The sequence below is a fragment of the Aythya fuligula genome, chromosome 4 (assembly GCF_009819795.1).
Source record: "Aythya fuligula isolate bAytFul2 chromosome 4, bAytFul2.pri, whole genome shotgun sequence".
Classification (NCBI taxonomy): domain Eukaryota; kingdom Metazoa; phylum Chordata; class Aves; order Anseriformes; family Anatidae; genus Aythya; species Aythya fuligula.
Genome location: NC_045562.1, coordinates 23,813,840 through 23,958,018, shown reverse-complemented (window position 1 = coordinate 23,958,018; position 144,179 = coordinate 23,813,840). Strand labels below are relative to the sequence as shown.

General features: G+C 35.5%; 1 protein-coding gene across 1 annotated transcript; it reads right to left on the bottom strand.

Annotated features, from left to right (window-relative positions):
• Nucleotides 1-26,531: 26,531 nt before the first annotated feature.
• Nucleotides 26,532-138,123, bottom strand: GPM6A (glycoprotein M6A). The gene is made up of 7 exons (XM_032187288.1): nt 137,572-138,123; nt 67,381-67,573; nt 52,537-52,693; nt 42,039-42,192; nt 40,470-40,546; nt 39,181-39,246; nt 26,532-27,287 (listed from the first exon to the last, which is right to left on the bottom strand). Exons 1-7 carry the CDS (start codon nt 137,606-137,608, stop codon nt 27,135-27,137), a joined length of 837 nt encoding a protein of 278 aa, XP_032043179.1. The 5' UTR covers nt 137,609-138,123; the 3' UTR covers nt 26,532-27,134.
• Between the last annotated feature and the right edge of the window lie 6,056 nt (nt 138,124-144,179).

The window sequence follows — 144,179 nt, the reverse complement described above, 5'->3', positions numbered from 1 at the left end:
TTGCTACATTAACTGCTGCTGTAGTCCTGTGCAATTTTTCTGCCACTTTTGAAGCCAAATATACTACCACAAATTGTCCCAACTGAAAGTGTCCTTCTTTACTTGACTAGCTTTTACATAAATTATGAGACATAGAAGTTCAAAACATGTCTTCTGTAATATTGTTTTTCTATTTTTATCTCTGTTTCTTTTTGATCTCTGGGTGAAGAAAAGCTTTTTTTTTTTTTTATTTATTTAAAGAATTCAGATTCTAACTGGTACCATTATGTAAAAGAAGATCATAAGATTTTCACTTAACCTATATTTTATTCAGAGAGATGGAGGACTATCTATAGCTTAGATTATGGGACTAGAATATGAGCTCTTGAACTGACACAAATGTTTAGTATTTATATTTTGCAGAGGATAAATTTTCACATTAAATATACAGACACTCATACTGAATGTCATTAGGGATTAGCATAATATTTCTGTTAGTAATAGTAGCTTATTTAACTGAGCTACACAGTGTAGTCAAGTGCAAAGCAATGTGATGGTGAGAATGAGCTTAAAGCTCATTTTCAGAATAGGTTAAGGAGGGAGAACGACCACTTTCAGAGCAACAATTTTTACCTTAACTACTTTATTTTCAATAAAAAGTACCTGTTTGTAACTACTTGCCCTCCCTTCTATATTCCAGGCTTTTCTCCCTTTCTCTCTGATGCTCCTCACTGCAGATTCTTCACCAAATAATATGTAAGAAACTAAAATTCTGCACTAGAGTCGAGGAAAAATTAAAATGTTGTATTTTAGGGTACTTGATGGTGAAAAACAGCCATCTGTGTGTCAGATATACTTTTTTCAATGTTATGTAACTCTCAAACAACAAATACAGTATTTTATGTTATTACTATTGTTATTTGCTATTGCTACTGCAACTGAACAATTAGGGAAAAATATCCCTTTCTTAAACACTTCAGTATTAATTCTATATCCACGATTTCCATGGTTGTTAAGTATGTTTTGTTTTGTTTTTTTTTTTCAATCCAATCCCACTCCTTACATTTCCAATAAATGTATGAATGTTATATGAGCAGTGGAGATTAATTTTACACAGAGGATCAGAGAAGGAGACTGTCTTTGATGTTCAGAAAGATGTTGTGACTTTGGTAGAAAGCATAAAAATCAATGTATCTTTTGTGAGCAATGGAGTTTCATTTGGAAAGATGTTTCCACAAGGAAGATCTGGTGTTCCTTGCATATTTTCAAAAAAATGCTGCTAGCTCTATTTTTTTTTTGGTTTGAATCAGTCGTCATTCTTATTATAAAAGCATGTTTACCTGAGAAAGGCCAAGACTGATAAGTTGAATACAGGAGAGAGGAAAAGAAACAAATTAATCAAGGGAGCCAGGACACAAATTGATCTGTCTTTAACAGATAGCTCTAAGGTGGAAAATTCTTTTTGATCTCTGCCTCAATTTTACTCTAAATCATATAGAGAAAAACCTAGAGACTTCATACTGCTTTGTAACCCTATGTAAATACAGTTGAAGCGATGGAGAGTTGTTCCATGTGATAAAATACTGACAATAGTATTTCTCTATTTGGATATGCAATTATATATGCATATAACTATTACACTACAGATATATTTTTCAGATAAACTTACTAATTCATAGTTGGAGGAAAGGAAGCAAAATATGCACAAAAGGAAAGAAGATGAAATATTCCGGGTTGAAATTTGCTTCAGGTAAGTGCAACATGGAACAGGCTGCCCAGGGAAGTGGTGGAGTCACCATCCCTGGAAGTCTTCAAAAGACGCTTAGATGTAGAGCTTAGGGATATGGTTTAGTGGAGGGCTGTTAGCGTTAGGTTGGAGGTTGGACTCGATGACCTTGAGGTCTCTTCCAACCTAGGAAATTCTGTGATTCTGTGAATATGAATTATTTTAGTTAAATAATGATAGAGAAAACAAAAACAAAAAATTTAGATGTCAGTAGTACCCATGAAAAATTAATATTTAGTGACAAAACATAATGAATTGATACAGCACATAGACCCCACTATGCCATATAGATTTTGTGTCAAATTAAGTCAAATCAGAAGGAGGGTGAATATGAATAAATATTCTAGATTCCCAGTTCATGGATACGGATTTCAATTATTTTGCAAGTTCACTGCAGCATAATACATCCAAGCTGGTCTTCCTTGCCTGAGCAGCAATTTCTGATTACAGCAGACAGAATATCAGAATTTCCATTCTGTTGGGAACAGAACAGGAAGGACGGGAGAAATTGTTTGATTTTGTAGCAGAAAAAAGTTTGAAATTTCCTGATGAGCAGAAGATTCATTTGATGTAACTGAGCACCATTTGCTACATTTTCAACAAAACTGAGCTTGTCGGTAGCTGTCCCCCTGGTTCCTTCCATACTCAAGAATATCCTCATGTTGGTAGCTGAAAGTCATTATCAAGATGACTGCACCGATGGGCTGAGGTCAACTGCATGAAGTTTAACAAGGCCAAGTGCCGGGTCCTGCACCTGGGGTGCAATAACCCCAAGCAGAGCTACAGGCTGGGAGAGGAATGGTTGGAAAGCTGCCAGGCAGAGAAGGACCTGGGAGTGATGGTGGATAGTCGGCTGGATATGAGCCAGCAGTGTGCTCAGGTGGCCAAGAAGGCCAACGGCATCCTGGCTTGTATCAGGAACAGCGTGACCAGCAGGGCTAGGGAGGTGATCGTCCCCCTGTACTCAGCTCTGGTGAGGCCGCACCTCGAGTACTGTGTTCAGTTTTGGGCCCCTCGCTACAAGAAGGACATGGAGGTGCTTGAGCGGGTGCAGAGAAGGGCGACAAAGCTGGTGAGGGGCCTGGAGAACAAGTCCTACGAGGAGCGGCTGAGGGAGCTGGGCTTGTTCAGCCTGGAGAAGAGGAGGCTCAGGGGTGACCTTATCGCTCTTTATAGGTACCTCAAGGGAGGCTGTAGCGAGGTGGGGGTTGGCCTGTTCTCCCACGTGCCTGGTGACAGGACGAGGGGGAATGGGCTTAAGTTGAGCCAGGGGAGTTTTAGGTTAGATGTTAGGAAGAACTTCTTCACTGAAAGGGTTGTGAGGCACTGGAACAGGCTGCCCAGGGAAGTGGTGGAGTCACCATCCCTGGAAGTCTTCAAAAGACGCTTAGATGTAGAGCTTAGGGATATGGTTTAGTGGAGGGCTGTTAGCGTTAGGTTGGAGGTTGGACTCGATGACCTTGAGGTCTCTTCCAACCTAGAAAATTCTGTGATTCTGTGAAGATTCCCCAACAATTAACATTATTTAGACCCATGAATGGATGACCAGTCAGAATCATTTGCCATATTATTTCACACAGAAAAGTTTTGTTCTCTTTCTTCCAATGTTGATGATCACATGACCTCATGCACAGATTTTCACAACAAACAGGAAAAGTCCATCTCCTTTACTTGCACTACTTACTTTACCAGTAGTTCAGGTCCTCAGAAAGCCTTTTTCTCATAATTTCCTTTCCCTGTTCCATCCTATGAATTATTATTAAGCTTTATGACTATTGCCTTCACATTGAAAGATATTCTGAAGACACTATCATCTGCCTTATCATTCGTTGCATGTTTTTCTAGTGAAGAGCATTATGCTGAGGCAGTCTGTCATCACAGCAATTCTCTCAACACCACTGCTTTAAATATCTCAGCTGGCACAACAGGAGTGTCCACCACCATTGTGTATCTCATCATCTTAGCAACAGGAGTTCCTACCATGACAATAGACCCTTTGATGTTTGAACATTCTTCCCCATATAGTTTTCTCAGATATTTTTACTGAATAATCTTCTGTAAAATTACTACTGTCTGCTGAGGGCTCATTATTCTTCTATCTAATATATTATGAACATGCATAGATTTACAAATCCTTATCACCTAGTCCAAAACTTAGCAAAGATTTTTCTCTAAGACCTCGTCTGTGTTCCCACAAACATTCTGTTGATAAATTTAGATAAAATTTTAACAACAAAAAGTAAAGTAGATAAGAATCAATTTTTCCTCTGAAGCCTAAAAGATGTCTAAGAAAATTTAATAAAAATATTCAATTGATACTTTCTGTTTGACACAATAATAAATATATTTATGTATTTTGCATACTAGCTGTACATTTTTATTAAGTGCCCTATGGCTATAGCTTTGATCCACATTCTTTATATATATTTTGTTTGTTTGTTTGTTTGTTTCCAGATTACTGTAAGTTAAACAAAAAAGTGAGGTTTGGCACACATAAAAATAATTAGCTCTTGCAAAATGTTTGCCCCAAAAAAACACATTACACTGGAATCAGAGATATTCTTTATTTAATGCTAAAACCATTTGTCACTTTTTTGATAACTTTTTTTTTTTTTTTTTTTCAGGAAGAAACAATAACCATATCTTAATCCTAGGAAATCCAAGGAAATTGTGTTATTGTATGTAAGAAAAAACATTACTTGCATTTTTCCTTTCACAGTAACATTTATTTTTCACATAGACAAACTAATCCTGTTTGAAGTTCATAAAATGGCTAAGAGATGTTGAGCAAATGTACAATTATTTAATCAAAAAAAAAAGCCTTATTTTTCAAAATAAAGGCACCTCTGAATATTTCCCAATCATTGTATTGGGAGTCAGATTACAAAATGTGAACTGGCATTCAATATTGCCAATTGCAAGACTGAGCAATAGCTTCTATTCAGCCCATGTGACTCATGAATAAACATGGATTGACTTAGAAAAAACACCAGCTCCAGGGTGTTTAAACCTTATTAAATAAAAACCTTAATTAGATCAGAAACATCTGTGATACCAGAACAAAAAGGCACCTTTACACTGCATTCATTTTTTAATAGGAGTGATTGAATTTTTCATTGTTGAGTAAGACATTTTGAAATGTCATAATTTCTCATAGAGTCAAAATTCTTAGTAGAACAATATTGCAACTTCACCAGAGAAATCGCTGTTCTATGTATCTCAGTTCTAGGTGTTGATGTTGAGCACAGGTCACTGAGATCAGTGTGTTGCCAATATTTCTTCTTTAAGTATACATATTAAGTACAGCCCTTGTAAGTATATAAATCTCTTTTTTTCTTTCTTTCTCTCCAGCATTAATTACGTTTCACTTCTCAACAGAGAACTTCATATAATACTTTGGAGGACACTAACCTCCAGAAATGGCTAAGAATTATGAACCTCTGAAGAGTGAAGGTACCTTCCTGACTCAAGGAACAGTGTACCTTACTTTCTGCAAGGTGCAAGATTAAGTAAGCCATACTTGTTGCCATTTTAGTATGTAATTTGCCATTTAGTGTGAATCTTTGGCCAATACACCTAACATTCCAAAGGACTGTTTCTTGGAATTTTTCCAACTGACAAAATGGCTAATAGTTTAATTTAAATATTGCATCATCTAACTTATATTATAACCTATTCAAAATCTATCATGCCTAAGCTTCTCTGTAAGTCTTCTGGCTCATAATTATCTTGATCTTGAGAATTCAACTAAAAGCAGCCAGGTCTGAAAATTATAGCTTATTGTACCAGAAAATAATTTTGGTAATATCCATTAAATTTCTAATATTTATATATTGGAGAAAATAAAAATAAAAATCATGAACCAGTCACAAAAAAATATCTTTATTACATCCTCATATTCATGAGGGATATAAATTTCTGTTTTCAAGAACTGTGTACAATATTAAAAAAAATCTTATTTTTCTAAGATCAGGATTCCTTCTAGAAGGGATAATTAAGATTGAAGACCATATTGAAAAGATGATTTAACACTCCTAAGCATTTGTAGAATTTCATTAATTTTCTTATTGTTTTCTTTTAATTTTTTTTTTTATTATTTGTTGGTTTTCCTCATATTATCATTTGTTTCATCTCATCCAAAGCTGTTTTTACTCTATCCATGAATGCCTTAAAGAAGGCTAACAGTCTTGAAATGCTGATATACAGAACTTGAGTATTTAGATTTTCTGTATTCCAAAGTGGTTAGAAAAAAATAAATATATCAAAGTATTCCAAAGTATGTTTTTAAATACATGATAACATAAGTCTTTATATATATATACACATATATATATTATTTTAGATGAGTTTATGGAAGAGCAAACTAGCTTTGCTTTCTAACTTTCGTTAAGATATATGATTTTTACAGCCCTAACAGGGTTTATCTGAGCAGTACCACAATGACATCTTGTGGCTACTTTAAGCTAATATTGCAGTGTTTTATATGGTGAAAATTTCAACTGAATTTCCTAGAAATCTTCCTTGCATAAATAATAATAATAATAATAATATTAAAAAAAAAAAAAAGTAAAACTTGGCAAAGAGTCTGTACAAACCATCTGCCTATGACAGCAGGTCCTGGTCCATCTAATTCATGAGCAACCATTCCAGCTCTCCAATTTTTCTAACAGTGACTAATTAACTTTTAACTTTTTAAGACTAATTAACTTTTCACATAAACCACCTTCTGTGAAAGTGGCACTACACTGAGTGAGTGATGGCTGACTGAGATAGCTGATAGATGAGTTTAAACCTGCAACATTTTTAAAAGAATTGTAGATAAATGGAAACTGAACATGAGAGAGTGATTTACAAAGTTGGGACAAAAATAATGCCTTGCACAATCTTTGGAAAGTTCCTCCATTTTATTCTTTCTGTGTTTTGAGATATACGACTGCTATGCTCTTCAGCTGTTTGCACTTTTTAGTTTTCTGACAGTCCTCAGATATTTGATCAGGTATCCATTCTCATTCACTTTCCTTTCTGCATATATGAATTGCAATAAATATGTTGGTTTATGTTTTAACCTAGAGATATAGACTGAATGTTGACATTTGTATGACTATGTTTTCTGATGAGAAATTTATCTGACTCCTCATACATATTTCACTCCATTTCTATATCTTCAGTGGCTTCTAACTTTCAAGTGAACAATTTCAGTGACAGTTGCATTTTTTTCCACAAAAATTCACTTGCTAATAATTTGAGAAAAGCATAGTGGCCATGCAGTTAACTTAGTTTTCTCAATTTATTATTGCTAAAATATGGTAGCCCATAAGTCAAGAAATGAGAAGGCACACACAGATCTTTTTACAGCAGATTACAATTACAGTATTGCTTGTTCATTTATGTAAACTAACATCCAAAACAGAATGAGAGTAGAGCAATTTTGTCCAACTCTACACTGGGAGATGCCTTAGATATCCGCTGGCACCCTTCACCAAAACACCTGAAATTCTGCTACTGTATATGCCAGAAGGTGCCACTTTCTTGGCAGAGGTAGGAATCCAGTTGCCTCAGGCACTTTGAAATTCAGGAAATGAACAGTGTCACACCTCAGTTCCCTAAGGAAAATGAACCAATATGCATGCTTGGTACACTGACATACAGCAAGAAATTCATTTCAAATTGCCTGATTAGGCAGAAAAAGGCCACATTTGCAGAAGAGCCTAATGCAAATTTTGCAAACTAGACATGTGCAACCCACCTCTAGACATAAACAATCACAGGCAGGTCTTGACAGCAATTGTGCATATGTTTTGGGTTGCTGGACAATAGATTGTTACTGGCTGTAGACTGGCAGGTAACATCAATCAACTCATCAGAAGCTCATGTCTCTCCCAGACATGCTTCTCACAAGGTCTGGCTAAAAAACGCAGACAGTTCTGGACTTAGGTCCCCGCTCAGGACACCAGAACAGGACCAAGGGAGCCAGTACAGTGATGGTGACGTGATAAAAGTTACAAGAGAGATTTAGATGAAGGCGTGGTTTGGGATCCATTGCAGTCAAGAATAACAGGAATGAGGAGCCGGGAAAGAGCATGGAATTGGATTATTGTCACTGTTAGAGAGGGTGACTAGCATCATGTACACAAACTCCAAGACAAATTGCATTTCACTATATCTTATCAACCTTTTCCTCACTAAGAATTAAAAAAAAAAAAAAAAAAAAAAAAAAAGGAGAGAGAAAAAAAAAAAAAAAGATAAAACAATGGGATTATCCTAGCCACCAAGTCATTTCTACAGTGGAAAGCATTAAAGCATTCTTTCTGTGCTTCCTGTTGAATCTAGACAGAAGTGCAGCAGAAGTGCAGCCAGGAATATGAGAGTCACAGGCCTAAGCATGATGACCTTAGACACCTCTACAGCACTTACCTGAGAAGACAGAAAAATAGAGCCCATTTCTGCATTTCTAACGTTTGTTCACATTAGATTTTTTTTTTTTGTTTTGTTTTGTTTTTTGTTTTGTTTTGTTTTTTAATTTTAGTTAGATAGAATCATGTATAATCCTAAGATCATAAACAGAACACAGCTTGAACTCTGTTTCAACCCTTGACAAGATTTCTTACAAAACAGAAATTTCTGTTATTTTCAAAATCATTATATCCTCCCTAGGAGGCCTCCCTATATTCTAGAATTCAGGTCCTCTCTCCAGCCTTAAAACAGGCAAGTCCTTTTAAAGCAGTCTTGTATCTGTTCATTGTAATGGATGTCCTATCCAAGTCCTATTCAACTCATTTCAATATTTCATTGATGGGACAATCTAGGCTTCTGCAGAGGTTCAAAATATCACTGCCCCAGAACCACATCACCTATGGGAAACTGTTTATTTTCTATATGTTCCTTCTAATCTTTTGAGCGCAAACTATAAATGCCATACTAGGACAGAATGGCCCCTCTTCACTACCCAGGTGTTTGATATCATAATCTAAAGTGAACCTTTAAAAGAAAAATTGAATAACATTAAACTTTATTGCTTCTGTAAATTGTCCTGTAGTGCGCGAACTATCCCTTTATTACTTTCTTGCTTACAACTAAATTGCACTTCTCTGTTGTATCAAAGTTAATGAACCAATAGAGTTAATGGAAGTGCTACGAGCTAATAAAAGTCTTATTAAGTTATGTGTGCAATTAAATAGCTTTAATTAATGTGTTTGTCTTACTGTTAATAAAAGTACTCTGCCATCTACACTGAAGGGTAAGAATTGCTGAGATTGTATAATAACGTATCTTTTTAGTAATAGAAATTCTCCAATATAGACCATGTTTCAGAGGATCAAGAGCAATACTTTCAAAAGCGAGCATGTAAGCTAAAACAAGGCCTGAAAAATGCGTGTACTTTTTACTGGAGCCATGTTATTGATTCAGTCTTGAGTATGTAATTTATAAACAGCTTCAATAACACTAATGAGAAGGATATTTATTGGCCCCAAAACTTATGGAAGTATGCAATGGACACATGCAGTGTTACATGGAAAAGTATATAAAAACAAATGTAATATGTGTATCTATATGGCCTTAATTAAACGTGGTGCTGGTTTTGACTGGAATTTGAGTATCTTCTTAGCATCCAGATAAGAAGCATAAAACCAGTAGAAATGGCATGATAGAGACATGATAATACAGGCTCGTAATTAGATGAGGAAATAGATGTAGGAAATGAAATGTCCTTGATTTAGGATCCATAGCTCAGATCCAGGATGCTGGGTGTCTGGTTAAATGGTCACCAGTACACACACCAGTCAGTACACTTCTTACCTATTCTGATGTCCTACTGCAAAATAGTGGATGGCAACAGTCAGGCAGAGTTTAGCTGTCAAAACACTCTGACCTTCTGAGAAGTCAAAATTAGAGCCGACCCAGGAGCAAATAAATTTAGCCAATAGGTTTGTATTCTTCCCAAGGTAGTCCTCAACTTGGAGACTCTGAGTCTGAAGTCAAACTCACATCTTATTTAAATTACTTTATTTCATTAATCAAGGTTTGGAAACCTTAAGAATCCAGGTCTGCTTAAGAATCCAGGTTGCCTTTTCTCTGTTAATTTCTTGCTCCCTCCATTACTTGGCTAAGTTACCACCAAGTAGCAAGACAGGAAGAAATAAAAGACAGAGAACATCAAAACATTTTGTGTGTGTGTGTGTGTGTTTGTTTGTTTTTAGATTTTAGCTGAGGTAGCTGAGATCTTTTTAGCTAGGTAGCTGAGATCTGTGAACAGAAACACAGCAGGTTAGTAGCATCAAGAGCTGAAATAATGAACTCAGAACTGGTTTTAACAAATAGAAGAAGCCTCGAGTAAGCTGGCACAGGTGATGTGCTCATGAATTTCATGGAAGAACACAGGGAGTGACTACAATTACTTCCCTTAGCAAAAAAAGAGGACTAGTGTGTGGCCTTCGTTTTAGATAAATGTCTGTACCAGTTGAATGGATCAACTGGGTGTGTAAATGGCCTTCCCTGTGTTAAAAAAAAAAAAAATAGGTGTGAGTGTCTTCATGAGATAGGCAGGCTAGCAAGGGAGAAACATATAAGTGTCTCAGCCCAACAAAGTGAATAAGAACTGAGCAACCAACAAAATTAACTTAGAAGACTAGGGGCTTGACCTGTCTTCAACCTATGTATTCCTCCCAACTGATCAGGATGTCTAGTGTTGTGACAGTGAGCAGAGATTGGTAATAGAAAACAAGCTTTTATTGTGATACAATTTCTATATTGTGCTTGTACTGTGTTTTCAATACATTGCTGTATTCTGCTAATTCAAAATCCTTTGTGGAGTCAAACAACTTTGATTAAGTAAATTGAGTATTAAAGCATTAATCCCTCCATGTGTGGAAAATCTAACAGAATCACAGTAGAGGGTATTGGGCCCTGATATAACCTGGCATGGTTATGTAGAAATCATTGAAATTGGATGTACGTGTGCTTAGCTTGCAAGCAAGCAAATGTATGCAAGCCTCTTCTTTACTTGATTGAGGCATATTCAGTATTTCTTCCATGTCTAGATGGTGTGTAAATACAGCACATAGTTAAATTAACAAGATTTATTAGGGCTTGGGTTCTAATACCATGCATTTTCTACTTCCTGTATAATTACATCTATCTCTTGATCAAGCCAATGCTTATCTTACTCTTTAATAAACAAAAGCTTTTAAAGTCTCTTTCAAATATGTAAGTGGACCCGCTCTGAAATCTTTTGTGTCCCTTTTGAAATAAGATTACTACACAAATGTAATAACTAGGCACAACATTCTAGTAAGAGAATTCATTAAACCATGAATATGTAAAATCTTTTATTCCTATTATACTGAGTTCATAATTTCCTTAGTTCTGATTAACATGTTGTTGGTTTTTTTTTTGGTTTTGTTTGTTTGTTTGTTTTGCATTTAATTTTCTCTCATATTATTCTGCAACAGCCATTCTTATTTGGATTCAGCATTACAAGATGAATTTATAAGGCAACATGTTTTTCCATAATTAGAAAACTAGAAAGTTAGAATTTAAATCTAGGGTAATATAACATTAGACAAAGGAAGCATAAGATCAGTTTTAAGTCTAACAAAGTAGAAAGTATTGACCCATGCTTACTAACCCTTAGGATTAAGTTATTCAAGTTATTAAAAGAAGTCTGTCATATATTATACCTCACTTTGAAAAGATAGCGTTTTCATGACTATTTTATTTGAATCCCTGATTGAAATGAAATATCTATTCCATAAATTTTGCAGAGTACAAACTATAACCTGAATCCTGTAAAAAGCAAACCTTGATAAGAAACATCACTTCATCCCCACCTTGTGGAAATCTTCTGCATACACTATTTTTAGTATAAAAATGAATTTCTTGACATGATCTAAACCATGTCAATAATGTATCTGTAATATTTAGTATATTCAAATAAATCCTCTTAAATTTGTCCTATTATGGACTTTACAGATCCAAAAGTGAATTCTTAGTTAGATGAGCCTAAGCTCATCACCAAAATCACCAAACGAGGGGATAAGAGGTGAGGAGGGGAGATGACAGCAGATCAAAATTCATACCCACATTATTGAATGGAAAGCTAAATCTGAGACACAGCTACTAAGAGTTGAAATGTAGTGAATAGATATCATAGGATGTTGCAAAATACCACTATATTTCTGAGCATTAATCCTACCCATACTCAAAACAATTCAGTGAAGCACTGAGTATCTCATTTAAGCGGAAAGAGACATGGATAAATTATATTAAAAAAAATAAAAATAAAAAAATCAACAACAAAAAACTTACCTTGATCTGAAGATAAGAGAACAGCTGTGTAAAACTTGTTTAACTGACAGTTCCCCTGTAAAATCCTCATCTCCTGTTTCTCTTCTGGCACTGAAAATGCGCTTTTCCTCTGATATTGGAAATGAAGGCAGAAAAGGAGACCTAGAGAGATCCCTGCATCCCTAAAGGGATCACTGCATTCAGTTCTTTGCTATCATTAAAAATAAATAAATAAAATAAAATAAATAAAAGAAGCAACCAGATTTTCAATGTGTAAATTCAGCTTTCACCTCAATCAGAATGCAATCTTAAGTGCAAAACATATAAACTGGCTTCCTGCAGGATGTTTTAATTAATATTTTTGAATAAGGAAATTAAATTTTTATTTGATGTGTTTCAATGTGTCTCAAAGCTTGACAAATGGTGTTGGGTGCAGGCCTGATGACAAAAAGAACTTTAGAAGCTTAGGGCAGCAGTAGTCCTGCATTGCATCAGAATGCCAGTAATCAACCTTGTTTGGGTTTTTGGTTTCTGTACTAGAACTCTTATGGATGTTTGTTTGTTTGTTTTGTTTTTGTAATAGAACTTAATTAAACTATCCTTATCTCAACCTATGAGTTCTTTACTTCTTCCCCTCTTCATCTAGGGAGGGGGAGTGAGAGTGCAGTTGTGGTGTTTAGCTGCCTAGAACAGTAAAACCACCACAATTCTCATTCATGTGAGGCACAGCAAAATAATTTATCGAATTAACAAAACATTTCAGTTTCAGAAATAGAAGGTAATAAAAATACAAAAGGATGTGTTCACACAATACAGAAATCAATACACTTTTAGGGTTTTCTCTCTTTCTCAACATATTCATTTCATTTACACACACAGTAATATTTCTGCATTTTACTAAGTTCTGACAGCCACTTCCCTCCACTTATTTTAGTATCCTCCAGCTAATTTGAGTAAACCATTAAAGGATGGGCCAGAAAAACCTGTATGACACTAAGCAATCTTTCATAACTTTGTTTGCTATCATGTAGCATTCTCAGGCCAGCATATTTTTGTGTTTTGTGCTTATTGCTAAACAAATATAGGATTAAAAAAAAAAAAAAAAAAAAAAAAGCATAAAAAAAGCATTCCTGAGAGCTGGAAACTTGTGTAAAAGAAGATGCAGCAAACAGAAGGAAACTAGGAGATAAGACTAGATAACAAGAAAAGCTGTGGACACTTTACCACCTACATTAGTCAGAGAATCCCACCATTTGAATGAAATATTCCAGTCAGGGAACATACGATTCTTATCACCCCAAATAATTATAAAAACATGAAATAGAGAGTCAGATTAGGACAACTAGAATGATTAGATAACAAAACAAGCAGATATTAGAAGAAAAATATTTGTGCTGCCTTGTCTTTCACCTCTTATCACAGAAATTTCTCAAGTGAATTTAGAAGGTTTTGAAAATAGCCAAAAAATATATTAATAATAATAATAATAATAATAACAACAACAACAACAATAACTGGATAAGCTTTTTGAAAGCTGGACAAGCTGTGTGTTTCTTGGGAGATCAGATTGTCCTGCCTGGGCAGTGTTGTAAGCAAATTCATTTGCCATAAAGGATATATCTTGCTGGTAATGTGAAAATATAACACCTTCTGAACCTGAAAGCAGGCATTTGCACTATTTTTAATTTCCTTGGTTTTGTTGGGCTAATCTTTTCCATTATGACCACTATTTTTGTAAAGAAAAGTAATTAGCAAGTGGTACCAGCCTAATCAGACAGTCTGCATAGCCCTTAGTGTTCAGTGGTACATTAGTAGGTTTTGGAAATGTGAATACTCAGTCTCTATAAGACTTTTTCAATTTCTGAAGTCATGGGGTAAAAATGCAAACTACAGGAGACTGATTAAACAATAGTATCAAGTAAATTTGCATTCTTAAGGAAAGAACTTGCTTGTTTTATTTGCTCTAATTATAAACTGTATAAATTCTTAATACTCTACCCATCTTTTCTAGAACACAACAAAGAAATTCCACATATATGTGGTGGTTTTACTCAGGTAAAGGAGCCAACCTCCACCACAACTACTCTCTCACTCCCCCTCTCCTCAAAGAGGAAGAGGGAGAAAATACAACACAGAGAACTCAAGGTTTGAGATGTGAAAGGTTTAATTAAAGGGAAAGGGAATGGGGAGAAAAAGAAACAGTAAGTCCACATGGAAACACAGAGAGAAGGGAAAAAAATATTCTCTACTTCCCATCAACAAGCGATGTTTGGCCACGTCCTGGGAAGCAGGGCCTCAAAACGCATCGTGGTTGTTCAGGAGGAACAGCCCCCTCCCCCATGAGAGCCCCCCTTTTTATTGCTGAGTGTGACATCAGGTGTTATCCCTTTGGTTGGTTTAGGTCAGCTGCCCTGGCAATGTCCCCTCTCCATCACTTGCCCACCCCCAACCTGCTGGCTCTTGGGGGCTTGGAAGGAGTCCTGATGCTGTGCCAGCACTATGCAGCAATAGACACAACACTGGAGTGATATCAGTGCTGTTTCAGCTATGAGGGCAGAGCACAGCACTGTGTGGGCTGCTGCAGGGAAAAGGTGACTCCAGCTCAGACAGACCCAACACAATATAAAACCTTTTGCTGCTTGTTATAATTCTGGTCTTATAAATAAATTTGAAATTCTTATTTCATTCCATTCACCACTTCTATGTGATCCTCTTACATGGTGTCAATGACTGAGTCACTTTGCAGTGACTCACAGAGTCCTAGATCTTTCAGCTTTCTTTTAGCTTTGTATTTCTTTTAGATATTCCCAGACGTCGTACTGTCAAGAGATACTTATTATCTGTAAAAATGAACTCTTTATTTCTTACTTGTAAATTGTCCACAGCTTTTTTCTCTCAGGACTTGTATCTGGGATCTACAAACACTGCTAAATAGTTTCACATCTCATCTAAACTTCTTCTTCCATGTGTTGTACCCCCCCCCCCATCTCCCACTTATTCAGCTCTGCCCTCCAGTCTCCTATTAGAATGTGATTATCACCTCCTTGGCTATCCACTCCATCCCTTCTTCCTGGCATGACTTGTCCCTGCTCTGTGTTTATTCTCAAGGCTCCCTGCTACACTGCATCAATTTCTGATTCATTTTCATCCCTTTAAGGCCTTTAGTTTTTTTTACCCTGCCATCTTTCATTTTGTCTTGTCTTTCCATTGTTTTTTTTTTTTGTTTGTTTTGGTTTGTTTTGGTTTTTAAACACATCCTCTTTATCCTAGTAGCAATACCCATTTGCCATTTTCCCATTTTTCCCTCATTTAATTTGCACATCAATTCATCTACCCCAATTCATCAGAATTGTTTGCTTTCCACCAGCTCCTGTCTCTCTCTGGCATAGGCCTACACAAATCATCAAAACATCAACATCACGCATCACGTATGGAAGCACTGGTGGTTATGTGGCAGCTAAGGAGAGATACTGTCACCATCAGCATAAGTATTAACATGTGGAAAGTGCAATGAACCAGAGGGGAAAAAAAAAAAAAAGAAAAAAAAAAAAAAACTCAGATAAGTATATTTTAAAATTAAGTGCCGACAGTCCCTTTATCTGCATTTAAGCTCAGTTCCAGGTCTCTTTCCAGACTACAGAGACTGACAGAAGTAACATTGAGAGGAGAGCAGGAAGATGTTTCACACATTTTTTATGACATTAATGTCAGACTTTCACAGCTAACATGCTTTAAACTCTGCCAACATTTCCACTTTAACTAGAAATCCAACTGGAGATATTTTGCCATTTAAGTTTATGTAGTCCTTTATTCTGGTGCCTTATCCTGTACATAGAAGGCTGACTTTCTTTGCAGCCAGTTTTTAATTACCTTTAAGATAAAATGTTTGCCAAGAAGCCTATGTCTAACAAACTTCAGAAAGGAAATCCAGGGTTCAGGAACCCAGGCAGGATTCCTTCTCATCTCACATTCACTGATTTCTCTCCCTAGCTATCTTTTCTGCTTAAACTATACAGATCCAAATTCTGTACTGCAGTCCTGCTGCTCTGCTTCATGTGCTCCTATTCCAATAAATTCTTTTCTCTAATATAAGGTACCTAAACTTCAGCCTTTTTGCCTCTTTCTTTTTGCTTGTATGAATTGCCATGTGCTGCTCTCAGGAAAACTCCTCTTCCCTGTGCTCTGTGCATGAAAATTATGTTAAGGAGTTTATCTTTGGACTTGTGTTTATTTCATAGTGTAACTTTTCCTTTCAGTTCTGGCCTTTAGGCTTCATTATAAAACCTTAAAAATACAGCCCCATCACATTTGCTGGAAGAATGTATGCCTGAGTCTGGTGAAATAGGACTTCTGAGAGGGAAAACAGCTCCAGGCATATCACTAAGATATTACCTCTTATATTTAGGATTTGTGTGCAAAAGGAAGCAAACAGTATAGCAGACCTGGTTCTAACATGCAGGCAGATAATGGGATAATGTGCTGTACATCAAACTCCACCTAGATGGAGAGAGGAGATCTGTATCCCAAGTTTTCTTGGTTACCGTGTTCTAGTTAAACTAGCTCAAATACATAAGGTTGTGTGTTTCTTGGCTTAGGCTGGGCTTGCTATAAGAAAATACTTAACATTAATAAATAAATAAATAAATAAATAAATAAATAAATAAATAAATAAATGAAACCCCTTACTACTCCTTTGTCTCTGTAGTTTTTGATCAAGCATTTAGTCTCCAAATAACGCTCCTACCTCTGGAAAATTCTGAAGTATTAGAATGCTTATACACCTAAATTTAGGTGTTCGTATATAAGCAAAATTTTAAGATCTCATTTAGAGATTAGAAGCCAGTTAGATCTTAGGCTCAACTCAGCATCTAAACATATGTATATGAGATGATGCCTTAGAATATGCATAGGGCTGGCAGTTGTCTCAACAGATTTGGCACAAAACCTGCAGAAAGCTTATGCCTTTCTGCACTGGCAACTGGAGGCCAAGTGGGATATCCTAGAACTCCTCAATAAATACCTATGGTTAGGCAATTGAATTGAGTAATATCAATAGCTGATGGAACTTGCAGTGTTACAACTGGCAAATTCCTGGGCATTATCTTTCACTGTTCTGAACTGCTTAATAGACTCCACATGATAGATGGGAACTTAGGCACTAAATAGAGCACATCCAGACCCCCATGCATAAGGATGCATGTAGTTGTCATATTGTGGATCTGAATCCCACTCTTATCTCACTTAATAGCAATACATTTGAATAATTTCAAACAATATTTTTGTTCTAGCCTAGAAGTTTCTTCCTGGAAGTAACTATTCACTGTTAAACTGAACTAGGGAAAAGCTAAGAAAATTACATGTTTGGCAAGACATTCCGCTAAATTATTTATTTTATTTGCAAAGGTTTTTCTCCTCTTTCCAAAATGTTATTCTGATGATGATTTAATTTCTGAAAAGCTTCCCTTTACTTGAAAATAACATAGGTGAACTGAATTCATGTGTTTGTTGTTTTTGTTGTTGTTTTTTAGTATTTTTTCTTGATATTAAATTTAATTAAAATTTTCCATTTCAGTCACTAAGTATGCCTTTACAAAGGTACCAGACCATGAAGGGTTAAGGTTCTCATCTGCCCTAAAGAGCAACCCTTTATTAATAACCCTCAATTATTATTTTAGTAATTAATTTTGTTCATATTTGTAATAGTCATAACCACTAATGAAAATTTTATTACTTCATATCTGTACTTTAATCATCTGTTAAGGGGAAATGTTCTATCAAGAGCAGTGCTATATATGCAATGTATGTACACGCTGTTCCTCTGCCTGGGATCCTGTGAGAGCTGGAAGAGCCACAGATGGGTTTGCTTTTGTTGTCTTGACAAAGAGCCCAGACTAGAGGGCTGAGCCAGAGACAGCAGCAGCAAGGTTGGCTCTACAGCCTTTCCTGTGCTGAGAAGCCAGAGCCAAAACACTGGGGATCAAAAGATGTAAGAGTCAATTACCTAAATCTAGTAACTTAGTGTCATTGCGCATGTTTTAGCATAACTGATACCCTTCACAGTGCTAACAGGTGGAAGATATATCCTGTCTGAAACCATATCTAGAGTGGCAGCTGAAGACCAGAAGAGAGAGCCTAGGGCATCCAAAATGACCATAGGCATCATCTGGTCTAGTCCCCTTAATGTTTAAGGTTCTAGTTATAACTCAACTTGTTTTTGAACAACTCTTTGACTACCTAGCTGTCGAGGTAACATGTAATTAACTTCCATGTCTGTGAAGGTAACACCACTTACTGCAATTCTTATGAAGCAGAGTTTTCTCATGGGATGTCACAATCCCATCACTTGTGAACCAACCACACCCACTGCTTCAAGTGAGTCTAGATTTTTGATTGTTGTTTTAATAGAAAATAGGGTTAGATAAAATAGTGGATAGTGCCACACATTGATTTAAAGTAAATGTATGTTTATTCCAGAAAGTGATAAAATAATTTTTCAAAAGCTAGCATCCTTGCTTCCCATCAGCTAACATAAGTAATTATCATAAATACCGTTTTTTTATAAAATTTACCTGCAATATTTAGAAAAAAGAAAAAAAAAAAAAAAACACATATAAATTAATACTTTTTTTATTTTCAGATAATTTTCCTGCAACAATAACTATTAACAATTGTTATTTTTAAAGTAGGTGGGAAAAAAATTGCTAAAAAATAATAATTAAAAAAAGTAGAATAATAAGAAATGACAAGAAGTGAAGTTCACCACTGAAACTCTTTTATAATTCATTTCCTGAAAATTTACCAATTATGACTAAGACTTAAGGATAATTCTACCTATATACTTGTAGAAAGAAATACTGTTTTGACAGTTATTCCAAATTCCAAATATACAGAACTAGAAAAGGAATAGATTAGAATAATCTACTGAAAGTCATTATTCCAAGTCATACTCTGAAAGTGACTAAATCTTCAAGTAAACACAGCTTTCTGCTTTAGGTGTTTTCTTCCACCAGGTGTCAGTATTTTACAAATTTTATTGAGATTTAACAGTCTCCCATTTAGCCTCCTCATTATCATTAAGTTGCAAAATATTACCTTGCATGGATAATCTCCTTGTGCTGCTTTTTTTATGTAAATCATATGTAAATTTAGTATTGAATAAGCATGAAGATCAAAGACTTTACCTACAATAGTGTCTTTTATTGCTTTTACTGGAACACTCATCTGTCATAAGGACAAAAAAATAAATATATGAATTCCATAACATTTTTACTGCTTTTAAGGAATTAATTGATGGTTATTTAACTTACATCAAACAGAGTGATCATCAAGGGAGAAACTGCCTGAATTTCATAGGAAGGTTGTTTAAACAGCATACACAAGCCAGCTGCACCGAACACTGACATGTAGCTCAGAACAAACTGTCTAGAATTTCTGTACTGCCACTGTACTTTTACTTGATTGCATCCGCTTTTGTGTAAATTAAATCATTTAGGTGAAAGATTCACTTTGAACTTCGGACACCTGAAAATTGTAATGCTTTAAAAGGAAATGGTAAGCACATTTAGTTAGATTTCTCAGTACAAATTCCTTGAAAGAAATAGACCTGAGATTCTTGATTTTTCAAAAATTTCATGTAGAAAAAAAAAATCTATTTCAAAAATAATCAAAAATGGTTTTAAATGATGAGAAACTTCAGTATCAAACAAATGGAATCCCACTGAAAAAGTCTCCCTACAACCTAGAATAAATTAAATCAGGTCAGTATATGAAATCAGAACTGCAACTGTCAAAATGAAAAATATAAAATAAGGGAAGATACCTTCTTGCAGGAAAATGAGATTTCTGACATCATATTTTCAAGGCAATATAGTCTTTTATTCTGGTTGAACATGGTCTTTGCTTCATAATGAAGAAGAATAATCTTCAAAACATTTAAACATACAAAATGAATTGTAATATGAGGTTATGTATTTTTTGTGTATTTTTTTCTGAAAACAAATTTGTTTTCACTCAGAAGACTCTCTATAATTTATTTATTTATTCATTATTTTTTAGGAAAAATTATTTTAGGAAAAATAATTCATTATTTTTTTAAGAAAGAGCATGACTACAAAGAATGGATGACTGTGGAGTTAAACCTCCTGGGAAAATCTATACTGCTGAATTTAACAATAATTTTACTGCAACATTTTATTTGCACACAGTCTCAAGTTCTGGACCATAAACAATCAAACTGTCTGCATGTCTATTCATAAATACCTGTTTTACAGATCTGGCCCATATCCTAGTCCAGGAGCTGAGTAGAGTTGTTTATCAAGAACTAAACCCTGTAAAGAGATTAACACAGATAAAAACCTCTCCATGAAACACAAAGAAACCTTAGGTAAGAGGAGATGACTTTCACGAAGTTTGATGGCTCCTTCGATGCATATGGTTCTCTATTCTATTTTAATGAAAGGAAATAGAAATGGATGTATGAATCTGTGTATTTATTGTTAAAATGCAAAAATATCATCTCCTACACAATTTATCAAAACATTACAATGTGTGTAATTCCTGAACACTGTTATCCAGTTCTGTATTTTAAACGGGGAGATTTTCTTCTTTTTTTTTTTTTTTTGCCTTTTATATAAGTATTTTTCTGAGATAAAACAATGAATATCTACTACTATTCACTTAATTGTCACTTAATATATCACTATATTGTATCTTATATCTTGTGGTATAAACACACGTTGTTACTTTCAACTAGCGTATTTTTTTTCATGAAAAAAAGTTTTGTTGTTTTGATTATCAGTTGCTTTGTCCCAGTGTAACTCTCCACGCAGTTTTATGAAAATAATCTATTTTCAAATCAAACAAAATCATACCTAATAATGACCTAATAATGTTAGAAAGAAAAGCAACAATAAATCTTGAGTACTGTTTGAAAATTATTGCATAGCACAGATTTGTATAGTACCTAAGGTTTCTCTATTCCCCTCCTTCCTGACTTTCCCATGTTTTTACCTTAAGAATACTGAAGGACGATAGAAATTCCTTTAAGAGGCTCAGCTTTTTCTCCTTAGTTAACAGGTTCTCCATAGCATTCACAGGGTAACAACCTTACCATACTGAGCATATTCCCCAAATCTAAACAGTCAGGATAAGAACATTCAGGAAAAAAATATGATGAATAATTATGGCAGGGTCTTAACTGGGCACAGCTTCACATTTGCTCGGTCGGGTAACATCAGTCTTGATACCATTTTCAGGTACCTGGGGCAGACCTTACTTGCACAAATGAAGGTGACAGACAGGCACAGCAATGGTTTGCCTGAGGACAGTGATGGTTTGGTGAAGGAGCTACCAGGAAAAGGACTGGACATAAGTAAGCATGAAGTTCCAGCACCCAGGGTTACCCCCCAGAGACTGTGAGGGAAGGGGAAGAACAGCATTTAGCTGGTTAAATTAAGACAGAAAAAAAAAATTTTGCTCATGCACATACACATTAAATTCTGGGAGAAATCCTAAGTAGTGGCATGCTTAACATAACTGTCAGGTGGTTTGGAAGAGCTAAAGGGGAAAACAAAGAAAAAAGAAAAAAGAAAAAAAAAAAAAAAAAGCATGAAGGATGAAGGTCTAGAGGCCTGCTGTTAGCAGAAATCAAATCAAGCTGAATAGACCCACAGAGAGCCAAAGCTGCTATTATTTTTATAGATGATCATATCATTTGCACAAATATCTGATGATTATAATAGAGTAAATGCTATTTTTAATAAGAAAAAAAGTTCACTTTATCATTGAATTTTCTATGGCAATAGAAACGGCGGGTCTTCAGTGATGAAACTGGTTGCTGCTCACCACCCATAACACAAAGAGATCAAGAATGATAAAGATAAGACAAATTCAAACTAGGAACTACGAAAAGAGAACCACGCTACCCAAAAGACTGAGAAGTCCAAAACAAACATCATTGTAAAACAGAAATGAATACTCCTTCTGAGAGGGAGGAATGTGTCCATGCAGCTGCAGGAATAACAATCCTCAATGATGAATCCAGAAACTGAAGTCCAGAAATAACCTTCCTCTCATTTAAGAACTGTCTGATTTATTACCTGTTAACATTTAATTTTTTTTTAACATGTATGAGAACTTTCCTATGGATAATTAATATTAAAATACTTTTGACAAGAAACCATGTGAAAATGATGTTTAAATAAATTGGGAATTAATCAGACTGTTGATATCCACATGGTTGCTGACATCTTCAAGGGACTCCAATAGGTTTGTTAATAGACTTCAATTTATAAAAAAAAAAAAAAAAAAAAAAAAAAAAAAAAAAATGCTTTATTTTCTCAGGTACCTGATTTATTCAGGTACCCATTAATTTTACCCATTTTTTGCTGTAGTTTCTAGAAAAAAATGAAAAAAACAAACAAACAAACTGATAACTGACCACTGGTTAATTGCATACTAAAAACAAATCAAACAGACATGTTTTATCAGACAATGTATTGTGTATCTATGTAAATTATATGAATACGTAATCACTTAACTTTTAACTATTACACTGCGAAAATCCTAATATTTGTTTTTCAGCAAATGATATAAAAAACAGACTTCCCAGACTGCTGACCCTGAAATTCTGACTTTATTCATGTCTGTTCATAAAATGGACCCTTGCCACAGTGGGAGCAGGATTATGTCTGTGCAGTAGTAGCCCTCTTCTGCATCATGCACTGATCTGCTTTAAATGACACAAGCTCTACCTGCTTGTTTCATGTTGCTGCACATGCAACACATCTGCTATGCCATCACATTATTCATGCTGGGAAGGAAAACCAAGAGCACACCACAGGGGAAACCATGGCCACACCACCAGCTACTTGGTCCTACTGTGACAATTAAAACTACAACTTGCAGCTACAGGTTTCTCTCAGCCATCTGTTCTTTTAAGGATAAATATGCATTATATCTTTTATGGATAAATATGTACATTCAAATCTGTGGGATAAGGCTAGAGGTTTTTGTTTTTGTTTTTGTTTTTGTTTTGCTTGTGTTTTTTTGTTTGTTTGTTTCTTTTCTTTTTGCCTTTTTTTTTTTTTGAGGGGGTGGGGAGTCATTCATCATTTCTATTTTTGCTAACATGAAATTAGCAAATTTCAGTGTCTCTTGTTTTTAACTATATAGACAAACTACATGATACATTGCAAGGCTGGCTTAAAAATCACCATTCTCTCCATGCTTGTTATGGACATTCATCCCTGCATCTGCGGTGAATTTCATCATTGCCAAAATCATGATGATGTAGATTTCTGTGACTTTGCTGAAAACAGAAACACTGATATGATCCTGTTGATATATAAAATACCTTGGAAGGTATTCTTCCCTTCTGGGAAGGGAAGGGAAGGGAAGGGAAGGGAAGGGAAGGGAAGGGAAGGGAAGGGAAGGGAAGGGAAGGGAAGGGAAGGGAAGGGAAGGGAAGGGAAGGGAAGGGAAGGGAAGGGAAGGTGATAGGGATAGAGATAAACAGGTGGGAAGGTTTTGTAACTCAAGCAGTTTTTGCATCTATTTTTTAACATGCTATTAGCACTATTGATTATCCATCAATAGTGCTAATAATCAATAGTGCTAGTATGTTAATAATTGATTAGCGATGGTACTAATAACACTAATGGCAAACTATGATGAAAATAAGAAACTGAGGACCTAGGGTTGGGAAATTCTTAAACTGGAGCCTTCATTGAAGTGCATCCTTTTCTGCAGCAAATAAAATATAATAAATCAAATAAAATATTACTGTACCAAACATTTATCTACAATTGATTTCCTCATTTCTGAAAAGCACAATAGTCACAGTTTGACTAAGCACAGAAGTGTCTATAGAAATCAAGATCCACGAAACCTACCACAAGATAAGTTAGCCTTAGCTGCCAGGAAGCAGAAAAGAGTTTGGAATAAAACAAATATGTGTACACTTTGAAGTGAATCAGTTATGACTGATGTGCTGTGTTATGGGAAGCTCTGCTGCTTCCTTGGCCTGTGCTACTGATGAAAAATTGCTATTATGGAACACGCTCTCATCAAGAGCACAAAAAGAGCTAAATAACAGCTAGTTTAATGAGAAGTAAACACATTTGGGATTTATATCATAATTACTTTTCCTTGTTATCATGTTAATTGACACAGACAGAGACAACATTTTCTTAACCATTTAAATTACATTACATGCACGCAAGTAATGCAGAATTGTTATCAAGGTTATAAAGTATTAGCCACTGTAACTTCCAGGTACCAGTATCTTCAGTACTCTCCATGTTGATGCCAGACCAACTTCTTGTAAGCTGTTCCAAATGAGACCTCAGTAATGCCAATCTTGTGCACTTCTCATGACTGACAGGTTAAAATTACAACAAGTATGCCCGTGCAACCTTACTCTTCCTAGACTATGGTATTCTGCTCTTTTATATATACATATATTTACTCTCTTATTCTTAGTATATATAATTTCTGATCCTAAATGTTCTTTAAGACATTTGAAGAAATTTACACATTGGGAACGGTCAGGAATTTTAATGAAGTACCCATATTACCTATAACTGAATTTCACATCATGGGAAAGTTGCATATTTTACTTTTACTGTATGTGATTAGACAGAGGTACAGTCCAGAGAGAATTTAGAGTCAAGAAAGGTATGAAAATATCACTCTTGGTTTTGGATTTTCTTCCACTGAAATTATTATTTTTTTAATCATAAATTTGACAAAGATATGTTCTATAACACATGCAACATCTCCAGATTATTTTTTCTAATTTTATTTTTTGCTCTCATAATTTCTGCCAGAGGATCTATATCCTGCAACATCTGAAAGTGGACTGTACAAAAAATATATACAACTGAGAATACTGTTCCACTATAGCAAGGGCAACAGAAGGAACTGGCTTCTTCCACTTCTGCTTACAGTGATTCGGTAAGTATAGGCAAAGAAAAAAATTACACAACACGAACAATTAATAAGTACACAAAGTACACAAGTGTGTTTATTACATTTTTGCAAGCACTTTGTTCTACATTTCAAAAACGCCACCATCAAGCTGTTGGCACATTTATGTACAAAACAGATTAATTGTAATGCCTGCTACAAAGCATTCTTTGTGAAAATACAAACTCTAATACCAGAGAAGAGCCAAAAGCATTAACATCATTACATGAATTTAAAAGACATAGTTTTAAAAATCAGCACAAACGTTTTAAGACACAAAACTGAAACACTACAATATAGAATCCAAAAGAGAGGTTCCTAATATTTTTTGCAGAACTGTAATACTGGTACTGCACATTATCAGAAAACTGTTGACCCCAGTTGACAAAAAAAAAAAAAAAAAAAAAAAAAAAAAGAAAACAAAAGAAAAAATATATAATAAAAAAAAGAGAAAAAAAAATCAATCAACTAATACTACTTATTGCATTATCATGCCACAAATAACTATAGTATTACCCTCCACTTACTACAAGAATTGTTAAAAATTACTGATGATGCATGACTAGTAATAGTACAAAGAAGAGTTTTACTCAAGAAATTTTATTAGAAATGCACTTACACTGAGAGAGAATTCACAATGGTCCAATAAGTGCACAAAACTACCTAAGATTTTTAACACTGACAAAAATGTCTTGTCAGGCTACATCACTTTAAAAGACACTTTACAGCATTCTTGTAGCATTAGAAATAGGCCAAAAAATAAAAAAAAATAATAAAAAAAAAATCCACCAAATTTGGTCCAATAATACAGATTTTGTTTAAATAGGGGTTTTTGTTTCGTTTTTGATACAGGTAATTCTTTCAAATTAAGATGACCTATCTTTCTGATACCATTTTCCTATCAAAATAAATGTTCAAATATATTACTACACTTTCAAATAATAAGCTCTGTAGTGGTCTTTCACCTTACTTTAACATAATACAGGTAAACAAATATGTGTAGGAAAGCTAGAAGCCAAGCTATAACATTTATGGAAGTATTCTTTAATATATCTTGTACAGTTCAGACAGGTGCAATCCATTTAAATTTTTAAAGCAGGTAAAAAGACTTCTGACTCCTACGGTCACTGTATTTTTGATATATTACTTTCATAAATGTAGCTAAGCAGTAATTTCTCACATCATCACATGAACAGCTCCAATTTAGCATAACCATCATTGAATTAATTAAAGAGAGATCATTCTGTAAAAAACTATGGATAACTATATCACTTAATTAACAATTGTCTATATACCATAACTCTTTAACAGGTAACCGTGGTATTGAATTCCTTCAAAAGGCAAGTGGCCATGCATTGTTAGCACCACGGTCTGCATGCTCACAATACAAACAGGAATTATCACCCATGGAACTTGGAACAAGAGAATATTCTTTAAAAACATCAATAATAATACCATGTTAACAAAGATAAGAAGCACTTTTTTCTTTTTTTTTTTCTTTTTTTTGTCTTTTTCCTTTTTTTTTCAATTTTTTACCCACTATTACAAATTTAGAAATTGCACCTTTGATTGTTTAAAACTTTCTTAGGACCTTCATTCACGTTGATCAGGGTCCACCTGGCAAGATTTCCAAATATAAAGGAAAGTCATTAGTGTTTTCTTTATATATTGTACATCATGTACAATGGTCCCTTTGAAGTATACCTGTAGTTAAAGTAGTTATTGAACTCAAAACTAAAAAGTATAAAAAGCTATCTTTTTTTTTCAAAAACATATAAGAAACAATGCAAAAGGTGTTATGCATAACACATACAAAGTGATTAAAAAAATCAAACACATATTTGTATTTGACAGTAGTTTAGTATCCTTCATCTAGCAGTACTAATTAGCTTAAAAGGATTCAGGAAAGGCTATTTAGGAGCTCTGTGGTAGAGAATGGTCACACAAAGTAAGAACTAATTAAGAAACCAAGTGCTAGACAACCAAGAATTGTATATGGGTGATATGTCACCCAGACTATCTTTTGTGAGAAGCACTTTCAATTGTTTTTAAAATGGTTGAATGACCTTTAGTTAAACAACAAAGCATTCACATGTTAGAAAGTAAGAGAATGTTTCTTTTATGTGTAAGCATTGAGCCTCTCTTTAGAGCGAGTAGAATGAATATCATGAAGCTCTTGCTCTTCCTTTGACTTAATATCCTCATATTTTTGCATTCTGCAAGCATCTTTCACATAGGCCCAGTTGGCAGACAAGACCATGAGATAATGGACCTGTAAGAAAGGTAACATGGAGTTAGGCACCAACAAACTTAGTCAGAATACATGTTCATGCTTCAAAAACTAGAGGATCGAGTTTGGGATTTTATCAGAAGGGAGGCATTGCTAAGTCAAGACCTACTAGTACAGCAATATGACACAAAGTTCAACCCTGAGGTTTGTTAATCTTAGCTCATTTAATCAATGCTCAAATAATCAATGCTCAAATAATCAATGTTAATTACTTAGCTCATAGCTGAGTTACTGTTAGTGTGACTAGCAGTTGGTAGCAATGAGTGTAAAAATTTAAAAGAATTGAAATTCAACAAATTTCACCAACTTAGTAAGTCTGTAAATCTATGTGGAAAAATGCATTCTGGTAATTTCTTTCAGAGCTTTACCTACTTAATTACTATTTGTTAAAGCAGTTGCTTAAGACTGAAACTTGCCATAGATACTCTGCAGCCTTATGACTACATAACCAATATAATTATGGAGATATCTGCATTTTTCTTAAAGTTAGCATTGCCTTTCCATTTAGCCACAATTTCTTTCTTCCACCTATAGCTCTAGTTATTTCATCAACCTTTATTTATTTATGTATTTATTTATTTTTACAGGGAGTTTTCCAAGTGTTCCATCCAAAAACTAAATACAAAAAGATCTGAAAAGAAAGGGAAAACTTCCCCTTCTTATAGTGGGTATTGGAGATTGGATCTGACTTGCTTGCAGCCATCACAAATCACTAGATGAGCTACAATGATATATCCACGAAAATCTTGGTTTATTTATACTAGCAAACAGGGAGGACAGGATGTCTATGAATACTTTTCAGGATTAAACACCAGTTAAAGGATATTGGCAATTATGTCACATCAATAAATGTTTTCACTCAGCTTTGAGTAAATTTAATCTGAGAGTTAGTGAAAGGTGTTTTAGCAGTAGAAAAACTACATTGTGCTCTTGTTTTCCATTACAAATAGAGGATGTAAAATAGCCAATTCCTTTTGAGATGGAGCTTAGTTGTTTTAAAAATCACACAGTATGGATGTCAGAGCTTAATGACCTGATGATGTCCAGTCTTTTGAACAGTGGCAATTAATAAACAAATGAGTGAAAAATTCTAACACAAAGTCACTAAAAAGGCTGAAGCTGTGGTCTCCAAGGAACTGCTGCCAAAAATACTTTTTTTGATGTTTCTCCTTCAGAAGCTATCTGCATTCAGTCCCTTTTGTAGTTTTCTTAGTCTTCACAGCTGTGGCTGTCTACAGTTTAAATCTACAGTTTAAATCTACTCCAGCTATCTGTTTGAGCAGCAAGCTGCTCTCCTGTTCTTCATTTGACACCTATCCGAGGAAAATGATCTGAGTTGCAGTGTCATAAAATAGAAACAACTGTTCAGAGAATCTGTCCTCTAGGGAAAAAAAAAAAAAAAAAAAAAAAAAAAAAGAAAAAAAAAAGGTACACATATCAGTATTTCTGTGTATCCTTCAAAGCTTCTTAATATCTATAGAACAATACAAGCAGCAAAACGTGACAATAGTGCAAGTGCTGGAGATGGTAGTGTACGCTGTGTTTCTGGTCATCATTTAGTGCACAGGAAAAAGAAATGCTTTGTATCAAGCTAAACTATTGAACTATTGCAAAAGTTATCACCATGACTAGTATCTGGGTTCTAAATCAAACGAGAGACACTGTTGTCAAATCCCCATTAAGATGAATGAAGTCCTTACCTTACCCACTGCTACTTCCCCTCCTCCCTCCCCAGTAAAACTCTTGACAAAATTCCAAAACTCAAAGAAACAGGCTGGTAACCCTAATCATTTTGTATTCTCAGAGAATTACAATTTGCAATGGATGAAAACAGATGCTATTTTTTTGAGGGCAAGATTTCAACTGAAAATAAAATATGAACCTCGCAAAAATAACATCTAAGTACACAGATGAGAATTCTAGAAGTGGAGGGTATCTGAGCAGTGCACTTACATCGTCCTGACTTTTTAAAATATATAAACCAGAAAACTTTGCAGCTTAAGATTATGATGAAAATGGCATGTAGGCCCCATGTGGGGAAAAATTCTTGTAGACTCAAAATATTTGGTAATATCCCAGTATGAGTCAAATTTAAAACTAATGTCTTGTATTTTCACTTGGCATTTTTCTTAAAAAAATAAAAAAAAATAAAAAAAAAAAAACACAAGTACATTGAAAGTACATTGACCATTGACCAAAACTCCCATTTTGTTGGAGTTGTTGGAAACAACTATCTTAGCCTATATAATAATGACAATCTCAAATACATATTTATGATATAATTACCTATATATTAAAGAACCCCACCACTTTTTTTTTTTTTTTTTTTTTTTTTTTTTTTTTATTTAACACCAAGTTCCTAGATAACATTATCACACAAAGGAGGTCATCTCTAAGTGGCTGTCTAATTGCATTTCACACTTCCCTGACCTGACTAGCCTGAAGCTAGCGGGGCCCTGTCAAGGCTTATTCAAATTGAAGCAGGGCAGCTTCCACACTCTGCCTCGGGATGTTCAATTACAGACATACAAAAGACAACGCAGGGTCCTTCCATATTCTATGAAATGTTCCTGCTTAGACTTCTTCCTGAAGATAAGGTATGCTTCAACTTTTCAAATCTGTAGAATTTGCACCCAGTCTAGGAAGGGTTTGTTTGTGTTTTTCCTTTTTTTTTTTTTCCTTTTTTTTTTTTTTGTAGGGTTGCGTTGGGTTGGCTTGGGTTTTTGTTTTGCTTTGTTTCTTCCTTTCCTCAGGAGGGCAAAAGTCTGAAGAACTTCTTTTCCCCTTACCTGCAGTTAATATCTTTCAAAAGAACACAGTTACACCTGGAGGGGAGGAACTAGCCCACTTATACATTTCCCTGCTTCTTTTTTCAGGATAATTGATCACCTCTTCAGAGAACCTCTAGAGGACATAACTAAACTCAGTTTATGTGGAATTTTAGGCAGAAGAATACTGCTCAGATACAAACTTTCCCTTCCTTGAGAAGGAAAAATGTATATGTTATAATTCAGTTTTGGTGTAGTGGTGTAGTATATCACAGGTGGGATACTTGATAGCCAAGCAACCCTTTGGGATGGCAGTGTTTACGTTTAAACAACTCTAAACCGTCTGGTTTCTATCTGGCACAACATTGAGAACAATAAAACTAATATGCATTACTTCAATGATCATTTGTGTATCCTGTTATTTCTATTCAGACACAAGTAAAAATAGTAATGTTCATAATCATACATAACCCAAATTTAGTATAGTTCAAAATCCTGACTAACTTTTCTGTGCTTAAGACTCACATATAGCACCTACAACATAAAGAACACTTTTAAGGATTTTTTCATGTCCTGCTGAAGTCTAAGAATGATAATTTTTCAAAGTAAAATATTTGACATTTTCCTTCTCTGCAAAATCAAGTTTCCCCTGCCATATAATCTTGAAAGTATGAATTTTTCTATACTTCAACTAATTTATAGACCAATTCTCTTTTTGAACCTAAAATAGCATTCTCTCTTGGAGACTAAACAGGTCTCCAATTAACTGTCCAAATAAATAAATAAATAAATAAATCAACATTCCTATACAAACCTGAGACCAAAAAGGTTTAAAGTAATAGCTATGCAAAAATTGTTACTTATAACTAAATGTCTTTGCAAATTCTAACAATTTTTTGGTTGTTTTTGCAATAAGCATTTTCTAATATGTTGTATTTTAAAAATACAGACTAATGAAAAGTATCTTGCTGATAGATGGTCTTAATGTGTATGAGCAAACTGATTTCTTTGGTAAATTTTATGACGTCTATATCTCCAGAACTGATGATAGAGTGAAGTATATCAATGTAATGACCAAATGTCATTTAAAAGACATAAAATGGTGATTTTACCATTTCAGTTATTCAGCAGTTTCATAGATGGTACAGTATTACTGCTGGTTGATAACAGATACAAAATGCTTACTACTTCAGTCAGATGGGCTGTTCTTGTTTAAAGAAAATGTCTGTAAGAAATATTTTCAAGTTGCAATAAATTCACGCGCTTTCCTTTTGTAAAGGACAGGTATTTTAATTTCAATTTTCTGTTAAGAAATCTCATTAAAATTCACAGACATGGAGACTTGCTACTTTTGTGAATATATACAAAGACACTAAACTAACTTCATCAACTTAATATATTCGTGTTTATTTTTGCAATAGCACATACAGGGAAGGACTTTGTTTCTCCAGTGACTTAAATGGCCTCTGCACACTTTGTTCCTTACCCTAGCCACCTGTTGACACCTTCTGCTGATTTGAGCACAGGATCTTTCTCCTTGCTATATGAGGCATTTAGGACACAAAATACATTCAGCTGCTTGTTGTGATTTAGACTGGTGGGCAGCCATTTGCTCACTCCCCTCCAGATAGAGGGGGAAGAGAACTGTGGGGAAAGGGAGGATAGTAACCATGGGTTGAGGTGAGAATAGCTTAAAGAAAAAGAAATGAAAGCAATAATAATAATAATAATAATAATAATAATAATAATAATAATAATAATAATAATAATAATAATAATAATTTTATTATATATTTATTTTTAATTATTTTTAATTTTAATTAATATTTTATTTTTTAAATATTTTTTAAAAAGAAAGAAATGATGCACAGTGCAATTTCTCACCACCTGCTGACCAATGCTCAGCCAGTCCACTGAGCAAGAGCAGCCCCCCTGCTAACATCTCCAGCTGTTATTGCTGAGCATGCCACCACATGGTGTGGGACATCACTTTGGGCAGCTGGGGCCAGCTGCCCTGGCTGCATCTCCTTCCAGTTCCTGGTGCTGGCAGGGCAGCATGATGAGCTGGAAAGGCCTTGGCTTTGTGCAAGCACTGCTGTGCAATAACTAAAACCACTAGTGTGTCATCACCACTATTTTAATCAAAAATCCAAAACACAACATCATATAAGCTACTAGGAAGGAAATTAATTCTGTCGCAGCTGAAACCAGGACACTGCCCTAAATTACTTCTTTTGAGAAATTAAACTTCCCTTAAAGAAAGGGAACCTGTTAATACCTGCTTGTCCAACTAGATTCTGAGCTCTCCCTTTTGTTTTGTCCCGTCTTTTGGCTACCATAGAGGGTGAAGCACACTGCCCAATCTATAGAAGCGGTCTTGTTTTAAAATTATGACCATTGAAAAGTAGAATGTGCTAGTCTTTACTTTGAGCGTCAAAAACAAGGTAACAAATTCATGAACAAATAAAAATACTTACAACACAGCTTCAAACATAACGAAGGGTAAAAAGACATAAATCTTGCTAAACAAGCATTTATCAGTATTTGAACTTTACTAGCATTTGAACTTTACTAGCACTTATGTCCTTAACTTATATTTCTTCTTCTTAACTTGTATTTCTGTTGAACTCATTAGAGTGTTATCATGCTTGCTCTGTGCAGTCACAGAATCCAATAAAAAGCATATTTGGATAGGGGTAACCCTTAAAAATATGATAATAGATGGGAGCCATCAAAATGAATTCCTAGTGGATCAGTGCTTGGTGTAGCACATCTAAGGTATTTTTGATATGGTACTGTGAGCTTTTTTAAAGCTTTATTGAAAGTATCATGTATTTGAACTTACATGGCTCAATGTACATACTAAACTTGTTTCTATTGAAGGAAGGTATATTCAGTTCGTTTTCACTGAAAATCTTTTGGTAGCTGAACTGATTCAAAAATCTTATTTGAAATACATAATTGTTATCTGAACAAATTAGCATTTAATAATTACTAGTGAATAAAGTTCAAAACAATAATGCAGCACCAGAGAAATAATATTTTCTTGGACATGTTTTCATAATACTAATATATATATTACAATCATTACTATTTAGTCTTCATTTTCTTCAGCTGGAAGAAGAAAAAAAAAAAAAAAAACAGATTTAGGAAACTTGATGAAATTATTAGTATAAAGCACTATTACAGAATCACAGAATTATCTAGGTTGGAAGAGACCTCAAGATCATCGAGTCCAACCTCTGACATAACACTAACAAGTCCTCCACTAAACCATGACGCTAAGTTCAACATCTAAACATCTTTTAAAGACCTCCAGGGATGGTGACTCCACCACTTCCCTGGGCAGCCCATTCCAATGCCTCACAACCCTCTCAGTAAAGAAGTTCTTCCTAATATCCAACCTAAAACACCCCTGGCACAACTGTCACCAGGCACATGGGAGAATAGACCGACCCCCACCTCTCTACAGCCTCTAATGTACTTATAAAGAGTGATAAGGTTGCCCCTGAGCCTCCTTTTCTCCAGGCTGAACAAATCCAGCTCCCTCAGTCACTCCTCGTAGGACTTGTCCTCCAGATCCCTCACCAGCTTGGTCGCCCTTCTCTGGACTCTTTCAAGCACCTCCATGTCCTTCTTGTAGCGAGGGGCCCAAAACTGAACACAGTACTCGAGGTGCGGCCTCACCAGAGCCGAGTAGAGGGGGACAATCACTTCCCTAGCCCTGCTGGCCACACTGCTTCTTATGCAAGCCAGGATGCCATTGGCCTTCTTGGCCACCTGAGCACACTGCTGGCTCACATTCAGCTGACTATCCACCAATACTCCCAGGTCCTTCTCCGCCTGGCAGCTTTCCAACCACTCATCTCCCAGCCTGTAGCTCTGCTTGGGGTTATTGCGCCCCAGGTGCAGGACCCAGCACTTGGCCTTGTTGAACTTCATACAGCTGATCTCAGCCCATCGGTCCAGCCTATCCAGATCCTCCTGCAGAGCCTTCCTACCCTTGAGAAGATCAACACACGCACCTAACTTGGTGTCATCTGAGAACTTACTGAGGTGCACTCGATCCCCTCATCCAGATCATCGATAAAGATATTAAAGAGGACCAGCCCCAGTACTGAGCCCTGCGGAATGCCACTAGTGACTGGCCTCCAGCTGGATTTGACTCCATTCACCACGACTCTTTGGGCCCACCTATCCAGCCAGTTTTTAACCCAATGAAGCATACGCCAGTCCAAACCACGAGCAGCCAGTTTCTTGAGGAGAATGCTGTGGGAAATAATGTCAAAAGCCTTGCTGAAGTCAAGGTAGAACACATCCACAGCCTTTCCCTCATCCAGCAAGTGTGTCACTTTGTCATAGAAGGAGATCAGGTTTGTCAAGCAGGACCTGCCTTTCCTAAACCCATGCTGACTGGGCCTGATCATCTGGTTGCCCTGTAAGTGCTGCATGATGACACTCAAGATAATCTGCTCCATGAGTTTCCCTGGCACTGAGGTCAAACTGACAGGCCTATAGTTTCCCGGGTCTGCCCTCCGGCCCTTCTTGTAGATGGGCGTCACATTTGCTAGCCGCCATTTGACTGGGACCTCCCCCAAGAGCCAGGACCATTGATAAATGATAGAAAGAAGCTTGTCCAGCTCCTCCACGAGTTCTCTCAGTATCCTCGGGTGGATCCCATCCAGCCCCACCAACCTGCATACATCCAAGTGCCGTAGCAGGTTGCCAAACATTTCTTCATAGGTAGTGAGGGCCACATTCTGCTCCCCATCCCCTTCCACCAGGGAATGGGGATGGGGAGCATTACCCTTCAGGGTAATGTGTATCCAGAGAGCAACTGGTTTTGCTGCTAAAGACTGAGGCAAAGAAGGCATTAAGCACCTCTGCTTTCTCCTCATCTTTCATAACTAAGTTCCCCCCTGCATCCAATAAAGGCTGGAGATTCTCCTTAGTCCTCCATTTTGCATTAATATAATTGTAAAAACATTTTTTTTGTTGTCTTTGACGGCAGTCACCAGATTGAGCTCCAGACGAGCTTTGGCCTTTCTAATTTTGTTCCTGCACTGCCCCATAACATCCTTATAGACCTCCCTAGTGGCCTGCCCTCTTTTCCAAAGATTGTAAACCCTCTTTTTCCTTCTAAGCTCAAGCCACAACTCTCTGTTCAGCCAGGCCAGTCTTCTTCCCCGTCAGCTCATCTTTGGGCACGTGGGGACAGACCACTCCTGCACCATTAAGATTTCCTTCTTGAACAGCGCCCAGCCTTCCTGGACTCCTCTGCCCTTCAGAACCGCCTCCCAAGGGACTCTACCAACCAGTGTCCTGAACAGTTCAAAGTCGGCCCTCCAGAAGTCCAATACAGCGGATTTACTGGTCCCCTTCCTGGCTTCTCCAAGAATGGAGAACTCTACCATTTCATGGTCACTCTGCCCAAGACAGTTTCCAACTACCACATCTCCCACCAGTCCTTCTCTGTTTGTGAAGAAAAGGTCTAGAAGGGCACCTCCCCTGGTAGGGAGGTGCCAGCTGTGTCAGGAAGCTATCTTCCACACTCTCCAGAAACCTCCTAGATTGCTTTCTCTGGGCTGTGTTGTGCTTCCAGGGTATATCTGGGAAGTTGAAGTCCCCCACAAGAAAAAGCACTGATGATTTCACAACTTTTGTCAGCTGCCTGTAGAACTCCTCATCAGTCTCCTCATCCTGATTTCGCAGTCTATAACAGACCCCCCACCAGGATGCTAGCCTTGTTGGCCTTCCCGCTGATCCTAACCCATAGGGACTCAACCTTATCATTCCCAGCCTCAACTTCCATGACATCAAAACTCTCTCTGATATAGAGAGCCACACCACCACCCCTTCCATGCTGCCTGTCCCTTCTGAAGAGCCTATAGCCAGGCATTGCAGCACTCCAGTCATGAGAGTGGTCCCACCACATTTCTGTGATGGCAACCAAGTCGTAGCCTGCCTGCCGCACGATGGCTTCCAGCTCCTCCTGTTTGTTACCCATGCTGCGTGCATTAGTGTAGATGCACTTCAGTTGGGCCACTGCCTTCTCTCCCAGCCTTGCCATTGTTACCCCTGGCACAGCTCTAACAAGCCTTGTTTCAGCCCCGTCCCCCTTCACACCTAGTTTAAAGTCCTCTCAATGAGCCCTGCCAGCTCCTGGCCCAGGATCAGTTTTCCCCTTAGAGATAGGGACCCGTCTGTGGCCATCAGGCTGGGTGCCAAGTAAAGCGCCCCATGGTCAAAAAAAAACAAAATTTCTGTGTTGGCACCAGCCTCTGAGCCATGTCTTTATCAGGTGGGCTTTCCGTGTCCTCTCTGTACCCCTCCCTGCCACCGTAGGGATGGACGAAAACACCACCTGTAATCCCGCTCCATCCACTAACTGTCCCAGTCCCATTTTGATGGGACTTTAACGTCCCATTTGATGGTCTTCAGGCTTCTCTTTTCAATGTCATCACTGCCAGCCTGGACTATTAAAAGAGGATAATAGTCAGAGGGGAGAACCAGGTTGGGAAGCTTTCTGGCAATGTCCCTGACCCTGGCCCCAGGGAGGCAGCAGACTTCCCTACGGGTAGGGTCAGGCCAACAAATAGGGCCCTCTGTTCCCCTGAGAAGGGAGTCGCCCACAACAATCACCCTTCTTTCTGTCCTGGTGGAGGCAGTACTGAGGTGTGGAGTTTACTTCCTCGCCGTAGGCATCCTCCTGGGAAGACTTTCTACCTCTTCCTCAGCTACTGGTCTTCTCAAGTTCCAGGGCCTCAAACCTGTTGCGTAAGGGCACCTGGGAAGGTGGGGCTGGTGGGGGAGGGCATCACCTGCAATGTTGAGCAGGGACCTGTTTCCATTCTTCCTCAACTCCTAGGCCCCCTGCCTCTGCCCAACAGCAACAGGGCAGGGGGTCCACCCCCATTTGGGGTGTCTCACCTCGATACCTCTCCTTGAGGCCCTGCAGGGAGTCGCTCCACCAGTCTATCTCCCGCTCACACTCCCTGATATCCCTCAACCTCTCGACTTCCTCCTTGAGTTCTGCCACGAGGCGGACCAGGTCATCCACCTGCTCACACCTCACGCACACAGTCTCTTTGCCCCCCACAGGTGGTAGCAACAGGCTCAGGCACTCCCTGCACCCGGAGACCTGAACTGCAACAGTTTTGAGCAGGCAGTTGGTCTGGGTGTGTACAGACTTCCTGGAGAGCACACTGTGCCTGGTGTACACCACTGCAGCTGAGTTAGCAGTAGACCGCCATTAGAGGAGGTGTTCGTATGGGCGGGGGGGAGCGCTTTGCCCTTCCTGCTCACCCTGCCTGCGCAAACTGCTGCGCCTCACCCTTCTGCCACACCACGCCCTGTTTGCCCATCCTGGTCGCCATGCTGCTGGTCACTCGCGCTCCCTATGGGCAGCTTATGAACAGCCGGGGAGGGGGCGCTGCTGGCTCCACCTACGCCTCCTTCTTGCCTCGTTCACCCCTCTCATGAGGGCTGCCGGGTCCTGGCGGCTCCCTCCAGTGGGCTCTGTGCCAGAAAAGTTAGCCCTGTCTGTCTGATCCCCCACTCCGCTGCAGAACGTGTCTGTCCCAGAGCCAATAGCCTCACCAAGTCGCTCATTACACTATTGTACATATTATTTATGATTTGAAACAAACAACCACAACAACAAATTTTTAAAAACATGTATTCTTCCTTCAGCTCTCTCTGCTTTGTTTTCAGGGTGTCATGTAACATTGAAAATACGGCAGGGAAAGCCAAAAAAAATCAGTAATGCAACAGGAATACTAGCTTCATTGAATATTTTCTGGCTGTCTCTTTTTATACATGTAATTCTAGGGAGAACAAAAAATGTATGGCTTTAGGGTTCAGTGAAAAAATATCAATAGCAATAGGAACAGCAATCACCACCACTAAAGGTTCTCTTACGAAATGCATCAGTGCAGAGTAATAGTACTTTTTCCTTCCATGTACCAACATGTACCGTAGCAACCTAGACCATACAGTACCGACTCTAAAATTATCTTGATGTTTGGGCTTACAAAGCAGACAAAGACTGTTAGTTTTACCCTACTGATGATGTGTTGTTGCGCTAGTAATTCTTGCTCAGGTGTTGGGAATTGGCATACAGGCCGTGGACATGAGTCTGTGGAACAATTGTTCGATCTGAGCTTGCCTTAAGCAACCAGGAGTAGGCCTTAGAAAATCTTATGGCCTGCTGTAGCTGAGCAATCCAAGCTACCAGAATAACTATGAGAAGCTCCCACGACAATGATTCCCACATCACCCAATTGAGGAATGCAGAAAAATACTGTTACCAGCAGCTGGCTTCAAGGACAAGATCTACGTGACTGCTAATCACAAGGGGGTTGTTTTCTTGACTGCTAATCACAAGGGGGGTTGTTTTCTTGCAGGTGGGGATGTTTTCTTCTAGTTGTTTGTCTGAGTGCTTTTGACCAATAATCTTGTGTGAAAACACTATCCACCCCTGTTAAGTTCACTATAAAAGTTAGGCTATTCGGGCAATAAAATGGAGCATGATCTGACTCTGCTGGTGTCTGTCGTGCTTTTGGCTATGTGTCCTCTAACAATCAGGGCACTAGCTCACAGACTTTTTTTCTCACTGTAATATTCTCATTGGCAAGAGTGTTGTCAAATCCAAGGCAATCTTTGTTATAAAATGGCAGAAATTAGTCCTGAAAGAAAAGATGACACATTCACATGCATGTACATTACAGATAAAAGGACCCTGCTCTTAAAATAACAGCATGGTAATCCTATGAATACCCAGAAAGTATAGATCATATAAGGATATTATTATGGTCATGAGAGAGACACAGGGTTTCAGACACTTGTTTGAATACAACAAAAGAGAGGTAAAAATTCTTAGGTACTTGACAGTGTTTTGTATTGAAAGAGGTAGTCATGGTATTCTACTTCAAAGGGAATCCAACAATATAAATTAAAAAATAAAAAATAAAATATAAGAGGTAGTATTGAATTACAGAAATATATTATACTAATAGCAGGTAAATTGAGTAACTGATACTAAGCAATACTCAGAATGTATTAGTGATTCAGATGACAAAGGAAATAAGTGGTTTTGGGAAGCTTACCATAGCAATGACTGCTGCTCCAGCTCCAGCAAGTGCCACAATGAACAAGTGGAATGTCATGTTTAGCTGCAGAGGGGGACAAAGAAAGGAACTTTTATGGTGGTAACATTAAACGAAAACTGAACAAAAAGTCTGAATAACATAGAGCAAATAACTACCTTCCTGCTACTACATAAATAATGATTGCTAATACTTTTTCCAAAAGATTGACATTACTACATGACATTGTACACATGCCTGTGTTGTTACAATACTCATATCAAGGAAAAAATGTCATAGAACATTTTAAGAATATATTATTCAAAAATAAACAGAGCCACTTTAAAAAAAAATAAATATTTTTGCAGTACTATAGTTTCTTTAGTGGCAGTGACATCCACTAAAGCCACAGTTCAGTCATTGTAGTTTTCTAGCCTCATATACTGATTTAATTCCCTCCCAATTTTTCCAGTAAAATTTGTGCACGGTGCTTTAATAGAAACCAATTTACTTAAGTAATCAAAGTTGACCACCTTCCCCATCCCATCTCAAACTAAATAATTACATCTCTTTTTCATTTCAGTGATCTGGTTTACTCAGAAGTCAACATAGTGACTGTTGACTGAACAGCCAGGGTTACATAGATGCTTTTGGTATAAAAGAAGGCTTATTGTGTAACTTCATGCTAGGAATATTTATTCAGAGTAAGACCCAGTGAAACATTTAGTGAAGCACCTTCTGACTTCAGAGGGATTGAGATTTTAATTTCTCCTTTTGTTTTATATAGGCATTATTTTGTCTGTCCTATCTTCATCCTGATCATATAAAAACAAAACCAAAAAACCCTGCTGCAATGAAATGGGAGGCCTTTGCCTAAAGGATAAACTACAAAGAAAAATGTATGAGGAGTTATTATCCTAACACACTGCAAAATTTGGTCAAATCCATTTGAAAACATTATTCTCTTGTCACAACAGTAATCAAGATCTTCAAATAGAGATTCCATATATAGACCTCTTCATTGTGCAGCAAGTGCATTAGCTTTCAAAAACATCACAGTAAAAATATACATGACAATGGAATTCTTAAAAAAAAAAAAAAAAAAAGATATTTAGAAAACTAATGGCTGGAGAAACAACACTGAACAAATCCAGTACATAGTAAAAGAGCAGGAGAAGTACTTGATGACTATATTTTCCACTGGGAATTTTTTATCGTTCTAGGAAGAACTGGAATATAAAAAGTGAGAAGACATATATATCAGTTATTTCCTATACAGGTTTGACAAAAGCATCATCACATTTACTCACCTCATTAGAGTCACACATCTTGATAAAACTTTCTGATGTGGTGCAAACCTTCTTTTCCTCTCCAATTGTGACAATACCTGGAGCAGAATAGATATTCACGGTATTTAGTGTTCCTAGCGCATAGCTTTCTTGGCTTTGAAGTAGGTTGCTAAGAAATACAAATTCCTGGCTCCTATACAGAAATTATTTAACAACAACATGAAATTTTCCTAAAATCAGTCATCATAAAATTAACACATCAACTATTTAGTAAAAGCTTATTAGGAAACATGTAGGCAATAATTTCTTGGCCAATAATAATAATAATAAAAAAAAAAAAAAGCACCTTTAAAGCACCTTTATTCCTTTATTCTAGATTTTAATCAGCACAATAATCAAAACACCAGAAAATAATCTGCAGCCAGTGTAAACACTTACCATGCCAGTATATTCATAAATATTCTCTACCCTCATGTTGGGAAATGTGCTGTATATTGTATTCAGATGCGTTGATCTTGTACAAAGCTTCATTCAAAAGTTATATAAAAAAAACAGCACTACCCAAACACATACTTTATTTTAATAACAGTTTCTATCAGATAGAATAAACAGAATTTATACTGCTTACTTCAGCTAATGTCCATGTACAAAATCAAAGCATGAAGAAAAATTGCTGTAACTGGTCAATCATGAAATACGGTATTTTTATTTCTTGTTAGGGATGAGCAAATTTTACACTGAATTTATAGGAAACAGATATAGTCACAGAACTTACATTTTACATGTAAGTATACATATGTTCATTTTCAATAAAATTAGTTTTTAAAAAATAGCAAAACAAAAGCTCAGAGAGAAGTACAAATACTTTTGATGAGATCTGTGCAGACAATTACTTTTTCACCTGTCATATCGGGGTGCAGGAGGGGGCAGGCAAATATAAATAAATCTAAAAAATTCCTCAAGAAAACATCAAGAAAATAATAATTTTGAACTATTTTGTTTCAGGGTAAGTGAAATATTCAGCATGAACCAAACTCCTTCATTCTTATGTAATCCAGTAGTTTTATATCTTGAGAGCAATTAAAAACATACCACACATTTATATTAGGTGAAGGAAAAAAAGGAACGAGACTCACAGACGTGTCCGACAAGAATAAGATTCAACAAAGCTTTGTGGGCTGAGAAACCATCAAGACCAGAGTATCTAGACTTAAGTCAGTCTTGTGGCGGAACAGAACTGAGTTATCATCACCACCCCAAGAATTCTCAGACTTTTTAAGATTCCAAACCCCCTTTTGTCCAAATTCCCCATCCTTCACAAACACATGAATGCCTATATTGCAAATTTTTTTTTTTAAACTCCGTAGCTCATCCTGTAGTCCCACTTTCTTCCTCCAGTAGCATCACAGAGAGTTACTATATGTATTGTTCTGTATATTCATCAGGCCTGAAAATGCAGTGACTGATATACTGCCTTGATTTGTGGGTAAAATGGTAGAAACAAGCATTTTGGAAAAATTGAAGCGGATCATTTCAGATACATGGAAATAAAACAACATGACATTTTCTATTGTGAAATCTTGCACGTACCATACTGGCGAAGATCCAAGCAGAGATTAGCTCCATCCACTAAAGTGGCATTTCGGCAAATGGTCCACAGATTGAAGTACATGTAAACAGGCAGAGAAGTGAAAGCCGTAACGCCAAGCCAGGCCAACATAAAGATGTATGTCAGCATAATAAACTGTAGAAAAGGAGGGAAAAACAAAACTAGTGGTAAGTCAAAATTTAACTGACACAATTAAAAAAAAAATAAATCACAAAGAAAAAAAAAAAAAGGCATTTCTGATTGTTTTCATCTTTTTCTTTGTTTACATTATGGTTTGGGTCTGATAATCAAATCATGACGTGATCAAAGTGAATGACAGAGCACTAACGTGATGTTTCTGAAGAACAAAGCAGTGATACTTCCAGAAATGCAAGCTTATTCCACATCTTGTCATTCTTGGGTCTATGATTGATGCAAAGCACCACACCTAAAGTACTGACAGTATTGCATGCTTTGTGAAGCATAACTTTACATCTCTCCCATCATTACTTCTTTAAGACAAGAGACTACTGTGATTGGTTTTACTGCAATCTTTCATGATACAAAATAATGAAATAATGAAATACTATACACTGTGCTTGTTTTCACTATTAAAATCTGTGTCTTAACAAAAATGAGTCATCCATGGATATCACAGAATCTCACTAGCATTGAATCAGTGAGACCATCTATTTGTCACTTTGTTACTATATTTAGACATATGTGGGAAAGAAAGAAATACAAGAGAATTAGTCACAGTGAACAAACTAGGGTGCTTACTGCTGTTAGTAAGGAATACATTAAATGATACGCTTTGTAACACATATTCTCCAAAGGCTACACATTTTCTTTTTTTAGCCCTGAGCCTCCAGAGTATAGCAATCTGCATGTATCTGCCTGTAGGAAGCATTGAACTCTCTTTGCCTTCTGGGCTGGTAGTTGCTGGCATACCCTGCCTCTGTAAATGTGTAAGCATGCTACATTACTACTCTGCTGCTAACCTGAGACAACTACCAGACACATTCATCAGTAACAAATTACCTTCTCATCTTATACTGTGGAAAGCATACGAAGATGCTACATGGTTAAACGTGGAAGGTAAGTCAACTTCTAAATGTTGAATCCAAATAGCACCAAGATTTGATGGCTTCAGAAATGCTGATGAATCTAAACAGACTGCTGAAACAAAAAAATCAGCACACTGACTTTTTTGTAACTGCTTGCCACAAAAAAACATTGACTCCGAGAATAGGAAATAAGGTCTATTTTTGAAAGCAGAATAAGCCAGTCCACAATCTGCTTAAAAATAAACTTTAAGCAGTAAATAAAGGGAAAATACAAACCACTTTGTATTTCTGTCTAAGGCAAGATCTCTCACATCAGGTGAGAAAGGGAAAAGCCTAATATAAATGCAGATTTTAGTTACTGAAACCAAATAATTTCAGATGCAAAGTGCTGTAAACAGTAGTGAAAATCATTAGAAGCATAGTTTGTCCATCTGGACCTGTTCAGGCAAAACAACCCAAAGCAACAAAAGGTTTGAATTTTAGGTGAGGAAGTTTTATTACTTTGATGATATGGGATGGGCATTGTCAAGCATTATTAAAGAGACCTTAATTTGATTTATCTTAACTCACTTCCAAAGAATATTAACTAAAAGCCATTTTAATTCTGAGGAAGTGTATTTACCTAGGGTTTTAATGTAGTTTAATTAATCCATTTCCAAATTTGATTCAGATTAATTTTCTTGATTGTCCCTAGGTAGATGAGACTTTCAGCAGTAGTTTGAAAAGCTAGTGAATTTACAGCACTAAAAGTAACTATCAGAAGGATGCAAGAAAGTAAATTGTGAAGGTGAATAAAGAAGAGAAGCATTTTTTCTTCTTTCCATGTTACAGCTGATGAGCCAACATCTGGTTCAACCCAGACACTCATTTCCAAGTAATTACTTGGAAAATTACTTGGAAATATAGATTCACGTATAGATTCACTTGGAAATATAGATTCACTTAAGGGCTATGAATTCTCAACTGAAATGTTATGTCTGATCTTAATTTATTATCAAGCTAAAGAGTTGCATATAGCTTTTCTAAAGTAGAAGCAACAAATAAGAAAGAATGTTCTCCATGTGTTCTCAGAACAAACTATAAATTCTCAGTTTACTATTTTATGTTCTCAGTTTACTGTTTTCTAGCAGTAATTTAAAGGTAAAGACAGCTTCCTCAGTTCATATGCTATGAGTTTGTCAAAAGCAGGTAAATCTAAGGCCTTATTTTTGAGCCTTTTTCTGAAATTTTGGAATAACATTTAAGAAATTTAGTACAGTACTTAGTGTAGAACTTGTATGATGATTTAACAAACAGAAATAAATCCTTTATATTAGTTATATTACTGAATCGTTATTCCTGTTTATAAGACTAGGATCCACACAAGTTCAGGAATCTTCCCAGTCTGTGATTACCACCAAAAGGAATAAAAAGATCAAGCTTAATATGAAAGTAACAATTCCAGTTTAATATTGGTAGTTCTCTCTATCTCTCCATAGTCTAGAACAGGAAGAAAAATCTGTACTGACATAATGCAAAGCACTACTATAACAAAGAGGAAAAAACAGGGCTCATTAGCCTTAAAAGGAAAAAAAAAAAAAAAAAAAAAAAAAAAAAAAAAAACACTTCCCTGGGGCATAGAATAAGAACAACAGAAATCTGTCAGATGATCACTGCTGGGAGTCACAGGAACTGCCTACTTAGAATTGCATGCTTGTTTATTTTCCTTTAAAAATATGAGTCTTTGGTTTAGTGGCTCAGAAAAAGGGGATCAAATGTTGGTTTAATTTAAAAAAAAAAATTACAAAAAAAAGAACTTCATTTACTTCATTTTTCCCTCCTTTAGCCATTTTACTAATGAGATGGTGGCCAATTATGCACTTAATTCCATGTCATAATAAAATAAAGAAATTTCCTTATTTTCACATATCTAAAGTGCAAAACTCCATATTAAATCTATTGGAAGTTAATATCTTTCCCTGGAAGCTGCTACTACTGCTATCAGTGAAGCAATAATTAGTGAAGCAATGCTATCAGTGATCTGGGCAATAACACATTTTCTGTTCTAGAACACTTTCTGCTGTAGTAGCAGTAAAATACAAAAGGTTTACCTTGCACAAGTTATTATATTCTAGCAACAGGAGAAGTTAGCTTATAAATTCTTGTTATAGTTGAATGAAATTGTGAATATTTTTGTTTAAAAATCACAGGTGACGGACAAAAACATATATATTTTTTAATAATTTCCTTCTTAATCTACTCTCTTTGCTCCAGAAGGCATATGAGAAATACTTCAGGAGCCTGTTCATTCTAGGAATTAAATTCAGAACTCAGTCTCTGAGATTCATAGGGATCATTCTCCTTTGAAGCAGCATTCTAACATGTGACAAGCCAAAGACTCATGAAATAGCAGTACGTTATCTTTAAGAGGTACCACAGTTTGTTCTTTTCTACTCTGTGTATTTTATTTGTAGTGAAAATGACTTTCTCTGGTCAGCTCAGTTTTCACTGTAAGAAGCCAAACACACAAAATAAAGTGGAAACAATGGCGAAATTCATTTTACAAACAAGAATAACTGAAGTAGATAATCACGCTAATGAAACAAATCTTTACCCTTTGAAGCAGTTATTCTTGTATCACCTTCACGGCTGGTAAAACCCTCCCACCAGGTTTTACAAGCTTTCCATTGCTAATAACAGCTTACGTCAAAGCAAGCAAGTCATCAACCCTTTTGGAAATATTTTATTATAAAACCTCCACAGATAAGTGGAGATTTCATAGTACATTCTGAAATGATATGTATACTGCACAACTTTCATGGCAGTCACAGCTGGGTGGAATCCTGTTTCCACCAAAAACATTAACAAAACCCTGTCAGTTTTAATAACCTGATTTCAGGTACTCCTTTCTTTTTAAAATCTATGGATACTGGGCCCATGAAAAGCATATTGATTGACTTTCTAATACTGTCTTATTTTAGTTTTGTTAAAAATATTTTAATACTCCCTAAAGAAACATTTTATGATTGCTTCAGTCACTATGGAGACAGAGATTACAAAATGTTTAAAAATTCTGTTACTACAAAGAGATGGATTGAAATGCAAACAAAGTAAACTTCAGTTGTTACTCTAGACATTTTACTGTATGAAGACATTGCTGCTCACTACAAAATAAATGTATCGATCTATATATACAGAAACATAGCAACAAATTCAGAAGTGCCTGAAAAATTGCTCAACTCTAAAAACCTGTTACTGTGTAATTTTATCTGTTGCAAACCACTCAGTACTAACGTTTATACTTGCTCTTAATTTAGTCATACTCGTTTTATATGAACTCCCTGACATGAGCTCTAAACCCAAAGAGTTGTGAAAAGATGGATGCCTTGCTGTGTTTATATCTCGTTTAGATTTATTATCTACTGTGATACACCTATAAAATGTTCTTGTTTATTTTCAGCTTGATGATCTAAGATGTTCCTTCCAAAACTCTTCAAAGGCTTAGAAATTCTCTTCTGCAGTTTGCAGATGGCAAACCATAAGCATTATCAGGAAGATCTTTTCAATTTCTTTCTAAATTGCTCTGTCTCTCTAATGTCACACTTGCATTCAATCATCTATAGGTTTGACTTCAATGCTAATAAAAACCTAATTATACAGATATCTTTAAACTCACTGATATATCAATGTTTAAGATGTTACAGATCGTTGTTTGTCATCCTAGCCATCCTCCCTTGGCATTCAAACACTTTCTTCTTAAGAAATCTAAATATGTTTAAGGACTGTTAAGGAGCTTACAACCAAATGGACTCCCCTAGTATTCTTCATTCTGTGCTAACTCGCATTTCCTATATTCATGCCTCATGCCTCATTCCTGAATAGAAGGAAAAGATGAAACACGAATATTTCCACTTATCTCATTTTACATATAATGCTACTGGAATAAAGAGACTGATTTTTTGATAGTACTGCTAAATGTGCTATAAATCACGGAACATACACACTTGCAAAGTCTTTTCTGCTTGTTCTAGAATATCACACTCACTACTCCTAATACGCACTTGTTGGTCTTTTATTATTGCCTCTACAAAACATGTTCATCTTCTCTATCTCTGACATGTTATATTCCTAGGCAAAGCTCCAAGATTCTTGTTGAAACATGGTTACATTTCATGCTATGTTATTACTCTTGTGTAGTTGATTCTTCTTGGCTGGCATTCAAGTCAATTGTTTCAAGAAGGGAAAAAGAAAAAGAAGAAAAAAAAAAAAAGCCAGTAATATTGCAATATTAGTCCAAATTTCTTTTAATAGTGGGGCAGACTGTAACAGCCAAAATAACTTCTCAGGTTTGCTTAATTGCAGTTCATTTACATAGTAAAGAGTTGACAATATGACATTCTCTAGATTGTTAAAATCTGTTACCAGAAAATAATCAAATCCTTAAAATTTAAACTTTTGAAGTATGCATTTAATGGGACTGTTTTTTAAACACTTATGTTTCATAAATATTTTAAATGGATGAAAAACTGATCATGATAAAATTAAAGTCAATTATCACCATTACTTTCCTCTTTTTGGCTGCATGCATTTTTTTTCTATAATTCCTTTAAATTCCTTCCCTTAAAGGTTAAAATATTCCAGACATGATGTCTCATTCTTTTAAATGAGTTAGTAGCCTATAAAAATATTTACATTTCTAGTGTACTCTGAATTGATTTACTGGTAGAAGTGGGGGAGAAAAATTACACAGCTGCATCACAAATATAAAAAGAAGATTTTCTAACAATTTCTTTCATGTTATTGAAATTTTGCTTTGTAAATAAACATAACTACATAACCATGAGAATGCACTCAGTTTTAAAAAGATCAATCTGCAATGATGGATGACTAGGTTTTCCCTGAAGATTTTATGATTTATCCCTGTGCTACTTTCTTGTAAACAATATATTTGATTTTATTATTTCTGAAATTTCTTTATTATGTTGATGGTTTTGTAGCATTACGCTACTTAAAAATTTTAGCATTAGCTAAAATGACATTAAACATGTCATTTTTTGTAGTCTGATAGATTTCTGAAGTCCTACATAGAGCATTGGACCTTATCTGCTGTTTAACAACAGCAGAATTTCCTGTCTAGTTTTGCAGTGTTCCAGATAGGATTTTATTTCTAACACAGTGATGGTTTCAAAACACTTCTTTCTCATAGTTTGTTTGACATTTGTAATTACTTTTTCTCAAAATGTGTATGCTTACATTTTCACATTCTCAAAGTTTTCCTCTTCTTTTTCTTCTTTTCAGTGATCAGCTTGAGACTGGAGAAGCCTATCAGAGAATCAAGGACTATGGAGCTTCCCTTTTTTTGTTGGCTGGCTTCCCAAGCAGTGAAAGTCAGTGACTGAGCTTTTAATCAGCCAGAAGATTCTAAAAGTGTGACCATTCACACTTTTGAGAAGTATTACCTTCCTGAGACTGCAGGATCTTTTTATTGCTGCTCATGCTACTAAGATTTTATTCATAACCACAGTATGATGGAACTTATTAGTTGATGTTTAGAAATTGTTAAAGCTCTTCAGATGAAAGAAGTATATTGTTAAAAATACTTCGTGTTGCTGACTTGGCCTAACCAGCTTAACCTGAATGCTAATCATTACACATGACTAAAAGGATACAAGCAGTGAGGGAATAAATTTAGTCCACAAAATACTACAGGTTACCCCCTTCTTCCTTTTCTGGGACAGCAGGCGCAGAAAACATTTCTCAGTTATTACCAAGAAAATACACCTATAAATTTATGAGACACCAATAGCAAGATGCAGTTCATATGAAGAACAAAAAGCTGAATATGGTTTTGGCAGATTTTGGTGATAGAAGTTTTCTGTGGGAGAACTGAGAAACAAACAGGCCAGAAAGCACAGAGAGTTTATAAAGAATGCACCTTCGACCACTGAAGTGTGAATTTATGATAATGCCACTGACATTCACATGTTTAAAGAACTATAAAAAGAGTTAGATGTCTACATGGAGTGAAAAAGACAAAGGCAGCCAGGTGAGAACAAGGTTCAGTGATGATCATCTAATGAAGTATTCAAGTTAAAACTGAGAAAGATGATCTAAACCTGGGGAAAATAAAACTAACAGCTTGACTAATTTTTGATGTCTCATAATGGAAAGACAGAGCCTGTGCAGAAAGGTTAACAGGTACCACAGTCAAGCAGACTTTGGAAACATATGACAGCACGTTTTCAGGAAACAGTTCCATTAACAAAAATTGCTTATTGACTGGGCTTACATGCCAAGGAAAAATGCTGTCCTCAAAGTGAAAGATGTACTTAGAGCACAGTTTAATGCTAAAACAATTTTGTCCAGTTTATCACCAACAATACAAATTCTGTCAGCGAGCAACAAGCACAAGAGAATCGGACAAGCTGCTAGCAAGGCATGTTATGATGCCTCAGACACTCTATTGAAGGAAACAATGAAGCCTACAGGCAATAAATGATCTCTGTTATGATCAAACAAAATTATGATTTTAAGTGTGATATCCCTGACTGTGAAAAACTGGAAATATAAAATAAATAAAAAATAATCATTAAAAAAAAAAAAAAAAAAAAAGATTACAGAAATAAGACAGACTGAAGCCATCTATAAACATAAAACAATTTTTGGAGCTCATTGCAGAAGATTTCTACAAAGTATGTCAGACAGAGAAATAAAAAGAAAAAACTTACATTCACTGTTCTTTTTAAGAAATCATATCTGTATTAACAAAGAAGTTGGAAAAGTAATGGCATAAAAATGAGAGAGACACTTAATAACCACTCAGCCTTGTCCTGAATTATTGCTAGGGCTTTTCCTTCCTATTTCAAGAATAAACACAGAAGATTACAAGGAAGCCAGTCTTCTAAAGAAATTATAACACTGTTCTAGTATCCAGAACTAACAAGGCTTCCAGAAAACATAAAACCATCAATACATTTTATTTTTACTATTTCTAGAAGTGTTTAGATAGCAAGCATTATTTACCTAAACTTAAATTAGAGGGTTAAAGTGGGATATATCCTACCAAAATTCAGACAGTAGACTGAAGTGCTTAATTTAAAAGAACTAACTGATAAGAATTAAAGGCCATTATCTTTGCTGAAAAAAAAAATAATATATATATATATATAGTCACTTGCAAAAAGAAAAAAAAGGGGGGGGGTCATTTAGCTTTAAACTAAAACAGGATAGATTTAGATAAGACATTAGGAAAAAAAAAAATTTACTCTAAGGGTGGTGAGGCACTGGTACAGGTTGCACAGAGAAGTTGGAGATGCCCCATTCTGGAAGGTTCCCTGGCCTTCAAGGTCAGGTTGGATGGGGCTTTGAGCAACTTGGTCTAGTGGAAGGTGTCTCTGCTCATGGCAGGGTGGTCTTTAAGGTCCCTTCCAACCCAAATCATTCTATGATTCTATAACTACTGAAGAAGCATAGGCCCTTATCTTTGCAACCTCAGAGGCATTCCAAGTGAGGGGGGATACATCTGTGTCGTAACATATTCCCTCTGAAAATGACTTTTCTGCTACTTTCTGGATCATTTGTGACAATAATTTGTGATTTTGGTTTTGAACTATGCAATTTGAAAGGTCAGGTCAACATATGAAGCTCACCTTATCCATTTCTTGTCAGTGGCTGAGCTATTTAAAGCATTCATTAGCATCTATGTGAATAGGAGTTTTTGTTGTTGTTGTTGTTAAATGCTTTCCATAATGAAGACTGGATTAAGGGAGTTCAGACCCAAAAATATATCTGCTTTATTAGAGAGAGCTTTTCTATTGCTATAAATGAAGGAGCATTCTGTATGAAGAAGCATTCTGCATCAGATACAGTAGTATTCAATCAGAAGGAAGATGCAGCTGTCCGACAAGTCGGTATTTTGCCATGAGAATACCCAGATATGGTATCTGATTTTGAGATATGAGCTTCATTTCTAGCATTCAGAAATGATGCAACTGTTCTGGGTGGGAAAACCAGCTGAGCCTGCACTGAAATGTGTTCCTTTTGTTACACAAAGAATCAAATGTCAATATGGTGCAGTTTCACTGCCTCTAGAATAACTTGTCTGGTTAGGACAAGATGAAATGACACATTCACATCCCTCAGAGGTATTTTTTCAAAACGTTTGTGAATCTCTCATGGTTTTCCTTGCAAAGCAAAATCTGTAAATATTTCAGAAATTTCAAATTTTAGTTTAAACACTTGAAAAACATGGACAAAAAAGCACACAGACATTTAGGTAGCCAATATAATTTTCAATGGCAGAAAAATCTCTTTCACACATTTAAATACAAGGTTCCTAAACACTAATATACAGAAGATAGTACTAGTGAGTGCAACTCACAAGATTAAACATCTTTATATGGAGACTTAATGTACATCTTTTGAAAGCTAAGATACAAATATATATATATATATGTATATATATATAAATAAAAAGTAGAAATACAACTGCTCGGATGAAACTTTAACCCAACATTTTTGACGATATAAAAAGAAATGCTTTCAAATTTCAAAACATTACATTTTTATAACATAAATTCTGACAATTCTGGAAGGGCATGATAATAAACTCTATTATTAGTATTGTTATTGTTATTATAGCATGCTGTCCAGTGTACCTTAACACCCAGAGCTAGCTGGCTACATTTAACCATTTATCTTTCATCAGAATATATGATGTAATGATACTGATGTTTTTTGCAGAAATATCTAGCTCCAACAGCTACCAAGTGTCCAGGCCTCTCACCTGAGATGCAGAATACTCAAACACAAAAAAAAAAAAAAAAAAAAAAAAAAATTGTAATAACTTACCTGATATTCTACAGGCCCACCTGGAGATCTTAAAATAATCCCAGACCCAAATAGTCAGCCATTTCACTTTGAGAAACCTTTGTTTAAGTTCAAATTAGAATTTTTTGAATGAAGTTTTCCAGGGTCATAAGTCAATAGTATCTTCAAACCAGAGATAATATAGGAGGAAATAATAGGCTGTTTCTCACTTAAAAACAAAACAAAACTTGATGACAGGACTCAACTTGTCCTAAAGAGGAATGGGCAAGATTTCTAAACTAAAAGTGAAAATATTAGTAAGAAAAATATTTCTTGCCTACTACAGATGAAGGCATTATAAACTTTTGTTTGTGGCCCAACAAGCTTATATTGCTGAGAATGCATTTTCCTAATCAGATGTTAGAATTAATTTATTCCTAACTATAGTTACTTTCTGATTAACCAGTATAGAGAGCACTTCTAATACTCTATTATCCATTGCTATGATTCTTCATAGCAATGTGCTGCTACCACTGAAGTATCAGAAAATGTTAAAGAAATAAAAATGAATAACATCACAATGCACTACAAACATACAAATCATGATGAAATTGTTGTAAGTACAAAAGTTGTCTTATCCACTTACCCAGGCACTGACACATCTGCCACAAGTGGTGATTTTGAAATCCCCATAGAGATCCTTGATGGCACCAGTTGTAAAGAATCCCTCCACCATCAGCAAAATGCCATATACAAAGAATGCAGCTGCTACACCATATATCACATACTTGAAGATGTCAATCCTGTATAGGAACAGCAAAAGTTATTTATCTGCATAACTGTTTAAAGCTGACTCTGAAATTTCAGGGTGAATTAATCAGATTCTAAGCAGCAACATTTCTACTCTGGAGTCAGCCTAAGCACTGATTTCCTATAATAACAGCTGAAGCTGAGGGCAGGAGTGAGCTTTGGAATAAAATAGCATTGATAGAAAAAAAAAATGGGACATTTAATTTAAAAAGTTAAAGAATGATTTGTGTAGGTTAGAGACCAATTTGTCAGAATAATTTGAAAAAAATATATATTTTTCATCAGATAAAGTGGCAAAGTTAAAACAAAAGAAAAAGGAAACAAGTACCTGGAACATCCCTTGAGTCACACAGTGCACCTAGCACTGAGGTTTGACTTCATTATAGACAAGGTATTTTGTCACAGTCTTCAATAAATCTTACTATGTGTACAGGTAGTTCTCAAGTTGCAATGCCAATCACTGCTATCTTCTCCTCATTATTATTTTTCTGCTTATTACCCAACAGACAAAGTGTCTGACACATAATAATGAAGTCTTTAAAAAAGATCCCTAACTTCAAACAAGAAACATTCTTCTCAAAATCAGTAAGGTCAGATCATCTGACATTCTCATACAATGAGGCTTTAAAAACATTATTTCACGGACCCAAAGGTCAAGAAATGGAAGAATGGCTCAGAGTATACCATTCAGAGCCCAGAAGGCTAAAGATATTAAAAAGAAAATTAATTGGGCTGTGCTGATTGTCCTGCCTAGCACCGTCCAGAAGTTCATGACTTCTACAAGGAGATGCTGCCTACTAAATGTTCTCTCATGACAAAGATTTGTGTAGAGATACTTGAAAGGACCTCTCTTCTCTAAGTGTATTTTCTAAGCTTGGAAAAAACCTGTGACCTTTGCCTTGGGTCACCAGTTTTCAATATTTCATGCTTGGATTTCTCTAAAAAACTAGCCAAGGTGAGTTTTTGGTTTATCCACATGATATGGCAGCAGTAATGTGCAGGCTTAAGGTGTTAGTAATTGCAGTCATATGGTCCAGGTCAAGATAAAACAGCTTATTTAAAAGTACAATGCAAAAAAAGCCAGAGACCTGCAAGATGAATTTTGACATGCTTCAAACAACTACCCAAACTGAGTTTCTCAAGACATAAAGATCAATATCTTTGCTGTTATGAAAAGAATTATTTAATAACAGTTCTTTAGAATCACACTTTTAATTGTCACCCAAAAGATACAGAGTCACAGAGTGGTTGAGGTTGACAGGTACCTCAGGATCTATCTAGTCCAAACCCCCTGCCAAACAGGGTCTCCTAGAGCACATTGCACAGGATCATGTCCAGACAGGTTTTGAATACCTTCAGAGAAAAAGACTCCACAATCTCTCTGGGCTGTTCCAGCACTCTCTCCCCCTCACAGTAAAGATATTTTTCCTCATATCAGATGGAACTTCCTCTGTTTCAGTTTGTGCCCTTTGTCTGTTATCTTGTTGCTGAGCACCTCTGAAAAAATCTGGCCCAATACTCTTGACACCCTCCCATAGCATATTGGTATACATTGATAAGAACCATTCTCAGTCTTCTCTTCTCCAGGCTAAACAGACCCAGCTCTCTTGGTCTTTTCTCATAAAAGAGATGCCCCAGTCCCCCGACTCATCTTCATAGTCCTCTGCTGGACATTCTCTAGTCTCTATGTCTCTCTTGTACTGGAGAGCCCAAAAATGAATGCAGTACTCCAGGTGTGGCCTCACTGGGGCTGAGAAGAGGGCCAGGTCTCTCGACCTGCTGACAACACTCTTCCTAAAGCACCCCCGGAAACCAACGGCCATGGCCACAAGGGCACAGTGCTGGCTCATGGTTAACCTGCTGTCCACCAGAACTCCCAGGTCCTTCTCCACAGAGCTGCTTTCCAGCAGGTCAGCCCCCAATCTGTACTGGTTCATGGGCTTATTCCTCCCTAGGTGCTGGACCCTGTATTTGCCTTTGTTGAACTTCATGAGGCTGTTCTCTGACGAACTCTCCAGCCTGTCCAGGTCCCTCTCAATGGCAGCACATCCCTCTGGGGTATCAGCCACTCCTCCTAGTTTTGTATTATCAGCAAACTTGCCAATGGTGCACTCCGATTCTTCATCCAGGTAATTGATGAATAGATGGAACAAGACTGGACCAAGTACTGACTGCTGGGGGACACCACCAGCTACAGGCATTCCAACTACACTGGACTAGATCACAACCCTCTGAGCTCTGCCATCCAGCCAGTTCTCAATCTTCCTCACTGTCCACTCATGTAACCCATACTTCCTGAGCTTACATATGAGAATGTTGTGGGATACAGTAGTGAAAGCTTTGCTGAAGTCAAGGTAGAAAACATCCACTGCTCTCCCCTCATTCCATCATAGAGGCTATCAGGTTGGTTAAACATGATTTTCCCTTGATGAATCCATGCTGACTAGTCCTTCCTTTCCTTCACATGCTTAGAGGTGACATCCAGGATGAGCTGTTCCATCACCCTTCCAGGGATGGCTGATTGGATCCCCTTCCTTGCCTTTTTTGAAGACTGGAGTGGGACTGTTGTTTTTTGTTGTTTTGTTTTTACAGTTCTCAGGCACCCCTTCATGACCTTTCAAAGATGATGAAGAGTGGTTTAGCAATAATATCTGCCAGCTCCCTCAGCACTCATGGGTACATCCCATCAGTGACCATGGATTTGTGCACATCAAGTTTGCCTAAATGACCTCTAATCCAGTCCTCCTCAACTAAGGTAAAGTATTCCTTTCTCCAGAGTTTCTCTCTAGTCTGGGGTTCCTGAGGGCTGACCTTAGCAGCAAAGAGAACATTGAGCATCTCTGCTTTCTCTGTATCCTCCATCACTAGTGCAAGCCTCTTCCCTCCCCAACATTCAGCAGTGGGCCCACATTTTCTCTAGTATTCCTTTTACTACTGTATTGAGAGAGATAACTCTCAACACACAATTTACAGTAACAAGGCTGGACAGCCCATTAACATATCTTTGAATTTGAACGGTTTTCAAGAGATTCAAAGTCAGATTCAAGTTTTCAGTTGATATTTCAGATGTAGAAGTGTGACAACAGTTTCAATGAATGCATCTTAAGCTTGCTTTATTCTCATAAAAACTCAGTTAAACTTATGACCTAGCTGGCGAGGGGTGGGATGGAATGTATAATAAATGAATGCTGCTAGCATCTGTTTTAGCATTTTTCACAGGGCAATAACAGACAGGTTCTAGGAATAAGAAAGAATATGTTTTTTTCTTTTATTTCCCAATAACAAAGTCCTCTCAACTTCTTTCCACATCACTACATTTTATAGACAAGTGAAAACCAGGCTAAGTTGATATTTGTATGGAATAGATACAGAAACTATTCAAGATGGTGGAATAAATTTAGCAGTGTTGACAGTATTAGATGATGCAAAGATGATATTAATTCAGCTGGTATAACACTGTTTTAACAGTGAAATGATGTTTTGAGCCTATCTTCCCATTACTGACAAAAGTTAAGTTACCGTAGGAAACCAACAGCAACTTTATGACTATGCCGTAGGATCTCTTCCAACTCTTATATTATACTCCTTATAAAGCGTGACCTCCATCAGAGGCTGAAGTATGGGGGTTATGCCACAAACAGCTCCTCACAGACCTCAGCGTGCTCAGTGCTGTAGAAAATACAAGCCAACATTGCCTTAACAGGATTAAGGCTTTGGAGAAGTCCAGAGACTATTTCACAGTCCTTGCAACAGCTCTTTAAACCATCTGTGCTGAGCCTCCCACTGAGCTGCTCATAACAAAAAGAGTACCAAAAGATCTCTGCTTTTTCCTCAGCCTTATGTGCAACTAAAGGAATAACTTTCATTTAAGCCTTCTACAAGGAAAATATAATTAGCTACACACTAACCAAATATAGAAATCAATTTCTTCCTGATATACTCTCTACAGAGACAAGTAGGAAAATCTCCACTGATCAGGCTACACGAGATGAAACAGCCAGAATTACTGCAAGGAGAAAGGATCTCACATGATGTAAAGAGAAAAAAATAAATGACAGGAGTGAAATATTCACTCCACTACCTTTTAAGAAGTCAGATAGAATTGCATTGCAACATAACTATTAAGAATGCTATATTTAAAGAAAATATATTAAAACAGTAACAAGTTAATCACATATTGGTTTTGAAGACAGTGTTGGTATTAAAGTATTCTGCAGCATCTATATTAATGCTGCACATAAGTTCACATAAACTTTGATCTTCCAGTGAAATTATAATAGTTTATAAAATGTAATTCTTTGTGAATGAACTCAGGGAGATTAATTGCCATCTATGTTTTAGTAAAGCCCCAAATGCTGCAGATGCAGCACCAGAGTAACCAGGGAGGTAAAGGGCAGAATGAATGATGAACAGAAGCCAGTGGGTGAGATGGACAAGGGCAAAGCAGAAGGACAAGCACAGCTCACAATTGTGCAGGCTGGAGTGGAAGGAAAGAGGTATATAACAAGCAAAGAAAGAAGAGAAAAAATTATAGAGGTAAATTCTGTGCTTCTGATAGTATTGGAAAGACATACGTCAGGTGAATACTAAGGATACTCTGAAAAGAACAATAAGAAATCTTGCATACTTATTCACTAAATGCTGGAGTCCTGTGGATATTAAATAATGATATATTTATTCCTCAACTGTAGTCACTGATGGCAGCCATAAGTGCTAATATCTTAATGAACAGGTTGTCACTGAGTACATAGTAGACTATCCCAGCAGAGACAAGTCAGAGGTGAGTAAAAACATTCTCAGAGAGATGAATGTGACAAATTTCCTACTGAGTATTTTTGTGGCACTTTGACAAATACAAGATTGAAAAAGATATCAGCAAGCAATAAGATTAATTGATGAATGATCTTGTCTTTGAGTAGAAGACTTTTTTTGTGGAGAGTGCTAAAAAAAAATAGTTATTTTGTTGTTGAGACTCCTTCAATCAAATGAACACATAAGTAACACATTCCATCTTGTTATAAGTGCATTTCAATATTCAAAACTAGCTCCCGTTAACTATGTCTAGAAGTAATGTTTTGAGCTTGAGAAACTTATTGCTTCACTGGAGTAAATCAGTACCGCTCCACTATAATAAATGTGTTTACTACCCCAACAGATAAACCAAGAAGAACAGTTAACATTGACCTTTAATTCCAAAATGAATTACAATTTTAAGAACTCTGAAGTCTTTACAATATCCAGTCTAATCATGGTACATTTTCTACCCTCAGTGCTAAAGATTGGCGCTTAACTACTGCACACCACTATATACTTTTGTATCAAAATTATTTAATATTGTTTTCGAACAATCAACATATGATCTAGGGACATTTTTCTCTAATTTAGTTAAAATATGAACACATTCCAGACACTTATTTTCAATTAAGAGCAACAACAACCACTAAAATTGATCTATCACACGTGATTCTCATGCTGTCCAGAAAACCTTTTTATTTGAACAATATATGTGTACATTTCAGCTGGAATGTATCAGAGGTTTTGAATGGTCTAGCCCACCAGTATACCAGGTATTACTGTGGAAGCAGATTTTTAGCATTTAGAATTCTGCTTCATATTTCTCTTCCTGAATCTATAACAAATTCTCCAAATATAGATAATGTCATTCAAATTCCACAGGTGCATGTAATTGACACCAAACTGTATGTATATTCAGTGAATGCAAGTACATTCAGACAATTATACATATTTTCAATATAATAATTTTAAAATAAGAAAAGTACCAAAGCTATCAAAGACACTAAAAAACTAGTTAAATTATCACAATAAAATTTCTAATTTAACATTGCAGCTTTTTTTATAGCTGGAATAGACAGTTTAGAAAGATAAGTACTGATTGTAATTATCACCACTAGTGTCAGTCAGTTTTCCTATTTTTTATTATTATTTTTTCCCATCACAAGGAACTTTAATCTTCACACCTAGAATGCGCACTAATCTCTGTTACTCTGTAAGAAAGAAAACTGGCCTTTGTGATGATCCTTTTGCCCCCAGACACACTGATCCTAAAAGGCTGAGAGACTGAGATAGCAACCTGCTTCCTCAGGCTATCTCCAGCTTTTAGAATCAGTTTTGCAAATGTGTTTTTTGAAAATAGAAAAGATATAAAGGGTAAGCAAGGTTTGTACAAGATCTGTAGAAGTCATGGCTCATAGAAGTTTTTAATTTCTTAACATAAATTTAAGATACTATTCACTTAAACAGTTTAAGCAAACAAGATAGTACCATGAAGCACAGGGGAATTGTTAGCAAAGGGAGGAGACAAGCAGACATTTTTTCCTTTTTTGAATAAAAATATACAGTCAGCAGGGAGAAAGAAGGGTTAATAGTCATGTACTACGTGCAGAGTAAGACTAAAAAACTCACTATAAATGAAGTAAGAGACTAAAATATCCTCAGTATGGAGAAGAGAAAAATGAAACTGGTAAGAAAATGTCAGCACAGCTCCTTAAGGGATTTTTCAGAGATTAGGTTAATAAAAAATCTAAACTTCTAAAATACAGGTGGGAAGAGAACAAAATTGGAATATAGGATGTTCAATTAGAGTTTGTAGGAAAATGATAGAAGTAGAAAGAATTAAGAGCAGACAAAAGATAAGAGCAATGAAGGCCTAAGAGTATTTATTTTTATTTAAGGAAGAAATAACATTCACTAAAAAGAAAACAGGTTGAGTAGTATGTCTTCTAGTTCTGTATTTCTGGAAGAACTTCTGCATAATATCATATGCAAATTTGCTCAAAGATAAAGCACATTGTTAGGACTATATAAGGAAGAGACCATAATTTTAGAATATGCAAGACACTTGCATTCTGCAAATGTCAAGTTTTGTTATTTTACTCTGAATAGCAGCCATGTGCCACTGTTTTTAACAGATTAATTTGTGAATATATGTTGTATGTGTACAACTCAGGGTAGAATTCTGCATTCCTTTACAAAGTCATTCTACTCTAAAATTTTGTTGGTTGCTTCCTTCATAGGAAATGGATAGTTGAGCTGAGATTTCAAGGAACACTTCCAAAAGCAGCAGGATTCACAGCCTAATGGAAGAGGAGTAAGAGCAGCACAAACCATATTTCTGCCCTTTGAATACTGTAATGTTCTTGGAACAAGAAAGGATCTTTAAATGTTTATTTAAGAATTCAAATGAACACTAACTGTTTGAGACTAAAACACAAAGTCTTGACTATAACGTGGATTAGAATGGGTGTCAAAGTTGTTTCTGATAATCTAGGCTTGTTCCATCTTCTCACCTCTAGCAAAACTACTTGGAAAAAATTTTAAAGATGATTACTACAGAGGAAATCTGGAACCCTCTTTGCCTGAAGAAGGACAAAAATAGATTGGAATCAGTGCACAGCAACATGCAGACTTCCAGAAGAATTGAATATGATTCTATGATTATATGGTGTTGTACACTGTGGATATTGAATTTCCATTCAACTTTCCATAGGAACTAGCACAAAAAGACATAGCAAATCCTAACACAGGATTTCTGTTTCATTATTACAAATGTAAACTTGGAGTCATGTGCAGTAAATAGTAATAGGATAAAACCAATAACTTGATACTAAAACTCTAGATTGGCATGGTAATGGTTAATTCTACTCTTTTCAAATCTTTTGCACAAAGACCAGTTGTCTTAGTTTTTCATGGCACATAAAGGATATAGCAATATGCACATGTCCTGGTTTCAGTTAGAACAGAGTTAGTATATACATAGGTATATACATTTTCCATTTTATGTCTGTAAGATTAATTGGATAAAGTAAATTAGGACTAAATGGAAATAAAATTGCTTTAAAAAGTCATATGGAGATGAACTACCTGCTCAGAAAGGCCTATTGCAAATGCTTCAAATCACAGGCACACAGTGATAACAGTCAATCTAAATTCAAGTCAACCAAGTAAAAAATCTGCTTAACAAAAATTAAATAATACATCTGACTGCTTAAAGCAGTGGACTGTATTGGCACCGATGAAGACTAAAACATTCTTTATGTATTCTCTGCTGCTATTAACATGTGCTGCTAAGAATTCCGTTATTCAACTGTTTGATGAAATGAGAAGTGCATTTTTTCAGGTACCTTCCAAATACCACACTTTACTTACATAGCTACTGATTTTGCTTTTAACAGAACATTAGGCTACACAATATAGATGCATATGTAGCAAACATTACTTTTAATCACTGTATAATCTTGAGATGGTCATATTCTGAAGTGCTGGTGTGTTTTGTCATATTTGGAACATCTACTAATTGATACCAGATCTGGACTGCTATGTTTTGCATCTAACCCTTAATATGCTGTTTTACTTTCTACATGTGACTGAACTATTCCAGGGAAATAGTGTCCTCCTAAGTAAAGTAAACTGCATTCTTTTGAATGGAAAATGCAACCTTCAATGATATTGTGCTCTCATTGGTGGTTCCAAATTATAACAAACTAACAAGGTACATAGGTCAAAGATAGGCCTTCCTTCCAGAAACAATTACATTCTCCTACACACAGTCAGAATCCAGACCCAAGACCTCACACAGTGCTGTTAGTGGTAATTCTTATCAGCCTTATTAACATTTTTACTGCTGACCTGAGTGAAGGTCAACCTTCAGCCTTTCAGCAGTAGGGATTATGAGCTCACCCCCACTAATGTTTTGGCTCAGAAATGGATTTTTTTTTTTCCTTTTTACTGTGAGTCCCTCAGATGTCCCCACTTCTTGGGATATGATTTTCATTGTGTTTTAGAGTGTACAGTATAGACTCCTTTGCAATGAAACTAAATAGGATATATGCTCCAGGAGTGCTCCTTCTGAACTCCAGCTGCTAATGGATGTTCAGTGCATTGTATCAGACATGACTTCATCCAAAATAAATGAAATGAATATAGTACAAACAAGACATTAGCACCAAGCATGGTCTACCCATCAGTTTCTGTAGGGCTGATACTACTTACAACTCCATTATGTAGATATAATATACATATATATGAATAAATACAATATATACATAAATATAATATAAATATATAATATATACATATATTATATATAACAAGCTTATAATAAATTTAAGCACTGGATTTTTGTAACAGAACAAACATGTATAGGGAAAAACAGTATTACTGCATGCTAAATAGATGACTAAAACAGAAATATCATATGATCTAATGCAAATATTTATAAACATATTTCATATTAGCTAATCTTTACTGCAGGTCTCTCTGTAATATTTTTCACAGTATTCCATTAATATTAAAGCAATATTAATGACAAAAAGACTACTTTTAGTGGTACCAATATTTAACTTGTGATAACTGCAAAACCAACACAAACAAAGAGAAGATCAGAATAGTATTCCTTCATCTACCTGAAAAAACACTGTTTTCAAACAGTAAGGGGTAGATATAAAAGCTTCCATGAGTGCTCTTATTCTTCCTCAAATCAAAACATCTGCAAACACTATTTTACTAGGTAATATCCTTTTAATAAACCATGACTATACACCAGCTAGTCATTAACAACCATCAAACCTGGACACTTCGACAACCAAATCTGGGTCTTCTGCATTTTGAAAAGAAGGAAATTTTTAGCCGTAAGAAGATGGCTCCTGTGGAGTATCTATAGCAGTTCCAATAGTGACAATAGCTAATACAAATTTACATATAGTAACTTCATTTAGTATACTGTTTGGTATTGCACCTTTAAAAGGAAGTGAATTTACAATGACCTGAATTAGTTCTACTTGTAGTAGGAAAATGTTGCTAATGATACTGTCAGGAAGGTTTCTTCATTTTCTACTCTAAGAGCATGATTCCCTTGTTTCATGGCCTATATATCACAAACATGACAGATGGCACCAGCTGGCCCTGTACACTAAAAAGAAAGAGCTGTGAAAAGTTGCTATTGGGATATACAACAAACATACCTTGTGCTGCTTATTGCCTAAAACTATCTTCTGAAATTTGCTCCAAACACCAGAAAAACATGACAATTGAGTTCATACAATATAGTTTTGGACAATTGTCCATCAATTTCTCCTGACTTTGGAATCTTATCTAAGTCAGCTATTAAGTGAACCTAGCATCCATTACTTCACAGATACATTGTTCAATGCAGTTTATTAAGCCAGCAGAGAAATGACCGAACACCACATCTGCCTGAAGCAGATTTTCCAGTTTCCGTGAAGCCTACAGAGTTGTTAAATTCCAGAGCGGGCAACATAAACCATTGACCTTAGAGTTAAAATATTATAAAGGCAGTTTTAAGGGTAAATTGAACCACCATATTTATGTTCTTAGAATCCCTCTGAATTACAAGGAGCTAAAATATCCACTCTACTTTCACTTGAAGGAATTTGCATCCCAAACACAGCTTATGACTTCTGTATTTTAATTCCCTGAACTTCTTCAGTTGGAGGAAAAAAAAATAAAAAAAGAGGAAAAAAAAAATAATGTATCCCCTAAAAAAGTTATCAAGTTGGTAGTGAAGAAGTCTGAGAATGAAGTTTCACAAAAATGATTCAGAAACCAATGAAGTGATGTAACAGAAGGTAGTCCTTATCAAAAGTCCACTCACTGACAATTCAAAGTGTTTTGATTGTTTTGGTTTTCAGTAAACATCCAATTTATTAAAGGTCCACACATTTAGAAATGACTGTAAAGAGTGAAGATCTACGCTCAGCTCTGTGATTTTTGAAGATATTCTCTATCTGTAAGGACTACCTGTTTGTACAATATGTACATGTATTTTAATACTTCTGATTTCTCTTAATTTCCAAGAGTTTAGAATATTTGATTTACCCACACCACTTTGAAGAATTTCAAATCAGTCTGTAATCCAGTACTCTGAGACAAAATTCTTTTACAAAATCCTTGTTACTTTTTAGAACCTATTGGTTTTAGAACCATATTATAGACCAGGACTGTTTTTTTTTTGTCTGTTTTCCAAACAAGTGTTCAAAAGGGAGTTCATTACTGTAACCCATTGCTATAAAAGCACTATTTCTACCCTACCTAGCATCTCTGCAGGATGTTTCCAGTATCTTAAAATATTAACAATGATTACTCCATAATTTAACTTGGGAAATCATCAACTTGAGGAAATCAGTTTAACTGTCTAGTATTTAAGGAATTTTAAAACCACCTGGAAACCCACTCTTAATCTTTCAAAATTATGAATATGTGCTACTCATTAATATTTTCAAAGCAAATATGAAATGCAGCTGATATGTACAACCTGACTGAGGGTTCATGAATCTAGAAGGAAAAAACATGTATGCTCTGCTGAGCTAGTGCTCAGACTGCCTCTTTTGCCTCACAGAGCTGCTGCTATTGGCTGAAGCCTCAAGGGCAGGTCCCTCCAAGGTGACTTGAAGGCCTCATTATAGGTTTTTAATTAATTCCACCCTCCCCAAGCATCAGAATACTATGTGGGATGGGGGCCATGAGCTGCTTCTCATGGGGCTGGTAGGGCAGGATTGTGGCCAAGGCCCATCCCAGCACCCCTGCTGGGGGCAGCCCTAGTCCCATCACCAAGTGTCCCTGTGAGGCACCAAGGGAGGTGTTGAAATGGGTAGGGTACAGGGAGGCTGGGCCCTCATGGCCCAGTTTTTGCTGCTGTTACTGTGACACTGACCTTTCTGAATGCTTTGTTGTACTTTGGCTTTTCTTTCCAGGCACATAAAGTGTGCTTCAGACATCCTTTGTTTATTCTCTAGAGAGAAGCTCCATTCTCTATAGGGGTCTGCTCCTTCTTTTAAATTGCAATGAGTAACTATATTGACAAAGATAAAGGATGCTTTGTGAGCTGTTATTGAGCTCAGAACAAACACAGTTGTGGTCACAGCTAAAAAAGCCCTTATCTCTTACCACCTGCACAAATAGTTCTCAGATATGGATTGATTTTTATACTGAATGACATTTGAAATCCACCATGCTAATAAATATATATAGACAGCAACCATTAGCATGATGAAACAGAATCTAACACGCTTCGCTCCACTGCAGCATTTCTCTCGCACGTTTATCACTGAGGGACGGGCTTCAGGTCAGCCTGACACAGTTCAGAGCAGCAGAAACATTAAGAGACGAAATGGCTTACATAACCTAAGTGTAATTTAGTATCACAACCTGTTAGATCTTTTTATTCTTATTATTTGTAAACAGAAAAAAAAAATAATAATGTTGCTTTTCCATTTAAGTATGCATAGTTTTAAGAATGTAGAAACTGCACCACTTGTTTCTACTTTTCTGCCTTTCAAAAGAATAGAGTTACTGCAGGGCTTTTGCATTGCCAACTGTTAATCAATAGTTATGACAAAATACCGAGCACTGCATCACCCTACAGTATTATTTATAAAGCAGAGTACTATCTGTTTAAGCCGGTAAAAATTTGACAATTGCATATTTCCTAGAGCTTATCCAGTTACCAACAATGGCTCATCTGCTTTTAAAAATATTACCTTCTCCTCCCTTTAAGACATAATTTTAGAGATATCTTTCACAAATGAATAAACTGATCTTTTGATCCTAGTATATCTTTCAAATAAATATTTTGTTTTAGTAAGTCTTTAAGTAAACAAATGGACAAACCAAAAAGCTCCTGGAAATGCCAAAAAACTAAATGACAAGAAAAAAAAATCACCTTTACGCTCTCTTAATCATTTCCAGTGAAATTTGAACAATATCTCCAGTTTGATATTTTCTTTATTTGATAGAGGGAAGCTACAAAACTTTCTGTAAAGAGAAAGCATCAATTTGTGGCTGTTCTGCACTAATGGCTTCCTAGGGACTAATAAAATAAGTTAGAGCCTAGTAAGAAGATTGATCTTTCATTCAGGATAACAATGAACCTTAGCTGCCAAGTCAAGTCAGACCCATTATTTTAAATGACAAGTCAAAAAGCTCAAAGCAGAAGTCACATATTTCCCATCAACCTAATATATTATCATACAAGAACATTTAAATTCCTCAGTCCTAGACAGAAGAAATTTGCATGTGGTGAAGCAGTCATGTACTTATTTAGTAAATTCCTCCTTCTGGCTACTAGTTCCACAAATATTGCTAGGGTTCACAAAGAAGCTTTGGGAAGGATGTTGACATAGCACTGCACAAGTCAAGAGATTTCAGATTCATGAAATGTGATACATCATGAAAACAGTGGAACCAGGTCAGACTGTACACCTCTCTTATTCAATTTCCTATCTCAAACAACAGATATAAAAGAGTAAGAACTGGCAAGACAATAGGATAATTCCACATTGCTCTTTCAGCATCTGGGACTTCCTGAGCTGGATAAGTCTATATGCCATTAGAAACTGTCAATGGATTTGTTTTCCAAGATTATCCATTATTTCCAAGATTTCCCTTGAAACCATATAAGATTTTGGCATCCACAGTATCCAGTTAGTTCCACAGGTCTGCTATACAATTGAAAAAACATCACTCCTTCTGCCTTTTGATCCTGACACCTGCTAGTTTCCTCTGATACCTCCTACTTCTTGTACTGGAAAAGAGACAATATATCCTTACTTCCTTCAGGACATTTACAGACCTCTTATTCACCTTTTCTCTAGCTCTAGTGTAATTAATGTTTAACCATATAGCCTCTATTACAGAACTCTAATCATTCTTTTTTGCTTTCTGTGGTGTATCAAAGTTGGGGGGACAAGAACTGTGCACAGTATTCAGGATATGGATGAAAGGATATGGATTTATACCATACATTTACCATTATAAAATTCTGTTTCTCTATGACTTTCCCAGTAATTCTTGTATTTGATTTGATTTTTGACAACAGCTAAGCCCTGAGATTACATGGAAGTATCCATTGCAAGATATCAATGTTTTGATGGATGATCAAATCACTTCTCCAAAAAACATATAAGGAAAATGCTTACAAAAGTGTGGGTAGGATTCTTCCACTTTAGTTAGGAATACTAGCAGCCAGATAGGAATTTGGATTTCAATTACCCAGGAAAATCACATTTGAGTGAGACAATAAGATTATAATGTTTAGAGTAAACTTCTTTATTAAATGCTATTAATTTACTTAAGTGAAGGAGACTCCCAAAAAAAGTAACATTGAAAATTTTTCACAAAGGCCTTCCATAAATAAGTTTTAAGAGTAGAAAAGCATGAAAGCTTCAAAATAGATGAATTCTAGGAAAACCAGAGGCAACAAAAGTTTGACACTACAAGCAGTAAGGTTCTGCACAACACTTCAGTTACTTCCCTGTTGCATTTATTCCCAGAACTGATCTGTTACTTGTTATACACACCTGCTTCATTTGCTTGGACTGCAGAGTAGAAAATTTTACACGTTTCAGCAAATAATTATCACAGGATAAAAACAAACATGTTGTATGGAACAGGCCTGTCAATATGTGAAGTACTCTTAGTATTAAATGATAGTAAATTGCATTAAAAATTGCTTGTAATTAGAAAAAAAAAAAAAAAAAAAAAAAATCAGCTCTATCAAAACTTCATCTGAGCTTATCCAACATTAAATAATTCTTTCTACAATGTTCATTACAACAAAATTTCTTGAGTTAAATTTATATGCCACATGGAATTTTTCATCAGTTTTCACAGAAAATGAAAAAAATAAAATAAAGTATTAACTTACATGGTAAAGACATCAATAACATCTCCTGCAACTCTTGTCATCTCAAAGTAGGTTTGCAGAATGTTGACAGTTCCTGAAAGTGCTTCATGTCCACAACCACAGAACAGCGCAACGCCAGCATACAGCAAGATGGTAGCAATCAAAGATGCATAGGGAATACCTCCCAGGCATTTGATGCAACATTCAAAGCACCCTACATGAAAAGAAAGTTGTACGTTAACATAACAAGTAAGGAAAAAAAAATAAAGAAAAAGAAAATAAAAAAACTTTTTCTTTTGAGAACTGCTTCTGTAAAGTGAAGAGAGATTTGATCAGATATAATAATCCATCATTTCAGAAAAATCTGTGAGAGGACAAATGTTAATTGAACTTCTGAGTTTTCTCAGTTGATACTTGACCTATTAAATGTAGAAGGCCAGCTGATTAACATGAAATTTTAAATAGTGAATTCCTTGTACAGTTTCATGTTTTTTCTCAGAGCAGATTAGTGTCAGTTCCAGGTTATTCCAATATTCACAATACAGCTGTTAGATTACTGAGGAGGTTCCTCAATAATAGGGAACCACAGAGAGTATCCTATCCAATTCCTTCCATCGCCATAGATTTACTCCATGTTTTTCATTTGCACATACCGACAACAGAATTTCTCCACCCCATAGCACCATTTTGAGGGTGTAACCAAGTGTTCACTTGCTGGAATACCTCACAATAATAGATGAAGATATGCACTCAAAAGGCACAGATTAAGAAACAGTTGTAGAAACTGAACTTTCTTGCCACTTATTTACCTTACTAAGTGAGGGCAATTGCTCTTGATTTATACCAGGACAACCCTTCCTCCAGCCATTGATCTCTAAACTGATGCTTAGTTCCACAACAAACCCTCTCCCCAGCATGCATGCTCAAGTTTCTGGCACTACTTTGCTTAGTTTGACAAGCAGCTTCACAAATGCAAAATCTCTACCAAATCTCTCCAGTTCCTTAACAACTTTTACATCCTGTAGAGCCCTTCTTATTACCTTCTGGAAGGACAGAAAAGACAAAAAGGAACCTGTGGCAGAGGTAGAGCAGACAGAATTGAGTAAACACTCGTTTATCATTTATCTAGTTCTTCCACAGGCCTACTGGCTACTTACTTAATGAGTAATTCTAGAGTTTGCAGTGTTGTCAAACCAACACAAAACTAAAGAAAAGCAATGAATCTTACAAACCAGATTTTAAAATGGATATCACGTATCATTCATAAACCACAAAAGGTAATGAGCTGTAGGTAACATTTGCTCCAATTCTTTTCTTTAAGCTGTTCAGAATGTGAAAATAGCTGTTTAATAACAGAACAAAAGAAATGCTGTTTTAACTAGCAAAATGCTTTTGAACCACCAGTACAGAATGTGACTCAGCTGTACCATGTATGTATATGTCTGTATGACAGTGACAGCCATTCAGAGCTCTGAACACCATATTCACAAGGTAGCTACAACACACAGAAATAATTGCTAGAAAAGATTTTTAAAATTGTATAGGGTTTTGATGCTTGTTTTCCTCTGGAAATAGAGGCACCAGTACTTTCAAACTTTTTACTCTGCAAAATGAGCCTATTTAACCTCATACAGTTCAGCATTTATACTTACTATTCTTAAATTTACCAATATTTTTCCTCAGGCAAAAATCTAGATCTGCTGGGACTATGTATTTCTACACAAATGATAGGAAGTAATTCAAAGTACCATTCTTCTTTGGTACTTGAAACAGGAAGAACTGCATTGATCTTTTTTTTTTTATGTCATTACACAGAGAAAATGTAATAGTTTTTGACAAGACAAGGAATTTTATTTTAAGTGGATAATGTTGAACTCCAAATACCGGCTATTTTTAGCTACCAAAATTAATGTTTCATCGCATACATCCATTATCCAGTCAGAGAAGATCTCATAGGCAGCTACCTCAGCTCCTCTCAGTAGAATCTTTACTGTCTATTATTAGTAATACTCTTGGTATAGGTATATAAAATTCTGTTTTAAAAGGCTTGTAAAGTGTTCTTTACACAGTCTTTGTCTAGACAAATCTGTGTACTATGCTTACACTTTTTGTGTGTATGTGTGCAAGTATTCTAACGTACATCCAAGTGCACCAGCCAAACTTAATTTGACCTCATCTGTTTATGTGATCTTTTTTCTACATTAAGGAAAGAAATGATTCAGACCTTGAGCAGAAGCAGAAGCTGTGATTGTGATTTGCTAATTATCCACACAAATCGCATCATCACAATCATTTACCTTCTTGTGCTTGAGTGATATGTGAACTCTTTCTCCTTAGTGCAGGATATATAACCGACAAATAATTTTCTTTCTATTTCTAATTCTTCTAAATTTTCTTTTATGTTTGCAAAACCTCCTTGTGAAAGTGCCAACAATAGTTAAAAGGGAAAAATGTATTGGAAAGCATTTTTTTTTCTATGGGAAAACAGTAGCACAGTCATCACCACAACCTTCAAAGAATTACTTTGCAAACGAATTTAAGACTACCTTTTTAATTCTAAGTGCATGTATAGATTGTGACATTATTTCTGTTCACTATTATTTTCATTGAAAAGGGTGTGAAACTGTAGGTTATATAGCATTTTAATAGTGCAATTAGTACAAAACAAACCAAACAAACAAACCAATGCACTCCCTCAACTCATATTGATAGTCTCTTGTTCTGAGTCATGGATAACAATGGCAGCTAAAACCTAACAAGGGCAACAGACTTTGTAATTTTTGTACACTACTTAAAATTAGCTATAATTTCATCCAGAACTGTCCCTTGTTTTTATTAACTATTCAAAATTCCAGTTACAATTACACATTGGAAAAAAAAAAAAAAAAAAAAGCTTTTGCTAGAGAAAAAAACCCAGACCAGTAAGATCATTAATAATCTATCACAGTATCACAGTACATTCTATATCAGAAGTATAAATTAGAATTGCATTTTCATCAGATGCCTTCAACATATTTGTTCAATTATATTCAAGGTAATTAAATCTCAAACGGATTGCTTAAATGGGTTCCAAATAATTCAGTTTTAATGCACAGTGGTACTAATATGAAATATGCTTCCCAGTCAAAAAGAAGAAATATTATTTCAAGAAGCCCACAATAGAATAACTGTGCTGTTCAAACAACTATATTTAGCAAATCCACCTGTCAGAGAGATCTATAATTTCTATGTTACCACCATCTGATATAACAAACTTCCAAAGACAAATTAAAGATGTATAATTGGGCTAAAAGATATTTAAAAGACAGTTTTCAACTAATATTAAAGACACACCTAAATTTAGTAAACATGGTTTTAATTCCTACCAAGCACACAGCATGGCAATTTACACAGCAAGCAATAAAAGGTACTTTCTTTCTCCTAGATTAGGAGTGACATATATGCCATTACTTCTCCCAGAGATAACAAACATGTTTCTGTTGTGTTCCATCCTCCTGAACTATACTGAAATCTGAAAAAAAAATGACTGCCTCTCTTCCTGGGAAACTGATACAGATTTGGATATGGGTAATATATATACATAGTTCTATCATAATTTTCAACATGGAATAGAAATAAATTTATATATATATATATATATATTTATACATACACACACATTGAATTGAATATATCTACAAAAGTAAATAGGGATTAACAAGTACATACTGAGCCCCCCACCTCTCAACCCCCTCCCAGAAGACTGTGTTCAGCTCTGGGGCCCCTGACACAAGAAGGACATGGAAGTATTAGAATGAGTTCAGAGGAGAGCCACAAACATGATCAAGGGGCTGGAGAACCTCTCCTGCAAAAACAGGCTGATAGAGTTGGGGTCATACAGCCTGGAGAAGAGAAGACTCCAGGGAGACCTTAGAGCAGCCTTCCAGTACCTAAAGGGGGCCTTACAGGAAGGCTGGAGAGGGACACTGTCACGGAGGGTAGTGGTGGGACAAAGGGTAATGGCTTTAAACTGAAAAGAAGGTAGATTTAGATTAGGTACTCTGTCACACTAGCCTGTACTCCTTCATCAGGCAAGATTTTTCAAGAATAAATACCTTGTTGGCTTTCTCTGTGGCACCAAAATACTCTGATAAAGTATCCTAAAAAATGATGAGAATTACTAGATACCAAAATGTCAACAAAAGAGAAGGCTACATGATTTGCCCTTCTTAGCAGAACACAGATCTAAGCTATTGTGATAGCAGAGAATCAATGATTTGGCAGTAGAGGTTCATCATGAGTCATGACCAAAGGCCTAGATTTCATGTAGTGAAGATGCATTTGAAGGTTTAGCTGGGTAACATCACAAAGAGCCACTCTCTGCACCTCTTCTACTACACAAGTCTTGGCAACATGGGAAAGCTGTCTTGAATTGACTGGAACTACATGTTTAAAGCAAAATGCCTTATCAACCTTGCTAGTCAAACTGAAATTTAGCCTTTCTTTTCATCACTTTTTTTTTTCATATTATTTGACAGGTAAATGATCATCCTACATGCTGTATGCTTCCTTTAAGGTACTAGTGCCACCTTTCCCAACCCTGTCATTTGTAATTGTAACAAAGAACTTAAATAAGTGAAAGCTCCTGGCTGCACATCTCACAGCTTGTCAAGGAAATTGGCTCAGTTACCACTTAGGTGCCTACACAAACCTCCATTTGGTAAGGTATTGAGAATGTGCTTGACTGTAAACATGTGGCCTGTCTCATAAACTTAAAATCAAATTAACACTATAACTTCAATAAAAGACAGAATAGGAGACAAATATCTGACAGATATCAGAATAGGAGACAGACAGATATATATCACAACTATGTCCAAATAGAATGACCTCATCCTTGAATAAATTGTTCTTTCTAGTAATCACCTATGAAAACACTTAAAGTCCACAAATATAAGTGACAATAAACAGTACTAGTTTGTAAGTGTTTTTATGCCAATGACTTTTTTTTTCTTTCTTTTTAAACTTATTGGAATGACAAGCCCCTATAAAATACTTCCCATCTCCTTGTCCTTTTATCCAACTGCCACCATCTTTGCTGCTTTTCCTTAAGCCTATTTATATTATTTGACAGTTGTATTATACAAGTAGCTGCAAAATCTAATAAGAATGAGAACCTGGCTGCTCTATATAAAGAATAATTATAAAAGTGGACACAAACTGGACATTTCCTAACATATTTAACACACTAGGACACTTCCATTATTACCAGGTACTTACCAGCTAATGAAAACTGTTGTGTAGCTCAGAGCTCACCTATGATCTGAACTGTGCTTTGAAATTGTCTTGTTTCTATTTTTCAGAGAAGGAACAGGAGTGACTCCCATTCTTTATTCAGTGCCTGGAGTTGTAATGGAAAAAATTGAGGCCTAAAAAAAACTAACCTTAATTTTGTTTTTCCAAAATATCAAAATCAAGTCTCTGCCTCTGTTTCCTTCCAGCTTTTTCAGGCAGCCAGCTCAAGTTTTAATAATGCCTTGAAGACTACAGGCAATTTCAGTGGTGGCTCTATGGTAGACTTTTTGCTTGAGGGACAATATGTATTTGAATGATGGAATGGTTCTAGAATGATACTGTTTTATAGTGACAATATTAATGATGTTGAAATCACAGCTCAACAGAATTTATTCTTAATGTTGACTGCTGATGGTTTAGCAGAATGGCGTAGGGATCTGTACATGCTTCAGAGTATTTTTTTCTTTTTTTCATTATTTTTTTTATACCTGGACAAATGCATTTTGCAGTGTGAACTAATGCAAAATTTCCAGAGAAAGTACTAATTCAAATTTTTGATGCAAATACATATAAAAACATATTCACTCACACCTTTGAATTAATCTATGAACATAAATGAAGACTCATATTTATGGGACACTGACAATTGTGACAATATACAAAAAACTGGGTTTTAATTAGCTGTTATATACTCTTCAGTACATTAGGTTTATTGCTGTTTAATGAGTCAAATCTTAATCTAACAGTTCATAAGCATTAAAGTTATGGACACAGAGCAGTCCCCTCCTGAAACACAAGCCCATAGGGTATAACATGCTCAATCTTTGTTATTTTTAAAAAATACTACTGCTTGAGCTAACACACAATTGTCAGCTTCAAAATCACTCTAAAGCTAAAGGGAATGAAGGAAAGTAATTCCCCAAAATACGATACAAACAATTTGGTCCAATTTTCACACTAACAAAGTTTCACACTAACAAAATATAGCAATTAAAATGCTTTGCCCATTACATTTACTTTTTATATCATGTAATTTAGATTTGTGTGGTGAATAAATTGGTTATTAATAAATAAGTTAAAAACTTGTTATATGTATCAGTAATGCATAGATGATGACTGAAACTATTGTAGATGCCTATAACCATGTTTTTGATCTGCTGGAAACAATAACGATTTGTAAGAGAACTGATTTTATATAACATTAAGAATTGTATTCTCATTATAAAGTGAATGGCAATGTTATGGAACACAAAACTAGAAAATAAGTATTCTTTTCATCCCTCTCACTTAGAGTTCATAGAACTAATTCCACCTCCTCATCCCTGAACAAAGGTATTTCTCCCAAATGGAAAACTACTATGTAGCATGTACTGAAATGTGTGATTCTGCACTATTTTTTCCTCATTCACAAATAGGCTGAGTTCCACTGGGCTTTAAGCAACTTTTTTTTTTTTTTTTTTTAGCTCATTATCCAAATCTTGCAATCCAGAGAACATTCTTCCATGAATTTTCTGTGCATTCATCTGTTTAAGTAGAACATTATATAAACTTTCAGTGGTATTCATAAATTACAACTTTTAGAGAAGGTAACATCCCCTTTCTTTCAGGTGGTGGAACAGAGGAACAAATAGGGTAATTAGCAAATAACTTTTCATGGTAGTCCTCATGATAGTATCATAGAATGGCTCTGAGTTGGAAGGGACCTTAAAGATCATCTAACTCCAACCACGCTGCCATAGGAAGGGATGCCACTCACTAGATCAGGTTGGCTAAGGCCCCATCCAGCCTGTCCAGGTATGGGGATAGCTTGAATATGATTTTTCAGAGTACTTACATTTATATAAGACCTTTATGTGATCAAAGCACACTTTACTGATGTCATTTACAGTTGTACATGCTTAACATTCAGAAATAATGAAAATGCAATTAGAGGATTTGTGAATACTTTGTTCTCAGCAGCTGTTCAGGACATAGAGGAAATAAGTATATAAGGACAATATCAAATATTCAGCTGCTTTAAATGATCTCTAATTCTTTATAAACTTTTCCACTACTAAATCTGATAGTGCACGTAGGTTTTGCAGTTGTTAGCTGATAGCAGTGAAATGCTGCATCTCTGAAATACTGAGCTCTTGGATGTGGTAGTGAGTGAAAATTTCTTTCATCTGGCATCACATAGACCTTGCTTTTTATTCCACATCATGTGCAATTTCTGATCCTATATCCTCCTATTTTCCATTGTTCTTATCTCAAAATCGTCTTTTTGACTTTATCTGCTCCCTTTACCTGCAGACTGTCTCCACCCTACTTTCATCCCTTTGAACACATATTTGCCTGAGAAACAACCATAACAGATAATCGTGCTCATTCTCTGCAAAGCTGAGAGAGAGCAGGATCATCTGCTCTGTGGGATGAGTGGTGGAAATGCAGCTTCATCTCCCTCTTCTCCCCCCAGCCTTTGTTCTACCTACCTAATTCCATCACTCCTCTCCAAGGCATTGAGATACTCCTCAATGAAACATGCACACACAGTTTGTATTTATTATCCAAAAGGACAGAATAATGTCAACTAAAACAGAAAAAAAAAAAAAAAAAAAAAAAAGTAGAAATAAAAAATAGAAAGCTCCTGTCTGAAATTTTGAATATTCTGAACATTTAGGTCTGGCAATAAAACTATAGTCTTTTAATGGAAGCATTAGGTAACTTTATATATGACTGTCATTTCAACACCTCAAGAAAAAAAAAATAAATAAATAAAAAGATGAAGGAATAGACAATGATGGGACAGACAAATGTCAACCTTCTGTGTTGTCTGAATAATCCAGTCATGACCTGACCAGTTTTAAGGACAACAGTTCCATAAAACTAATGAATGCCATCTTGTCTATTTTTCAGAGTAAGTATGTGAAAATGTGTGAAACTTTGAATGTGTGTTACAGTCCTCTATATGACAAATAATTCTTTAATCCCATTTAACACAAACTTTTGAATCTATCAATAAACAGTTTTGCAGACAAATAAAACACAGAAATCAAAGTGTAATTAATTTAGAATAAACAATTTAAAGGTATGATTTACTCAATACAAATTTATCCATTCACTTTTTTTCAGTTATAACAACTATAACCATACAGGTCATAACCAAAGTCTCTAATGATCATATTAACCTCAAAAAAAAATCACTTGAATTGAGTCATTATTGACCAATTCCTCTACCAAGATCTTGAAATAAGTTATGTACTTCTTTTGAACAAAAACATCTGTAGTAGCCAGACATCCATTGGCTTCAAAACAGACCATACATATAAAACCTAAGCCAGATCTCACTAGAGTTAGACAACATCTATTACTGACTCCAGCAGGAACAGTAATTTCAGCAAGTACTCAGTGAAGGGACAATTTTTAAAGAGTAAGAGTATGAAAATCTGTATCAAGGAAAATGACCCTAGATGCATAAGCTCTCATTTACCATGTATCTCCTGTTCCACTGATGTGCTATACAGCATATTTACTCTGTAGATCTTCACAGTTATTCCACTGCTATGGGACGCTCTCTAATCTCATTTTTCACAGCCAAACATACCTACCTTCCTGTAAATTATTTCACTGAAGTAGTTCCAGAAAAAGAAATGAAGCAAAAATCAAGACAGTATAACATATGCAAAATAAAACCAGGGATATAATGAAGCAAATATTAGGACTTGAGCAGTGGCAGTCTTAAATTCTGTTAATAATGTGTAATATCGGTATTAGATTTCCCTTATTTAAAACATTTTCATTTTTTTTTAAGTTTTTATTTATTTATTTGTAAACCAAAGAAAATTTCCAGGTAGTGTGCCAGTCTGCCTTTGAGGTACAGATGACTTTTGCTTATTCTCTCAAAAGGTTTGAGCTTAAAAGATTTCTAATGTAATATATCATCCTATCAAACACACTGGTGATTTAAAATAAGGTCACTACAGAAAGTGAACAGCTGCTTTAGGAATAGAATCATAGAATCATAGAATCATAGAATATCCTGAGTTGGAAGGGACCCTTAAGGATCATCAAGTCCAACTCTCGACACCGCACAGGTCTACCCAAAAGTTCAGACCATGTGCCTAAGTGCACAGTCCAATCTCTTCTTAAATTCAGACAGGCTCGGTGCAGTGACCACTTCCCTGGGGAGCCTGTTCCAGTGTGCAACCACCCTCTCTGTGAAGAACCCCCTCCTGACGTCCAGCCTAAATTTCCCCTGCCTCAGCTTAACCCCGTTCCCGCGGGTCCTGTCACTAGTGTTAATGGAGAAAAGGTCTCCTGCCTCTTGACAACCCCTTACGAGGAAGTTGTAGACTGCGATGAGGTCTCCCCTCAGCCTCCTCTTCTCCAGGCTGAACAGGCCCAGTGACCTCAGCCGTTCCTCGTACGTCTTCCCCTCCAGGCCTTTCACCATCTTCGTAGCCCTCCTCTGGACACTTTCCAACAGTTTCATGTCCTTTTTATACTGTGGTGCCCAGAACTGCACACAGTACTCGAGGTGAGGCCGCACCAGCGCAGAGTAGAGCGGGACAATCACCTCCCTTGACCTACTAGCGATGCCGTGCTTGATGCACCCCAGGATACGATTGGCCCTCCTGGCTGCCAGGGCACACTGCTGGCTCATATTCAACTTGCTGTCTATCACGACCCCCAGATCCCTCTCTTCTAGGCTGCTCTCCAGCGTCTCATCGCCCAGTCTGTACATGCAGCCAGGGTTTCCCCGTCCCAGGTGCAGGACCCGGCACTTGCTCTTATTGAACTTCATGCGGTTGGTGATCGCCCAGCTCTCCAACCTGTCCAGATCCCTCTGCAAGGCCTTTACGCCCTCATTTGAGTCCACAACTCCTCCAAGTTTGGTGTCATCAGCAAACTTGCTCAAAATACCCTCTATTCCTACATCCAGATCATTTATAAAAATATTGAAAAGTACCGGCCCTAAAATGGAGCCTTGAGGGACCCCACTGGTGACCGCCCGCCAGCCTGACGCAGCCCCATTTACCATAACCCTTTGGGCCCTGCCCGTTAGCCAATTGCTCACCCATCGTATGATGTTTTTATTTAGCTGTATGGTGGACATTTTGTCCAGTAGGATCCTATGGGAAACCGTGTCAAAAGCCTTGCTGAAGTCCAAAAAAATCACATCAGCTGGTTTCCCTTGGTCCACCATACGGGTGATCTTATCATAAAAGGAAATCAGGTTAGTTAGGCAGGACCTACCCTTCACAAACCCATGCTGGCTGGGACCAATGACTGCTTTGTCCCCCAGGTGCGCCTCAATGAGTCCGAGAACCAACTTCTCCATGATTTTACCAGGCACTGACGTGAGACTGACAGGCCTGTAATTGCTAGGGTCTTCTTTCTGACCCTTCTTGAAAATTGGCACAACATTTGCCAGCTTCCAGTCTACCGGGACCTCTCCAAATTCCCAGGATCGTTGAAAAATAATTGATAGAGGTTCCGCGATGACATCCGCCAGCTCTTTCAGCACCCGGGGATGAATCCCATCCGGACCCATGGACTTGTAGGGATCCAGGTGGAGTAGCAAATCCCGCACACGTTCAGGGTCAGTTGGGAGTTTGTCATCCCCACCGTCCCGGTCCTCCAGCTCAGGGCACCCTGGGTCCCGAAGCCCATCATCGGCATTGAAGACAGAGGCAAAGAAGGCGTTAAGCGTCTCTGCTTTGCCTACGTCATCGTCTGTGAGGAGACCTTCCCTATCAAGGAGCGGCCCTATGTTTTCTTTAGTTCTCCTTTTTCCATTTACATATCTAAAAAAACCCTTTTTATTTTCTCTCACAGACACAGCCAGCTTCAACTCTAGCTGTGCTTTGGCCACTCGAACTTTCTCCCTACAAACACGAATACATAGCTGTTATCACCCATAGAAAAAATAACAGACATTTCTCTTTCTTACAGCAGTGATTTTTACCTAACATTGTTTTTGCAAGTCCCACGGTGAATAAGGTCAACCATTACTTGATGAGTATTACATTTGTATTATCTACATTTTATAAGTCTACTTATTCAGAAATCACAAACTGAATAATGTGAACTCCTATTTAAAATATAATTTTAATATTATGTATAGTTTAATTAAAGCATACAAATGAAACAGAAACTTTAAAATTTAAAAAATCAATGGCATATATATGTATACATATTTCCTGAAAAGGCTAAATGTTTAGTGGAAAGGAAAATATATAATTCTCTAACCTAAAATTAAAAATGTATAAGTCACTATGTAAAAACAATTTTAAAAGAAAAAAAAAAAAAAAAAAAAACTTCAAGTGTTACTGAGATCATGTATTACAGTCTCTTCAACACCATTCTAATAGCAGTATATTTTACTACTGGAAAATTTTTCTGGAAAATTAAAAAAAAAAAAGTTAAAAGGTCAACAGAAAGAAATGTTTGAAAAAAATAAAAAGATAAGCATATTTGAAAAAAAAAACTTAATGTTAAAGATATATATCTGTTACTATCGTACTTACCTGTAAGTATCTACATAATTTAAATTGTATTTTTAACAAAGAGAATGTGTGTCTTTTATGCTGTAGCATTTTTGTGCTCTAATGAAACTAAGTAATCCAAAATACTACCTGTTGAAGAGAGGATATAAAAGTTTAATCACAGGAAAAACTTTTTAATTATTTTTTAAAGACTCAAACAATATTTTAATTTATTAATTCCATAGATTTTTTCTAACTAATATTAATCAGGCAACAGTTATATAACTTTGTCAAATTCTCCATGCCAACTCAATTACTTCGTATTTTACAGATTGTTTATTTATGTATTTCTTCTACAAAGAGTACTGCCATTTTACCATTGATGATAAACAGAATATATTTTTATCAGGACTTCCTCTGCGGCAGTCCTTTTAGCTTCATTTTTTCCTCCTTATTTCTTTTTCAGCTTTTTCTATGGCTAACCTCTTCACCTACTGTTCATGTCAATTTTTTTAAAACTTCCATATGAAACTCTTCCATTAAAATGCATTATTTATAATTAGTAATTAAACTGCCTTTATATTTAATAACAAAGCAGAGGCATAGTGCTCATAATACCACAGGATTCTTATAAAATGCAAAGGTCAAATTCTGTCCTTAACTGACTTTGGTGTTTTGACTTAGGTAAACATTTATGCAAAATGTGGCCCTTAATTTACTGATCTGTATTTTTTTTCACTGTAAATACAGAAGAAAAGGAAAGAAGCCAAGTTCTGCATTCTTGTTCCTTAAAGTAATGGATAGAAACTGTAAAATCCTATGCAGGTTTGGTGCAAACACTCTTGAAAAATCTGTTCATAAAAGGTCACAGTACAGTCACTGCTGTTCAAGGAAAAATAGCAAGAAGACTTACAATTGTTAGGTCTAGATTTGGGAACACAAGGATGAATCCTACCTCCAGGGATTACGAGTATGCCTCTTCATTACTGCAGGCACACACCTTTTGTGGGAATGGGAAACTCATTGTGCACAAGAACAGAACTATGTTGCACTGCCTGCAGTGTGCCAAGAGGATACAGTCAGGGCACCCACATTTGCAAATGGAAGAATGCAAATGGAAGTCTTTTCTGCCTAATATCATCCCCACACACCAAAAGTAGACAATATCCTGACTGCCTCTCGACATTATTTTTTTTAAAGTGAGGGGATATTCATAATGCCATACAGTCTGGCAAGAAGGAGTTCTGTCCATATTTAATGATATTTTAATACCTTCCCCCACCCTCTAACACTCCAGAAAATATTAAAAAAAAAAAAAAAAAAAAAGTTTGAAGGGAAAAATATGATGTTAAGATATTTTTCAGACCTTTTGTCTTTCAGGACATAAAAAATTTATATGAGGCGTACAACTCCTGTTCTCCTGTTCCTTTTATTTTAAGACACTGAGAAAACACTATGGGAACAGTTTTTGGGACATTATGAAAATATGTATTATTGGTTTTCTCTGATGATTTCTAAAACAAAGTATTAAAATTAAGATAACCTTGCTACTTTGCCTCTTCCATTACCTGTTCTGTGTGAAGATACTTAAAGAGTACTGAACTTCTCATTTGTAATTACACACATTAGCTGGATCTCAGAAAAGGTTGTTCTAGTTTACTTGCTAATACTTGGACTCCATCTTCCATGAATGGGCAACACAGAACAGAGCCCTAAACTTCACATTGGGAGGTACTTAAGAAGTTGGAAGAGGGCTTTCTGGCAAATAAAATCCTATACACATGGGAAATGAAACAGAATTTGTAAAAATCTTTCTTATTAAATTTATCGGTGCCATTGTCATTCATGCTATTTCAGAACACAACTTATTATTTTTCTTCATTTTGCTAACACCTACAAACATATTTCCCAGGACAGGCAACTCCTTCTTTCTCATGCTCTGCAGTCAAATTCTTATCCCTTTAGCTAAAGAGAAATGGTTGCAAGTGGAAGGAAACAAATAAAATCAGGTCTCATTTTATAAATGACATACAAAGCTAAGCCCCAGATGCAATGAAAAAGCAGAGACTGTGGTCAAGCAGGGCAACAATACAACATCTGAAATTTAGTCCTCATCTTCTCCAATGATGAAAAGCATTTTCTCCTTTGAAAAGAGCTAATAGTTTTCAGCATGTTAGATGTCACCTTCAAGAAATTGCTGGTAAGTCAACTATCAGTATTTTGTCGATTTGTCTAGGGAATGGTTCTTTAAAGGTAACATAGTCTTGAATTTTCAGTGAACTGTAGTTATTCTGATTAGATATCAACAACACTGAGAGCATACCAACAAGCAGAATACTAAATATGCATAAGAGAAAAAGAAAAGTTAATGGCATTCATGTTCTGACTGACAGTTTACAACAAGACATCTTAGAAGACAACAGTACACACATTTTCTACTTTTTTTCTTTTTTTTTTTTTTTTTGAAACACTGTTGATTTGACAATTTATATTGTATGAACAGGAAATATATTTATATTTTATAATATATTTTATAATATATTTATATTGTATCCAACATTGAAAGCTGCAAATGTCTGTTTGCTAAGATACACAAAACACAAGCAAATTGCAAACAGCTCATGCTTTAAGTGTTATGATAAAGAATATTTGAATTGTACATTCTTTGCTGATAACAATGACTTTCAGTGACTTACAAGTTTGTTTCCACAGTTTACTAAAGACAATGTCTTTTTCATTACAGACAGCCAAATCTAAGAGCACCTGAGTGCTGAAGAATGCCTGCAAGTTCTCTCCAAAGTCAGTGATCTCTCTCCCTAAGCAAGGATTTCAGATTTGTATGTGCTGCAGGCAAACATCACCAGGGAGTACTATGAAAAGTGCTCTAACTGCTATTGTAACAAGTGGAATTGACTATAATTCCACATGCTGCAGATAAATATCATCGGAAATTTTCAAAATTATGCTCAGATCACTGCTAGTCATTCCACTGCATTTTTATAAAAATTAGAATCTGATATTCAATTTTATTTTAATTCAGGGAGCATATCCAGTAAGTTACATGCAGTAGCAGAAAGGTTTTTGCAAATTGCTTTTCAATCATGCATTAATTGGAATTGGGCTAGGTTACAGCCACAAGCACACAGGGAACAAGAATTCAGCTGCCTCCAGGGATTTCATCAGTTTCCTGACCTAGCAGAATTCACCCAAAGAGATGATGAGGAAAAAAAAAGTCAATTTGTGGTAAACGATTCCATCACTGAACACCCAGAGCAGAGTCACTTTTTGAATAGCTACACAATTCCTGGTGGGCAAGTCTCAGCGTGGCTGCAGAACATATGGTCAGGGAGGCAGCTATATATGTACAGAATTTTTAAAGGGAAAATATTTAGAGAAAAAAAAATGCTACAAGTTTACCTTAAAAATAACATCCCAGATAAAGTCTCCAAACAGACACTACCAACTAGTTTCCATGCTGAACACACAAACACATAGGGAAGCTGGAAGCAATATATTTCATCGTTACATAATTTCTCACATGCCTTTGCTTATCCTTGTTTCAACATTTCATGCCAGGAGGTTTATACAGTTAAAGATACAAAGAAAAAAAAAAAAATATATATATATATAAAAATATATGTATATTTGCTTTTCTGTATATGAAAAACCACCAAATTTTTTTCATCAGACTTTGAAATCTGAAAATTTAGGCCACTAGCAGTGGACTCAGCTATATGCCCAATTATTTACAATTATGGGAAAATAATTTTGTGTCCGTTGTTTTATTTTGTTTTTAAAGACAGGTTCATGAAAATCAGATTTTTAATAAACAGTCAAAATATGCTGAGTAGGGTAAGATATTGTAAATGATGTTTTTTTCCTTAAAGAGTCAGTGATGACTGTGTCACAAAACATTTAGCAGAAATAAATGTGTATGTATATGTATATATATATATAATGTAGAAGTCATGAACTACCCAAAGTGCAATCACCACTCTAGGAAGGATCTTGTGAAGTGACTAAGTCCATTCTCAGATCCTCTAGGATAACTTGTGACAGTTATTTACCTTATATGTTCTTCTTTTTTACTCTAGTACTCTGGAGTTTACCTATTTTTGTGTGTGTGTGTGTGGTTTTTGTTTTGTTTTGTTTTTTTCCCAGAGAGCATGATAGCAAAAATTCATATTTGTTTTGTGACCCACAAGCACATGCAAATTAACAGAACTCTGTTATTCTAGTCAGTTGCTTAATGTATTTACATGGTCAGTAGTGCTGCCTTGCATTTGACATTGCTGAATTTTCCATATCATTTAAAATTTATTTTGACAAATTCAATAAATCTAAGTTTGTTCTCCATCATCCTGCCAGTCTGGTATTAATTTTGGTATTTTCTAAATATATCAGAAAACATCTGTATCAGAAAACATCTGTGCAAAGGTGAAGGAATGCTATAAAGATAAAATATCTACTATTTTGTATGCAAGGGATCAGAGATGGTTGCAATCTAAATAAATAGAAAATAGTATAGTACAGAATTAAACTCATCACATATTTATCATCCTCAAGTGTATGATAGACATGGAACTGCACAGCCTGAGAATGTTCTCTATTGATACAGTGTAGGTATTTTTTATTATATGTTCAGTTCTCAAGCATAGATTTCCTAGCAGGCCTCACACATTTACATGTGTTATGTTTTGCATTAATGAAGAATTTTGTCGGTTTACACTATATGTAATTAAAACAATGTTGACAAAGTCCAGATATTCAAAAACTGTACATCTTAAGAGAACAGAACTAGTAAATGTTATTTGTAACAAAGAAAAGAACTCTAATGCAATTAGGAAACAAAAAACAAAACAAAACAAAAAAAAAAAACAAACAACAATAACAACAAAAAAAACACTATTCAATCAGTGTTGTTAAGGTTGGAGGAATTGTTGTAAAGTGAATTTTAGTGATACTTTTAGTGATACTTTAAGATTCCTGTCCAGACAAACTCATCAGCACATAAATGATTTAAATAAGTAATTAAGTAGGCAAAGTATTACAATATTTAAAACTTGCAGAACCCAGACAAGTTAATGAAGTAGTACATTCATGTATAATTTGCCATCCTTCCCTATTCCCCCACTATCCTAAGCATTAGGCTTGTCTTTCTATGGAGCTGGATCAAAGCTGCTTTTTTTATTTTTATTTTTTTTTTGCTCATCTGCCAAGGTTGCAGAATGATGTGGAATAAATGAACACCTGCTCTTGAAAAGGAAGCTATCTGAAATGCCAGGCTTTGGCATGATCATTGTAGAATGTGCATTATCACCCAGAAAATCTGTTACAATGGCCAGTTGCCAAAACATTTGTTCCCAATGAAGCACAGGTCAAAATTGCTGTCAATAATTTGTCTTTATAAGACAAAGAATCAAGTAGAAACCAGCCAAAGTGAGTGCATATACATTTGTGCAAATAAATTAATAGAAAGATCTGAGATCCTTCACTCCTACTAACACTAAACAGATAGGAAATAGTGTATTTTCATTGATACACCAAGTAATGATTATGTCAGAACTGAGTCATGAGTTCATTATTCTCCTTGGGGAAGGAAAAAATGAAACTACTTTATTAAAAAAATAAAAATAAAAAATAAAGGAAACAACCTAACAACCTTTGATAGCAAAAAAAAAGTGGTACAACATCTCCCTTAATTTGCAGTTAAAAATATGTATATAAAAAAAAAATGTATATAACGTTTAGTTTAATTACCTGCTCTGTTTTGAGACATGCAGTCTTCCTTGTCTGTTCTGATACCCCATGTGTGTAGCACTTTGTTAAAGATTAGTGTGGGATAAGCTGTAAGATTTCAAAGCTTTCTGGCTTTCTTAATTCAGACAAAATGAGTTCTTACACTCTATCATTTCCTGATAGAGCACTGGCAAATAACTTCAGGAATCTTAGGAATTATATTTGCAAGTATATTTGAATTCAAAAGCTACTTCTGCAACGATGAACAGTGGTCTAGCAACTTTTATTAAAATCATACTTCTAAAGTAATGTTTTGAATGTCAGAAACTACTTAAACTTAATGGGGACATATACTTTGAGTCAATAACTAATTTATGGTTCTCAAAAGCTATGTTTTTTTAGTATACAATGACTTTAAAGCCACATACCATGTATGCTTAGAAGTCTTATATTTAATGGCTTGGATTATTCATTCAAGCAGATTAACTTAGTCAAATATATCAAAAATTTAATATAAGAACTTTTTTATCTATGGATGTTTATTCAGAAAATAATTGTGCATCTCATAGCACTCCATATTTATATTTATTTTGATCATAGTAATGGTCAAAATAAATTGACCTTACAAAAATATTGAAAACATTCCTAACGGAAACTTTAACAATAAGTAGAGCAAAACCAGGTATCCCTAAGGAACAATTTACAAAGCAACTTTCAAAGAGTAAAGGGAAAGACAAATTTTGGTATACTTATTATCAAAATTATCAATATTCAGCTAAGGGATTCATTAGGCAAGTGTAACAGATTCATGCTAACAGGATGATACTTTGTATTAACAGGGAAATTATTTTCATGGATCATTATCAAATTTCTTCTGACTTAGTATTTGTTTAAAGATAGAGTCTGCTCTGTCAGCATCTTTCAGAAATCTAGTTGTCTTGGAAGTTTGCAAAGAATACAACTTTCCAGGACCTATTTGGCATCCATAAATGTGATACAGAATCTTAAATTTTATTTTGAAGACATCAAAAGGATAAGCATTTTTCTCCCTGTTTTAAAAAGAACAGTATTAAATAAAACAGTAACTTTATTCTAAAGATGATAACAGTAACTTCTCTTCCTTAACTGAAGAAAAAAGACAGTTAAGGGTTTTTGGTTTTGATCTTGATAAAAGCATTTGCTGTATTCAAGATTAAGTGATGAGCTGGCTTAGCTGAGCATTATTTCCAGTCTTCAGCCAATGGTCTGACACTAATGCTTTAGCAAAATTCCACCAACTTTTTTTTTCCTGATACCATTATCTCTGTGTATTGGGTTGAATCTGAGAGCTCCTTATCTACTGATTTTTTTTCCACAAAACGTCTATGTCTTGATGACTGTAAAACCAGGTCATTGCAGAGTTTGGCTAAGTGTAAGACACATCATTGACATCGTTGTCATATAAACCTCTGGTAGTCTATACAAAACTTTAAAGAGAGCATAAAGACATGTACAAGAAAAGAACCTGAATGACAGTCCATCTCCATCATTTCGGGGTGGGGGGGGGGGGGGAGAGAAGTATGAGTGTGCTCTCCTACAAATAAAGGAGCTTATTATAAATGTTAGTGTTTGTCATATTTGTTTGCTATATTAATTATTTCCTTCCCTTAATCTCTTTCCTTTCCTTCCCTTAATAGTCGACATACTATTTGTCTTGGGACAATTAATTACACGTCTTCTACCACAGAAGTAGAACACTACATTTCTCACTGACCATCAAAAATCAGTATGATAGATGTTGATTTCACAGATAATAGCTTAAAGGTATCTCAGGGCTTCCAATTGAGCAATTAGCTCAAACTCTAACCCTTATGGATTCCTAGTTGTGGCAATCTTGCTTCTTACTTGTAAATCTGATTTCATTCTAACCTCTATACTATCATTATATCAAACTTTAGTTTTGAATATTTTTTCTTTAATTTTGTTCTTGTTCAAAGGATTTAACAGCTTTACCATTCAAAACAGTTCTATTGGTCATAGCATGGACTACACAGCTATGTCTGAGTAGATGGGTTTTTTTGCTTTCTCAGCTATGGCAGCTATAAAAGCAAAGAGGTTCCTGGCACTTCACAAACTGTGAAGAGCAGATTTTGTACTAGCTTTTTACTTTTTCACACAGTTAAAAGAACCATAGTGACCTACCAAGCTTGTATGGGTTATAGGTTATTTTCAGTGCTAGCATTCTGATGATGCAGAGTTGTAAAGCTCTACTAGATGTCATGAGAAAGGTATAAAAGGAGTAAAATATGCTGATTCTCTCTTTACTCCCTAACCCTGAAGGGAACAACAGAACTGTCTGGAACATCTACACTAAGTATAGTAATATTTGGGATGTGGAGATTTTCACTCTATCATAAGATAGAAGATGAGAAAGAATACACCTCCAGAAGCCATCTAGACCATTTCCTGATTAAATAAGTCAATAAACAAGTTTTCATGTTTAAAACAATTTCTGTAAGCATGCAAATATTTCGTTGTCAGCATTTCTACATCCACTAATTTAAGGATGTTCCTGGTGTGAAAAATTGAATGTCCAAGATCTTACAAATCAACAATGAAATACAACATTTGTGGAAACTAATAACAAACACACACCTTGAAATTCAAGAAAATATTTTCATGTGAATGTTTTCATGGATATTTATACATCTAGAACAGTTAAATAACTGTTTCTTCATCACAGATGAACATAACAGTGACACACCTTCCTGATTTTAAAATGGTAAAGAATGTTCTGTAGGAATACAACTTCTTAACTTTAGATAAGCAAGAATTAAGATAATTCTTTGAAGGTCAATGTTATTCTATCACTCTTTGCTAGTATGTCAGTATTACAACAAAAATACATGAAGGCTTTGAATGTACTTTGGAGAGTAACAGAATGGAAAGCTCTTGTGTTTTTCTCAGCTGAAATGTTATAAATAAACAACCTCCTGACACCTAAATTCTAGATACGTCAAAGCTCTCCTTCTGCATTAGATGCCATTTAAGATTTTTGTTTTCATTAGCACTACTATGAATCTATTACATTCAGTGAGGTAACACAGATAAAAGATTTCATTGATACATTTAGTTTATCCGAATCTCCTAATCTATCAGTATGTCTCTTTTTCTCTATCAGAACTGAGAGAGATCTTCACAATGGCCTTCTCAAGTTTGCAAAGCTGGAAGAAAAAAACCAACCAACCAACCAAACAAACAAAAACAAACATATCCTATTAGATGATATAAGCACTACTCTGTCCTGTAAGATACAGGATGTAACAACTGAAATTTTAGCACTAGTTTTGCCTGCAAAAAGTACACATTAAATGCAAGGCAAGATCTGGAACCTACATTCATTTCCAGAAGGTCACAGAGTGCAGATATTTTCACTTGCACAGTCCAATGAAATGGGGCAGTGGAAGAGCTGTTTTATTAAGGTCTCTACAGCTGCAACCTAGAAAGAAAAAGGCTTTAATAGACAGGAGAATTCTGTTCCAGCTGTTCACTCACTTACAGGGAAATCTGCTAGCAGAATAATGTGAAAATGCTTTGAAAAATGCTGAATGAGAACTCCTAAACATCTATTGTTAGGAGAGAAATAATTCTTCAAGAGGAAGGGATAATGTGGGTTGGATTTTTGCAAGTTGGCAATATGCACATTTCAGTAATTTACTGTCCTTCTAGGAAGTTTAGAACTCTATCAAGCCTATAGTATGTATAGAGTACAGAAGGCTTATTTGTATTTCAGGGTATTTAAATAATATAAAATAAAAATAATTCTTTAGCAGGAGAAGTACAAACTAGAAAAAAAAATAATGTATATTTCTGGAAGCTGAAGACTTCAGGCTGCACTCTGTAAAATATAATAAATCACAATGCTACCTACTTTACTGCAAATACACTGCAGAACTTAAGTAAACAGTTCCTGAAGAGTCAGAAAAACCTCTAGGTATTTTCTCAACTGTCAGGAACACTGCAGTATTTCAAACTTCAGATATTTTAGTTTGAGGATATTTAAACAGCTTTTGCTGCAAAATCCATTCACTTATCAGACTCCTTCATTCTCTACCCACCTCTTCTTGGACATTCTCTTCAATCATTTCTATCTAAACTCATTGAATGCTCAGAGTTACAACAGCCAGTTTGATTTTTGTTATACTGATGGAAACTGGCATCCAACACAACCAGAATACTTTGTTACCAGATGCTTTAATGTCCTTCACTGCATCAAGTCACCAAATCATTCACATATCTAGCATCAATATATTTCTGCAACTAGCTTTTTCATGGAAATACAGCTTTAAAGAAACTTCAAAAATATCCAGTAATAATCCCAGATACTGCTATAACTTTCCCTGAATATGTTTGTTCCTTGCTTGTGCCTATCTGATATGCAGGGTATCCAAGGAAATCTGTAGAAAACAAAATCCCTCAACCCAAAATAAACCTCCCAAAGTGTTCATAAAGATTTGTGTTCACTAGGAACCTTCAGAAATAGTGGCAATGAGGAAGAACAAAATTGAAATCAACATACTTGGTTGTGTTTGTTTTTTTTTTTTTTAATTCAGGAGCTGGCCTAGTAATGGTGGTAGTTTTATTATCATGCATAAAAAAACCTGAACAGTCATGATGTTTACAAAAATTACTCATGATAATATGCATGCAAATTCAATTGTCTTCGCAAATAGCAAGCTATGATGGAAACCCTGAAAACAGAATCTGTTTTTTATATCCAGCATTAATGAGAAAAAAAAAAAAAAAAAGAAATATTAGAAACTTAATTCTGTACTATACTGATATTGTAATCAATTTATGAAATATAAATTCCATAGAAAAACATTCAAGTTTTTATTCATATCAGTGAAGGCAGAAGACATCAGACATTTAGCATCAGACTTTTAGTCAGTGTTCACTAACCTAGGCATAGTTTGGAAGAATTCTGGTTAATCATTAATAAATAAATAAATAAATAAATAAATAAATAAATAAATGATTTTTTCATGCTCATTTATTGAAATGCATCATCCTCTAATGCTTGATATATAAAAAATCAAAAGCAGTAGATACTCCTCTTTATACATAATTACTTAATGGCTAAATTCATGGACAAGCTGCAAGTAACACAGCTTTATGCCTGAAATTATTTGACCGGATTCATTTCAGCTGCCACTGGGGATATGACCAGAATATTAATTCTCTCTAACACAACCTACTTGTATGAATTTTTCCTGTAGGAGTACTTTTTCTTAAAAATTAGAATTCGGAAGTGTATTATAGAACAGTGGTAAAATAAATAAACAAACAAAATTAAAAATAGTAATAAAAAAAAAAAAAGGTTTATAAATAAACAAGAGATTGCTAATTGACTGCCAAAAATGGTGGCAAAGATCCTTATACACTCACTCGATGTCAGTAGGCTTTTCTGCATAATTCTTTGGACATCAGATATCTTTTTAATGCACCAAAGCATCTATAAAAAGGTTATAAATGCACATTGTCAAATACACAAGCATGTGCAGTTATAAGATACAAAGGATATTTGTACCTTACAAAGACTGTATCTGAGATAAATGCAGATTGGTAACTCTCAATGGAAGACATTGATATACAAACAGTATTTTATTAAATATTCATATTTCTCATGTAACATGAAAAGAGAAACTGCAACATTTTATTTCCAAGCACATTTTTGCACTTATAAGAAACTAGAAAAAATAGTCTTAATTGTTTTGATTATCATTACAAAATATGTAAATGTTTTCTTGCTTCATCAACTACCATTTAACAAGGTGAAAAAAGAAGAAAAAAAAATCTTACAGTTTGATAACATTGTGAACTGTCCTACCCATATATTCTAGGGCCAGAGGTGTGTGAACATTTGTATTTCTTCACTAAGGTGCTTCATAGTTCCAAGATTATACAATGTATATACAACACTTCCTTCTCACTGCAGGCTCTGCAGGATTACAAGTCTGCCTACTCCAGCTTAGTTCCCCTTGAGGGAAACACAGACTTCTAGCAAGTCACTGCTCTACATTCAGTGTTCCTTTCTGGGACACGGGGACCATACACATGGATCCATCACTTAACTCTTCACCCATCATATTTTGTATTTATCCTTCTGTATGCTGGACATGCTGTTCAGAAGGGTACTGAGATTTGTTTTGATCTATAGGCAAAAGGTGAGTGTATGGCCAACACCACACCACCCTGACCATGACATAAGCAGAGAACCCTGAGGGAGGTTGCACCATGAAACTCTAGGGAAAAATGTGGGGCAGTGGTTCAGCAATCAGTGTGAGTCTAGGCCAGACTGCAGGTGGTACTATCTTAGCAGTACCAGTACCAGTCCTAGGTGGAAAAAAAATAATAATAAAAAAATTCTTCTGCTTAAACTGAACACTAACAGGTGGCACATAATTGGGTGTATCTGTGTGGGAGGGGTCAATGTCCAAAACTGAATTTTTGAACTATTAGGCAGAAGCTTGCAACTTGCCAGCTGTTGTCAGTACCAGCTGATTGTAAATTTTGATAACACCTGGACTAAAAGTGGCATGTCCCAAATCCTCCAGTGTTTACACATATGAGACTATCACAAATTAGGAGGCTGATCCCACGCACAATGGCTGCTTAGATTGGGAAATCTGGGGTCCTGGGATTGTGGGTAGAAAAGGAGGTCAAAAAGAAAAAGGAAGTCTGGAAAAGATGAAGATTCTGGCTGAAGGAAAGATCCTGGAAATAGGAGAAGATACAGGAGATCAGCAAACTGGATGAAGGCAAATGCTGGGGTACTTTCAGGGTCCTCAGTCTATGATGCCCAATATATACATGTGCAGGCAACACAGACACTAGCACAACTTTCTGCCCAACCATGATGGGCCAGCAGCAACCTTTGAACAAGGAACTTGAGATTTACTGAAAATTGTGCTGGGAGGTGGTGGGATGGACTTCACTGGGTGGACACATTACTGAGCGAGAGTGTGAGATAATAAAGCATGGGAAAAACTCTAGTCCTGCTGTTTCTTAAATAAATCCTGGTACTCAGATCCACTATGAGCTGTCTTTATACCAGTAACATGTATTCATATATCAATTTCAAGAAACACAAGTATAAATCTATGGATGTTTTTTTTAAATGCAAGTAATTTCAAAAACACAAAGCATGTACTCTGATATGAATTACAAATGGACATAACCAGAACTGTAAAATGACATAAAATAAAGGGTTTTTCATAGGGTTTTTCTGCCTTACCAACTAGGGAATTCTGCTAAAGTAAATATTGAGATGCATTTTAGTCCCATAATATATTAATTATACTTTCCTTACCAATTTTCCCTTTATATACACATTTCATCCTGAAACAAGACAAAAACAAGAGAAATTCAGGGAAAAAATAAAATCCAAGCCTTATCAGGATTCTAGTCAGGTAAACAATTGCTGCTCTGCCCTCCTGCTCCTCATTTGCAGATTTTCACAGCTGCAGGAGCTTAGAAGAGCACAGGAATTCACAATGTACAACCAGAGTATACTGAAAGCCTTCTGGAAAAAACTAGCTCAGGCTTCCTGAGATCATGGTCAGGAAAGATATTTTTATTTCCAGTGATTTTGGCTACTAGGAGGAAGATATTTCTGGTACTACAATTGACATTGCTTTCAAGGCTGGTGATTAATGGTGTTCAAAATGTCTAAATGGCTTCTGACTAATCTGGGGACAGTGACATCTATATCTCAGATGGACGCTTTTCTTTCTACTGCATATCTACAGGCACTTGAAACAAACAGCAACAACAAAACCAAACACAAGCAACCAACAAAAAATAACTCTCTTCAAACAGAAGAAACAGACAAATTCATATTTCATAGAAATTTCATTATTTCATATAAATAATGTGCTTACTTTGGGGAATACTTTTACTGGATGAGCCTGGGGACAAAATGTATGCCAGCTAAGAGCTGGTAGATATCAATCTGTTCACTTTACTTTTTATTCTGATCAGTCATCACTGTCTCATTCAGCTCAAACAACAGCAAATATAATAGGGACTTATGACAGCAGGTATCTGAAATGATGGGCTTTGTTAAAATCCATGTGCAATAGATGCCTTGCCCACCTCTAAATGCCTGCATAACTGACCCTTTAAAATGTTCCTTGAAAAGCGTAACTAATGTCACACCCAAAAACACAGATAGAGCCATGTATTACTGGAATACAGAATTAAATATCAAAGACACAATATTTAAATAAAGTATCACAGTTGCATCATGCATCATTATATTATACTATATAAGCTCACTGTCACAAGAATCTCATTTCAATTCCAAAGACCTTCAGTTTCAATGCACATCAGAATTTGTGAAATCCAGCATGTACTGGATTTGTAATAAAATATGAGTGAGTGACACTCTCACTGCAATTAAAATAACTTTCTCATTGCCTTTAGATGATTTATATGGAGCAAACTTACCACAATTAAGATTATAAAAGATTGTGAGCACCATCTAAACATACAGAGAAGTGTTTGGTTAAAAACCAGTTTATAAATTCTGACCTAAAAGCCTGGACCAAGATTAATTTTGCTTAGGTCTACAAAAAACAAACAAACAAACAAATAAACAAAAAACACTTTGGTCAAACTCTTCCATGTTGTGAACCTTCAACAAAATGAACAGATTAGTTTGTTAGTTCCTTTGTTCATTTTGAGTGAAAGGCAAATCTGCCTCTGAGAATAGAGGTAAATTTTCAGAAGCAAAGTTTCATTTCTAGGTCTCACACTAAGATTCAGTTTAATCAGTAAGGTGATATGGGCAATCATATTTGCCAGCCCTTTTCCAGAAACCTGCTGTGCTGTGTTTGTACCCCTGGGGCTAGTGCTTAGTTTCCATGTCGTTCTGAATAAGCTCGGACTGCCTACAAAATCAGTGGTAGGTATCTTGAATCTCTTGGGAAGGATGCAGGGCACCCTTTTGTCAATGTCAGCCCTGTGAGGCTGGTGGCTTCCTGGACATATGTGCATGGCAGAGAAGTCCACCCAATCCAGTAAACAGCAGACCTTTGTAAAGAGAAATTTCAATCAAATACCAGAGAGCCAGTTCAGGATGCATTTTCAAGGGCACATATTACAGAAAGGCAACTATTTTGTCCTTGAGGCATCCCTGGAGGCCCCTCTGCATGAGAAGTGTACACCAGCTAAGGGAGAGTGTTGATGCATCCACTGTGCCGCGATTCCATGTTCTCAACAGATGACAGACGTGATTAAGAGAGCCAACAGTGATGCATTATAATGTTGGACTAGGCTGGAAACTCATTCTGCCTTGCATAAAGCTTATTTAAATGGAAGTTGCAAGATTTATTTATTTTTCCCCACAAAAGACCACCTGAAACCATAAACAGTCCACAGTAGCATTTCAGTATATACAAAGTTTAAGCTATTAGATACACACACAGCATAATCTACCTGAGGTTGCCTGCATCGTCCATATCTACCTAACTTAAACTTGAGTTTGCTCCCATCAAATTTCTTCATCACAAATCATTGGAATCGGATAGCATTTCAACTCAACTTTAACTCTTGCAAAACATTAGGAGAGTGTCAGGAATGTATAGGTATCTTTGACTTCCCCATTCAGCAATTAATCTCTCTCAAAAAGATATTTTTTCTGATCTGCCAAGTGAGAAAAAAAAAGGGAGGGGAGGGGGGAGTACAAATACTCATATCTCATGATCTTTGTATAGTTACAAGGCAAGCAAGAAAGTAAAGGCTTACTTTCAAGGTGTCTTACAAAAACTCATGCCAAAAAGCCTTCTAGAACAAAAAATACATAGCAGAGAGGAATTACAGTTCCATTTCAAATTACTCACAAAAATAATGTTCCATTGGAAAATCTGTTCCATTAAGGGGAGGAAAGAGATAATATATGCATGAGGTAGTGATGTAAAAACTGTCAGCATGCTCTCTTACAGAGCACTAATGATCTTTCTAAATACATATGTTTAACCCACTGCACGTCACCTTCTATTTTATGTCCCATGTTTTCAAATTATTTTATGATTTAAAATTATTTTATGAATAATAAAATATAAAATGTATGTATTCATATTACTCTGTGCGTGTAAAGTCAAGGTCTTGCCTACCCAAAATGCAATGTACAGCCATGTGCCCAGGCACCAGGACCTTCTGTTCAGCAAATCCACTGACCAATGACTTCGGGCACTTAGCATTCACACATGACTTAGATTGCCCACTGCAATCTAAGTGCTGATGCCTTCTGGGGACATACCAAAACAGGGAGGGTATACAAATTCCCTCCTGTGACAATGCTACTGGCAGTAAGTTTTTCACTAGTGGAGGGAGTTTTTCACCAAAGGAAGAATTTGGGAAAGCAACTCAAACTTCTTTTCATGTTAAATGGCAACTGTCTCCTCCTGAAGGAAACACATGAAAGAATTTCAGGAAAAAAAAGATTAAATCAGTCAAAATCCCTGAGAAGACTTGAAAGTGATTGGCTATAAAATCTAAACACTTCAAGAAATAAAAATGCATGGAAAAAAAGCCAAAACATCTGCTAACAGTCAGGAGGGAAACAAAGCAAGTTGAAGAATGAAGAGGAAGAGTCATATGTACCATTACAGTAATAGATTAAGAGCAATTTTTGTTATGATTCTGTACACAAGCATTTTTTCTGCCTGTTTTAAGTTTGTATAAATAAATGCTTATACTTGCCTTTTTATTTACTTTGGTTTGAGTAAAATATGATTTCAGGGAATAGATAATAGCAAGGAAATTCACACAAAAGAGTTTGGATATAAGCTTATAAGCTTGATATTGGAAAACCTTAATATATCCCTCATATCCGCAGCACATCCTCCACAGTATCAATTAGGTAACAATGCAGGTCCCCACTGGAGCTGCACAGGCCATGTAAAAGCTGATATAGCAGTGGTCAAAAGTAAAAGAGACTTGAGTAAGGTTTGAGACACACTGGCATTCAATAAAATGCTCAGATAAATCCTTGAATCTCAAGTATAACAGAAACAGAATGGGGGTAAAGGGTAAGTGGTCCACAAACCACTGCAATGAGTTGAACTACACAGAAGGTCACTACCACAGGTTTTCCAGCAATGAATTACAGAATTTGTGTCTTCTGAACATCAGCATGCCATATCCAGAATAAGAGAAAGCATATTGTAAGTTAATAATATAACTAACAAAAAATAGACTAACTTGGTTCAAATTGTATTTCTTCAAGACTTTCCCGTTTTCTCAATTTCTGCTGGTTTCCAGTAGTTTGGAACTGGAAGGTGAATACTGGCATATTAAAAAAAAAAAATTCTCAGTCCTTTCTATTAGAAAAATTAAAATAAAATAAAATAAAATAAAATAAAATAAAATAAAATAAAATAAAATAAAATAAAATAAAATAAAATAAAATAAAATAAAATAAAATAAAAAGGAAGAAGAAAAAATAATAAAGAAATCTGAGGTAAGATGTAATACATGACTGTTAATAAAAGCATATCCTGAACTCTTGCTCTGCAACAAGCTTTTAGAGCAATTCACTCAAATAACATGTCAGGAAACAAGGTGTGGAAAATGAAACCCATGAAACCCTGCATCTCCCAAAATAAAACCAAAAGCACATCTTTCACTCACATGTAAAAGCTTTTTCTTTTTTAATTTTAAGAGTTATCATCCCTGTGGGAGTTGGTGGAGAAAAGAGAGAGAAAAGGGAGAGAAAATTCAAGACCAAATTTTGTTTCAATTTTCCACAAGAAAAAGACAACGCAAAATTCAAGTGATTAACACCTTAGGATTTGGCTCTCATCCTTTTCTTTTTAAACAGCATTAATCTTACCTATTTAATATCAGTTCTAATTTCTCTTTATCTCTTCATAATTAACTAAAAGCTTTTATTTCCCTTACCTTTCCCCTTACCATTTCACTAAAATGAATTCATTTTGCTTTTATGCTCTCCTGATATTTTTTTCTTTTCCAGTTTAACTCATGCTGATATTATTTTTATTGTTACTTGGTTGCTTCCCTTTTCTTTCAGGAGCTATTTTTTTCTCAGCCTTACATCTTTAACAGTGTATCATGAAGGCACTTGGCTTTTTTCCTGTTTCTTTCATTCTGTTCACTTAGAGATGTGATCAGTCATGCCTTAACCAGTGTGCTTTTTAAGACTGCTCAACTGTGTTCCATTTTGGCAGAATTTTCTTTCTCATTTTTCACTTTACTAACTGAATTCCTCATTGCCTTTCATATTTGCTTCCCAGATTCTATATGTGACTATTTGCTATTATAGCAATTGCTTTTAGGTTGAATCCAAGATGACTGTAAAAGCTAAGAGATGTCCTAATTTCATGTTGTTTAAGTAATCCATAAGAATTTATTTTATGATCATTTTCAATAGTTTGCCTGTTATTTACATATTTTGTAATCAAATTTTCCTGTGAAGTTTAATCTCCCCTTCCCCTCTCGAGTATTGTAACTTAAAATAAAGAAAGAGTAAAAAAACAAATGTTCAATCATACTACAAATACTCAGTCCTACTACCATATGCTGAGAACATGATGTCATAAACTTAAAACACGATATAAAAATAACAATTCAAAGAAATTTGACAACAATTTAAATAGTATGTAAATAAAGGAAAGGTTTGTTTAAAAAAAAATAAAAACAAAAGAATTCAATTTCTGCTTCACAAACTACTTTTGTAGAATTTCTCTGTTTCTGATAGCACCATTACTGTGCTTGGCACTTTACAGATGTCTTTGAAAATGAGGTCACTGCCTTGAAGAGCTTATAATTAAAACCCCTGTGAGTTATATACTGAGTAAGTGAGGGTAGAGCATCTATCTGCCTGTGAGCTACACAGACAGCATTATTCGGTGTTACATATTACATATTTATATTACTTTGGGTTCCAGGTTTTGTGTTATCTGGCGTGAACATAAAAACAAGTAAATCATTGAAGATTTAAGAAACCATTCTAGTCAGGTTACCGTTTTCTCATTTGCTTTTTCATAGATGTAAGCAAAATGAATGGGTTACCAAGACAACCATTTGTAAAAATCAGATTGTCAAAACCTGTTAGGAAAGAAGAACTCTATAAAATGAGCCTTTGGCTAAAAGAAGTCAGCTGATATGATGTAACTCTCAAATTATTTCACAATTTCATTTAAAGCTACTTCAAGTATGCGAGTGCTGACCATTATCACAGTCCACAACTGTCATTCTCCAAATTATTAGCACTGAAAGTAAATAGTCCAAACTCTAGGGAATTTATAAAATCACAGCAGTTCAGCTATTCCTTTTTCCTTCCCACTCTTCTTCAATACTAATTTTCAGTGCTGAGCACCACAACTGAAAGCATGCTTTTGCAGAGCTAGAAGAAAAAAAAAGGTTACAATTTTCCCAGCCAGAAAGCTGAACTGAAGAGATTGTTTAGTATTCATAATATCACTTCTTCTCCTTCCTTACCCTGTCCAGGCAGCTAGGGACTTAGATCGTGTATATGTAAGCCAAAGAGAATAGGCTGAGAAATATAAAGGGCTTGCAATTTTGTCATCCTATTTTTGCTTGTCTTTTTAAAATTTTCACATCTAAAATCAGCATAAAGTTGTAACTTGCCAATAATATAAATTTGGAATCAGTATTGCTATCAATAAATAGAATGATGTACTGAGATCATCACAAACTAAATATCCAAGGGAATATATGGCATTTTTTATTTTTATTTATTTTTTGATGCTAGTTCATGACGCTGACCTCTTTTAAATGTAAATGTTTTATACATCATTTTAAATGTAAATGTTTTATACATCATTTGATGTATAAAAACACAGAAATACACACACATACATACAGAGCTTTAAAATTATGTGCTTCTTATCTTACAATGCTCAGAAGATGTTCTCCTTTAAAAATATATTTCGGCTTAACTATAGGATCTGAAACATTCTGGAATTTCTTTTGGTAGTATTTGTGGAGTCTCTTGAAAACACTAAGAGCTCCAGATGGAAGAATTTTTTGAAAAGCTTGATTCAAAAGACTTCTGAATTTTGGCAGATAAATGCTGCATATGTTGTGTGGAGGTGATCTCCTGTGGGGGACAGGAAGATGATCTCTTAATGCACATTCACCAACTGTCATAAGGCTGAAAAGAACATGCCTGTATTGTATGAAGATACTTATCAAAATTTCCAGCCCCTGTTTTTCAGTGCAAAAGCTGAAAGAAATCCTAAAAATGAACTGTCTTATTCTTAAGAGGATGTATTAAACATGCTGTTAAGCCTATACACTGTTTAAAAAAATAAAAAAGGTCTTTTTTACCCCATATTTTTCTCTTTCTCTCTAATAAAATAAAATAAAATAAAATAAAATAAAATAAAATAAAATAAAATAAAATAAAATAATAAACTTCCAGCAGTGTGTTGTTTTACTAGGTGAAACAAAATCTAAGCATGCCAACATCACATGCAACAATGCAGTTGGGATTTTCAGCCTACGTGAAGGTAGTGACAATTCTAAACTAAAAGTAAAATAAGCAAACCAAATAACCTGGGACAAAAAATAAAAATAAAAAATAAAAATCTGTTTAAACATGTGTAGTACACTAAACCCTCTACCTAAAAGTTTTACCAATTTAAATATGTGTAATCCTTTAAAAGCATTTAGAAATCTGTGTGTAAACCTGTAAAAATTTCACAGTAAAAACCACCATAATTTCCTGTGGGACATTTCTATTGCAGTAATACACAGAACTCCCATTAGGACAAAACCAGATTTCAGTCTGATTCAATTGTGCCACTTCTAGATGATACACACAGATTTCCCTCCTTACCCAATAGGTCAAATCTTTAGTCAATAGGTCAAACCTCTATACCAGGATTCAGTGGCACAGCATATAAAACTGTTTTGGAAAACATTAATAAATGTGGTTTTACTTAGAAGCCACTGTATGCTCTTAGAGGATGCAGAAGTAGGAACCCTATAGCACATGTGGATCTCACTGCTCACAAAGAGACATTATTAGTCCCCAGATGGCCATCTAACTCTTAATAGTGTCCTGTAAACTCTTTCAGTATAGTCACCAAACCCTTTCCTGTTCAGCAGAGCTATACACGAAATTGGTAAATAGCTTTTGAAAAACTAAAATCATTTAATAGAGCCACCCCCACTGCAGACTTTTTATTATCACAGGTTTTTTGCTCTGCATCATCACCTTTTGAATTCATTCTGAATTCTTTGGTTTTCATTACTTCTGTAGGCTTCTGTTAGCTATTTCCCCAGGTACCCATTTCACATCTCCTGTAAGAATAAAATGCCTTTCTCATAAGTGGTCCTATGTGAAAGCCAGTTAAGTGAAAATACTGTTTTTAAGATACTTGGATTCAATATGCAGCTTTTGTTACTTGCTTTTCTTTCAGAGCACTGAGGAAAAAAACAATGGGTACTGCATGTACCCAAACTCATCTCAAAATCAAGAGCATACAAATGACCTTGAAGCAACGGCTTATGCTCCACAGAGAGAATAAACCTGATGCCTCAGGCCATTAAATGAAGCTTATACCTTATCAATTCTCTCTTAGCAAGAAACTGTACTCACAATATAGAACCAAAACATGCAAAATTTGGAGAGTTCTTATACAGCAACTCAGTCACTGAGCAAATTTCCAGAGAAATCCATAAACTCATTACAACAAACAGCCTTACTGCCTCCTTTGCATATCACTATTTCATGCAGTATAAAGCAGACAGAAGAAAGAAAAAAAAAAAAAAAAAAAAAAAAAAAGCTTCAATCATCAACTTTCTGTTTAAATTCAAAACTTCTAGAGTCCAATTAGTATAACTTGTTGTTGATAAACACACTATTCCAGCATATATTGTATCTCCTATGAACATGAAGAGCATAGAAAACAGAAAAATAGGTACCTGTCATAAAAGCTTCCTCTAAGTCTCCGTAAAGTTAACATATGGAAAGAAGTCTCATTGAGAGGAATTATACCGCACATACAGAAAATTGATTATCCATTATTGTAATAGTAAATTAAATTAACAAATTATTCCCAAAATTCAGAATAAACATTTTTCATACATGAATTTTATTTTTCTCAATTTGAGTTACAATGCACGTATAGCACATTAAAGAAAGTGTTCAGAGTGAACATCCCTGAAGAATGAATGAAGATCCCCAAAGAGGTTCAGTAGCTTTATCACCTTTGGTCTATTATTATCCTGAAATTCATTGTGAAATAAGCCTGGTCAGCGTGCCTATAAGGAAATGTGCAATAAACCAGTTTGAAAATAGAAGCTGTCAATAACTGCCAATTGTACTTGAAACATGAGGCTATGGGGAAGATCCAACAGAAGATACAAGGTATTCACTCCAACACAGATTTAAAATCCATATATTTGAAAATTTCCAGGCAGCTTTAAAAGATGGTGTCATCTAAACCAGGCTCAGCTGCTGTCTTGGTTTCCAACACAGCCAAGATGACTCAGGGAGATCCATCATGGACCATAACATGTGGCAAAGAAAACAATGTCCCCAAAAGACAAACTTTGGGAACTACTTTTCTAAAGGCTACAATCCAGTACAATAAGGACCTATGTTGCAATAAAGGTTTTCCTACAAATCTCAATATCCTAAACTTTTGACACCCAGTGTGTGAAAAGTGACCACTATGAAAGATATTGTTTGTACAGGAAGGTTGAAGCAACCTGAAATATATAGTTCAATGAAATATTTTCTTCCACAACTTCATTTTAATATTTACAAGGCTAAAGTAGTATTACCATAAATAAATAAATAAATAAATGCATAAAACTTTTATGAAAAATCAAGATCATTCAACAACTAGGCATACTAGGCATATGACACCTTTACTAAATACATCCAAAAAAAAAAAAAAAAATGAATCTTAAGTCTCTTACCTATACAAATGCTCAGACATATTTAACTAAAGCAAGAATGTTATTTTCTGAGTGAAAATCATGTACCTTTAGAAAGATTCAAAGGAAACAAAATGCAATTTCCTTAAACAACATATGCCAAGATTATTTTTCAAAGGGCAAGTGCCTTTAGTTATTTGGCAATAAAATTTCATTGCCATGCAGTTCATTTCTAAAGCACTTGAGGCAATTTACAAATTGCTTATAAACATGAGGTATATCCCAATTATTGTTTATGTTAAAGTTATTAAAATAGAACCTGAAATAAACCCCTTTCCCCCAAAGGTTTTAGATCAGAATATCCACTTTTTAAACACTAAATTCTGGATTATTTGCACAGAAATCAAAGTAAACCTTTTTATTCAAGACAATTTTATGAATGTCCATGTTTAGTTCAGGCCAGAGGCCCTATGGCATGACCTCTACAACCTGCTGTTGGCACCTGTTTCCAAAATAAACATTTTGGAAACAAGGTAAGGGTTTTCTGGTCTTTCCTTTCCCTAGTTTTCTATGCTTTGTGCAAGGTAATGGAAATCTCACTAGTGCAGTCCTGCCCCTTTTCACCTCTGTCCTCTCTGTTAACTCTCTCCAGCCAAACAGTGTGTTTGTAAATACAGTTCAGAAGAATTTGTCCATAATTTGTCCATAAGAATGAGTTTAAAATTAATGGCATTCGTACAAAATCACTACATTGATTTGACTGGACCATTCTGCCTACATAGCTTAGAATGCTGTTAGATATAGGAGAAAGAGGCAACAGTTTCTATAGCAACAAAACTACGGCTGGAGCACATCTTGCTAATGCCATTCCTCTATTTGCTGACAATGCAGAGCACTGTTATGTGGTTAAGTAACAAGAAGAAATAGCAACAAAAGAAATATTTTTAAATTTTACTGTTTCTAAGCTATGAATATATTAAATAGTAGGTCTGAAGTCTTTTCTTCTGAGCAATTTACACTTATCATAAATGAAATTCAAGTGTCAGAAAACTGGTACTCCCTGAGAATTGGCCACTTTTCAGCACCAGCCACCTAATATCCGTTCTTCTAATTTTCAAAATATGATCAAATTAATGGCAATTAATATCACAAACACAAAGCTTTAAGAGCTGTAACTAGCTAATATGTACCTCAAAGACACTGTCTTAATATTTATTACTTAAAGGAATAGAATATTCTAATACATAGAAATATGAAGCTTTTCCAGAAAAAGCTAAATAAAAAATAAGTTAAAGTTTAAAAGCACGTGTGCAAAGACTTCCAAATTATTTTAAAACAGCTTACTACATTAACACAGGTATTGCAGCTTCTTGAAATAAACATTTACATCCATGTGTTGGTCATACATGCATTTGTACTTTGCCTTATCATCTCTTCCTCTTACATACAAATCAGTGCCTCATTAAGAGCTGACCCTTTACTTCTGATATACTATATTACAACTAGGAAAGAGAGAGTTACTGCCACTAAATATCTTAAATAGACATCAAAATAAGTTTGGTAATAGCAAATATATTTAAATAAGTATAATAGTCCATGGCATTCTTCAAGGATATATTCTTCAAATCAACCAGTTTTTTGCTGCAGTCAGCTAATTGATAACAACTTTGATACCAATAACAAATTGATAACAAGCTGAGTAAATAATAATGTAGTGTCTTATTTTACAAGCAATATCAGTGAGAAAGTAGTGCAAACTGTACACCCTAGGAGAATTTTAGAATTACAGGTTACTCACTATGTATTATTTATGATTTAGGGCTAAAAGTAAATTTAAATTAAAAAAAAAAAAATTGCTAAAATAATACGGTACAATAAGGCTTTTTTTTTTTTTTTAAATAGTACTTCTGGAAGTATTGGACAACAAGAAAAAAACATGCACTCGTACTTTTATTGCTGTTTGTACTTGGATTTTATGTCTACATCTGTGTCTTTTCTGAGCTTATTGTTTAAGCAGGAAAAAAAATAAAAAATTGTTTCCCAACTTCAAAACAAGGTATAAAACCAGCACATCTTAGATATTACTCAGTTGTTAAGTGCTGGCAAAAGCCTTTTTTTGTTTTAGTAATGACTACATTTTAGTTCAGAAAGAAACTGTTCCACATAGGTTGAAAATGTAACCTTCATTAGACAGATCTCCCAGCCTTGGGGTCCTGGCACATAATCTAGCAATGATTTTATGTATTTTTTTTTTAGTTTTAATTTCCGAGATGATGGTTTTCCAATACAAACACCTATCTAAAACATGAAACTGCAGCAGTAACAAAACCATAAAATAGGCAAGGTAAAAGGAAGTGATATTGTTATACAAGCTGCAAGGAGAAAAATCTTGGATGGAACACAACAATTAAGAAAGGGAGAGAAATGGTGGAGATGTTACTACGCTGTAATGTCTTTATCAGAGAACATGTGTACTATGTGGTCTCTGTCCCAATAACTGTTATTACAGGAATGCTGTACACAAGACGACAGTTTATCAAGAACACTTGCCCAACACTTTTTAAGACCTTTTAACCTGGTTGCTTTAAAAAGCTCAGAGATATTTTTAAATGGTATACTCACTGGTTAGTAATTATCTGTGGAAAGCAGAGAAAACCAAGAAAATAATCTGAATACTTGAAAATACAGCTTGGACTTTTATGCTTAGGTTAGTTAAACATCCAGACATAATTTCATCTGCTGGTGAAAAAATAAAATAAAATAAACAAACATGGGGAATTGTATACTTTTCAGCTAAAATATACTGTACTTTTTTCATCTAAAAAACATTTTGACTTGTTGAAGCTGGCCTCTCTGAAGATGGCCAGAATATGAGCAAGTTTTGCAATCTGAACTCCATTAGTAAAATCCAGAGAGAAGCACAGACGGTGTTGTTTCCTGGAATACCACTGAACAGCGAAATTCCCTATCACCTACTATTGTGTATTTTAGGAACTGCTTACACACTTATAAGATATAAAATGTGTAAAGCTTCTTAATCAAGAAGGCATACTTAAGCTATATTAAAGCACTGAACAGATTAATTTCCAAAATTCAAAGCTACCATGATGCAAAACCTTGAAAGCCACAATAACGGTATCCAAGTCTTTTTAGAAAGACAGAAGATCTTAATTTTAAGGCCATGTATCTGTTCTGTTGGAATGCAAATGCGAATCTAGGTATGCTTGTCTGTATCTTGGTGAATTCATGTATCTTTAAGAAAGTACAAAAATACTTTCTATATTCTAAATGACTTTTATTTTCTGTGGCAAATGTTTAGTTGTAGTAATGATAATTCAATTGTATGTAACAAGGCAAGAAAATGACTTTTTTGCATATTAACTAGTAGTTAATTTCAAAAGAAAAATGAAAAAAATCATGTCAAGTCTTTTTTCATATAACTCATTCAAAGTGGGTATTTATCATAACATTTGGCATACAGACAGTGACTCAGCTACTTGAGAGCACAAAAGAGGTGAATCCAGATGCAGCTGAAAAAAAAAATAGTGGGATTTAGACTAATTAGCACAGTTCAGAAAACCAAATTTTGGATTGGTTCCAAAGAGAGTCAGATGTGAAAAAATCTCTCTGGGATGCCTTAATTTAGTTTATGTATAGCTTATTCAGATACTGACCCTAGGAACATTACAAAGATGGGCTTTAAAAAATAAAAATAAATAAGTGTCCTCGAATAAAATATCCTCTTTATTAGCCTACAGACAGCCTTTCCTTCAAGGGCAAAGTATGAATACATTGACTATTCTACCTACTGCTTTTCATCCTGGAAATCTCTGAGATGGGCAACATCAGAGTAGTACAAGAGTGCTACTAGAAGAGGAGTATTACTATTCAATTGCAATTTGGTGTTTTCATCCTCTTTAGACAAGAACTATATATGCTATAACATTTAGTGTCCTAGCACGACATGGTAATCACAGCTGAGTTAATTACTGATATGTTCATCTCTATCATCTGTGAAGTGAAAGACAGATTATTTAGACCTATCTTTTTCACATGCTAAGAATTCATGCCTGGGGTGGGGAGTTCAACATAATTTATTCAGGTCACTTAATTAACATTGGCACACCATCCAGTCAGGATGCTAATAATATATTCTAAAATTCATAGACTCATATAAAAGGTGATTCTAGCAAATAATCACTAGTGAGTACTGCATTAATAATAATAATAATAATAATAATAATAATAATACCTGCCAGATGACCAAAAATGTTCTATGTGTGTTTAAAAGAGGTGACCAAGAACACAACCAACAACTAGGACAGCAGCTGCATAGCACCAGTGGTGGTATTTACAAAGACAAGTCTTCTTTTTGGGTCTCAGAAGAATCGGTGTAAGGATTATTGACACGAACAAAACATGAAGAGGTAGCTCTTAAAGAGTAAGCCATAAATGCAAATTGATTTGGTCTTGAATGAGCTGCTGCCCATACACTTCTGATATCTATTCAAAATAGGAGCTTTACCATATGCTAATGCAGATAGAATACCAGACATGCTAATGCAGAGGAAGAGCAGACTAGCACTTGACTTTATGGTTCAAATTAAATAGATAGGGCTTAAATGGATTATATCACAAGTACCTTGTGCATACAGAATGCCTTCAAAACCTCCCTAGAAAATCAAGACAAGTGTGAAGCAACTTTAAGGTAAAAAAATACTTTATTTTACTAGTAAGCCCTAAAGAGTTAATCCAGATAAATATATTCAATAATTTATCAGGCCAGCATTTCAAATATCAATAAACATAGAATGCACATGCTGAGCAACTTCGTGTTACTTCTGAAATTTTTAGTAAGTGCTACATACCTAAAAAATTTAACATGTAGTGTTTTGAAAGTGATAAGTACATCACTGTCTGCTGTAAGTAACTACTACATATATGTATATCAAACCACAACTCATAGAAAAACAATATTTGATTATTTGATTATGAGATCCACACAAAGCACCAGCACTTGATAAATAGATAGAATGGACATCCCAATCAAAAGCTGAAATAAATGTCTAACGCTAATATACATGCACTAAATGTTTGCTTTATTGTCATTAAAATGGCAGGCTGATAGGTTCATCACAAGACAAGCCTGTCATCATCACTGTTAACTACAAGATTTCTAGGAGGATGACAGTGGATAAACAGAGTTAATTGGGAAAGACAAATGTTAGGTACCTGTAACTAACAATTTCATAAACATTATTTTGTTTTTGTATTTTGTGCTTATTGACAGTATTAACAGGAAAAACAACTTGAAGAACTGTATTTGGTTCTTCCTCTGGAAGTACAAACCAGCAGTGTCACCATAACATGCAGTTTTGTAATGGCAAGCACAAGAGAAGTGTCAGTTGTCAAAAAGACAATCCAAGCTTCTTAGGAAAAAAAAAAAAAAAGATGCAAACCCGGAAGTCAGTAAGACATCTCACCAAGCAGCACGCAAGCACATCAATCTACATGTCAATATGTCTATCACAGCTCTGCACTGCGAGCACATTTACAGAGAATTAAATTGAATCATATACTTGGATGAAAAATACTGAATACCAAGTACTAAAAATACTTAAGAAAAAGAAATCGATATAATTATGGAGAGAGTTCCAGGTCCAGATTGCAGTTGGACAACCACAGTATTTTTGAGCAGTTATTACTATTTCCACGTGTACTGGCCAAATTAAAAAAAAAAAAAAAAAAAAAAAAAAAGAGCTACCAAGTATCTCTATTAGCCAGCTTCAGACTAATTTAAGTCTAGGTCCACAGCTTGATTATGAGCAAAGCTTAAGGTGCCTTGTGGTTTTTTAAGTTAGTAAAGAAAAGCAGAAATCCAAGTTAAATTATTAAAGAAAAGGAGAGATCTCTGTCTTAGATCAGTAGCATGGCTCTCACCAGAGGCTCTCCTATTAAGGCTGGATTAAGGAACAGTTTGGGGACTTTCATATTCTGATGCAGCAGAAATTAAATCACCAAAGAGAGTGCAATGGTGGACTCTACAGGAGGTGAAGGGCAATATGCTTTTCTGCACTAGCTTCTTGTATCAGTTGACACTTAGGTCAAGAAAATGAAACTCAGAAATGAATTTTATATGAAGAAAAAAAAATAAAATTCCACCACGCTAGCTACTGTCCTGAATAAATTCCTGAGAAACTTATCTGCTTTGGCAGCCCAGCTCAATAAAGCATGCCAGTAAACATAACACCACTGCAACGCTAACGCTGGATGAACAAATTAACCAGTGAAGGAATTAAAATTACAGATTACTCAACAGTTTGGGAGAGGCACAGTCATATACTTGCATAACTTTGGCTCAAACCATTGAAACCTAAGTAGATCTAACCAGTTAAATAATATTGAATGTATTTGGAGCAATCTTATCGGTATTTATCTTACATTCTTGTAAATTTTCATGTAATAACATAAAATATAAGTATATACAAGACTGGTTCTTAATCCACTTTTGATCGTTTCTAGTAGTTTTTTGTTTGCTTAAAAGGCCAACTTCTAGGCTGACTTTACTGATCCCTGTTTTATTTACACAAACATTTAATAACAGCAACATATATACAAATGAAGCAAAGCAATATACATATACATAGCCTAATTTTGAAGGGTATGTGTGATTTGAAGGTGATTTAAAGTATTTTTATTATCATGACATTTCTACAATCTTCTATATTAAAACTAACTCTATAACATTTAATGATGGAAAACTAAAATATTTTGAAAATTTGTGAAGGTTGCAAAGATACAACTAGCAAATAACTGAGGACACCCAGATTGTGCACAGAATCGAGCCTTTATTTCCAGCTATCAAAGTTCACTGCAGCCAGCTGCTTCTTGCAGCATGCTTACATCAGCAAATTCAGATAATGCTAGAACAAGGAGAAAAACTTGTAATGAAGTATTGCATAGAACAGAGGTGCAACTACTCACTACAACTGAAGTTAATAAGAAATCTGGACATAATAATGACAGTCACAACTACTGTTGATTATGCTGGTATTATAGCAGATACTGCTTTTGCACAGTTTGTTTACAGATTTACAGGTGTGTGTATATGTGCGTGTGTATATATATATATACACACACAGCCTGGCAGCCACCCTAGGCACATAAAGGATTGTTACTCTGATTTAGTATTTCTCTTGCTACTTTAGGCTAAGGTATGAATAAGTTGTCTTCAGTGCATATTAAATCTTTCTGCACTTGGAAAGAATTGTTCTATGCAATCATAATAATGTATTTTTTACTGGCAAACTAAGCACCTTCAGTTCAATTAGCATAAAGTACTGCTTCATATTTTATGGACAGTCAGTAAAATTAGGCTTTATTTTTACTATTACTGATTAAAATAATGATCAATTGTGATCAGTGTAGCTGAACTTCTCCAGACAGACAGAAAATAAATTCTGACCACAGGAAAGTCATAAACAGTGGTATGAACCCCAGTGAGGACTACATTGGAATGAACTAGCTACTCAGACCATAAGAAGACTGGTAAGTATAGCTGTAATAGTAATCATTTAAAAACAAACAAAAAAAAAAATATTTAAGTTATTTTCCTTTTTCCATGTTGGTTTGCTTTCTTTGAAAGCTCAATATGAGTTATTTTGGATGTTAACAAAGCCATTTTCTTCCAGTCTCCTCATCCTATTTAATACCAGTCACCAAAAAAAAGAAGCTTAAAGTGATTTGGAATGCATTTACATAAAAAGAAAAGAGATAGAAAATGACAGAACAAACAACAATTTAAACTTTACAGAACTTTGTTACTTTATCACATTTCACAGAATTATTCAAGCCTCATTTATGAATACTTCATTTAACAATGAGCTATAAATAAAACAACTTCATATGGAAGATGTCAGAAAAAATGTTTTTCAGTTTCCTTTGTTATGTCTCACTCGTTATATGAGCTTTGTTTTTCCCCCAGCATATTCATCTTAAAATATCTTCCATTAACTCCTATGAACTACTACTTTTATTTTTCTACATCTCAAAGGAAAAAATACATTAAATATTAAAATGCCTAATATTTGCATGGGGAAAGTGTCAACAAGATGAGTACATATTTCATGTACAGTATCATTTAAGATTTAAGCTGTTTAGGCAAGAGTTTATGTTTTATTATATATTTGGCCAGATTGAAAGTGCTTTAATAATATATACAAAATGCACCCATTAAGGTCTTGAGTGCTTTGTCCAGTGTATTCTAATGTGATGGAAAAGACTGAAACTAGGTGTGCATGCTAATTGAACCCCATTGTAAAGATTTTAAAAGAGTAACAACCACAGAAGCTGAGTATCTGAGAGTAATTAGCTGTATTTTTAGAGGGCTTCACATTCATCGTATTACATTTCCAAAAAACAAAACAACAAAACACAATCCTCAAGACACAGTTATTATGATACACAGTGACTACTATTTCTACATTACAAATGAACTTGACAGATTATTTTGTTTTAGATACACCTAGACATACGTCCAAAGTGAACCTTGGTATCTCATCTCTTTTACAGTACCCCTGAAATCCTCAGAAGATACAGTTTCCCTACAGAGGGCTAGGGCAAGAATTACAAGCATCAGAAGTGGGATATCACCATCGGAGAGCCCAGCACAATAAGCAAACTCTGAAATTCTTATTTCAATAAATTAATTTAGGGAGAGCTTATTTAAAACATGCATGAAAACACTAGGCTTCATAATAATGCTCTCTACAGCTCCATACTCTTTTTTTATTTATTTAATCCACTGAATCTACATACAGTCCTTTTCAGTAGAATCCAACATCAGCAGAGATGGAAGGAGTCCCATTGTAAGCTGACCTACAGCTAGATTGTTAGAACATACTCAGGGACAGGGAACATGCGGGTGAGAAAGACACGTCAAGCACATTCTGTAGCCATTAACTTAGCACTCCCCATCCCAAATGTATTTTTGGATCACACTTCACAGGCTAAAACCTGTAAGTGAGCACAGGCAAAGCAACATCCTGCACACAGATGAACTGCATAAAGATGTGAAACCTGCTAAGCTAGTTACTGGCAGTTCCACCTCTAGGATGTCTCTAATGCAGCTTAAATATTTTGGTACATACAGATTTTAGAAGCCTCCAGGATTAGGCAAAACTTTGTGAGCTTTACTGAGAAGTTTAAAATGCACATAACCTAAATTCTAACTCCATTTGGATGGGTCCTGAATTGTCCACGTGTTTTACATGAACAACTGCAAGAGATTGAGCTGAGAACCTGAAAATACAGAGCTACTGTCCACCATAGCCACATGAACCACTGCCACAGATACCACTCTGTGGACAAGCACCTTGGAGCCTTTGGAGAAGATGGAGAAGGAAAAGAATAAATCAAACGGTTTTAAATCTTCTTGTTGGTATTAGATAGCTTATATTCACACATTTGCATAGAGTAGAAATAGCTTTCATTTATCCTAAATCATAGATATGCTTTAAAATTAGTCTGTTTGGAAGTCAAAGATGCAAACACTTGATGTAAACCACTGAGGAGCAGAGTTGAGTAACTTGTGGAAGAAAATGTCAAGATTTACAACTAATATATTTGTGGTTTAAAGCTGCATACATGCAAATGTATTTCTACTTTCATATGAACTGTGACAAAATTATGGTCAAAACCCAGCATCTGTATTTCAGAAAGCTATCTCAAAATGAAAAACTACTCTTCCTCTTATTCCATTCATATTTTTTACTTCATTTTTAATTCTGTCCTGCTACAGAAGCGAAATGAAAAGAGGAACTTCAAGTTTCCAAGAAAACTTGAAAAATAGAAGACTACTGTAGGATATGTTCCAATAATATATCTACCGTGAAAATGGGAAATGAGGAGACAGATGATTACTGGCTTTCCATTAACTTCAGTAATATCTCAAAATACAGAAAAATGTAAAGAGACCCTGTGATATTTAAATCCATTAGGCTATGGTCTCTTTCCCCAAGAATACAGCAGAAGTTATATCTAACACTTTCAAAACCACCAATCCAACTAAACATAACTGGAAAATATACTGTAAGAAGTCCTGCCTTATGGGATCTCAGGCTCTACGGGGAAAAAGGGTCTTCACATCTCTTCTAGAGTGCCTTAAATTTCTTTCTGGTTTAACTTTCACTTCCAGTAGGCTATTCAACAGACATTACAACCAGCCCCAGGAGAAAAAATAATAATAATAAAATAATATTTAACAAAAAATATAGTTTTAATTTCAAAATACCTTTTTTTTCTGAAAAATGAATGCATTATTTTAAATATACAGCAAATCACTCATCAAAATTGAAAGTGCTAGGATTTTTAGGCTTATTTTGTTTGGGGGCCTTGGCATTTTTATTGAATGAGAAAGTTATTTTCCTTAACCTCTTAAAGATATCCTTGTCCCTAAGACACTTTGCTAATTGGGACCTGGCATCACCTTCATGTATGCTCACTGTTGTCCATCTGTTAAAACAAGATATTCAGTGAGTACTGAATATACATCTTGCTACAGGTACTAGCCATCTCTAAATATGCTAACTGAAGGAGGACAATGTATCACTACAGGTGAACAAGATCAAATTCCCAAATCTTCTGTAAATCAAAAGTTCATTTTGGAAGTACATAATGCATTGGAAGTTATGAAGCTACAAACAGGAAATAAAAGGGAGAGAAGCTGTGAGATTTAAGACTGTGCCGTATGTCCTGTGCTATCCTGTGGACCCACTTGAACATAAATTCCTTAAGCACAGCCTCCAGAAATCTGAGGCCCTCCTGCAAACAACTGGAATTGTGGCTTGTTTTATTTACTGACCCTGTTGTTTTTGCAGCTCTGTCCCTCCCATTCTTTAACTTGTTCCAATGAAATACAATGTACTCATGCCTTAAAGAAATTCAAAGCACTGCAGAGGCATATTATTTAAGGTCTCCCTACATAATAGTGGGGAAAAAAAAAAAAAAATGCTAGTCAAAAGCTGAAAATGTTTCTAGAAAAGATTTCCGCCCACTTATTCAAAGAATACTTAATTATTTCAAATGACATGGAGTTCCTCCAAACATGCACCCAAAATGAATGAGAAGAATGTTCTTTGATCTTTTGACTAAGGAAAACAAATAGACCAGTTAGTATGTGTATACTGGCCTTTTTATACGGGTATAAAAATGCTTATATATTGTGTTTATACTTTTTTTTTTTTTAATTAAAAAGTTTTTAATAGCCTAGGTAATAATTAGGCAATAAAGGTGAAAGGTTAAAATAGACAATTTAACTACTTTAGAAACTGTAATAATGTTAAAAAAATAAAAAAAAGAATCTGAATGCCCCGTTCTTCTCCCTAAACCTTTTTATTACTAAAAAAAAAAAAAATCAACTAATTTTAAAATTATTTTATTAAAAGGTGGGTTTATTTAACTATGCAGAGCAAGAACCAAGTCAGACAGAGATAGTTTCTGAGAAAATAAAAGAGAGAGAACCTAAAAAAAAGTATTGAGAGGACCAAAACTTGTTAACTCCACATTCTTCCCCCTTTTGCCTAAAGTATATGCAGAGCATGAAGTGGCATTGCACCAGTGGCATTGACTTGGTGTTCATCCACCCTCAGTTCTTAAGTTTTATAAATATCTTTCTCACTCTCAATTTTCAGATATTTTGAATTGGAGCTTACCCACTTCTTCTTCTTGGCAGTCCAGTGTGCTCTTTGTTTATAAGCATGGATGTTTTGAAATATTTTAAAACCCCTCTAAAATCCCCAGTAGTTTCAACTTTTGTTTATATAAAACAGGGTTCCAAACTGTATTTTTTATGCTAGTTCCAAAACATCTGCAGGTGTGAAGGGTCGAGAATGCTGGTTACCTCTTCAGCAAAAATAAGTGATATTGGATAAGCTGATAGGAAAAGGAAGCACTGCGAAGGTGACAAGAGTTACATGCTCTGTAAGGTCCAGACATGCAACATTACCACACTGTAGTTCCCAGTGGTTTGGACTAGCTGATTTATGTAAAAGGTATAGGAAAGCCTGGGTCCGTATGTCAGTAGTAATGGTAAAATAGAGCTGCAAGCTGCTGCTACTGTAACCAGTGCAAAACTGATAGTGGCAATTCCTTTTTATTTTTTTAAATAAACAAGTAAGAAAAAATAAAAATAAAAATATATAACTACAGAACCTGATATGTCCCTCAGCTTAGTACAATACTTTTAAGTTGATTTTACCAATGCCTGTCAAATTAACAGTAATACCCTCTCCTCCAGTTACCAGCAACTTGACTGAAGCAGATGAACACATAGTCCATGGAGCAATGTCATTAACAAAGCCAGCTTCCTGTAGATGCGAGAGTTTAATTGATGCCTTGAATTGGTCAAGAGAAAGATTTCAATCTCCATTCAATTACAAACCTCCTTCCGCTTCCATTCACAGCCCTTCTCTTGCAAAGTATTTTAGTGGTAATATTCAAGTTTAATCTTCAACTGTAGAAATCAGTTAATTTGGTCAGCTGTGAACTTATGGATGTTGAAATCAGTTTCCTCTGTACTTGAACTACTTTTAGGAAACTGGCATGAATTCAATTATTGCCAATTGCTTTTGAATGTTGGATGCCTTGTTTAAATTAACTTATATTAAAGATTACGATAAATGGCAGTTCTTTCTTCTCTGGGCTTTTCTAGCTAAATCAAAATATTCAGCTTATAGTATTAATATAAATGCTAATAATAAATAGAAAGTGCTAGCAACTTATATTCCCTTTGCAGAATTTTGCAATTTTCTACCCATTTGAGAAAAGTGACTAAAACAGCAATGAACAACACTACTAATTCTCATCTTCACTTGCAAGTGAAGATGCTTAACTTATGGAGAAATAAGCATCTCCGGTACAAAAAAGACAAGTATCTCTTTTCCAGAGGAGTCCAGAGGAGGGCCACAAAGATGATACAAGCCCTGGAGCATCCTCCCTATGAAGAAAGGCTGAGAGACCTGGGTCTGTTCAGCCTCGAGAAAAGACTGTGAGGGAATCTTATTAATGTTTATAAATACCTGAAGTGTGGGAGATAGAGGGATATAGCCAACCTCTTTTCAGTGGTTTGTGGGGACAGGACAAGGGGCAATGGCCACAAAATGGAGCACAGGAAGTTCCGCATCAACGTGCAAAAGAACTTCTTCACGGTGAGAGTTATGGAGCACTGGAACTGGCTGCCCAAGGAGGTTATGGAGTCTCCTTCTCTGGAGATATTCAAGGCCTGTCTGGACACCTACCCAGGCAATCTGCTCTAAGGAACCTGCTTTGGCAGGGGGGTTGGACCCAATGGATCTCTTGAGGTCCCTTCCAACCCCGACAATTCCGTGATTCTATGATCTGCCCTATGCAGTTTAAGAGCATTTCCCATACATTCCTGCCCATTAAGGTTCTAAACTGGTACAAGAGACTCTGAAAATAATGACAAACCTGTAATTTTCAGGAAGGTAAGTATTTTATCTATTATGGTTCTGAAATATTCAACTAATTTCAGATATGTTGCTGGGACAGAGGATTCCTCTTCAGTAAGATACGAAGGAATTTCTCTCCTTGCTTGAGATTTTTGGAGCCACAGATTCCAAACCTATTTCAGTTAAGCAAAGATACTGCATAGCTCCCCTGTCTTTATTTTTCACCATGCAGACACGTAGCGTCCACCTTGTGCTGCCTCTTACTAAAGGTGGCTTTACACAAGTGATTTTTACTTAACTGGTGTTTTAGCTGCTGTCTCTAAGGATATCAAGAACACGCTACTACAAACACTGAAGATGAAACCAGTCCTAGCTTTATGGCGTGTTTTCAGTTTTATTCTGGAATACCATTTCAATAGCATATATTGATGTAAACATAAGAAGGGAAGGATAAACACGCGCACGGCCTGACAGACGGACGGACCCGCCACCCGCGCGCATGCGCGGCGGGGCGCTGCGGTTGCCGCGGCAACGGGCGGGCGAGGAGGGCCCGGCCGCAGCGCCCTGACCCAGTTTCGGCCCGGCTCGGCCCGGCCCTTGCAGCGGGTGGGGACGACAGTACTGGGGCCTCAAAAACAGCACAAATACTGCGCCTTGAATTCACATTTCAAAACGATATATGGTTAGCGGGTTAGCTACGTGTTCCCTATGGTGTGCTGCACCTTCACAGGCACGTTACCACAGACGTGTTCAGGCTTCAGCTTTAAAGCTTCCCCCATCGTTTCCCTGTTGCCTTCTGCTACTTCCATTCTCCGCATCCAGATTGTTCAATTTAAATAATTTGCTTTATGAAACTGGCAACCATCAAGAGAAACAAATGTACATAATGGCATATTGCCAAATGCAAAGATACATATTTAATATATATTTACCTACATTCTTTAGTTTCTTAGCAATATTGCCCCGGCACTTTAAATGAAAATCAGCAATTTCTTGTTTTGTTTTGGAGGCATTTAATTCCGTATAGTAACTGGTGGCATCTGAGGAGCCGTGCAGAGAGCAAAACAGAGCTGCAGCCTTCTGCAGTCTCTGTAGAGAATGCTATTTTTTAAACCACTGAGGGTTTATTTACATATTTATTCCTAATATTTTGCATATACATCTTAGTTGCCTGACAACATGAACGCATACTGCAGCAATCTGATGTTACCACAATTACATAATCTTCCTGCAGCACTAATAGTTCAGTTAGTTGACATAGACGGCGAGCCACTCACAATCCTTTCACTTCCAGCCACCTTTCTTTCAATCCAACACTAGTGAGCATTTAGTCCTTCCTCTGTGCTTCTGACTTCCTTTCTTTCTTTTTTTTTTTTTTTTCCTCCAGAATTAAATCCGCACTGTTATATCTTGAAAATCCTCCCTAGGCCCATGCTACTATGCCATGCAAAATTAAGACATGGGCTCTCCTTTCTGGCTTCCAGTAGGATTATTTTTGTCTACAGTCTTGCCTTGTTCCTAACACAGCGTATTCATCTCCATATTTGCTGTTCAGAACATCAAATTATTATTATAGTGCTTTATAACATTATACACATTAATAGTTTACACAACATATATTTTATCAAACCCATAACCTCTCATTCTTCACAGATATTCCACACCAGCAATACAGATACATACCTATGTTAATTTGCTATTCCCACGCCTTTCGCCCGCTTCTTTATGCTCAACTTCTCTCAGAATTAGGGACTTCCATCATTCTGCCAATATTTTCCATGGTAAAACACTTGAGTTTATTTAGTCGTTTTTCTAAATCAATTATTTAGGATGAAACTGTTTATGTAGGGTATCCCTCTAGGCTAAAGTCTTTAAAGTTTCAGCCAAAAAATCTCCCGCTATTCCAAAGAGTGAAGTTAAAGGAAAACACGTTAATTTGCCCTCAGGGTGGGAAACCTAGCAAGCTTTTCTTTCAAAACTTTAGGATTTCCTTTAGGCTTTACAGGAGGGACTTGAAAATAGCAATAGGACAGACTTAATTTATTCTTTGAAGCATTCCTAAATATCGCCTTGGAATTGGTCCATGAAATTTGTGGTACACACACACACAAATATCCAGCAGTGATTTGCTGTGTCTGTGCAAATTCTGTCAGGAGTCCAATCCATGTCAGATGGGGCACAGCATGGTTTCTCCTGCATCTCTGCAAAACTGGGCACTGGAAGAATTACCTGAACTGACTGCATCATGTTCAAAGCCTGTGGTGCCCTGGTAAAGAGGGAGTATCTTCTAATTTATATTAAAAAAAAAAAAAAAAAAAAATCAATCACCATGATTTCCAATTCTTGTTGATTTGGTAAGAATTTGTGCAGCACAGTCTGCTATCCTTGACTGCATGTGAAGCTTCTACATATTTCCATAAGATCACCTTACTTTAATTTGCCATTGACTAAAAGCTAGTACCTTGGTTTCCCTTCAACATATCTCTAAATGAGAATCATTGTGAGAGAATGATTTCAGAATTTTTGATTGCCTTCATGGAAACAAAGCTTCACAAATTTTGCTTGGCATTGATGTTCACAGAAGCACTTGGGAAGGGAAGAAAGTACTACAGCTTTCTTTCCACTTCTGAAACCCCATGTAGAAGGGAAAACCAGACTCTGTCTGCTTTCACTGTTAAGTAGCTTTCTCCTCTCCCCTATGCAACTCTGACCCGTCTTCCTAGTTAGCAGCTCAGGGAGAATTCCCAGCAGATCCCAATCCAATGCCTCCAATCTCCATGAGAAACCACAGAAAATACATTCACCAGTAACAAATGCTTTCTGACACTGTGCTGCATTTCCCAAAGCCAAAGGCTGAGGGCAGTAAAAATGAGATAATTTACGCTTTTGTACTAGAGGAACACTTTATGATTAATTGCACATGCTGCACTCAGCTTTTGGCAAATATCACCAAAGAACAGCTTTATCATTGGACTATGTTTAAGACTTATTGCTCAAAGCAAAGCAATGTTTTTATAAAAATTAATGTGCACATCCTACACAGCACTACAAGGTAACTAGTGATACAGGGCCAAGAGTTCATGGGAACTCTTCAGCTAGAAGCAGACTTAGCATTTTCTCTCTCTCTTCTGTTGTTGCCCAGGGAAAATGCTAAAGTCCTCAAGGCTTCCTCTCTGGCTAAAGTCACAGTGCCAGTGCCGCCCCCGACACAGCTTTGCACAGATTCAGTGTAACTGCTACAGAAACGCCTTCTAGCTGAAGAGGGATTCTGGCTTTCTTCTTTCAGCTTTGTGCTTTGATAGCAAATAGCAAGAGTAAAATATCATGCAGATATCCTATTACATCCCCTAGACACAGAATAAAAGACAAGAGACCCTCTAATTTAATGGCTCTATTTTTACATTAAACACTTCTAAGCCATCTATTTATGTCAGAAACTCCAGCAGCTCCCTCTCAACCATATAACACCATACAACCCTGGCAGTCTCTGAGCTGTCAGACATGCTTCATTTTCCAGTGGCTGCAAGTGTTGAAGGTCTTCACTGAACAGATATAATGACCTAACGTTATATGCTCAGTATCTATCCACCCACTGCATTTTACAACTCCCACAGACACACAGCCTCTGAGTAGATCTGTTATTACCTGCTTTAGGAGCCAGAAAGTCCATGTCTCAGTGAAAGGAACAAGTGAAGGACAGCTCTCACCCAAGCAGCAGCAGCAGGGTCACAAGCTTTGCTGTTGTAGACTAATTATCTGTGTAAGACTACATTAATTGCCATAAACTGTAAAGATACCAGGGCTCCATATCCCATATCCCCAAAGTGGATGCTGAATACTTAAAACAAAACATTTTTTTTAATTGAAAATGAAAGAAAAGTTTGCTTGCTTGTACTCTTTGTTTTCTGATTCCTGAGCCTTCAGAACCCATCTGCTTCATAATGTCATAAATGTAGAAAACATCTTGAAAATAAGACTGATATTTGCATTTAATCCTTATTACTTGGAAATTTTGAAAACTTAAGCAGCCATGCCATACAACTCCAGGCAGCAGCCACCTTGTGTGCTGCATAGCTGCTCAAAATTTCCTCATGATGGAAGTCCTATTCACTCTGTTTTTTTGTTCTCAAGTGGCAATGAATAATGGCAATCATTTCTTTCTTCCAGATTAGCTCACCCCCAGACCTACTTGGCTTTGCTCAACAGTAGAGCATGGGAAAGCTGTGATCACTTTCCATTTTCCTCTCTCCTAATTTAATTTGGCAAGAAATACCAACAATCAATTGTGCTCTATGCATGCTGCTAGTAGAGAAAGACTTATTGGTCTCTTCGATATCACAACTCTGAAACACCTAACGCTTGGGTCACAAGAAAGGCGGGTACTCTACAAAATGCACTTTTTCCTCCAAATATTTTTTAAAGTTGTATTCATCGTCGTTTATAGAACTTAGTTGGTACCACAGAATCTAGAAAAAAAAAAATATTCTGCAAAAATTTGTGCACGCTGCTTTTCTGGCAACTGCAGTATTTACAAAATGGTATACAATAGTTACTGCATACCTAGTACAACTTAACATGTACTATGACTCAAGAGATGTGTCACCAAGTAATTTTATCACCAATGAGGTACAGAATATTTCCTTTAATGAAAAAAATGTATTAGTAAACAGAAATCCAGGCCATGACACGTAATAAACATGTAGTCACCTCTAAACAATTTTAGATAACAATCTGTGTGTAAAATAAGTCAGGACATTAATGTAATTCCTGTCCCACATAGTATGAAATCTGTCAGAGAAATAGAAAAAAAAAATAGGGCCTAATAGTACTAGTTGTATAGTACTAGTAAGTACTATTTGGATCTACTAAACCACAGTTTCTCCTTGTTGATAGATATGAACAAAGTCTCACAAAATACTGAAATCCCCAAAACCTCAAAATTACGAGGCATAAGACAAAGGGTTGTGGGTTTTGTTGTTGTTGTTGTTGTTTTTCTGCTATTTCTCTCAGAGCAGATAAGAAACCCTTCCCAGATCTTTATTAGCAAGTACATTTTCTGTCTCTTTTGAACAGAGCCTTCATCTCATCTCATCTCATCTCCCAACTACCAATTAAACTCTGTTGCCTACCATCACATACAGCCACCTTTCTTCCTCATTTTCCATCCTCCTTCCTGCATATCCCCTTCAGCTGCTTTCTCTCTGTGATCTCCAGATCATTCATGAGAAGCTCCAGCTAAGCCACCCCCACTGTGCCTCAGCCGGAAACAACCTGTCTTTAAACTTGCTATCCAGTGAGTGTGCAAAGCTGCTACTCTCTAGAAAGCATTGCCTTCAGAGAACAGAAATGAGGAGGTTCAACCTCAGCTATATTACACCTGTTCCACAGCCCTGTTAAATATGGTAACTTTCATGGATGGGGCCCTTAGCTTCATATAAGGCATTTGAGGAAATGAGGGGTGCATCCTTGCTTAGTTTTGACATAGCCAGGAAAATTTATTTCACGTTTATATATTACTGGTTGGGAGACAGAAGGTGCATGAAAAATAAAATTGCCATGACTTCCCACTCACCTAGCATATCTAGGTGAAAGACCGCAGGCCCATATTACATTTCTATTCTGAAAACCTTTTGCTACTTCATATATACCTCTGCTCAGAAAAGCATTCTTGTTTTTTTTTTTTTTTTTTTTTTTTTTTTTTTTTTTTTTTTTTTTATGACTAAGCCAATCTGCTGTATATTTACTGCCCTTTTCTGCAAAGTATGTATCTCTCAGGAATGGCAGTGTTTACTTATGGACAAATAACAGTTTGTGTGTGTCAAAATATAAAGACAAAACTTACAGCAGGAAAAATAAATAAATAAATAAATAATAATAATAAAACTCTCAGCCTTCCCAAGAAACTGCCATAAGATTAGATAGAATTTCTAAGAGAATTGTGTTTTTCCAAAATTTTTGAATTACGAAAAGTAATTCAAATTACACAAGTCTGTAGGTTTGTGTCAAAATTATATAAAATTCATGCAAAGCTTTCCTTTGAGTTCTTGAGGAAAAAAAATGGAAATACTTGGAAAAACAATTTTTCCACTTGCTTTCTCCTTTTGCCACTCCCATTCTCCTCCTTCACATTTCTAGCAGAATCAAGTACTTAGTTGTACAGTATTTCAGGGTACTGACATTTAAAGGCCACTCCAATTTATGTGTTACAAAACCTCCTTTTTAGACCCCTTAAGGAAATGTTTATTATCTCTGTAATCTAAGATGTCTAAGATGTTGAACATATAGCAAAACAAAATGTATCGATAAAGAAAAAAGCTGGCTTTGCAGAAAGGAGACAATTCCACAAGATTATCAACAAGTATTTGTATTTGCTGACGAATAACATGCTGATGAATATCACTTAACTCAAAATATCACATAACTCAAAATGATCTAGCATGACCAAATAACTTACTTGTGGTTCTACTGTTTGTGAGCAATGAACCATTCCAAGTTCACAACTTTAAAAGTTTCCTTTTGCTTGCTTTTGGTAATCTGCCTTTGAGGCATAGCAATTTCTTCATGTTTTCTTGTGATTTACAGGATTTAAACAGGCCACATCCTTCTACTGTCACCAGAATACTAATTCAAAGAGCTCATCCTGAAAGTGATTGGATCAACTTTAAGGTAGTCGTTACAAGCAGTGGCAAATATGCCAATATATTATGACTAGTCTACATTCAGATATTGGATTATAATAAAAACTCTGCCATTCACTTCTTTTGTTTGTTTGTTTTTCCTAAAATTTACCTCCCCATCATGCAAGGAAACAAATGCTTATGGACTAAATAAAATTACAAATGTAGGAAATTCACAGTCCTCATCAAACAGCAGAAGGAGAAGAATTCTAATTCCTTCTGCGAAAATCACAGCAGGAAGCCACTTCCCACTGACACTCTAAGACAGTTGACCAGCAGAAACAGTCATAAAGCTGTCCCCCTCCCTTCTCTCCCACTTGAAAGATGTACCTTTAAAAAGCATTTTTGTTTTCCAGAGCATAAGGAAATAGAGTTGAGACAGGACTCACATACACAGTCCTCACATACACATCTGGGATGTGGCACATGAATTGGTGACTTAGTGGACTGACTGGTTAGCATTATTGTTAATACTCTCCAGCAAGTTTCCTCAGCTTTTATTATTCTTGACTGGATGTTGAAACAAAGTTCCATCCTCTTTTCCCTCATACTAGAGATCCTAATTTCAGAGACCTAATTTCTACTGTTTCCTTTGTAATAAATCCTACCTTCTTATTTCTGTGTTTAGGGAAATTGATAATAGTTTGACATTGTTTTCAGTCATTCTGTTCTTGACACTTACTGTATGCAATCAGACCCCAATGAAGGTAGAATTGCTTGTCACTGTTGTACAGTGTCTTAGCTGCAAAGGCTAGGTCCATCACGTGCTTTGGCCCTAAAATTGAATTAAAATCCAAAACCCTGAGAACTACACTTATCACAAACAAACAAAAACAGTATTTCAAGTTATTTGGAAGCATAAGTATAGGACATATGCACTTAACCAGCATGGTCAAAACTTTTGCATAATGTGTCCCGTGGATGGAATAAGGTACATACATAAGTTTAAGAACAACTTTTCCTTTGAAGTCTTGAAGTGCACACTTGAACTGCAGAAATTTGCCTTTAAAATGCAATTGCCAAGATTTTCTTCATATCATGTGACTTCAAGAGCTGCTATTTAAGAGTACTTCAGACTTACAACAAAACGAGGGGCAGGACATGCAGGAGGCTGCTTATTTCAATGCTTAATCTAGGCATACATCTTGTTAGACAGCAGTGTTAAAGAAAGATGTATAAACAACCTTTAAACAAGGTAGCTTAAAGAACAAAAACAAATCTTGCTCTAACACTACAGAGCTCAACACAGTATATCCACTAAGATAAATTAGATGGTGGTATTGTTTTGGGTTCTGGGTGGAGGCTGCCGTCATGGCGGCCTGATAGGGCACTCATCCTCTGCCCAGCTGGGGAAGATGCTTAGAGTCCCTTCTGGTGAGGGCAGTATGTCAAATGGATTTACCTACTTTCTTTGAATACAAGAAACAGTCTATTGAAGATATTTCTAATGAGTTAGGTCTGCTAATCTCCTTCAGTCTGAAATTTTCTTTGTATTTGAGGTTAAGTTCAATCATGCTGTTAATAGAGGTATGTTTTCAGCTGAAAAGACAAAACAAACTTGTCCATCATTAGACAAAAACGTGATCACCTTTGTAAAGAGAAAAATATTCTTGAGAAAATGCATTATTTAAACAAACTAGCAAGCAACATGGGCCAGTTTGTCACCATTAGGCACGCATCAGTTCCATGAAATGAGCAAAAAGATACACTGATCATATTTGTTCTGGACTTTTCATATCACATGTCTATTATCACTAAGAAATGAAGTTCTACTGAAAGGGACTGAAGTTACAACTTTCTGAACTGTTCCTTCTTTTGGCATACTGAACAGACATCCGCCATATGTATATCACACCATTCTGCTTAGATTATGTCTCTGCTAAAAATCAAGGTCTATCACTCTTCATTTTAACGACACATATGCCATGTGCATAATGATTGCAACTCCTTTAGTTTTGTTCAATTGAATACAATATTTGGTTAGAAACTCTAAAGTGGGACAGTCCAGACAAGATACTTCAATTACCCTTTATTTCACATTTAATACAAAAAGAACACTAATTAATGGCTGTACTTTTTTTAAAACAAATCAGTAAGTATTCCCTTGCATACTTTATCTTTCTGTAGTATGTAGAGGCCTCAACTAAAATGAGAGTCCCACTGTAGAAGTGGGAAGACTATGACCTACTAACGCAATAAGCAAATCATAGAAGAGGTGGAAGAAAAAAAAAAAAAAAAGTTCTGTTTATTTTTGACAGGTGGGAAACAAAGGCACAGTGAGATTTTTTTCAAAGACACAATTTTGTAGTAATTCCTATAGGTCAAATTGAAGAATGCAGAACATACATAAGCCATAATCCATACAAACAAAATCTTTCATATCTTGATCCAGTATCTTAACATTTTGTGAAATTTCTTAGGACACCATTATCTCTAAAACAGTAATGTGTAAGTTACTAGCTTACTTTTTAATCCAATAATACAATTTTTGATTGTATTATTGTATCACTACTGCAATGATTTCATTCAGTGAGTATTATCAAGCACGCTGGAAATTATTGCTGTGATGTTTTTAATAGTTTACTCTTACTGAGGTTTCACACTTTGGACAAGCTGCCAGACCTTGAACTGATGTCAGGAGCACAGGGCCCAACAGAAAATGGCCACTGATATTCTGGGCCACAGGATTCTTTTTGTCCTGCTACAGGTGAGTGAGGTAGATTTCAGTCATTTCCAAGTTGCGCAGTTTACCAGCTTCTGCATTATCCTAAAGTTTCATTTAAAGCTATTTTTCATTCATATTTGCCATTAATAAGAATAGGATTAAAGAATCAGAAAACAATATTTTAAACAAACTGTCCTAAGGTGTTATATTTTCCAGTACAAAAAAATAGCTCTGGAACTGTGAACTGTTTAGAGGTTTTCTTTAATAATATGGTTATCAGTTCTTTGAATATTCATACCTATTTTTGAACCTTCCTGCACTGCTAAGTAATAAGCAAGACCTGCTGACTATAAATGCTGAGCATCTCAGTTCCTTAGCTTGCAGATATTACACCATCACCACTGGAGATAAAAAGGCCCAGCTGGTACCAGCTGCAAACACAACCCACCCCTTATAACTTTCTAAAATGTCAGACATGAGGGCAGATATTTATCCTCTACACATAAAAGCCCAGTTCTTCCTTTATTTAATACATTAGATTTATAATGGCTTTGTTGGAACATACAAGAAATATAGGGCTGGACATATTTTATTAACTATAGTCCTAAAACTGTACATTGACAGGAGTATTTGCCAAGCATTATGTCAGAGAAATCTAGTTTCAAACCATTGCAGATTATGGAATGAGAGCAGAAGAGGGAGAATGAATTAGTCATTTCCATTAAAACTATGAAGTAGAATTGCCTAGCAACCAAGAAAATTAATTCAGAGACTAAAATAAACACTGTGACACTGACAGAGCAACTGCTATTCTATCCCAACAACCATAAAGGCACTTAGAAAACAGACCACTGTTTCCTCCATTTTTCTTAACAGAAAAAAAATAAATAAATAAAAAATAAAAAAAAAATAATAAAAATTAAGGACAGTAAGGCTGACTGTAGTAATTTAGTTTAATGACTGCTACTCTTATATTGGTTGTTACATCTGGACCACTGTGTAACTCATTGTCCCTGAAGGACTACAAAAAGCCTAGTAAAATTATCCCTTTAGAAATAAAACAATCACATTCTGTAGCAACTCTGAAGTCTATTGCCTTGGCAGGATATTAGATTAAAGGAATGATTACAGATCGGCTATTTTTGAGTGGCAGTACCTTCAGATCTCTAGTAGTAGACAGTCAGTCTTTCCAACTTTAAGTACCGAGTTTGTACACACTCAAAACAGATCAGGAATTATGAGGGCAAGAACAACCAAAAGAGAAAAATGAGATCCCAGAGGACATCACAAGATTTAGTAACTGCAGAATCTATGTCAAATCTAGTTGAGTCTACATTAAAAGGTAATAATAATAAAAATAAAACTATATGAGAAATAAATCAAGGAAGACAAGTAGGAATAACCGTAAGTTAAAAGAGAACTCCACAAACATGTACATAACTGCATTCCTCTCTCAGGAATAGAGAACAGAATATTTCAGCTCTCTGAACATCTGTAATATTCACAAAATACATCAACAGACAGCTACAGGTACTTTAAAATCTTTAAACCTGCATATTTCAGATGCATTCAGGAAAGGTAGTGGTGCTTGAGCTGGATTCTGAAAGTAACAAGGCTGTTAATAAATATTTAAGAAAATACGTGTTTTCATGTAGCATGGGGTATGACAGGTAATAATGGAAAGATATCTGTTGGAAGCACAGGCAGTACAGATGATGGTATGGGACGTGTGCCAAAATGAAGAAAAAAATTAACAGCAAAAGTCCCCCATGTGCAAACACGTCCACAAAACCGATAAAGGACCCCCAACGTACATAACAGGTTCCCCTGTGTCTTAAATATTTAATGACTGCAGCAGATGGGTTAGGCAAAAAACATATCTTGTCTGAACCATTAGCATAAACACAGCTGACCTGACAGGCCTACTCACCACTAGGTTATAATTACTCCAGTGTTTTCACTAGTGAACACTGTTCATAAACCTATAATAATTTTGAAAGATGACATCTTTGAGAAATGCCTCCATATTTTGTTGAACAGCTGCAATAAATTTCCTTTTATTTTCTGGCCTTGGCACTACACGCCCTGGGTGTGATTGTAGATACATGTTTTACTAAACTTTGGTTAGCTACATTGACAAGCATCTTTTGCTGATTAATTTTATCTGCATAAGAGAATGGTATTATAAAACTAGAAGTTTTATATTGCTATTTCTATAAATAGTTGAAATTTGTTATATTTTTTTCTTTTTAAGATTTTAATAGGACAGTTAATTAACATGGCAAAAAAAAATAATCTCAAATATCCATTTTCTGTGTTCACATCAGACATTGATGTCAGAGTCCACTAATCAGAGACAACCACGTAACAGACACTCAATTCGGAAGGCTTTAAAATCAAAGATCTACTGCACTCTTCCCCGCAAAGCACAGGCAAACAACCAGCATGCTGCATCAGATCTGCATTGAAAGACCGAAAGTTTCACTTATAATGCATTACAGGATAATAAGAAGTATAACACCAGTTTTGCATGTGCTTGCACTAGCAGCATGAACTTTATGAAATTAAGCTCCCAGATAATCTTAGAAAGCAAACCATTCCCATATTACAGAAGAAAGGTAAAAAGAAGGTCACTAGCAGCCTGCCTTGGGCAGAATTCCATCTGCATGGTAAATTTGATAATCAGCTTGGCCTAAGTGTGTGAACAAGATACACCAGCAAAACATTTCAATATTGCTAGAAGGTCCATTTTACTCTGCCCAATAGTGTGTCCAACCTCTAGTAATTCAAAGGAAAAACATAAACAAAAATTAAACCAGCCAGAGAAAAAGAACAGCATTTCTTGGAACCTACAGATGGCCCCTGTAGACCTCAAAGCATATTAATTTACTGTAATACCATGCAAACAAGCAAAAAATATATATATATATTAAAATCTCAAATTCCATTCAGCCTTCCTTCCAGTCTCCTCCCAGACCCCATTTAATTGCTTCACCATGTCCTCTCACAGATTTCCTGCCAAAAACCTGACAGCTACATGTAAATTACTCTGTGGCAACTTTAGGACCTAATCTTAAAACCATGCACATGCTTCATTTTTGCATAAGTGAATAATCTGCATAAAACCTATGGGATTACTGACAGTGCATGACAGCAAAAACATATATGTAAGTCTTAGGATCAGAGCCCTGGTTACTGATTTTCCAGATACTGAAGGTACTTAGGTCTATTATTTCAGTGGCATTACATTACACTAAAATCAAGAGCAATATATGAATCTACAATCAAATGGTACTAATTTTTACAACAGTGCTGGGTAGTGTGAATCAAAGTGGTCCTTAATATGTACTAGGACCATGAATTTTCTAGCAAAGGAAAAGTATTATGTAGCAAATGCAGTCAAGACAAAATGGAAGAAGCATTTTATGGCTTGAAAAGGAGCAGATCTCAAGCCAGTTATGAAGGAACACTTGGAAGACAAAAGATTGTTCCCTCTTCCAGTCTAGTTCAGCAATCTTGTTAGGCCACATGGTATTAAGATGCTTTTGAAGAGCATGACAACTACAAACAGAATCTGCAGAGGTTTATAACAAAATACAACCTATGAAGAGGAAAGGCAGGGAAAGATCATGGATATGCTTGTTTATTATTTTGAAAGAGTTTAAGAACGATCAGAATGACTGGTTGATCAGAGGTAGCCAATAACCTCTCAATGAGAAATCACAAGGCTGGGAAATCTCTGAAGACAAATGTACTGCTATATTGAAGCACCCCAACAAATAGGAAAAACAGTTTATAAATCAAACACGCTCAGACTATTTCACAAGAAAGTAAATCACTGTATTTGTACCACTGAGCTAGAAATGTAAGCTTCCTTTTCTATATATTGTGGAAAATCAGTAAGTCATGAATGCAAGCAAACCACATATAGTGGGAAGCATTTCCTGCTAAAGCTACTCTGTTTAAAAATCAATAATACACCATTCAATAATATAAATGAATATCTTTATGAACAACAGCAGCCAGTAGTCAGCGGTCCTTTTCTCAAGGCAATTTCAAACATTTACTTCCATCCTCATCTATGCATATTCTGTTACTATTTACATTAACTTAGCAAACTACTATCCCCATAAATTCAACATGTATGTGCTTGTTAATGGTATAACCCTTATTTAAACACTATCCTTTAAAAGTTTGTCAGTTCTTTTATGCCACATGCAGGATTCAAAATGGTATTATTTACCATTATTATTATCAGTAAAAATAACTATAAAGATCTGCTCAGGGAAGTCTGCTCAGTTAAAGGTTTTTCCACAATGGACCAATCCAATGGCCCAGTAGCAGCTACTACATCCCCTTTCTCCTACAGCATCTATCTGCCGTATTTAACATTGTACTCAGGTAAGGTCTAGAAGCATGGGTCTGTTCAAAATAGCTGTAGCACCTTCTGCTCAGTTGTTCCCTGCCTCCCTATTAAAAAGGGAGCATATCAGGTGTAAGCATCCCTGAGAAAAGACTCAACCTCCACAAAGAAAGAAAAACACCATCAGAAAGAAAATAAAAACACCCCAAACTGCAGATGCTTACTAATGTGAAATGTTAAAGAATATCCCTAAGAGTCAGGACTTAATTACTGACAGAACAGAAGAGAACTAGCAACAGTGCCAGATTTCCATAGCCTTTCCATAACCTCCAGTACAGTCTTGGAGGATTCACTCAGAGTAGCTGCAACAATGTCTTGCCCACCACAGTCCATATTCTCTTTGTTGTAACAGAGAAACTTATGACAGCATCCACTATGAACTTCTGCATGCAGATTCTAGCCTATAAATATTAAGTACAACAAAAGCATCCAACATACTGTTGGTAACCTGCACTTTATAAAAGTAGAAGAGCTTTTGAAGGTGAAGGGTTGTCTGAGATGAGATTTCTAGTAGAAAATTAGAGAAGATGGAAAGCAAGTGATTTGGTAGGTGGAAGCAGAACATGACAAGATGTATGCATTAGCTATTTTGTTCTGGAAAGGCAAGAATCGGAGCACCTTGTCATCCAAATATTGGCATGAGGACCTGGCTCCGTTAGACTTCATATATCCCCTGAGATAGACCAGATCCATGTCACCACGATCTCATGATCTTCTGCTATTTCCCTCCAGTATAAAAATTTGGAAGCCTAAATTTTTAGCTACAGCCAAACATGTTCCAGTACAGCTCACTTAAGAGTTGTAAAGAGACACCAGACTCTTCCCATGGTAGATTTCTAAAGGCTTTTAAATTGATCTAAAAGTGTGCCGTCTGCTTGCTATTGCGTATAGCCTAACAGAGTCCGAGAAGATTTGGTGGAAAATCAGGGGGTGGCAAGTTTTAATGATTTGCACACGAAAAGCTTAAGCTGATTCACCAGTAGTAGATGGTGCCACTACAGTGTGGAACCTCCCACACTGGCTACATCACCTTGCTAGGTGGGGTGTGCAGGCTGGCTTCCTTCCCCAGAGAATCTAGGCCAACAGGTCAACTGTGATCACATTACTGCAGAAGTTAAGTGATATACCCTCCTTTTCCAAGCAAGAAAGTCTTCCCTATCTCTCAAAATTTTGAGTTAACGTAAAAACAAATTTGCTCTCCCTCTTTTCCTTACCTGTGCATAAATTCAAAGTACTAAGACATTGCTTGCTGTTGCAATATTACTCATATATGCAGCTGCCATGAATGTAGCATGTTACAGGTTACTCTCAGAAGGAAAATACAAACAAGAAAACAAAAACTGTTAAGCTACACATGCTCTATTTTAAAAAGAAAATCTGAACTTATGCTTCTAATTTATTTTTTTTAAAACTTCTCAAATGATTCATTTACCAACATTAATCCACAAATGTCAATCTATTACTACTCTGATCAGAATGCTTGTGTTTGAGTTGTTTTGTACTAAAAATTAATGAATTTGATATATGATATCAACACCTTAACAGGTTTTTGGGTTTTTTTGTTTGTTTGTTTGTTTTTTCCTTCAAAGACAAAATGTAAAGATTTGGAAGCCATTTAAAAACACACCACATCAAAACACAAGTTCTGTGCATAAAGTGCCAGAATTCCCATTAAGGTCTTCTACACGTCTGGTCTGAAAGACTAAATGTATCTTTCATTCTTTCTAGTCAAGTACTGTCTTCCAATCTTTCCATAGCATTTTCAAGCTTCTGAATCCCTTCAAAGGTGTTTCAAGTCATGCCTCTTTTTCCTTCCCTTTTTCCATCATACCGCCTCACTTTAACCTCTACCAGCATAATTACCTCTTCTTCTTTCCCCACTGTGCCTTAATACAAAGCAATCCCTGCTTAATCACTTTGCTATGCTACTATACTGTCTTCCTTCATATTTCTCCATAATGTGTGATTTAATTCATAAATTACCTATGGAAAAATCACCCTGTTGCAGTTAGAGGAGTGGGATGTGAGCAGCTATGACTTGCTTAATAAAGATTAAAACTCCAGATCACCTAAGATTCTTGTACTTTATTATAACCGTCTCCTTCAGTCCCTCATGTAGTACTTGTTTTGATTTCTTCTGCGAACATGTAATACACGACGCTGTAGGATTTCATTTTCATGCATTCCAGATGCTAAAAAGAAAAGGGTTCCAGAGAAACAGAAAAGCAGGACAGTAACCTCAAAGATCTTTGGTTTTGGTTTTGTTTATGAATAGGAAAAAGAAAAACAAAACATTCTTTGGGGTACAAATGGGAAGATACTAAGAAGTGAGGGATACTTATTGGAGCTGCAAATACTATACTTTGAGTTTTATTTATACTCCAGCAGTAGCACCTTCCTGCAAAGGTATATACCAAAACTGCAGCAAATGCACCTTCTGCTAAAAAGCCTGAAGTCACAAGTGCAGCAAATAGCTTCCCTCACACCCCAGTTAAAATGACAGATTTTTGCTAAAATTGATACTGACTTTAATAATTCATTTATTTCACTGATGTACTGTTATCACCACCAGGGAACAAAAAACAAAACTACTAGAAACCTCTACTATGTGAACCAAATGAAAATTCTTCAGAAACTGTTCAAGTGCAAATATCAGGAGTATTATAAATGCAAACAGAAAAATAAATTCTTGTACTCAGTAGTAGCTGATGATTTTCTACTTCCTACACCATATGAGACTTAACAGGAAAGACCAGATTCTCACCAGTTGCAGAAGACAGATTGAAAAATCACATTGGTAAAATTGTTTAAAGTGCTGATCAGAAATGAAGGCATAGTCAGAATATAAAATAAATAATTTTAGATATATCAATTCCATTTAGCGCCTAACCACCAAACTGAATCTAATTTATTTTTGCTATATGTGAAGATTTTTGTCATAATTAAATGCCGATTTTTTTCAGAGTAATTAGAAAAAGAGCATACTGGTTTTCCCCCAATTGTGGTGCAAAATCGTGCAAAGTTTTGCACAGATTTATAGTACTATTTTGATACTGTATCTTTTAAACAATTGGTTTAAATTAGACATTTGGAATACATTTGACACTTTTTTCTAAACATTTGCATATCTTTCATATGAAAGAACTTTCTTCTAAAATAGCTTATTTATGAAGTTGACACATAAGTGTCAAAATTACCAAGAAGTCTTAAATTCTCACACACTGAAAGAAAGATTCATTTGAATACTTTTGCCCTGTAAGAATTCATAGAAAAGTACAATTAGGTCATATTAATGCTGGATTTTCATGTCTATGACTAGTATCACATTAAGTCAGTAAGAAATACTGTTTTCTGCTATTAAGAGAGACACTTCAATGTTAAAGATTAAATAAACAAGGAAGACTAAATTTATTTCCATCATTGATTATCTGTGGATAACAGCACAATTTATTGAATAACAACAGATATTCAAATTACAGCTCCTAACATAAGAATCTTAAGTAATGTATCCAGTAGTTATCACATTAAAGGAGAATAACGTACAATTTTAGAACAATTAATTCCAAATTCATATTGAATGATGTCATGGCATTTTTATTTAATAAAAATAATTGATTAACCACTAAGGAGTATTAATCAAGAAATATAAATGAGTGACTTTGCCAGATGCTAAAATTTTCTTCCATATTTAACATTGATTAAGAAGGAAAATTACTCTGTTAGTGGCTTTGCAATTGTCAAGTGAGTATTTTATCTGACTCTTACCATACACACACATACATTTTTAAGAGCAGGTTAATAAATATGTTGAAAGTTAAGACCATGCTACTCTGAAGGAACCTGTAAAAATACAGCCTGAACACAAGCTTAGATCTTAAAACATATTCCCAAAGGAAAGAGAAATTGACCTCTGCCCATCAGGTTTTCTTCAAGAAGCAGTGCAAATCCACGTTTTGAATGAAAAATATCACCTGGCAAAATTCTTGTACTTGCTACTTATAAGACCAAATTAAATATATATATATATATAAAAGTTTCAAAATTACTTGTAAAACTGATTATAGTTCAGAGGTCCTAGAAGGCCAAACAGAGTGCTAATAACATAAGAATCTAACTGAAGATACAAGAGTGGCTCACACTTGTTTAGCATTTACATTACAGGATGGAAATTAACTCTTTGGTTTTATTTACAAATATAGGCACCCACAAAAATCAAAGTGCCAAATATTGTGATTTGTTCATTTTTGTTTTAACCTACTTAAGAGCAGTAGTCAAATGAAAAACTGGATGACAACTCTCTTTCAGAAGTAAAAAGATTTAAAAGACTAACTTGCAAAGGATGTCAGCAATGGTTTGACTATTTCTACTGTTATTTTATTTCTGAATAGGAAATAAAAGTCACTTTCAGTATGTTTATATTATCCTACTAATTCACTCCATATACCAGAGTAAAAGGAAGCAGTTAACCTCTTTCTCATGACTTTCTCATGAAACAGAGTATGTGTGTACACACTAATGAGATAGCACCCTAGACTCCATGACATTCTTCTGAAACTGCTTAAAGCTCTCCTTCACTGGCATGCTGTGGACCAAACCAAAAGAGCTTTGGTAATAGACTGCAAATCCACTGAGATCACTAATTCAGACCAAATGCTAACTCACTAATTCTAGTATACAACCATTACCTGTCACAATAAGATTATGTACTTCTTCTCTATGCTACCAGTGTAACCTTTTCCATCTGTGTCAGGTATGCTACAGCCAAGAAAGCTAAAATAAAATCATCTCTTCCCTGTGCTTGCTGCTATGCAAACATAGATGCTCTGTCCATTCCCAATAGTTTATTTTATAAAGGAATTCAAACTACTAAAGTTATGGATGAGCCATAAAAAAGCATATTTGTTTTCAAGTGGTGTATATTTTGCTGTGCTATAGATTTTTTTTTCTCCTGAAATAGATATGTAGTGAGAATAACTCTAAACTCCACACTGCTAAGTGCCACACAATGCAAAAATTACAGTGCCTGCTCTCTGAAGTTTTCTATCATGGTGAATGACTGGGGTGGGGAACATCATTGCACTCAGTGCTTTCGTGGAGGGAGGACCTGTTCTGCAGGAGCTGGAGCTTTTTCCACATAGCATAGCTGACAGTTTGACGTCATTGTCTTTCAGACACTGGCAGTTGAGACCTACCACTAACACACATGCTAATTTATGCATGAGATTTTCAAAATTAGCATGCATCCCTAAAGACATGACTTAAACTTATGCTTCTAAGTCGACCTGATCATTTCTGAATAATAAGCCAGTCACCAAAATTACAGGCTTTAGTTATCTTGGATTATCCAGACAGCAAATTTGCAATCAAAGTTATAGTTCCTAGGCATGAAGCATAATGTCAGTGTTATGGAAATTGTTAACAAGTTGATATTTCTGAGATGTTGTGACTTTTTACTTTCTTAGAATATTTTAGCATTTTTAGCATATTGTAGCACACAGTTCATCCAGACTTTCTATGCACCTTCATTTCTTGGACAGCTACAGATAGCTGACTAGAAAATATATTTGAAACGTCCTCCCTGACCTGCACTGTCTTACAAACCAAAAAAAGTGATACCAACAAAGGAAAAAAAAAAAAAAAAGTCCAATACTTTAAAGCAGAAGTATAAATACAGATTATACGTGGTTTAGATTTTAACAGTCTCACACATGAAAACTGCTGGACAACAGCATTATTTCAGCATTATTTCCATTTACCAAATGAAGGATACTGATGCAAAAAGAAACAACATTTTCCAAGGCCAATATAAGGAAATATCGGTGGAAAAAAAATAGGTCACTTTCTGATTTCTGATCCTTATTTGAACTGTATCATTTCCAGTAGTGCATTATTTACAGAAACAAGATGTGATACATTCCCCAGCTGACAATTTTACAAGTTAAAGCCATAAACAAATTGTAAGTGTTAAACGCTAGAATGTACAGAGATTGTGTAAGACAGAAAATCATTATTTGGAATCACTATGGTAAGAATTATGTTTTCACATATCAATATCTTATTGCATAACATACTGTAAAATAACAAGACTCCCGAAACTGCAAGGCTTTTATTAGAACTATCGTTATCATATTTATGAAATGCATCAAACTATTCACTTTCATCATGGCTGCTAGGAAGACGTAATGCTGTTCAGTGGGAGGTTCAAAACATCTGCTGTGAAGAGCACAGGAGTTGGTAAGCAGTGGCAATTTACACTCCCATTGATTTTGTAGGAAGCAGAGAAGGAAGAAAGAAACAAACAGTTCCACTCAAAATGGCAGAAGGATGAAAATCAGAACATAGGAATTAAAGTTCTTAGGGCACTATAGTCAGAAGAACTAGTCTGGAACTATACTAAAGATATCAGTAAAACACATAATAGATAGATTATGCTAAGTAAAAGCAGAAAACAGGCACTATGAGAGGGGAGTATCAAGTAGTCAACAGTCAACACTTTTCAAGTACAAAAGTTCAAACCTTAAAGGGATCCATGATTTCATGATCATCCCCTATACTTTGCTAAAATTCCAACATCTGCATTCAAGCATCCCCCCATATTTATTTCTCAGGAATTTTTCTTTTTGATCCTAAACCATACATTTTCTTCAAACTCTAAATACATTTTAAAAGTCATCAGAATCCAAAGTAGGAACACGACAGGTTGAAATGACAGGTTCACAAATATGGTGACAGCAACTAAGCAGTACCCCCTTCCACACCAGTAAGGAAGAAATATAATTTGTCAGCTCTTATCATTCTCTTGTCACTGTCCATGATGACAGCTGGGTACCAATAAAGGGGAAAAAAGGCGAAACACATGGCTTTGTAAATGGGAAGGGGGGTGGAGGGGAGGCAGAATAAGTAGTGTTAGCTGTTGTAATCACACTATTAATCACACCATTTTGCCTGGCTATTTGGTCATTCAACTGCTTACCATATGAACAATGAGGACACAGTTCATCAATAACATGTGCTTTTAATATACAAATTGATTCATTTTTTTTCTCTGATTTTTCCCCCCCTTAAGATTTAGAAACTTTGCATTTCACACTGTTTATTCAGGCAATAACAATGAAACATTTTGATTCAGTGATCAAACAGTTGGATTTACTTGTTCTAAAGAGAAAAAAAAAAAGTCTTTCAGACTTAAAAAAAAAAAAAAAGCATTTCTTCAATTTCTAAATGAAAACCTAAGTAATTCAAACATGTAATGAAAGCACTGATTTTATATGCAGAAAAGTTTTATTTTCCCATTAAGTCTGCTATTTGCAAATAAAATTTAACCGAAGGAACTGCTGAAATCACCTGCAGATACTAATCTATTTATATATAAGTATGCATGCACCAAGGGTGCAGATTTACCCTTAGTGTTCTCTTTATATGTACCGTGCATCTATACAAAATTAAGAGCATAAACAATCCAAAGCTGTATTCTGTCTAAATGGGTCACTTATAATGAGAAAGCATGACATTTACATGTAGCAAGCAGATTGATCAGGGAGTAGAAAACAGAGTATGTCATCAGCTCAGAAAAATATGCCTTTGCAGGCAATTTATATTAACCACCTTGGTGAGTTCTTAAATCCTCCTCAGAAATGGAAATAAATGTAAAATGAAGAACATACATGATTTAATGTAGCAAATATTCATCAGGATTACCCTTTGTGCTTGCACTAAAGTGAAAGGAGAAAAAAAAAATCTTGATTCCTTTGACTGTAATGCTTCTTGTACAGAATAGCATTTAAGTATAGGGACATTATGAACACTGTTTTTCAGAGATTCACAAATTAATAAACAATCAGCAATAACCTTAAATTGCATCTTTAAGTGCTAACATCCCCTTGTGTTCAGTTATTATCAACTTGACTAGAAACCTTAGAACAGAAATGCTCTGAATGTGCTACGTACATCTTGCTAAAGCAATTTCAGCTGCAATGTGCAAAATGAAATTCAACAAGATCCAAATTTGCACAATGTAAATAGCAAAGCTGCTTCAACACATAGTGAAACAAAAGTGGAAAAAATGCAGAGAGAAATATCAGTACTGCCTAACTATATACAACATATATCCCATGTCTTTGTTCAGACTGGATTCTCATTCAAGGTGTAAATACTGGTTACATTGTTAGATATTCAACAGCAACTAGCTCCAAATATTGTGTGAGTAGCTCTCTCATAGTTCACACTAGGCTCCCTTGACCCAGCCAGACAAGCGTGAAAACATGAAATAAATGAAGGTTAACAAAGACTGGTCTGGCAGGCAGTCTGCACCAAATGCTTGCAAAATTATAAGTATAAATGTGAAATTTGATGTTTAGATCTGTTTAATATTAAATATAAGATGACAATCACTATATTAATGCTAGGTGCTACTGCAGAGAGATAAATGAACGTAAGTGATACAGGGGAAAAAAAAAAAAGGCAACCTTTCCCCATCTGCCACATAAGGATATTCACTAACCTTACAGCATGCTGCTAAAGCAAACAAGGAACTGCAAAATAATTATCTCCTCACAAACAGAAAGCAATTTTATCACAATACCTTTCTGTGTTTGTCCCTCTTCCATATTCTCTTCCATGGCTACCTTTCTTCACTAGAAACAGCTACACAGAATTAATCAAAAGCTTCAGTCAGATGTAGGAAAAAGTGTGGATTTTTTTTTCCCTGGGAAGCTCCAACAGCAGAGGCTTAGGCAAGTCCTCAGAGCTTAGCTAAGGCTCCCTCACTCTCCTTGTTTGCTTGGAGACGGGCTGTCAAGTGTAATTTCATTCAAATTACTCTTCCGTGAAGATTATCAATTTTTCTTCTCAAAGCTGCCCATTGTGTACCACTGTAAGCAGGTATTCAAATGAACAGCCTGTGAATTTTGGGGGGAAATTTGGTCTGAGCCCTTATGGCAATGACACCGATTTGTAAACCTCACTTTGCATATAAAATGGAGAAAAGAGATTGAGGTTTGCATTGAAATCTGTGTTTTAAATTGGAAACAGACTGTACTGAGAACAGATGGAGGGGTGCCCTCTTAACGTGAAGCAGACCACCAACCCATAATTCCCCCTATTTGCTACAGAAGTGGGAAAGCCCAGATGCCTGTGGGTTCTTTATGCTGTATTACTTGTCTGTCTTTCTCTCTCTCTCTCTTTCTCCCTCCCTCCCTCTCCCCTCCCGTATCAGCACATTTAAGAATAATACGACTCTTCATTTCCCCCTTCTCACATATCGATATCATCTGGAACTAAAAACAAATGTACACTATTACACTTATTTTTTAATATCCTAGAAAACCTCTTTATAAGACTATCATTTTGTACGCATGTGGGTGTTTATACACACATGCAAGCACAATTTAGTACGATATTAATCACTGCAAATTATATGCACCCCATATATTATTTGTCATCAATGTTGCAATAAAAAGGAATTCGGTGGTGGCTCAGATTTAAAACAACGCTTGCACCAATTCTTTCTCTGATTGCTAATATCCAAAATTATCCGTACACTTGAATTCCCTGTTAAAAAATTGGACCTTCTTAAAATGGTGAAGCACCACATGTGTGAGTGTACATGAGGAAGCACATAGAAATATGCACAGTTATGAATTTACTCAGGAAAATCATAGGTTAAATACACTGTGAGGGCACCTACTCATTTGGGGAGCTCTGCAGTCTGATTTGGAATGCAAATTGGACACTGCAGTCTAGCAATAAATTAGCATTTTTGTACCTTAGTCTATGGGTAATGTAACATTTTTAAAGTCTCATCATTTCACCAAAACTGCAATGAGAACACAATTTACACTTTTTCTGTAGAATTTGCACTTCTCATCCTTCCGGGGAAAAATGTGATTAAAACTTACCCACAAATAAAAACTACTATGGCTGAAAATTCCTATTTACATATAAATGATAACTTTCTCATTCATTTTCTTCATGCTGCCTAAATAGAAGGAAGCAATAGGTCAATCTATGTCACTAAACAAAAAAACAAACAAAAAAAAAGTTTTGGATAAATTTGATATATAAACCTGTTAAAAATGATTCATACCAGAATAATTTCTATATATTAAGTTACATTTCTATATATAAATTAAATAATTAATGCATAGTTATTTAGTCAGCCAGTGCATTTTCTACCCCTCTTTTCCCCTCTTAACTGACCTTTCTAGGCTTCTATTTTCTGGACTAATTGAAGAACAATGTAGTTTTAGCACTCAGATCTAATTGATTGTCTCGAACTTAACACATCGACACTGCCTATACACATGGAAGTGCTCTGACATCATAGCATCTCGGTGTCTTCCCCCTTTCTAGGAATAATTTGAATAATTTGTTCATTCAGATTAAATATATATACATATATATTTATTTTTTTTAAGAGAAGATCTGTGCAAATCTCCCCTGCTATAGAAGTGACATTTACCTCAATCTCTCCAGCCCCTCACCTCTTTTGGGAAAATAATAATAATAATAATAATAATAATAATAATAACAATAATAACAATAATAATAATAATAATAATAATAATAATAATATCTCTCTATACACACACACACACATATATGTGTGTGTGTGTGTATAGAGAGATATTATAGTATGTATATATTAGTGTATATATATATATTATATATATATATTAGTGTATATATATATATAAGATCATATGTGTAGTCATATGTGCATATATATGATCTGACAGAATCCTGGGGTTGGAAAAAATGAGGAGTTTTGTACAGAAACAAAGAGGAATGGAGGAACTTGTCTCGAGAAGAGAACAAGTCTAGAAGACAACATGACTTTTATTCCCTCTCTGCACTGCATTCTTTTAATCCCATACACATGCAAAACACAAACATCCACTAACTTAAACAATGTTACTGGCACTTTTTCATGCATTTTCTTACATAAATATTAGTAAATCTTCATATTTACAAAAAGTCTGGAGAATATTTTTATTATGCTGGTACTTTCTTCTAGAGTTTGTTTCCTGTTGGTAGTACCAAATACTGAGATAACCAACATCTTTAACAGGGATGTTTGCAATAATTGAATCTATAGGTTGCTTATGACACCAAATAGCCTTGTTCCTTTACACAATTGTATAATGATTTATTGTTTACATTTTAAAAGCATCCAAAATAGAAAATAGGCTAGAAAGACTAATTGGAAGAGGATACAACATATATCTGTATAATCATGAGTGACATAGGAAGGGCAAATAAGAAAAACTTGTTTTAGTTCAATAAAGGGAGAGGGCTGAAAAAAAAAAAAAAAAAAAAAGGAGACAGAAGAAAAGAAAGGTGTAGTAACACAGCATGTAGTTAAACTGTGGACATTGTTGCAGCAGGGTACAGTGGTAAAAAAAAAAAAAAAAAAAAAAAAAAAAAGAGAGAGAAATGAGAATCTGGATCACAAAAAATCACAGATCTGAAGATGCACCTCTGGATCAGAAGATCCCTGAGGCGCCAGCTATTGGATGGTAGAGAAATATTTTGTAGAAAAAAAATATATATATTATTTGTCCTGTATTACTTCCAGGAGTATCTGCATTGGGACACAAGAAGATGAAATGCTGGGTTAAGTGAATCCTTGATCTAGTTCCTGTATTCATTTTCATATCAGGTTCACACACACCTTGATTTTTATGATGGGACTTTTCACTTCCTAAAAAGACTGCATTTTTGTATCAAAAGTTAAGCTGAAATCACAGTGACTGGTGAAGCAAAACTCAGCACTGTCAAATAATGGCTTTGAGGTGTGTTTTTTTCCCCCTTGCAATGATCAATTTTTCTGTACATATATTAATACAATAATGGCACTAAGAGCTTCACCTGGTAAAGATCAAATCCTCCAAACTACATGAGTGTTGAAGCTCCTTCTTAAGAGGACTCTGATAAGTTTCAGGTGTTATTAACTGCCATCCATACAGAGAGAGAGATTTTATATCAGCTTCCTTCACATTTAGCTGCATTTTATTGACATATTCACTGTACAACATAAGTCTTTCTTTCTAGACATGTAAGAACTGTTCTGAGAACCTTTGCAGGTGAAATTATGACTAGGTGTTAATCCTAAATCAAACAGCAGAAGAGTTCTGCAAGCATTAAGAGTAACAACAAAAAACAGAAAATGCTAACTTTATGCAACTAAGGTATATCAACAGAGACTTTCATTCTTCATTGTATTGTGAAAATCGTTTGCCACTAGTGATGTACAAGGTACATTAAAAGCATAACCAGAAACCACTCAAAGCTGCTAGCTTCCTCTTGCTGGGCATGCTTCTGGTGTGGAAAGAAGTTATTTTGGTAGGAACTGCAGATGACTGCCTAAAATTCCTTCCTAGTATGAGATGAGATTACTGGTGCAAGTGATCATTGGACACCCATGCCATGTGTAAGCAGCAAAGCAAGACAGAACATCCAACTGTATAATGAGACTAAATAAACAGTTAATCAAGAGAATAATTGGAAGCTGATGACATTAACAGATCCCCTGGTATCCATTATGATATTATGAAATGTGGTTGAGCACTTACAGCTTTAAACAGCATGACAAGACACCTGACTTTTACTCCCAGTTTTATATGGCCTACAAATCAGTTTATCACTCCATCCCTTAATCCTATTGATTTCCAACTACATAATAAGAATAATGCTGTGGTGCAATGATGTCTTGATCAACACATGAAAATATTATTTAAAAAGCATGATGTTATTTATGTTGCTAATACCGCTACCTCAATAACCGAGAAAGAAAAATCAAAAGCCAGCTAGAGTTATCCCAGCTGCATTGTAGCACCTTGCCCATGACTGCATGAGCAAGTTGCAAAGTTTAGCTGGATGGATCTGGGGAGTGAAGCAATACCAGTTCTGCCCATTTCAGGGGAACTAACTTCAGACTAACTCCAGACTGGTCCCATGGATTCATTGCCCCTAAGGTGTTAAGAGGTATTAAGTACGCTCCTGAAAAGCATGCTCTGATTTTATTATATGAAAAACAATCTAATTTATGGTCTCAGAGGACATTCCATGATACGAGCCCAAATACAGCAGGTGGAGAAAATCAGGGCTTTCATTTTGAAAACTCACTCCTGATGTGAATCAAAACACTAACACAGATACACGTGTAGTAGTTATTTTATGAAAATTAGGCATCAGCTTAGGGAAATCTGTGAAAGTCTCACAGAATAATTAAAATGTAATGATCAAATTTGATATTTAGAGTGTGCCACAATTAATATTCCTATTTTTGTATTCAAAATATTAGTATAACTATAAAATACTTTAACAAGAGATTTCATGTTTGGATACCCAACAGAGTAGATTTAGTGGAAGCACTGAAAACTTTAAGATTTGTCCAATTACACATTCTAGGATGCCAATTTCTTATCTACAACTTCACAATGTACTTGTCAAATAAATAGCACACAGTCCATCCCAGAGTTTAACTCATGCCAGACATTCATGCATGTGTCTGGGGAAAGGAGAAATACTTAATGATATGACAAATTATCAGAATTAGTAGGGAAATGGTATGTTAACAGAGAAAGGAAGGAAGCAGAAGGTAAAAATGTAACTTTGGTTGAATATTGTTGATCATCCCAGTTATGGTATTGTGTATAGCTCTATTAATCCCCAAAAAATATTTTAATGAAATGAAAACATATTCATCCAGATGAAAAGAGTAGCAATTTAAATCAGGCCATTATCAAAGAAATATAATCTAAAGACATTTCAGAACAGGCCTTCACTTGATACAAGTCCATTGCTACTTAAAGAAATATTCAGATTCTGACTAGTATCAATCACTGACTGCTAAACAGAGAGAAAAAAGAAGTGACATTCAAATGCAGAATACCATAAAAGAGGTTAAAGAGGTTATTATATTCCTATTTTGCTTAAGTCTGGATTTTACAACTGACAGCCTTCAACATCCTTATTCTCATTTCCTTTTAAATCTTTCTTTAACCTAATGCTTCTAGCAGCAGGGATTTTATTGAAGGGTAGGGTATGAAGGGGATGTCCTTGCATGTGGCTTTATTATGTTCAAAACTAATAGATATTAACATAATTATCGTGTTCAGGAAAAAAAAAAAAAAAAAAAAAAAAAAAAAAAAACACTTGAGAAGATTTCATCTGGTTGAAAAAAAAAAATTTCTTCAGTGAGAAACTCTTTCACCACCACTTATGACACCCTACCTTAAAACACAATAGCTAAGAATTTGTTTCTCTCAGTACTTAAATCTTTTCTATGTGCTTTATTAATCAAGAGGAAAATTATACTAAAAGACTGATTAATAGGACCTTTGAATCAGTCTTAACACACTTCTGATTATTATCTGTAACTATTAATAGTATTAACTATATCTTAAAACCTTCACTTTTGACTATATGTGTTCCATGACTGTAATTAGTAAGGTTTTATTTTTGGAAATAAGCAAAAAATTCCAAATTAAAAAGAGTTAACACTGCTAATACTATCCCCAAAGATTCTTAAGATTCTTGACTCACTTTGTCAGATAAAAACAGGAACATGATGCCTTTTTTAATAGGCCAAGTGTGAAGTAAAACCTTTAGGAACAAGAATAGTAAGCCACATTTCCAAAGGACATTGTTATTCAAACCATAAACTGAAAAGATGCCAACAGAGAAGAGATTGATGGAGGACAGAACACGAATGCTGGACAGCAGAATTCAGGGACACCCCACCAGCACCACCACTTTTAAACATAAGGTACTCTAAATTGCTAGATTTTCCAACACAGGCACTCTAAATAGGAATAATCGGAATTATACTTTAACTGAACATTTGAGTACATTCACGGCCGAACAGCAGCTCGCTGTTGGCATCACCTTTCAAAACTGGAGGCCATCCTATAAGTACAGTGTTGTGATCTTTCAATAGAGCTCTTTCCATCAAAACAGTATTGTGTGTATTGGATGTTCCAAGAACATTTCACAAAGTAGCATATATACACATTCTAGTTGACGCTGCTTTTATCAGAAAACTTGAACTACACAGTTTCCAGAAGTTTTCACCCACCTCAGCCATACTGTAATTCTATTCTATTATCCCCTACTACAGAAAATTATTGAAATATCCCATACAGTTTTTGGTGTCAGCAATGTAAAGTTGCTTCTATAAAAACTGGA

Excerpts from the sequence above, each read along its gene's own strand:
- GPM6A (XM_032187288.1), bottom strand. The coding sequence starts at position 137,608 with ATGGAAGAGAATATGGAAGAGGGACAAACACAGAAAG. Across the intron at positions 52,694-67,380 it reads GTTATTGATGTCTTTACCAT|GATTGACATCTTCAAGTATG; the intron begins GTAAGTTAATAC and ends GTTCCTATACAG. Across the intron at positions 27,288-39,180 it reads GAGCAGCAGTCATTGCTATG|GTCCATTATCTCATGGTCTT; the intron begins GTAAGCTTCCCA and ends CCTTTCTTACAG.